Source organism: Rhineura floridana, chromosome 2 (assembly GCF_030035675.1).
Source record: "Rhineura floridana isolate rRhiFlo1 chromosome 2, rRhiFlo1.hap2, whole genome shotgun sequence".
NCBI classification, from domain to species: domain Eukaryota; kingdom Metazoa; phylum Chordata; class Lepidosauria; order Squamata; family Rhineuridae; genus Rhineura; species Rhineura floridana.
Window position 1 is genome coordinate 145,869,609 of NC_084481.1, and position 116,625 is coordinate 145,986,233.

At 41.4% G+C, this 116,625-nt stretch overlaps 1 protein-coding gene and 1 non-coding gene across 9 annotated transcripts; both read left to right on the forward strand.

The window, feature by feature from the left end:
• The first annotated feature begins 5,253 nt into the window (after positions 1–5,253).
• PRR5L (proline rich 5 like) lies at positions 5,254–107,136 on the forward strand. 8 transcript variants are annotated; one of them, XM_061610797.1, is made up of 9 exons: positions 5,255–5,601; positions 37,793–38,060; positions 40,503–40,583; positions 44,594–44,642; positions 59,240–59,297; positions 62,928–63,019; positions 74,886–75,026; positions 80,467–80,593; positions 102,928–107,135. In XM_061610797.1, the coding sequence occupies exons 2-9, from the start codon at positions 37,897–37,899 to the stop codon at positions 103,308–103,310; spliced, it is 1,095 nt and encodes a 364-aa protein (XP_061466781.1). In that variant the 5' UTR covers positions 5,255–5,601; positions 37,793–37,896; the 3' UTR covers positions 103,311–107,135. The 8 variants fall into 8 exon arrangements, with proteins under 8 accessions (XP_061466788.1, XP_061466781.1, XP_061466784.1 ...); XM_061610800.1 differs by having other exon boundaries at positions 5,255–5,488; XM_061610803.1 differs by lacking the exon at positions 5,255–5,601 and adding an exon at positions 5,782–5,803.
• LOC133378627 (U1 spliceosomal RNA) lies at positions 90,748–90,912 on the forward strand. The gene has a single exon (XR_009761071.1). It is a non-coding gene; the product is annotated as a U1 spliceosomal RNA (small nuclear RNA).
• Positions 107,137–116,625: the final 9,489 nt, after the last annotated feature.

Here is a 116,625-nt window from a genome sequence, read left to right on the forward strand (position 1 = left end):
AATAATTATGTATCATTAACAAGATGAAATACTTTGCCCCCAATATACCACAGCATCTGGTGAAGGTCAAGCTATCTTGTTCAGACCTGTGTACAAATTAAAAAAAAGATTCAAGGTAAAGCATAAAATGAGCAATGGCAGGTACGTCAGGAATAAGGCTTATTAAAGGAGTCTATGATTAAAATTGTCCTGATTGGTATTTATGTATTCACTAGAAGGCAAAAAACCTTGCGGTTTAAGAATGTACCTATAGCCCACAGATATTTCTATCAAACTTTAAAAAGAAGAGAAATTGGGCACCTATAGTGAGTGCACCAGGGGAGCAGGAGACCTGATCTCCTCTCTGAGATATTGTACTGCCCTACAAAGTTGTCAAAATGCAAACACAATTTGGGTTGGTCGTTCACAGTCCAATCCACTTCCTGTGTAGCTTGGAAGAATTTGGAGAGGATTGGAAGGGGATGGGGATGGGGATGGGGAGGGAGGGGCAAGAGGGAGGAGAAGGTAGGGTGGGTTCGATCATTTGCATACTTTTTGAGTTCAGTGGGATTTATTTCTGTGCAATCATGTTTGGAAATGGAAATGGACGGCCTTCAAGTTGACTGGACTTATGGTGACCCTATGAATAGGGTTTTCATGGTAAACGGTATTCAGAAGTGGTTTCACCATTGCCTTCCTCTGAGGCTGAGAGGCAGTGACTGGCCCAGGTCATAGCTGTGTGGGGATTTGAACCCTGGTCTCCCAGGTAGTAGTCCAACACTGACCCGGGGGAGGGGCAGGGAGGGGAGGAGGAGGGAGAGTGGAGAAGATTGGGTGGGTGGGCAGTGGGCAGAGGGGAAGCCCTTTACCTTTCCAAAAGGAAAACATTGTGAACAGTATCATTGCTTTTCAGCATTTCCCCCACCTTTTTATTCTACAGCAGGCGCCATCTCTGCTATCTTTTTGGCGCCTTTTGAAGACTTATCTCTTTCAACAAGCCTTTTAAGTTGAGACCTATCCCAGTCTGTGACTGTGTTAGAGTTGCTTGTTAATATGTTTTTTTAATAATGTTTTTAACCCTTTTTTAAAAGATGTTTTTAAAGCTTTTTAAAAAAATGTTTTTAACGTTGTTTTGTTTTAATGTATTTTAAGGTCTGTTTTTATGATGTTTTAAAGTGTTTTTAGTGCTTCTGTTTGCCGCCCTGGGGTCCTGCTGGGAGGAAGGGCGAGATAGAAATGAAATAATGAATGAATGAATGTAGCCTCCCACCCAAATTTAAACCAAAGCTGTCCCTGACCACATCCACACCAAACTGTTATTTCACTTTAGGCAGTCATGGCTTCTCTCAAAGAATCCTGGGAAGTGTAGTTACGGAAGGGTGCTGAGAGTTGCTAAGAGATGCCCTGTTCCCCTCACAGACCTTCAATCAGAGTGGCTGGCTGTTAAACCCCCCTAGGGGCGTCACTAGGGCAGTGCTGCAGTTGCGGGCTGCACCGGGTGACACCACCAGACGGGGGTGACACCCAGAGCCCCCCCCCAGGCACCACCACCGAGAGTCTTTGTGTGGCACACTGGCTGCCTTCCTCGGCTGTTAGAAGTTGGAAGCGGCGGCAGACAATAAGGCGGTGGCGTGCTCCTGGGCCCTGTCATTGGGCCGCACGCTCCTAGAGGCCATGTGTGCGCGGAGAGAGAAGGCGCTGTGAGCCGCACCGGGTGACACCAACCCTAGTGACGCCACTGAAACCCCCTGGCCACTGGAGCTCTGTCAGTGGAATAGGAGTCTCCTCTCAGCACCCTTCACAAACTACACTTCCCAGGATTCTTTGGGGGAAGCCATGACTGACTCAAGTAAAATCAAAGTCTGGTGTGGGTGTGGCTCCCTGATTAGGCAAGCCCAGAAGCTGTGAGTCTGGCTCAATGGGGTACAACTGCCCCTGAAAGACCAGGTCTGCAGCCTGGGGGTCATTCTTGACTCCCAGCTGTCCATGGAGGCTCAGGTCTCGGCTGTGAGCTGGGCAGCGCTGTATCAACTCCCTCTGATACGGAGGCTGCGCCCCTACCTTCCCAATCATCTGCTCCCATCGGTGGTACATGCCCTGGTTTCCTCTCGCCTAGACTACTGTAATGCGCTCTACTTGGGGTTATCCTTGAAAATGGTCCGCAAGCTGCAACTGGTACAGAATGCGGCGGCTCGCCTGATTAAAGGCAGCTGCCGGCGAGATCATATCCCTCCAGTGCTAAAGGAGTTGCAGTGGTTACCAGTTGTTTTCCAGGCCCAATTCAAGGTGTTGGTTCTGACCTTTAAAACCTTATACGGTTTTGGCCCAGTCTATCTGAAGGAACGCCTCCAGCATCAGCAGCGATGCCACCCAACAAGATCAGTCTCAAAAGGCCTTCTCTCTATCCCACCAGTTAAAACAGCTAGACTGGTGAGGACTAGGGAGAGGGCCTTTTCAATTGTGGCCCCCACTTTGTGGAATTCCCTCCCAAATGATCTCCGCCATGCCCCCTTTATGATGAGCTTCCGGCGGGCCTTGAAAACCTGGCTCTTCAGGCAGGCTTTTGGGGTGGGCTATGTTTTATTATTGTTGTTGAGATTTTTAATGTTTTAATGTATTTGTATGTTTTTATTTTGTACGTCACCCAGAGTGGCTGGACAACCAGCCAGATGGGCGACTAATAAATAAATATATAAATTTTAGAACACTGACAGTTGGTTCCTACTGAGCATGCCTGACACTATCATTCAGTTCAATGCAAAAATTTTTCAATTAATTTAAGAATTTTTGCATTGAACTGAATGATAGTGTCAGGCATTTTGCTTCATTGTATGTCCACAAGTTCTAGTGTTTTGAGAGAGGGAGAAAAACATATTTGTGTCCACTTTTTCCATGCCATGCATAATTTTATACACATCCATTATGCCACCTCTGTTCCTGTCACTTTAAGACAATAGTTATGCAATCTTTACTTCTTCTGCCTGTTCAAAACTAAAGGTGATTTCCTTCTAACACTCATCAAACAGACACTGAGGACTACACTTGCAGTTTTCAATCAGGTCTATGACCTCTTCCCCTTGGAGTTTCTCAGAACTTTTGCTACTCTTACCTCTTGTATAACAGTCAGCTGCCTAAGATTCTCAGTAATACCACTGATATTTGGCTGTAGAACTTTCCTGAAGGCTGGCTCTAGAGTTGCAAGCCCTTTCATACTGACTTTTTCCTCAGCTCTAGTCAGTGATTTCAGCTCTTCTCATGCTTCCCAAGCCTTTCTGAGCTGCTTCTTGTCCCTCAATGACCACTACCTGACTTCAGCTTCTATCTCTTCCTTTCAACTGGCCAACAGACTCTCAGCAACTCTCTTCCTATGACTAGTGCTTGGCATTTTTATTCTCTCTAGCCCCCCCCCACACACACAATCATTACAATTTGGGTGAAATTCTGCCCTCTCATTGGCCTATAACTATGATCCAATAGGATGAAGCAGAATGTCCAACAACTGACCAATTAGAACTCACCAGTTTTTTGGTGCCATTGCATCTGTATATATAGAGATTTGCAGCGAAGCACAATAAGAGCGCGAAAGTTTGAATTTCCTGTGGCTGTAATGGAGTTCCTTGCCGCTCGCCACTCTGGAGCAGGGCCGGTGGGGTGGGGAGTGTCAGGTGCTTATATGCCAATAATTGCTGTATATATATATTTTGCTTGTATTTACGATATTACTCAAAAATGAATGTATGTGTTTTTGCCTTTATGCATAGTAAACATTCTGGAGATACACACGGCTGGCAATTCTACCTATTTCTCCAGAACTGCATGTCATGTCTAGGAAGGTAGAACACCAGTCTCTATGGTTGTTGGTGCCTGAGACGCTGTAGCAAAAAACGTTTGAACCACAAAAGTTTGAAGTTCCTGTTAATTTGGTAATAGCAACTGTAATGGAGTTCACCGAGTTTTTGGCTCTTTTATAGCTCCACTTACAGCTATTACATTTCTGCCTTGTGCAGTTGAGGGCAGCCAGAGCCCAACGGTTGCCTGGACAGGGTCCTGTGCCACGCTGGAGCCCAGGAACAGCAGAAGCCCGAGCAGCGCCCAAGCCATGCTGAGCTTCCTCCGCTTCCTCTTACTGTGCACAAGCCTTTGTTAGTTGTTACCGCCAAGTTTATGTCTCCCTCCCTCTTAGGATTCAGTTTAAAGCTCTCCTGATGAATTTCTCCATGCTGTAACCAAATGCATTCTTCCCAGTCCTTGCGATGTGCAACCCATCACTTGCCAGCAGTCCATCTTTCAAATGTCTCACGTCAGCACCATTTTCGTAGCCAGTCATTCACCTGGAGTATTTTTCCCCTTTCAACTCCTCTTCTAAGTACCGCAAGGATAGATGACAAAACTATATCCTTGAGTCGTTGAATTTCCTTTCCAGAGCTTCAAAGTCTGAAGTGATTTCTTCGTAGCTCCACTTGGCAGTATCATTCTTTCCCACATGGATGAGAAGAAAGGAATATCCATCAGTGGGCATTATGAGTGATGGCACCCTCTGCTCAGTTAGGAGTCAGGAAAAGAAGGAAGACTCCCAATACACACAGCTGCTCCTAGTTGCACTCAGCAGTTATCAGGCCACGCCCCTTCCAATCAATTTGCTAAACATACCTGTCATAGGAGTGATAGTGAAGATAGAGGGTTGAACACAGGAATACATTCTTATTCCCAGAGCTTGGAAAAGTTACTTTTTTGAACTACAACTCCCATCAGTCCCAGCCAGCATGGCCACTGGATTGGGCTGATGGGAGTTGTAGTTCAAAAAAGTAACTTTTCCAAGCTCTGCTTATTCCAAGTAAACCTGCGTGTTTTGCCAGTCTAATTGAAGCCTTTGAGAACAACGCTGCAAGCTTGTATCCACTGACCTGGGAGGAAGCCCAACTGAATTAATAGAGGCTTACTTCTGAGTAAACATGCATAAGCTAGCACAGTTAACTTCTGACGAAACACAAATAGGTTCTAGACACATTCGCGCTTTGAAAACAAGGGAATTGCTACTAATTTAAATTTCTCTCACCGCGTGTGGAGTTTGAAGCCAGTGCAATATGGTGTCATTTGGTGCTGGATTTGCCAAAATGTGGCTGATAAGTAAGCAAAACAGGCAAGAAAGGCTCTCACCCTCGTTCCCACTCACACTCGGAAGAAAAATGGGGTGTGTGTGTGACCTTCCTTTCCCCAGTCATCCTATTACAACTCGATTAGTTATTTCCCACTCAACCAAAAGCGGCGCTCGAGCTCTGTTTAAAGGGGTGACTGGGAAGTTAGGCTTTCTCCCGCATTGGATTCCGAAATGTAAAAGGGATGGGATAGAAACTGGATAGCAATAACTTTCCCTAAAGTTGAAAGGGAGTAGGAGGAGTTTTGGGGGCGTTGTGGGGTCTTGGAGCCGCTGCGGTAGCCACAGCAACGACTGATTCCAATCAGACTGTCAGCCGCGCTCGCCTAGTTGGACGCAGGAGATAATTGCAAGGTTGTCGCTTCACAAAGGCTCTCTTTTGATTGTGTTAACAAGATGTTTATTTCGAGCAGCAGAGTTATTTGCAAAGAAGAAGAAGAAGATTGATTTGTGCCGTGCCTGATCTGGTAGGAGAGAGACTGAGACTCCCTTTCCTCTCCCCCTTCCCAATCCCTTTGTAGGTAAAAGCTTTGATCTTGTTTTCCTTTCTGCTTTATTGTGGCGGGAGACCGAAGAGACAGACACACGTTGGATTCCCAGTCAAAACAAAACGAGGAGCAAGTTCTACCTTCCTTTGTGCAGCCCGATCCAACGCACGTTTCCTCGGAAGTAAGTCCCTATGACTTACTCCCGAGTAAACGTGCACAAGACTGCAGTCTGATCCCATGCTCGTTTACTTGGGAGCAAGTTTTCTGTTGGGTGGCGCTTACTCCTACTCCACTTTAAGATTTCAGACTTAAGGCAGCAATACGGAATTTGCCGGTTAGAAGTGTCCGTCTGAGTCTCCGAAAGCCCGCCTCCGGTTTTTCCAGTTCCTCCCCCCCCCCGCGGGAACTGCTAAATTCCGAAAACTCAGGAGTGGGTGGGGACGGCGGAGAAATATTTTTTTCTTTTTCATTTTGCTAAATGACTTTAATTAAGAGCGTAGCCGGCTGCCCTGAAACTGAAGACATGCAGTTAGTGGAGACGCCTTACAGCCTTCCCTCGGCTCTTATTGATTTAAAAATAATTCTTTTCTGAATCACTGTGTGAATTCGCTAGGCAGGCTGATAATTTGGTGAATGAAAAGTGGAACGGTTTTTGTTAACTTATGAATTGCCTAGGGATCTCACGGCTCGGGAGAAACTCATAATTGGAGGGTTTTGTACCTTAAGAGAACCGTAATTTTCCTCTCAGTATATACATATGTGTGTGTGTGTGTGTATTGGATTTCGTACAATCAATGACGTATCTTCTGATTCCTTTCATTTCCCTCTTGCTTTCCCTTGAAAACTCCCCAGCGTTTGCAACAATTGCAGCTTTGCTTGAGGCAGACAGAAATGTAATTTTTTTTTATGCAGATTCTGTGGGTGGGACAGTTTGAAAAGGGTTAGAAGGGGAAGAATATCACAGCACAGAGTGATTCCCCCTCCACTCCGCAAGTCTCTAAATGACTAAACTTGTGCTTAAGTTTCAGCATCTCTCATATGTATTTTTGTTTGGTAGCAACAAGCGTGGTGCATATTTATAGGCAACACTGCTATTTTGTGGTGTGGAAGGTTTCAATTTTGTTCAGCCAGTAGTGTGCCACAGCCCTCAGTCAGCACAGGATCTCTCTCGGGCTTGCTGTGTGTACATGAATAGCAACAGGTTATGTAAGGGAGAAGGCAATGCAAAGTTGAACCACAGCATTTTGGCACAGGTCCAAAGAGAAACTCTTTGTATTCCTCCCTGTAGGTTTTTGGGTAAAACTGGGAAATATTCTGACTGTAGTGTGTGTATGTATACTGTGCTTGGGACCCATTATCTGTGCACCTTGAGCAAAGCCAACTCTGCAGCATGCGAGTTCTTTATCAATTGTCACTGATAGCCACGCAAACTGAGGAGGAGAGGACCACATGGGTTAAAAACTCCTGATATGCTGTCACAATTCAGAACAAGTGGGATGACAGCCAAGGACAGGTACACCAAGACTGTGTGCCAGTAACAAAGTCCATAGTGGCCTGCATTGTCAAATGGCATCATCAGGCAATAGGATTGCCAACTGACCAGGAAGAAAAACCTGGCCTGCTCTTTTAACAGCAACTTGATGTGCAGCAATCAGAAAACGAAGCTTTTTACAGCATGGAGTTACAAGTAATTGCCTTGTAGATTACTGCACATCAAAGACACAGCAACAGTAGCCAAATGAAAACTTGCAAACCTGTTCCTCTGGTGCTTGCGGCCAGAGACACTACTGTGTAGACTCAGCACTGATTCACTGCGCTGTGTGGCCCACACAGCAGTCAGTGGATGGAAGGTGCATAAGTCATCCACCTCCTTGCCCAGTAGTTGTTTGTGGGTGTGCAATCCTAGCTTTCTCTGTGTGTGTATTGTGAAAATTGGATGTGCTGGGAAAGTGCATCTGATCCTTTTTGTTATAGTCCTGCTGTGACCTTATGGCTGTTTCCAAGTTACTTTTAAAAACAAGTTACCACCAATGTGGTGAAGGAGGATCATGGTATTAAAGACAAGTCTATTTTATTAAATTGCTGGGTGACTTGGGAGTCAATCTTGTCCCTCATGCTTTTTAACATCTATATGAAGCCACTGGGAGATGTCAGTAGGGGATCAGGAATGAGGTGCCATCATCATCAGGGCTCCTGCTTGGAGGAAAGGCAGGATATAAATTTAATAATAAATAAATAAATAAATAATGCTAACACCCAGCCCTACCTCCCTTTTTCCATCTGAATAAGGAGAGGCAGTTGACCATTACTCAGAGACAATAATGTGCTGGATGTGGACCTTTAAATTGCAAATGAATCCAGATGAGATGGAGATATTGTATGTTTTTGAGTATGGAAATTAGGGAGGTTGCACTCCCCTGGAAGGAACAGATGCGTAGCTTGAGGTCACTCTCTGATCCATCTATGTTGCTTAAAGCCCAGGTAGCCTCTGTAGCTAGGAGTGCCTATTTCAGGTCTGGCTGGTCTGTAAGCTATGACCTTCCTGTATAGGGATAGTTTGGCCACAGTGCTCTATACTGGACTGGTAACTTATGGACTGGACTACAGCAATGCACTATCTGTGGGGGTGCCCTTGAAGATGGTTCAGAAGCTGCTTCTAGTTTAGAATGCAGCAGGGAAGCTTCTAGTGGGTGCCACTGACCAGACACATTTTACATTTCAGCCCAGGTTATCTAAAGGAGCGCCTCCAGCATCACCAAACATGCCGCCTGACGAGATCAGCCACTCAAGACCTTCTCTCGGTCCCACCAGTTAAAACAGCTAGGCTGGTGCGGACCAGAGAGAGGGCTTTTTTGCGATTGTGGCCCCCACCCTCTGGAATTCGTTGCCCTATGATCTTCGCCATGCCCCCTCCCTGCCAAGTTTCCGTCAAGCCTTGAAAACCTGGCTATTCAGGCAGGCCTACAAGATCCCGGGAGTAGATTAATTTTATCTTGCTACAGCTGTGGATGGTTTTAGATTAATTTTAGACTGAAGCTGGTTACCATGTTGTATTTTATATGTAGTATTTTATTCTAATTTTATACGTCGCCTAGAGTGGCCGCTGACCCGGCCAGATAGGCGACTCAGAAATAAAATTTATTATTATTATTATTATTATTACATTGATCTTGAAAGATCTTCACTGGTTGCTTGCCAATTTGCTACTGAAACCAATATAAGGTGTTAACGTTGACATAAAAAGACCTAAACAACTTGGCTTCCAAATATCTGAAGGAACACCTCCTCCCACATCAACTTGTCCAGATATTGAAATCAGCCCTGCTGGTAGTGCTGCCCACCCTCTATGATTTGAGGGGAGGTGGTAAAAGTCCCCAGATTGTGGAATAACCTGACTTTTGAGGTGTATCTTGCACCATAACTGTACTATTTTCAACAGTTGGTCAAGATACACCCGTTCGGCTGAGTGGATGTCTTCCCTCCTCCTGCATTGCTGTGACCTGTGGTCTTATTCTGATATTGGCTGTTCTTGTGCTTTTATTTTGATTTTAATTGTATATTGTAGTTACTTGTGATATTTTTGTAACCTGTCTGGGGACAATTTGGTGAAGTCTGGCTGTAAGTGCAAATAATAAATAAATAACAGTAAATAAATTTCTCCCCAAAAGCCCAGGGTGGTCTATGTAGAAGTCACCTATTTTATTGCAGTGACAATTCTAGGAGGTAGGTTAAGCTGACAGGGTGATTTTTACCCAGTTAGCTTCATGGCTGACCAGTGCCACTTCCTAGGCTTTGAGGGGGTCCTTGAGCTAGACACCATTACTGGAGCTACATTCTCATTGCCGTTGTTATTGGCTCTTCCTCCTCCTCTTCCTCCTTCTTGTTGTTTCTTGCTATACAGAAAGCCACTGGGCCAGAGAGAGAAGTGGATGAGAAGCAAGTGGCAACAGTGAGGAGGGTCTTCGTTAGTGGGTTCTCTGCTGGGGTATAGGCCTTGACAGGTGCCCTACCATACTAACTTTTGATGTTGTTGGCCCTGTGGCTGAGTGAGGGTTTTTTTCCCTTGGTCTAATTCTCAACATGCTATCTACACTTGCTCTTGCTTAAGATATATATAAGTCCAAATTCTACACTAGCAGTGGGAAACCTCTGCCCTCCAGCAGAGGTCCTAAGTTGGCCCACAAGGCCATTGCCCCCAATCTATGCCTCATAAACTTGACATTATATGAGACATTGGGTGTAGGGCAGGTAAAAAAGCAGTTCCTGCTGAAGGCAGGTTTTCCAGGTACTGCCAGTCGGTGGATGGTCTGTACCTGCAAGCCCCTGAATCTTTGCCCATGTGGTTTGATTTCAAGCCTTGCAGGCAAAGGAAAACAGTTCACCTGATGTCATGGTCGGCATCTGGCCCACTGCCCAGATCCAGTTCTCTATTCCTGTTCTACATCCATCAACAATGTGATAAAGGACTGTGGTTATACATTTTGGGATATTCTTGGTAGGGTGAGCAATCTTACGAATGTTCTTGCCTGTATCAAGATATTGGATCAGTCTGCCCTTCACAGTTATCAAAATGGGGACTGAGCAAGGAGATGGGAGAGCTGTAATTTTGACGTATTGCTGTTGCATTTATAACATAGACTATCAGGTTGAAAAAGGTCAACTTATTATGGTGGCTTCACTACATAATTATTGAATAAAACGTCATACAAATCAACTAAGTCATTCATCGCCTTGAAGTTTTTTTAAAAAAAATTTAGATGATTAACTGACTAAATCAATTCATTCTGAAGTTGCATAATTATTATATTACCAAACCATTAACTTTTGCAATGATAGTCATATAAAATAAAACATAATGCCTGCGTTGCACATGAACTGACCTATTTTTCTATTTTGTTACTTAGCTGGCATGTTAAGATGTTAAGCACACTAATTGGTTAACGTTTCAGGGGTGATTGACTTGCCTTCAAGATTCCCAGGTCATAGATATTTTTCTTGTTGTGAGTCCTCCAATTAAATACAATTTCTTTTTATTAAAAATTTGATCACATTATTTAAAACTTGTCTGAAAACCAATCCTCAGGAACGACTATTGGGCACAGCTCCTTTCTGTTTCCCCCATTTGTGAATGATCAACAAAATCCTTGACAAAGTTCCAGAAAATGTGTCTTCATTTGGAAATATGGTCTTTCATTAATATATGTATTATTAATATATTACATTTGAATGCATCTTAAAGACAAGGGATGTATAAAGAAAGTGATTGGATGGTTGCGAATACTTGAGTTAGGATGGGCAAGCTTTGCTTGTGAATGTAAAAAAGTAGGGATTATGCCAAATTCTGGAAAAGGGTGCTGTGGAAGTCAATTCATACTAGGTTGGAAAAGCTGGGCCAATAATGAGGCAATCCAAACTTGGCTTTTGCTTGGCTCATCTTGGCTCCGGTGGGTTCAGCATTTCAACTGCCTGTTTGTTTTCCCTTCTATCCAGGTAAAATTAGGAGAAGGGGGCAGAAATAGGTGGTTGTGAAGACTGGGGGAGGTAGAGGCCTGCCAGAGGTGAAGGGGCTCTGACCTTTCCTAGCTCTTACTGAACTTGCCAGGAAAGCCCAAGAAACTTCTGAATATGCTCCAAAAGAGTTTGGAAAGGCTGGGCCTATTCTAAATTAAAACTGGATGGCGATTTTGTCCAGAAGACATTACAATTCTGACAGTGACAAAATTGTGACTAACAAGCAATTCAGCCGAGTATAGGATGCCACTGTAGTGCAAGATGTTTTGTGTGTAATTTTCGCATTATCTCTGCTGTCTTCTGTACGTAGCTTCTGCCATTTCATAGCAGAGGAAATGTGACCTAATTAAATTTAGTATTATGGGGCTGGGCTGGGGAAAGTATTTATCCATTTTCCTGTGCTGACTAATATGAATGAGAGCTCTAGGGGAATTTTACTGACACAGATAGCCTGATCTAATGCAAACTTAGCCACTGAAAATAATGATCTTGGGCATGCCTAACAGTGGCGTCCTATACACATATGTGGAAGTAAGCCACATTGAGTTCAATTGGAGTTATTCTCAGGAAAATGTATGTAAGATTGCAGCCTAAACTTGTCAGGTTGGCCATTGTTTCAGTCTATAAACTGGTTGCTTAAGGGTAAATTCAGGATTGTTCTGTGATAAGCCATTTAGGAACACCTTTTAAAATACGATTTTTATATGTTGACGTGATTGTCCTGATTTTTTAAACAAATTATAACTGGGACTAGTTTTATAAGTTTTTTTAAAAAAACCACGATGTTGTAGCCTTTCCCATCCATTTTTAAAAATGTCTGCTCTTTGTCTCTTCCCCCTCCCCAACCACCACCAGAATGGAGACCCGAGACATAGCACGGGACTAAAGGTAACCTTATTAAGTTATTGCTTATCGCAACAAGCAATGAACAATGCTGCCTGGAATTAACTGCCTTATGGTCTCAATCATAAGAAATGAAAATTCCTGTACCACATTAATGGGCAACTCCACCTTGGCTCCTGGCCTCTCCTCACCTGCATGATGTGAAACATGCTGAAAGGGCACTAGATGGCTCTAATCCCACCAGTTCTGGTCAGCTCTCATTGGGGGAAAGGGTACAGTACCCTAGAGTCATACCTTCCTGACATCATCTTGAACTGGCCAGCAATGAGAGGAAAGCTGAAAGCCGGCCCTTCATCCTGCAGGGTGCCTCGAGGAGCTTGCCAGGAGCCTCTGTGGTTCACAGTTCCTGCCCTCATTTCCTGCCAAGCAGAACAAGCCAAATTAGCTAAATCAAAATAGCCACAATCTTCCTGATTGTACAGTATGGAGAGGACAAATAAGGAAGCTCCTAAAAGGCCCAAAATAGGTGAAACACCCCCTCCTGAGATACAGGTGAACTAGTAGCTACACAAAGGTCCAAAGAAGGAATGTGTGCGCTCGAGGGATGACATTTCACAAAACTTCTTCACTGTGGTTTCAAATGAACATGCGAACTAATATTTCTGAAAAATGGTGGTTAGATTTGAATCATACAGCAACAGGGTTCAGCTATGCTTCTGGGTGTAGCTGGATGAAGCAGTACTCCAAATCAGTCTCCCCACCCCATACACACATCTCAGTTCATATACATTGTGCACGTGCACATGTTTGGGTTCTTGTGCGTTGCACTTAGCTACGCTTTGCCTATCTGATGTCATAGCAACCTTGTTAAGTATGTCATTACACTTCTGATTGTACATTGGAGAGACTACATGTTCACCACTCAGTTTCTCATCCCTTAATGGTGCTGAATGTGTGAACTGACTCCTATGGCTGCTCCATATATGCTGTTTATCACTTGATGCTGCAGCTCTTGAGACCTGATCTACACATGTTACAGAACAAGATGGTAAAGTGGACTATACCACTTGCGCAGGCAAGTGGATTTATACTTTTTTTTAACTTGCAGTGAACATTAAAAACCCTACCTCATCAGATAACGGTTCCTCTTATAGCTCACCTATGTCTGCTTTGCACCGTTATGTACTTGCAGAGAATTTTTAGCATCACAACACTTTCATGCACACCTCTGCTACATATGTAAGGGCTGGGATGTATGAGAGAGAGAGTGATCACCTTTCCTTTGTGAACTGAAGCACTCTTGTTGAGAGACTGCATTTGTCCTAGAGCACCACATGGTTTGAATCTGAGCCAGAATTTTAACAATATTCTTTCAGGTTTAAATCCAGTGTTTATCAATTTTTTTCATCTATAAATGGCACAGAGGAAAGGATGCCAAAGATAATTCTAAGGCCATGCACTCCATCAAATGTAACTGGCAATTTTTCTCTAGAGTAAATGGAATCTAAAGATTCTAAACTTACGGTCTTTAGTACCTGGTTATTGTTGTTATATGTCTTCCAGTCGATTATGACTTATGGTGACCCTATGAATCAGCGACCTCCAATAGCTTCTGTTATAAACCACCCTGTTCAGATCTTGTAAGTTCAGGTCTGTGGCTTCCTGTATGGAATCAATCCATCTCTTGTTTGGCCTTCCTCTTTTTCTGCTCCCTTCTATTTTTCCCAGCATTATTGTCTTTTCTAGTGAATCATGTCTTCTCATGATGTGTCCAACGTATGATGACCTCACTTTCATCATTTTAGCTTCTAGTGATAGTTCTGGTTAAATTTGTTCTAACACCCAATTATTTGTCTTTTTCGCAGTCCATGATATGCACAAAGCTCTTCTCCCACACCACATTTCAAATGAGTTGATTAGTACCTGGTAGTATGATCCATTAGGTTTGCCTGTTGAACAGAATGGGTATCTAATGGGGACACATGTACTGAGTTCAACAATTCAATCTTTATTACAGTTTACAGACCTTCTAGAGAATGTTGACTAATAAACCAGTCAAACAATCCCAAGTTTCAGGATACCCAGAATACCGCTTAACTGCAAAATAAATATATTATTGCTCTTGCTACATTTCAGTAATTCTTTGATCTTGTGTAAACTTTTCCCCTAGTACGCAGAGTTGTGGCTTAAAGTTTTGTTTTATTTTCTGTCACTAACCTGACATGCATTGAATTTACTAGCAAAGGGAAGACATGCTCCCAGCTACTTTGAGATTGATTCTGCAGCAGGGATCAATGGATTGGTCTTGTTTTGGTCCCTGCCAGTTTTGCATGTGTTTATTCATAAGTTGGTTCTGTCCTGTCTCTGCATTAATCTGCATTTTTAAAAAAAAGCATGAAAATTTGTATTTAAATATGCAAAAATGAAAATATGGACTGCCTTCAAGTTGATTCCGACTTATGACGACCCTATGAATAGGGTTTTCATGGTAAGGGGTATTCAGAGGTGGTTTACCATTGCCTTCCTCTGAGGCTGAGAGGCAGTGACTGGCCCAAGGTCACCCAGTGAGCTTTATGGCTGTGTGGGGATTTGAACCCTGCATGCAATATGCATGCTAACGCTTTTTTGCAACACAATTTCAGGAAGTTCATTCAGATCTGTATATTGGTCCAGGAGGTGTGGATCAGTCAGCTGGGATCGGAATTTGTTAAGAACAAATTCCTCAACCATCTCTATGCTGAAGAAGTTGGAAAGCTTGATGCTGTGCCTGTGATATACCTTTGCATGTTAACAAGCCAGATACATCTGGTTATTCAATAGTTTAGTTAGAAGTTCTTGCTGTTCTTTTATCTTAACAGCACTTTGGCATTTGAGATAATGTGTCTTCTAATCTGTTTCCTGTATTCGTTTCATGAACCCAACCATATCATTTCAGATCATAATGAAATGTATTGAGTAGTGTGCATTGCAACATTGATGCTCCCAAACTCCACACCTTATCTGTTTTCTCTTAAATTTTGTTAGTGCTGAGAGCAGCACTGATGATGAAACAGGGCTGTGACTTATGCTGCCCAGTCCTATGCATGTTTACTCAATCAATTTGTCGGCAAACTGAACCCCAGTTAATGGAAAAAAATGGTAAGTTGGCAGCCTAATGACCTGGTGTGGTGAGTCTTCTGTAACCTACCCTTGTTTCCTGTTTTTTATTAGGGATCTTATCCACAGGTCTTAGCAAGTGATGATTTTTATTTTAAAAAAATGGATTTATACTCCACCTTTTAATAGACTTCCCTTTTCCCATCACCAGAATGTTACAAAAAGTAAATGGTTATCTCCATGCAGTGAAAAGCACTATCTGCTGATTTTGACTAATAGAAGTTCTGTTAACACCACAAGAAAACACCATACAATCCCCCCCGCCCCCTTATCTGTGTGTTATGGCAGATCAGACGACAGTCCTGCCCGAAAATGTGAGTTTTCATGTGATCCATTTGAAATTTGGTTATCAAAGTAACAGGTATAATCATTATGCCATGTTTACTCAATGAACATACTAGCCTAATGTTTAAAGGTTAGCATAGTGCTCCTGTCCCTCTGAACATAGTGGATTCAATTTGTTTGGAATGGCTTTTGGTGAGGACAGTATTCAAAGTAATAAAATCCTAACTTGTTTTGTAAATTCCTTTCTTTAAAGTGATTTTCATTTCATGGTTCCTTAAAACTCCTGTCTAAATGGACCTTTTGCTCTTCACCATATTCTAATAGAAATACCAGATGACCTGTTAACTTTTTAAACTGATATTGTTTCCATTCTTCTACTAGTGGTGGTTGTTTTTGCAGTAGATTGCTTAGTAACAACCCGTCCAGGGGATGAGTTTAGCAGCTACCCCATATCCTCTAAAAACTTATTACTAGATTTTTCCCAATTGCCCAGAAGTTTATCTATCCATCACAATCTACTCTCTGTGTCCAATCAGATTATTACATGTTTAGGGTAAAATCCTAGGCACGCTTCTCTGGGGGAAAGGCCCATTGAACTCAGTGGGGTTTACTTCTGAGGAGACATGCATACAATTGCACTGTTAAACATGTACATTTATGTGCTTGATTTCTGTACACGCCTCCAGAAACTCATATCAGTGCTAAAAGACTCAAAGTGAAACCAGGATGATGCAATGATAATTCATGTTAGGTTTTTAGCTTCAGGAACAACTTTATTCTTGGACTAAAATTTGTGTGGTGCAGTGGTTAGTGTGTTAGACTACGACTTGGGAGACTAGGGTTTGAATCCCCACACAGCCATGAAGTTCACTGGGTGACCTTGGGCCAGTCACTGCCTCTCAGCCTCAGAGGAAGGCAATGGTAAACCCCCTCTGAATACTGCTTACCATGAAAACCCTATTCATAGGGCCACCATAAGTCAGAATCGACTTGAAAGCAGTCCATTTCCATTTCCAAAATTTCTCTTGTCTGCCCTATAGTTCTCATTCCTTCTCTGTCTGCCTCTGCATCAAAATAGAATATATGTTCAATTGTTTGCATTTCTTTCAGGCTAACTAAGTTTTAAACATCCTACCTCATCTGATAGTAAAGAAATTTTGAATGGAAAATTTAATATTAAGGATATACCCGAGTGTACTAGCTGTTAAGATTTTAATTGTTAAAAGCATTTTTAACAGAGCTTTCTAAATGTCTGGGAAATTGCAAATCTACCTAAATTTACATGGATATCTTTATTTTAAATTACCCATATGGCAGGGATATCTCCAGGGGATAACAAGGGATAGTGGGCAACCTTCCAAAACATTATTGCTTTTTGTCGTTGTCGTTCCTATTCCATCTGACCAATAAAGTACCATAGCTGCAAGAACTGCAGCAAATTAATGATCGGAGAATCACAGTACATTAATCTAAAAGTTTAGTAAAAACCTGCAGGTGGTTTTTAATAAAAATGTGTCTATTTCCTTCCATTGTCCACCTCAATGAAATTAGCTGGTGGGGATCTCCAGCCTGATAGTAGCAAAGAAAAATTCTTGCTGTCCCAAATAATGGGCTTTTGGACTTAGAAGTTGCCAACGTTTTGCTAGATGTTTTGTAAAAAGTATTCTACAATCATCATGGCTGATGATTAAGGCAGAGCCTTTGGTCCTCCAGATGTTGCTGAACTACATCTCCTATTAGCCCCAGCAAGCACAGCCAGTGGCCAAACATGATGGGAGTTATAGTTCAGCAACAGCTGGAGAGCCAAAAGCTTCCCATACCTGCATTAAGGGCTTTATTCCCACAGAATGCCATTAAATAACATTACCACACATCAGCCCCCCACTGATCCTGATGTACTGTTCATGAAGATCTGCCATCCGTATGTGTAAGTAGACACTGGATGCTGCTGTGCATGGACAAGCCAACTAACAGATGCAGTTCACAAGGATATATGTGGATGATTATGCATATGGCCAGTTGATATCTACATCCAACTGTAGCAGCAGGATCCACGTACCAGATGGCTCATCCATCTTCTGGTGGAGATAAGAATGTGTCTCATATGCTATGCTTCTATGCTCGTGCCGATTGTTGTTATCGCAGGGTAGGTGGATGGGTTATGGCATGTAGTACTACTCTCTCCCAAAGCCTTGTGTGCTGGAAGTTACATTTACTAATTTGAATGAGTCAGCTGCAAGCAAGAAGAGCAGACAAAGAAGTCACCACAGCCTGTTCCGTATCAGCAGTTGTTTTGTGGGAAGAATCTTAGGAAAGTGAGGGATGCCGGTGGGTGAAGATGATGACATTTGTGGGCTGCTCCTGTTCCAGCTGGGCTGTCCTGTTCCCCATAGGGTCATCTACCAAAAGCTGCCCTGTGGGAAGGATCCTGGTGACTTGCTATATGTTTAACGTTGCTTATTGTGGCGGTGTATTGTGATGAAGGCATTTCCGTTGTTCTACTGTTTGTTTATTATTTGAAGGAAATGTTTTACTTTGTAATCAAATTCATTATCGATTTTAAATGTTTGACAAGTTCTGTGTTAGTATGTTGTTCTGTGTTTTAATATTTTGAAAGTCACTCTGAGATGTTTCATTTCAAAAGTGTTGAAGAAATATAATAAATATAATGATCAAATGGCAAAAGCATCTGAAAGTTTAGGAGCATAGGAGCTGCCTTACCCTGAGTCAGACGGTCGGTCCATTTAGCTCAATATTGTCTACACTGACTGTCAGCAGCTCTCTGTGGTTTCAGGCAGGGGTCTCTCCCAGCCCTATCTAGAGTTGCAGGGATTGAACCTGGGATCTTCTCCATGCCAGAGGAGATGCTCTGCCACTGAGCTATGGCTCTTCCCCATTTTGGTTTGATAAGTTGTTCTATATTTTCATATTTTTCAAGATGTTTTGTATAAAGGGGTGAATAAATGTAATCAAATGGCAAAAGCATTTGAAGGTAACATTATTACAAACATAGCTTGTGATAAAGAGTCCTGAATCTCTTTTAGTTATTAATGCTAGGGAAAGGGCAGACAGAAGAAAGAGGCTGCTACAGGACACTGGTCTCAAATGTGCCCAATTTACATTGTGGTCTTATTCAGTGCTTGTAATAGGAAGGCATTGGCTAAGAGCTCTTGCCTCCTCTGGATTTTTTGTGTGTATTTTCCTGGGGACACCTGCCTCTCACTCTGAGAAATATTGGTATTTGGGAATGTGATGGTCTAAAATACATAGAATAATATGAACCCTAAGGAAGTTTACTCAGAAAGGGGTTCCATATAAATAAGTGGAATGGACTTTCCAATAAATGTGCTTGCATCTAAAATCCAACTGTCTGAAGGAGGCAGGTACTTTCCCTCTGGTTTCATTTTGTATAGACTTTTTGTGTCTTGGTTATATTCAGTCTCAGCAACTCAAAGAAAACTTGGTGGACACCAGTGAAATGTGATGGACATTTTGAACGCTAGCACCTAATTATGTGTACCTCTGAGAGTTTATAATTCCATTGAGATCAGTGAAAATTAGTACTGCCTGCTAGACAAGGCTTTAAGAGCCAAGCAATCTAGATTTGGTTATTGCCACAGATTTATCTAGGTTCACTTGTTCTGATGCCTTTGTTCTGTGTTGGCTAGTCCTCTCTACAAAGGCAAAGCCTCTCTGTATTGAATCAAGTGCTACCCCTTTATGCTTTAACTGTACCCGTTTGTATAATTGCTGATAACACAAAGTTGTGGTTTTACAAGGCTCTTTTATTTATATTTTTGATAGTTTTCTGATCAGTAGAATACATCAGTATAATAAAAACAACAAATAAAGTAAATAAAATACACTAGCCGATAGTGCTATTAATAAAATACCACTAGCCCATAGTACAATAGCACAAGTCTGCATCTGTACTGGAATTGTTTCTAGACGCTTTATCACTTGTGTGTTTGCCACCCTGGTCTCCTCTGGGAGGAAGGGTTGGATATAAATTTAATAAATAAAATATAATAAAATAAATCACCAGCAGCAAATTAAACTATGACGTTAGTTGTAATCAATAAATCTAAATCGTGAGATCCCAAGTTTTCAGATAATACTTGCTCCCCAATATTGGTCTGAATTACTGCAACTTGTTCTTGTGTCAGAAAACAGCCTGGTGGTGGTGGTGGCAGCTGAATTTGCTCTGGCAACAAATTCCAAAGCCTGGCTCCTGGCAAAGCTTTTTAACTGTCAGTCTGCAGTTTTCTACAGTTCCCAACTTGGTAGACCAGCAACAGAGAGTCCTGTCTAGGATTGCCACATCTTGTTTTTGTAGGAGACCTCATGCATCTTTTAACAGCTAATTGAGAAGACATTCAACAGGTGAAGCCCCTCAGTATGGGGATGCTGTGATGGGAAAAACTCCACCTGTTGAATTTTTGCCTGCAACAACTAAGGAGTCCTGTTGATTTTGAATAATGACACTCTGTCCTGTCACCCTTCCTGGTCTTTGGCTGTTCTAACATGAACCCTTTTCACATTCTTATTGTTTGCTCCTTAATGTGTCTTGTCCAGGTTACAGAATGCTGAGTTTCTGGGCTGACTGTTCCAGCATTCTTCTTCTGAAGCTCAGCCAGTCTCAATCCTCCTCTCCTCTTGGATGCCAACTGGCAGTCTGCCTATTCTGGCAACTGAGGGGAGGAGCTGTGGAAAGGGGCATCATACTTTTGTCCCTTCTCACTTGCAGTTCTGTGTGCTGCTGCAGTCTTCAATCTGATTTCTTGAGAGGCAGATGTTTTGTGTTTCAGTAAGACTTAAAGGTAAGGAACCAACATTAGCAGGTTTTAATGGAGAGCATTAGGAATGAAAATGTGTTTTGGTTTATGGGATTTTTGTATGTGTTTTCATTTGGATCTCTTTTGAATGACTGTTCTTTAGCTAATGGATCATTATTGGTGTTGCTAATTTTAGCAAGAACTCTCTTGCATCCAACTCTTGTTTTTCTCATTTTTCTTTAAAAATAAAATAAAAATGAAGTAGTATTTTAGGCTGCAATTGTAACCATGTCTACTCAGAAGTAAGTCCCATTGAATTCAACAAGAGTTACTCCCAGATAAGTGGGGGTTAGGACTGCACCCTTAACCATTGTAAATTCATTATAGATTAAGAAAACAATTGGTTTAGTGCCAGAGGTCATATGCAAAAACAATCTTTTGCAGAGTATTTGGGAGACCATACACAACTCGGAGAAAACCAGCTTTAGAGGAGACAGTGATAACATTTTAATAACTGATATCTGAACCATTTTTCATTTTTACTTACCATTGTATAAAAATCTTAGTTTTAATACCTGATAACTGTTTCATCTGTCCTAAGCATACTTTGTAGAGAATAAGCTCTACTGAACAAGTGGTACTTACTTAACAGTAAGCATGTTTGAAGACTGAGCTCTTAAGTCTTGTCTGTATCACCACTACGCCACCCAACTCACTTTAGATAATAATATTTAGAATAGATTAGAAAAATAAAATGTAAAATAATTCAGAACAAGGTTAACAGGATATTTTGCCAGGAAATTAGAAAAATAGATCACTGTAGACTTGTGTTTGTAGCTGCTTCTCTGAATGCACATTCCAGTTATGTTTTAATAGAGTCCAAGTTTACATGCTTTGTCATTTTTGAGGTTCCATCATATTTTCATTGGGTAATATGTTGATGTGTTAAGGAAGATGGCCCGTGGTAGAAGTGATGTTTAAACTTACTGGCAGGAGATGTATTCTTATTTATGTTGTTTTTTGAGAGTGTAGCTGTGGGTAATACTAACACTAGAAAATAGGTGTAGTGGCAATTTAATGAGTTGGGATATGGGATTAGCAAAATGGTACTAGATTTTAAAAACATCTAAAATGCTTTTCAACCTTATCAGGAGACACCTGAAATTTAAACAAAATAAATAAGGGATATACAAACCATCTTAAACCTTACGTCTTTAGTTTCCAGTGCCCTTGACACACATAATGTGACCTCACTATATATAGTATGCATGCATGAAGTAGAGAGATCTGTGTGCAGTTCTTCAAAAGTTGTAATCTGTGGACGTTCAGTACAAGTTTGTGGATTGTTTTCTAGAGTTGCTACATATTCCTTGTTTTGCATGCAATTCCAAAATGTCATAGGTCAACAGATTGGACTTATTTTAGGGCTATGACAACACCCTAGTATGTCTGATGAAAATGATAGACAGTAGAATCAGGGCAAACAAAAGAAAATTCTTCATCCAGGGTATAATTTTCTTATGGGATTCAGTGCCACAGTTTCTGGTGCTAGTTACCATCTCAGGGCTACTTCTTAACATGCAGCTGCCACATGACAGATGCTTCTTAAGGCAAGTTGTTCCTTGTGTCCTAATTTACCACACAGATTGACCTATGTAAGTACTGTTTGTCTGCAATCTTTAATCAAGAGTGCAAACCTTAGCCAGGAAAGTTTGATGGATCTGGACTGGATGAGGGCAAACATCAATCCAGACAAAGCGGAGGTGCTGTTGGCTGGAAGTTGGATTTGGGTAGAATTGTGCATCTTGCTCTGGGTACACTCCCCCTGAAGAATTAAGTATGTAATTTGACAGAGGTTCTCTGTGTCTATCCAAGTGATGTCTGTGGCCTTTTCCCAGCTTAATCTGAACCACCAACTGCAAACTTGCCTTGAGAAGGTAGATCTGCTGTTGGTTATAGCCAAACTGGACTAGTGCAATACTCTATGTGGGGTTGCCTTTAAAGATAGTTTGGCAACTGGTTCAAAATGCAGCTGCTAGGAAGATGGTAGGAGCAGTCAGAGAACATTTCAGAGGTGAGCCTCCACATTTCATCTGCAAGGCCAGTTTGGCCAAACCACACCCACCTGCCCTATAGGTGTGTGATATCAGGTGTGGGGCAAGTAAAGGTGCGGCTGGGCGAGGGGAGGGGTTGCAGACACTGTTGATTGGCAGCATCTCAAAGCCACCTCAATTGACAATCCCACCCACCTGTCAGACCTGACCCATGGGAAAATTAAGGATCCTGCCTACCTGACAGTCCTGGTTCCTCTCTTCTGGAAAATATTACCTGTATCTTGCGACAATTACATTGGTTATCACTTATTTCCTTCTTTCTGATGGTACTTCAGCTGTGGAGTTCTCTGGTCAAGGAGGCCTTCCAGCTCTCTTCCTGCTTGTAGATGGGCTTTGAAAACCATATATGGGATGGCTGTTTGTTTTATCTCAATTTGTTTTTATGCTGTTTTCGTGGATTTTTATGCTGGTGTGTTTTGAGGCTTGATTGATTTTTTTAATCTTGTGATTTTGTAAGTGGGATATAAATGATTAAAGTACAGCTAGAGACATGTTGTAATAAGCTTCCATGTGGTGAGGCTCAATACCATTGACAAGCCAGTGCACATGAAATGGTTACAAACTCTGTGAGTTGAGGCGCCTCCCTGAAGAAGTCTTAAAAATAATTGGACATATTTTTGTGCCAGATAGAACTATAAATGGCTAACAGACATTACCTCCAGGAATGCCATGCCTTGTATAACTCTACCTTTGATGCTTGAGAGAGAGAGAGAGAGACACTCTTAGTAATGCTATACAGTCCCAAAGTTTGTATTATGCCCACTAAGACCAGAACCTTTAGTGTGGTGGCACCTATCCTTTGGAATGTGCTTCCAATAAACATCAGGCAGGTCCCTACAGTATGGGCATTTTATTTATTTAATTATTTGATTTCATTCATGAATCTCTTCCCACAATATATCTCAAAGAAATTTCATAGTAAAAACATTAACAATTAAAAACAATTCCATACATGCAAACAATTTAAAAAATCCACTTATAAAAACAATTAAAAACAACTTCATATTCAAAAAACAATTTCGTATCCAATTCAGATACAGACTGGGACAAATATCTCTGCTTGAAAGGCTTCCTGAAAAAGGAAAGTTTTAAATAGCTTACTAGGTGAGATGGCCTTTTTTTTGGCCTTTGTCAGCAGGGGAGTTCTAAGAATAAAAGTATCCTGTATAGTATATTCCACATAGTCAGTAGCTGGTGGCTCCTAGGCTACATCTTCTCCATTTCTGAAATGAAATAGGGCAGGGAGGAGTGAGGCCTATATGGCAGGTCACTTTAATATGTGTAGAATGCACCCCTGATGCCTATCTCAAACTGGCTTTCCTGCAAAACTAGTTGCTGACCTCTGCCATATTGCAACCATAGTTTCATGAGCCCATTTGTGCATTTGTTTTTTTAAAAATGTAAAATTTTCCTATTCCTTACTAGAACTAGGGTTTCCAACTATCAGTCCAGATTTCCTGTGTCACCCTTGTAAAGCTTTTGTCTAATTCTGCTCCAGCCCTTTTACCTTCCAGTTTTCCCTGCGATCATGTATATAGCCATAGAGGCTGCTGCAGAAATGGGGCAGAAAACACTGGATGCATCCTTATCTTGCAGCATTGGACTTTCTAAAGGGTCAGTTGACATGTTTTGGCTGATGGCTGGAAACCCTAATTACAAAGGATTCTGTTGTACATACACATTATAGTTGCTGTTACATAGTACTTTGCAATCCACTTGATGTCTTTTAAGATTGGGATTCATCTTGTAGATTCTTATCCTTAGAGAATTATTTCCTACCAGCAGCCTCATATCTGGGGTTGCTTGGGAATTCTATGAAACCAAGAATTCAGTACAATTTTGAAATCAATAGTGAAAATCAGTGCAATTTTGAATGGTTCAGTCCACCATCTTGATTCAAAATGGTGTCCAATTGTAACCAAACACAGATTAAAATCTGCTCCTTGATCTCGGAAACTATCATGAAAAATTTGGTTACGATACCTTAAGAGGTGTCTAAATTCATAGAGAATAGTCAAACAACTTTCCAGAATATATATTATGATGGTTCCCAAATATTTTTTCCATGGACTGCTTGAAAATTGCTGATGGACTTAGCAGACCACTTAATCATTTTTAGGCCTTTTGTGCTGTGCGGGATGCTCTGTAATTTTTAATTGTATTTTTATTGCTGCTTTTATTTCTTATATCGTATTTATTGTATTACAATTTGCATTTTATTGAATTCAAATTGTAATATAAAACAATAAAAATAATAAATAAAAGAATCAATAAAATACTATTAAAAATAAAAAAGAATATTTAATACCAACATGTGGACCACCTGACTGAAGTTAGTGGACCACAGTTTGGAAACCCCTGATAATAGTGAATTCCACAGGTCTTCCGTGTTTGAAAATCAATAAGCATATGTGAGCTTTTATAAATAAATATGAAACTGAACAATCATCTCAAATATGTTCTTCAGAGCTTCTGTGAACTTTCTAAAGGCCTGATCAAGGACATTTTGTTTTTACTTGCTCCTTTAAGTACTGGGTAGCTTTAAGTACTTTAAGTACTCCTTTAAGTACCGGCTAGCTATCAAATTCCTATTTTTATCTTTAGAATGTTTAAACTACAATTGCAACCTGTCTGAGTGTCTTATAAAATTTTAAGTGGACAGCACGATGAAAATGTCGACCCAGTGTGCAGCAGCTGTGAAAAAGGCAAATTCCATGCTAGCGATAATTAGGAAAGGTATTGAAAATAAAACAGCCGATATCATAATGCCGTTGTATAAATCTATGGTGCGGCCACATTTGGAATACTGTGTACAGTTCTGGTCGCCTCATCTCAAAAAGGATATTATAGAGTTGGAAAAGGTTCAGAAGAGGGCAACCAGAATGATCAAGGGGATGGAGCGACTCCCTTACGAGGAAAGGTTGCAGCATTTGGGGCTTTTTAGTTTAGAGAAAAGGCGGGTCAGAGGAGACATGATAGAAGTGTATAAAATTATGCATGGCATTGAGAAAGTGGATAGAGAAAAGTTCTTCTCCCTCTCTCATAATACTAGAACTCGTGGACATTCAAAGAAGCTGAATGTTGGAAGATTCAGGACAGACAAAAGGAAGTACTTCTTTACTCAGCGCATAGTTAAACTATGGAATTTGCTCCCACAAGATGCAGTAATGGCCACCAGCTTGGATGGCTTTAAAAGAAGATTAGACAAATTCATGGAGGACAGGGCTATCAATGGCTACTAGCCATGATGGCTGTGCTCTGCCACCCTAGTCAGAGGCAGCATGCTTCTGAAAACCAGTTGCCGGAAGCCTCAGGAAGGGAGAGTGTTCTTGCACTCGGGTCCTGCTTGCGGGCTTCCCCCAGGCACCTGGTTGGCCACTGTGAGAACAGGATGCTGGACTAGATGGGCCACTGGCCTGATCCAGCAGGCTCTTCTTATGTTCTTATATAAGAGTTCTAGGGAATCTGGCCAGCAAACAAGATTTCTGATGGAAGTGGGTCAAATTAGACAGGTTGAACATTCAGAAAGCTGAGGAAACTATGGTGAGAGAGAATTGAGGCACCTGGTTGGCCACTGTGAGAACAGGATGCTGGACTAGATGGGCCACTGGCCTGATCCAGCAGGCTCTTCTTATGTTCTTATGCTCTTAAGTGGGAAGGCATTAAAAATCTGTGATGCTCTTTAGTTTTCCTAGTTTCCCTTTTTGTAACCAAATAATTTGATCAGAAACACCCATGTGTGGGAGGAGAAAGCATTGTAGGATTGGCTGACTCAGTCTGAAGAGTAGTTAGTAGTATATACATGTTCCAAGTATACCTGGGTACATATAAATGATATGTATACAAGATGCTAACAGTGAAATTTTAAAAGCTGTTTACATCTGCTGATAATAAGTTTAAACACACACACACACACACGTGTTTAGGAAATGAACCTGGAGTCTGGAGCTTATCAGTTGAACCCATATCAAGAATTTCACTAATAACACACCTAGTTAAAGATTTACATGATTTGAAAGGGAAGCAAGCAGGAAAATAGATTCTAGGGTGATTCTTTTTCTATTGCATGATCTTAATGCATGGGAAGGTACTGTGTGGTATTTTTAAAAACTCTAAAGAGTTGGATTGATCTTTCTTGGACTGATTCTTTTAAAAACTTGTTCCAAAATATCTAAAATTATTTCAGGCATTTTTTTTAAACGGGAATCCACAAATAGAAATCTAAGCACTTTAACTAATACCAGACTTGTAAATAGCCACCTGCCCAGGGCAAATAAGAACTGCATGCAGGTGGCTAGGCAGTGAAGTCTTCTACTTTGTGTTGAAACTTCACTAGCTTAGTTCCAACTAATAAGGTTCAGAAGCCACTAACACAAAGCTATGTGTAGGCAAACAGGCTTCTGAAATTGTTTCTCAGTCACTTGCATTTGAACCGGTATTTGTAAGACTTTTAGAGGCTTATCATTCCTATAGCTTTATTAATAAACAGTGTTCCTGGATTATTTGCATGCTTCAGCATCCATCGTTTCAGGAAACTGTTTTAGTTACACCTTGTGGGCTATCTGCCCATTATAGAAGTTCAAGTATTTTATGTTCTTTGGGCAGCCATCAGAAGCACAACCCAAAGGGCACCTATGAGAATGCCCAAGGGCTTCTACATGCCTAATAGGACTTTTGACCTCATCTCTCCCCCCCCCCCCACATACTTTTTACTGATTCTACATTTCAAACCGTTTTTAAAACTTGCCCAGTTTTGAAAACTGGCTTGGCAGAAAAGGCTACGGTTCAAAATACAGTGTGGGTGAAGTCATTGATTCATTGGCTGGTGGTTTAGAGCTACATATGTTGTCACAATTGCCTGACTCTGGGCTCCCAAACAAACACAAAATATCCAACAAGGTCAGTTTCTTTGTTATGGAAGCAGATGATACTGGGTATTGGCTAGCATGGTCTGCCAGCATGCTAAGAATGAAGACTTGGAAATTTAAAAAAGTTTGTTAAATTGTTATGTTATGTTATGTTAATGTTATATTATGTTATGTTTATTTATACCCCACCTTTCGGCCAAATGGCCCTCAAGGTGGCTTACAGAAAAAGTAAACACAAATATAAAAATACAACAACAAGGCAATGCATCAATAAAGCAATACATCAATAAAGCAATACATTGTACAAAAAAATAAATTTAAAAAAGTTTCTAATTTCTATCTAAAATACTGAAGCTGAATAATTTGTATTGCAGCTCTACTTTTGCATGACAATAGGCTTAGGCTGAATTCCTAAACACACTTTCTATGGAGCAAGCCCAATTAAACCCAGTGGAACTTTCTTCCAAGCAAGTATGCATAAAATTGCACTGTAAATCTCGCAAAGTAATTTGTAAGGGCCAGGTAGTTTCATGTATTCTACAATTCCTTAATTTCCTTAGAAAAATGGCTGAAGACCCATCACTTCTCATTTTCATTGATCTGTTTTATAGAGACAAAACACATTAAAAAAGGGAAGAATCACATAGGTTCTCTTTATTATTAAATTTAGGTATGAATGTATAGAATCAATACAGCAAGGTTTTTTTCCTAGGAAAATTGGCAAAAAACACATTCATATAATTATTGAACATCATTGGTACGAACACTTAAAATATCTCTTGCCATTGTTAACCAAAAAAAGAAGGAATTTCAACATCAATGTTAAAAGTAATAGTTAACATTTTACAGAAAACGTGTAGCTCTTCTTCCTTGCCTGCTAGTGCAGCCTTCGGGAAATTCCTAGTCCCTCTGGCAAAAGTTGTAAGCCACTGTGAAATTTAATATGGTACCAGATCTGAAAGTGTTTTTCCAGCTTATTAGTGCTCCTGGGTAGTCTTGCTTTTGAATTAGTTGCATTAAACTTGATAGGACTTACTTCCAAGTTAACATGCACAGGAATGGGAAATATTGGTGTTCATTTATTTGGGCCTCATAAAGCACTACAAGAAGTCTGCTCTCTTTATGGAAGGGCTGAGTTCCTCCTTATGTATCCCTCCCCCCCATAAATTAGTGCTTCTTGCCCTGACATGGCAAAAAGAATAAGAAGGGACAACTAAAATATTAAAACATGATTATCTGTGTTTTTTTTGTGTGGGGAAAGAAGAGGAGAAATATATTCTCTGGATTTGGGCAGTTTATGCTAAAACTTGCATTTGTCAGAGGCTCAATGTTTGAAATAATGTAGGTTAAACTTTATGTTCTGTTTGTTGGTATATTATTTATTTATTTGATTTATATCCCACCCTTTCTCCCACTAGGAGTCCAAGATGGCAAACAAAAGCACTAAAACACTTTAAAACATCATAAAAACAGACTTTGAAATATATTAAACCAAAACATATTTAAAAATATATTAAAAAGCAATTCCAACACAGATGCAGACTGGGATAAGGTCTCTACTTAAAAGGCTTGTTGAAAGAGGAGGTGCACAAAAGATAACAGAGATGGTGCCTATTTAATATTTAAGGGGAGGGAATTCCAAAGGGTAGGTGCCACTGCACTAAAGGTCCATTTCCTATGTTGTGAGGAACGGACCTCCTGATAAGATGGTGTCTGCAGGAAGCCCTCACCTGCAGAGCGCAGTGATCAACTAGGTGTATAAGGGATAGGACGGTCTTTCAGGTATCCTGGTCCCAAGCTGTATAGGGCTTTGTACACCAAAACTAGAACCTTGAACTTAGCCCAGTAGTTAATAGGTAGCCAGTGCAATTCTTTCAGTAGTGGAGTGATATGTTGGCGATAACCTGCTCCGGTGAGCAGTCTCACTGCCGCATTTTGCACCAGCTGCAGCTTCTGGACCAACCTTAAGGGTAGTTCCACATAGAGCGCATGACAGTAGTCTAACCTGGAGGCTACCAGTGCATGGACAACAGTGGTCAGGCTATCTTGGTCCAGAAAAGACAGCGGCTGTCTTACCATCCAAAGCTGGTGAAAGGGACTTCTAGCATATGCACCCCTAGTATATGCAACCCTTCAAATGTAGAGCCAGTGTTGGTCACATGCATAGCAGTGATCACCTAACTATCTGAAAAAACACCTATGAGGAGTTTGGGTATGTGTGTGTTTAGGGGGAGCTTGATGGTTACTTGCTCATGATTAGATACAGTAGTTTGTAAGGTCTTTAGGAATAGAAGCATAACTTTTTTCCCTGTGAATCCCGTTCCGTGCCCGGTACTTGCCGGGCAAAGGGGCGAGTTTGCGGCCGCAGCCGAAGCTCAGGCCGCCATCAAGGGGCAACTGCTGCGAGGCTCCCGGCTCGGCACCCTTGAGGCCTCACAACGGCGGTGGTGAGACCTTCTGACCGCGGGAGGCCTGGCGGCAGCGCCTTCTGAAAGCATGCGTGGCGCCTTCAGCACACGTGGAGCTTTCCCTGGCCTTTCCTTAGGCCAGGCCTTTGCGTGCAGCGGCGGCGATCCCTCATCTTCTTGGGAGAGGTGCAGTGGCGGCGGCGAGGCGCGGTGGTGAGGCGCGGCAGCGACCCTGGGAGTGGCACAGCAGGCACTCAGGCCAGGACATTCAAATTTGTTTTTGTGAGCTCTTGCTGGGGGGGGAGGCTAGCGCTAAGGGACGGTCAAGCTGGCCTCAGGCCCCCACCGCCGACTTTAGCAGAATAGTAGCACAGGTAAAGCTGGGGTGGTGGTAACATAGGTAAAGCCTGGGCGGTAGCAGCGCAGGTAAAGCCTGGGCGGTAGCAGCGCAGGTAAAGCCTGGGCGGTAGCAGCGCAGGTAAAGCCTGGGCGGTAGCAGCGCAGGTAAAGCCTGGGCGGTAGCAGCGCAGGTAAAGCCTGGGCGGTAGCTGCGCAGGTAAAGCCTGGGCGGTAGCTGCGCAGGTAAAGCCTGGGCGGTAGCTGCGCAGGTAAAGCCTGGGCGGTAGCTGCGCAGGTAAAGCCTGGGCGGTAGCTGCGCAGGTAAAGCCTGGGCGGTAGCAGCGCAGGTAAAGCCTGGGCCGTAGGAGTGCAGGTACAGCCGGGTGGTGTGCACTGAGTTTGGTGCACTGAGTGGGGCAGCTACATGAAGGGGAATTTTATCCTACCTAAATGTCCCTTGTGTATGTCTCAAGGATGTACCTGTACAAGGATGTACCTTGTACCTGCTTGCAGATGCCTCAACAGTGGAACAGAGCCAATGCACTTCATGTGCTGTTATTGCTAGGATTATTTTACCATTTACAGGGATCTCGGACCCTGGAGATGGAGGATTGTAGCTCAGTAACAGATCACTTGCTTTGCATGCAGAGGGTCCCCAGGTTCAGTCCTCAGCGCCTCCAGTTAGGTCCAGGAGATACTTCTATTGGGGTCCCCTTTCCCATTACAGAAAGTGAAATAGGAATAGACTCCTTTTCTTGATACTGAAGTGTATTTTTAGTTTAAATTAAATGTTACTTTTCATTTACCAATTACCCAGAGAGGTAATGGGCTATCGGACAGCCATCTGTGGGGATGCTTTTATTAAGGGATGTACTGAGAAGGCCATTCCTCTTCCACACTGTTTTTGCAAACCAGGAAAGTTCAGAGAGGGGCAAAATTTGCCTGCACTCCCGCACCCTCCTGCTGCCCGTGGCCGCTACTTGTTTTTGCAGAATACCCTAAAGATGCTCTGTCATAATGTAGCGGCCATTTGGATGGGAGCAATGATATGTAATTACAAAGAGCAGAGGCTTTTTGAGGAGGGCGGGTGGCAGCCGGAGATAGAAAGGAGGCTGCAGGAGCCAGTAGGGATCCCAGTTAGTGCTGCAACCTCACCTCCAAAACTACCTCAACTCCAAAAATGCAAAGGGAACTCATCCCCTCTTTTTCACTGTTAAGCTTCTCCTCCCCAAATACGTTCTTCAAAACCCAGGTAAAAATATACGAACCTTTCCATCAGTTAAGTCCCATACACCTCAGTCCTAAAACCCATTTAATCTGCGATATTCTGAGTAACCATACATAAGATTCTGCTGTATGTGTGCAATCACATGCACCCTCCCATGGGAAGAGGTAACAATATACTCAGGGGGATTTTCTCATAAGTAAGTATGCATAGAATTGCTCCAATTCATATTTCTCTGAGTAAATTATTTAAATATAATGGAATTCTTTTCAGTAATCACGTGCAGGCTGCACATTTGCTTGCATCTTCTCTTTAGCTAGTTTACAAACTGGTCTGTGGATAAGGTGGCCACCTTTTTTACAGGCCACTAATCCTGTGCTTTTAAGAGTCATTTGATCTGCAGACATTAGAAGATGACATTGCTCAACTCCATGCCATCTAATAACTGCTGAATATGAGCCTGCAATTAAAGGCACAACAACAGACTAGAAGGATATGTGGGGCCAGGGCCCCTCAAAGGAGTGGGAAGCAGCTCCCAGCAGAGGCTGCTCAAGAAAAGTGTCCCTTCCCAGCTAAGCTCGAGGTGCTATGGACCTTGCTTGCAGACTGCCCAGTTATGGGGAGACTCGTTTTATTAGGCAGGTTTTTCTTTATTATGCGGTTTTTCCAGATCCTATACTGTGGCCCCCGGCTTGCCCTTATGGCCAGCAAACTTAAATCAGTCTTAGGTATGGACGCAATGGTCCAGAGGAAGACTGATAAAGACATACAGTTGGGCAGGGTTACTGGCCCCTTCCCATCATCCCCTACCTCTGCTCTCACAATGCCCCCCCCCGTATAGTGCCCAAAGTGGCAGTGGGCGAAGTCTACCTGATTCACCATCCGTCATACAAGTGGGGTCAGTCAGTGATGGCTTCATACCAGATAGTCTATGCACAGTGCACTACACTTCATTCAATATAGTGCACGCCTGTGGCAGAGATGCCTTATGGGCAAGTGTGGCAGCTAATCTGCCTGCATTGCCAGCTATTACACATGGTGGATTTTGAGCTGCTGAGTTTTGCCTTTTAGGTCAACTGTGCAGCAGAGCATTACCTATGCATGGAGCACTTCAGCCCCTTCTTGGAAGGGACAGTTAGGAGACGAGAGAGCTCAGAAGCAGTGGGGCACTATTTTCATGATTTACAGTTCACAGGTAGGGCAGACTTTGGGTGCATGTTAGCACCTGATGGCACAGTTTATAGCATAGCTATGAACTGGGGGGTTCTTTTGGCAGCTGGGAAAATGGAGGATCCTGCCCCAGTGTTCACCTTCCAGGGTATTAAGATTGACTTTTGGACCCAGGGCTGCAGGCTGTCCGGGAAAAGCTTGAACTGTTGCAGATCAAGATCCTGGAGTTTTCAGGGGCTGGGAAAGTGTTTGCTTTCTGCCCTTCAGGTGTTGGGGGCCTTCTGCGGTGGGGCTTATGGTGCCATAACAGGGATTTCACAGCCTTACCACAGGTTCAGGGTTTTGGCTGCCTTATGCGCCAACCTGCGGTGTGGCCCCCTCCTTTCCTGCAGTGCGTCAATGGTGTTTCAGTTAGAGGAAGGACCGACTCAGCTAGTCCCATACCGCATACTGGGAGATGGGGGATGGGAGTCAGAGATGGCCATATGCCTATCTGCTGCCCCAGCATGCTCACCAGCTATCAGAGGGCAGGAGGGGATCCCTGGGAGTTAGGGGCTGGCAGGGGCTATGCAAAGTGTGGCCTATTCCTATGAATCACGTCCTGGAATTCATCACGGATGGTAGGAGTAAAGCTTGTCTGTCAGTGTGTCGCTAGGGAGGCTGGCAGGGGGCCTTTAGGACCATTCAGACGGCTTGGGATATGTCATGTGCTGGCCGGCTGGCCCATGCACACCCCCATACCCTTATCCTCATCATCCGTGTTCACCTGACCCGCCAGGGATTGTTGATCAGGGAGGTGCCCTGTGACCATCATGCTTCAAAGCTCAGCAGTTGCATGCAGCGGCCGTCGCACTTAATTTTGGAGCCTTCCGGATGGGGGGCGGGGGTGTTTGGGTCCAGGTCAGACTTCCCTACGAGCCATCCTGTGGTCCGAAGTTTGTTTCCAGGCAGACCAGGGATACAAGAGTCACTCCATTATTTTATCCTGCCCCAGGACTGGACACTTCCCCATGAGGGCATCATAGTGTTTTTGGCCTGAAGCTACAGGCCTAGTGCCTGATATCCAGGGGGAGGGATCTTCCCTCATAAAGTTTTGGTCTAGTGTCGCAGTGCCTGGGAGCAGACCCATGCGGGTTTTGGGGACATGCTTCTCCGGAATTGGGGTTCCCTACCCGGCAGTGGGATTGCCTACCTGGGACGGTCTGTTTGGTTTTGTATATGCAGGTGCAGGCCGTTGGGAGGTGGAAGTAGGGGGCGCATGAATACATTAACCCCGGGGCAAGTCTGAAGGTCCGGGACCCAACTGTTCACGATTGTTTCTGTTTTTGGCAGGTTGCTGGATGGGGATGGAGCAGATGCGCAGCCTACTCTGCAGCCATGGCATGATCTTATAGGCTGGCCTTCGGGCCGCAAACGCACATTGGTTCACAGCTGGGCCTCTGATGGTGGGCTACGGTTTGGTGGCTGGGTCGACAGAGTATGCGCTGGGATGGTCTCCTACCCATGTTGTTCCAGCAGGGTTCAGGGTGGAAGGTTCTGCAGGTGGTGGTCATTCCCCTGGGTGGGATTGACCTTGGTTACTGAAGGGCAAGGCCCTCAGTGGCAGGCATGTGAGGACATACAGTTGCGGCCACGATAGCCTCTGGTTGTCTGCTGTGGTCAGACAGGGAGGGCAAGACCCTCAGTGGCAGGCATGTGAGGACATGCAGTTGAGGCCACGGTAGCCTCAGGTCGTCTGCTGTGGTCAGACATGGAGGGCAAGGCCCTCAGTGGCAGGCATGTGCGGACATGCAGTTGGTGAGGCAATGATGGCATCTTCCTGATGGGCCTGCAGAGGGGCCTGCACGAGATTCTTATTGGGTGTGGGGTAAAGGGAGACTAAGCAGAGGCTTGTCCCCCTTTTGTGGCAAAGAAGTGCGGGAAAAGGTTAAAAGGGAAAGGGCAGCTAGGTGACACCTTTAGGCACCTTTGGGGGTGATAGGCGGTCCAGAAGCCTGCAGCTCAGGGCTATACGGCCCGGGGGCAGAATACGGGCTGCCTTTGGGGCAAACGTGCCTCATCCGCTCGGAGTTTCAGGGCTCCAGGGGGTGGTGATGCGGGTTGGACCCCCTACACATCTTCAGGGTGTGGCCTGAACCGGGGTCTGGCACAGGGCAGCCCCGGGCTCAGGCAAGGTTTGGTCGTCTTATGGCTGCAAGCAGGCTTTGCCTGGATCATCAGAATGCTCCCACACTTGATTTTCCCTCTGCAGGTTCATTATTCTAATTGATTCTGTTTAATAAAGTGGCCCATGATTTAACCTAATGGATGGTGTTTGTGTTTTATTTTGGCAATAGGCCGCAAACTCAGTAGCATACCATGTATGCTGATGCTTTATGCATACTAATGAAAAAGGTAGCGAGACTAACAACAGGACCTGAAAGTGTGTGAGTGTGTGTGTGTGTGTGTGTGTGTTTAAAAACACCTAAACCCAACCCAGGAAGTGAGGCTATTTATCATTTGGGGGTGGTAGTGAAAAGCAAGAACTTTCACTCTCCCATCTAGTTCCTCAGAACTTGACTGAGTCCTCGTGCAGTAACTCCCCTTGCCGTCAGGGTAATCCTTGCATTAAAGGGGTGTAAAGGGTCTGGAGGCTCTTTCTTTCAGCCTTCTCTATTGTTGTAGGATACTTTATATCCAAATGTCCTAGCAGACTGGCCCCTACTGTTAAACCGGAGCCTGTACAAAAAGAAGAGACTACCAGGTGCTGGTAAAAGAAGAGCAAATTCAACCAAAGAAAGCTGGGAATACCTGTCATGGATCTTTTGACTACAAATACATAATAGGACTTTTAAATAACAGAATTAAGAGTAGCATCTTCTCTTGCCCCTTCTGTACTTGGTACTGTGTTTGTGTGAAACTAGGTACATGTGGGTGCACATCCTTGCCATGCATGGACTGCATGACTCACGCTTTCGTTGTGGGCAGTGTGAGAGCTTGCAGTGTGGTTTGAATGCACTGACTGGTATAAAGAATGCTCTTTCTAAAACAGCAGCATATTTTTGTATTGTAGTCTCTGGTGTCTAGTTAGACAACTACAGGTGCAACCTGTGTGAATGGGTTGATAGGACATGCTTGGAAAGTTGTCTAGCTACAGTTTAATTTCTTAAGGTTCTTTTGCCCTTAGCTGTGTTGTCCTCTTCCTCTGCTGCTGTGCCAGCTGGAGAAGTTGATGCTGCTGTGGTTGACCCTGTGACTAATAGACTTTAGGCTCCACTGCTTTCATTAGTGCTGTTGTGGTTGCAGGAAGCAATTCAGATGAATGAGGGAACATTTGAAAATAGCAGTGATGGAAATTACCTTTGCTGAAATGTGTGTGCGTTTAAAAGATTGATTCCTTTTTTTTTTGCAGCACACAGTTAAATGCTTATTGCTCAGTGTTTTGTTTATACACTGTAAATTCCTGATAACCGAAATTGCCAGAATGCCAAGAGGGTTCCTGAGAACCTTATTACTGTATTAATGATTCTCAGCCCTGACTATAATAACATATTGGAGAGTATGTGGAAATAGCATGGCTAGCAAATGACTAAGAGCTGCCTTTGTAGATAAGAGCGGCATTCAGAAGGAAACCTGGGAACTCAGGATGAGAGAAATGCTGGTGTCATTCAAGTGTGGGAAATAAAGCTTTGTGGAACCTGGTTTGTGGTTGGTATCGCACAGTGGCTCTGCAGTATTTGGCAAATGCTTCCAGGCTTAGCATTAGCTAAACTTTCCTTTATAAATAGCAGAGGATTTCAGCGGCTGAGAAACCATCTCTGTGGCCTGGAAAAGGAGTTCCTTTTTTTTTTTCCTGCCATAGTGATTAGACTTCATACATACCCTTAAGCAAGCATCAGCCGGCTTCTTGTCTGATGCAAGCGTGAGTGGCATTTTCACACATGGCACAGCCTTACACCATTGGCGTGCACATGTGAATCTTTATTAACACTGACCGGAGTGAAGAAAACAGCCTTTTTAAAATTAGGAACATCTGAGTCAGACTACTGGTCTGTCTCATTCAGTATTGTCTAAACTGACTGGCAGGGGCTCTCCAGGCTTCCAGGAAGGGGACTTCCCCAGCCCTATCTGGAGGTGCCAAGGGTTGAACCTGGGCTTCTTCCTTGAATATATCTTTGGTCTTTTACTGCCCCTGATTATTCTGATTTCTTTCCTTGATTTTTTTGTTAATTTATATACTTTCTTGTCTAGCTGTGCCCCGGAGCGAAATTAAAAATCAAAACAAAACCAGACTGGGTGACACAATAAATCTCCTCTGGCATAGTGACAATCCTAACTACTAGTGGGAGAGGCATGTGTCTGAACTTTAAAGGACCTTTCCACTGGCAACAACTGTCAGGGCCTTGGCATTTCAAACCTAAGTCTTTCTCATTGGTATCAAGTAAGTTTTCCCCCAAAGTACAGGTTGTGGTATCACTTAAATGTGCAATGAGTATCAATCGTCTTTTCACATGCTTAGCCCAGAGCAGCTGATCAGAAGTAGGCAACTTTCAACAATTCTGGGTCTGAGAAGCTGTTCATGCAGTGGCTCTTTTCCCACCCTGCTGTCCCCTCCTGGAGCTTCTCTGGATGGTTATAGAAACCTCACAAAAGTTTGGGCTATGTTTTAGGGCAGCCTTTCCCAACCAGTGTGCCTTCAGATGTTGTTGGACCACAACTCCCATCAGCCTCAGCCAGCATTGCCAATAGTTAGGAAAGATGGGAATTGTGGTCCAACAACATCTGGAGGCACACTGGTTGGGAAAGGCTGTTTCAGGGGCTGCAGTGTTAGGAGGGATATCACCTGCAATCAGGCAGACATACTTTGTGAAAACAATGCAGGAGGAATCCTTTTGTTTAAGCTGCCGTATACTGAGTCCAACCATTGGTCCGGCTAGCTCATTATTATTTACACTGCCTTGCAGCTGTTCTCCACAATTTCAGACAAGCTCCTCTCCCAGCCCTACCTGCAGATGCCAGGGATTGAAGTTGGGACCTGTTGCATACAAAACGGATGCTCTACCGCTGAGCTGTGGCCCTTCCCCAGAAAACTGAACTTATCCAAGTATATAGTTGTCTGAGTCTTCTGTCATCCTTCGTCTGTTTGTTTTTTTCATAGACTGTTTCTTAGTGGTACAATACAAACTTACATTTCTGAAGGGATGGTTATATTTCTGTTTTTCACTGTACTGTGTATTAATGTCCAAAACCAAAGTGTCTCAATAAAAGTGAAGTAGTATTTCAATGAAAGGGTTTTTTTTTAGCATGACGCATCATGAACTGTACAGGCACAGTGAGCACAGTGGCGCTGATGGGGATTCTCAGTCTGTTACATTGCACTGCAAGATGCTCAGGGGGACAGCGTCATTCTATTAGCGTTGGATCCTATATTTCATACACAGGATGCTTTTGTTGAATACTCCTCAGTTTTAATCGATTCCTTTTTCTTTTGCTACAGACTGAATTTTGATTCTGAAGAAAGGGAGGAAAGGCATTACCCTTGGCATTTTCTATTGGCCCTTTTTCACAAAGCCACTTCCTGGACCCTTTCCATCTGAACCTATGACCAAGGATTTCACCATAGCCCCAGCTCTTGTTTTCCAGTTTCAGAAGATGGGTTCATTCCGAAGGCCGCGTTTCATGAGCTCCCCAGTGCTGAGTGATTTGCCACGGTTCCTAGCAGCTCGGCAATCTCTACAGCTCAGCTCCAACTCTGCATGGAACAGGTGAGCAGAATCGCATGCACCCTAACAAGCTGCCTTATGCACATGCTATTGCACTTCTTTGCTCATTTGTATAAATGTGCATATACCATGGGGGAAGCTCCATTTGCACACCGTGTGCACATTCCATCATGTATCTTCAACTTATTTACGTAGATATACACATTGGCCTTGTTCACATGTAACACTTAACCATGGACAAGGCCCAGGAAGCCAGGTGAGGAAGAGAACATTTGAAGAATCTCAGCTTAGTGTTTACATGTGAACCTGGTTTAAAACAAACTCCAGCCATTTTTCTAATGGAAACTTCAAACCATGAGGTATGAATCTGGCTTCCTAAACCAGTCAGAGTCTCTATAGCAGTGATTCTCAAACTGTGCGCCGGGGCACACTGGTGTGCCACAAGAGGTGGCTAGGTGTGCCGCGAATATTATGAAAGTATATTATTATTAAGCTATTTTTATTCATAGTTTAAAATATATTAATATATTTTTAATTTTGTACACGAAGTGCGGCAGAATTTTAAAAAAATTTTTTTACAGTGTGCCGCAAACCAAAAAAGTTTGAGAACCACTGCTCTATAGCATGTGGAGGGGTGCTTGGATGAATGAAAATTATTGAATCACACCATTAGTTTGTCTTCCTTAGTGCTGTTCTACTCTCACTGTTAGTGCTGTCCAAATTCTCAGTAACATAAATTTCCCAATTCCGTTATCTGATACATTAGGTATTGAAGTTTTGCTCTTACACATGTGAAGCATGTGATGTACCACTGAGATATGCCCCTTTCCAGATCTGGCATGAGCTGTGGCTGTCAAAGGAGTTTTGGATTTTTCACTTGGTTTAACTTCTTCCTGAATGTAGTAAGTGTGGTAAGATGAAATGAATGCATTTGTGTAATGCCTCTGTTTTTGTGTGTACAGGAAAACAGTATCAGATCCTAATAATCCACATTTAATGTAATGATGTAGCAGTATGAGCTATCCATACTAAAAAACCTTTGCTGGTTTATGTGGATATGCATTTTTGGTGTATATTTTTATATTTTTACAGAAGTTGTCCTTTTGATAGAGTTTCAAACCATGTTTGTTCAGCTGTCTTATCTGTTTATTCAAGTGTAATGCTAAACCGTGGTCAAATTCTCATTTGAAGGACAAGTGAAAGCCATTGTTTTCTGATTCAGATGTAAAGACAGTTTTTGCTCTAAACTGGAAGTTGGGAAAAGAATCTGAGCACTAGCTTGGGTGGGAACGTGAACGCCCAAGTCTTGCTGATATAATGTTAAACAGTGGTTTGGTGTTGCATATGAATTGATTGTGTGTGTGCAACTTCTGACATTAGATCAGGGGTCATAAACTCAGCCCTAATCAAATGGTTGCTGTTCTCAGTATAGACAGCATCAAGTTTTTGTGGGGACAGCAGTGACTGATTCCAGTTTCCTCTCCTCCTCAAAATGGTGATTTGCCTTGCTATGGCTAACAGTGTTGTCAAGCTTGATAGAGGGGTCAGTTTGTGTAAAGAAATGCACACACAGCTGGATTGGGACCAATGAGTCTTGTTCTGATTACAGAGGTCTGTTTTCCCTCGTCATGATTTTAGTGGATATTTCCCCACCTTTCCTGTGGAATACCTCTGGTAGAATAGGGACCCTCAGTTCCTCACTGTGATTGATCATGCAGTACCACAGAGGCAGGAAATGTGCACCCTTTGGATCATATACAATACTTGGTCCCTTCCTTCTTCTTATAGCCAGTGGTTCCCTGTGAAACGTGATTGATCTTTTTAAGTTTCTAGCCACCCATTATGCTTTTACCCCCATATCTGCAGCAATAAGTGAAGGCAGAAAAACCTAATGTGGTTCTTCGTGCTGAACAAGATGATGTAGTGGTCATATAAATGCTCTGAAGAAGAGCTGCATCATTTGCTGTTAACCACAATGGTTATGCTCTCCCTCCACTGTTGGAGGCAATATGCCTCTGAATGCCACTGGCTTGACATTACAAGTGAGGGGAGTGGTGTTGTGCTCAAGTCCTGCTTTCAGGCTCCCCACAGCCATCTGGTTGGCTGCTGTAAGAACAGGATGCTGGACTAGATAGGCCTTTGGCCTGATTCAACAAGGCTCTTATCATGTTCTTATGCATAATGGCAGCAGCTTACTGTGGGTCTTACAACTTCTGCTTGTTTGTGAGTGAGTGAGTGCGTATTATGCCCTTGGTGTGTATAAACTACATTCTCAGCCCTGTTACTTATTGGCAGCCGTCAGCAAACAAGTCTGATGATTCCAGGGAGGAAGGAGGGGAAAAGCAGAAGCAATTTCAGGACAATCTCCTTCTCTCCTTATTGTTATATTTACATGGCTCTTGACTGCAGTTTCATTGCTTTATGTAAATCATGCTGATGTTAGTTATTTATGGCTGCCCTAACTGTGTTGCTTCTATTTGGCAGTGTTCAGACAGCAGTGATCAATGTGTTCAAAGGGGGAGGCTTACAAAACAATGAACTCTACACCCTCAATGAAAATGTAAGGTATGTTGCTCTGACTCTGCTGTGTGGAAGAGCCTGCTTGACACGGAACAAGTGGTGCAACTGAGATCTGACTATAATGGTTGGTCTAGTAGACTCACAACCTGCCTCTTTTTATTGGCACATTCAAGGCAGCTACCACTCTAATTGTTGCTTCGAGAGAAATCAGCACAAAAGTGTACTATGCAGTAGCAAATGGCATGGTGAGCTGGCGGTGCTCACCTGACCCCCCGACAGCTGAGCTGGGACCCAAAGATGACATCCAGATCCCCTCCGCAATCCTATATGTCAAACGTATGGTCTGGCAGGGTGGCTTAACAGGTCCCTTTGACTTTCACTGTACCTGCACTCCACCAAATTACTTAAATATCTTCAGGGCTAGGAAGCTGATAATATGGCAATTGGACTGGCTTACTAATGGCAGACTTATGTGTACTGTACTCTGTACATGATCAGATATACTCTTATGCATTGCCCTATGTGCATGATCCAGGGCAGAGATTTCATAGGGTTGGGGAATTTCCACTCAGTTCCAGTGTGGCGTAGTGGATAGAGTGTTGGACTATGACCTGGGAGACCAGGGTTCAAATCCCCACACAGCCATGAAGCTCACTGAGTGACCTTGGGCCAGTCACTGCCTCTCAGCCTCAGAGGAAGGCAATGGTAAAGCACCTCTGAATACCGCTTACCATAAAAACCCTCTTCATAGGGTCGCCATAAATCAGAATCAACTTGAAGGCAGTCCATTTCATTCCCCCCCCCTTATTTTGATGCTGGATTTTTGTAAGGGAAGGATGTTGTGGAGTTCCCTTGCTTTCCTTCATGAGGTGCAGTGGGAATGCTTGTTCTTTGTGATTTGAATTGAACTGGTTTGTAGAAGAAAAATAAGCTTGGACTTGGGGTTGTCTTCTATTCTTCTGTCATTGTAATTCTTAGTATCTTTTGAGAGGTGTAATCAGATTTCTGCTTTGATGACTGTTTTTTTGGGGAGGCTGGATGCTTTCACTTTGGGTTCTAACTGACATGCAATTAATGGCTTAATACTGAATTGCTTGTGTGTGAAAATAATAGGCATGGCCTCTGGACAGCTGCTGGGTAGGGGCTCTGGCTTCCATTATTGTCACATATTTCAGTACTCATCAAATTTTGAGTATCACAGTCCACTGGTGGAAGTTGGGATGCTCACAGTGTGAAAGACATACTATTGACTCACATACTAAGTTCATTTAAACAAAAACCTTGTTGGATAGTTATATTAATAAAGATTAGAGTGTCTTGTGCTAGCAAATTAAAGTGAGCACTTGACAGAGTTTGTTTCCATTTCACAGAACGAAGCTCTGATTTCTCTTTGCAATTAGATCAATTGTGGCTTTTCAAATACTTCCCCCATCTTGATAACTATAAACCAGTGGTCTCCAAACATTTTCCCCCATGGATCATTTGAAAATTGCTGTGGGTCTTTGTGGGCCACTGAATGATTTTTCTGCCTTCTGTAGCAATTGTAATGCACTGTGCTAGGTGCTGTATGTTTTTAAATTGTATTTTTATCAACATACCATGGATCACCTGGATGAAGCTCATGGACCACAGTTTGGAAATCCCTGTCATAAAGGATGAACTCGTTTTCCTTTTTCATGTTCTGTCCCCACCTGCCTTTGTGAACTTAGTTTGAATGTTGTCAACACAGGGGAATCCAAACTGTTTCAGCAAAAAGGTTATTAGTGGTTTGGTTGTCATTGCTTGGATGGTACTGCTAGAGTTTTGCAATGTTATGCACTCAGGAATAACTGTAACATCCTCTATGGAAGTATAAAAGCCTTTTTGTACTTTTAAAAAAAATATATTCTACATGGCAACAAATCTATAAGGCATGAAATTCCTCCCACAAGGTCTTGATTTAAAAATGGAGGCGTCATAAAATTCTGTTCACTGATTTTTATATCATCTGAAGAAAACTGCTTCTGTGTATTTTGACAAATTACTTTACAGGCTGCCTCTGGAATCCACCCCCCCTTTCACCACCCATCAAACTGTTTTCTTAATGCGTTCTCCAAATTTAGTGCTGGGAAGATAGTTTGTCTTTTAATCTGTGGGAAAGCAGTAGTACAATTTATTTTACTTTCTGTGTTGATGATATTAATAATAAATGAAATGATATTCCATTTACATAGCCACCCATCAATAAATATTCCCTGGACAGCTTACAACAAAATAATATTAACATATAACAATTAAAAACAAGAAACAATAAAAGATAAGAAACAGCATAAAACAATTTACAGCCAGGATTTGAAGCACACATGAAAAGGCGGGGTGAATAAAAAGGTCTTCACCTGGTGCTGGAAAGGCTATAAAGATGAAGCCAAGCAAGCCTTTCTGGGGAGGCTATTCCATCGCAGAGGTGTTAGTGCTGAAAAGACCCTCTGCTTGGTATCCACACACATTTCTCCAGATGTTTAATTGATGTGAAGCACAAATTGGCTATTTAGCCAATTAGTCATTTGGAGACAAACAACAGACTAAGATACTATTTTGGAAGTTACCCCATTACACAATCCTTCCCAGGATTATATTAGAGTCTCTGTTGGTTATTTTATTGGAGGGCTCTGTTTTTTTTAATAACTAAGGAAGTTGCAAAATTTCTAAATATTATAATTCCCCTTCGACAATTTGTGATTGCTTTCTGTTCCCCCCCTTAATGATCTTGTGTATTTACATTCTGTAATTTTTTAAAAAATGTGTTCTGTATACCATAAGTTGTATTTCTATTTTGGAAGTTAGGAATGGTGGTTGTCAGGGTTTTTTTAGCAGATTGCCTAGTAGCAAGAATATGAATTGTGAATGTGTTAGGGAAGGCTGGAAGGCCTCAGTCAGTAACATGATGAAGAGCATTGCTGTTCTTCAGTTCACATCTACATATAATAACTCTTGTCAGCAAATTAATTAGCCCAGTGAATAGGATGGTAAAAAAGCAATTGGCCAATGAGAAAAGGAATGATGGATGACTTGGAAATTGTTGCTTATAATCTGTCAAGCATTATAGTAAGAGAATTTAACATGAAGACAGGTTACTTTTCTGTGCTGAATCAACATAATCAAAATAAACACTGTAGGCCACAAGGAGACAAGTGTCTTATGAATGGGGTCATCTCACCACAGCAAGCTGGGGCGAGTGCCTCACTATAGTTGAAGCAGAACCTACTGAATTGGGCTCACTAACTGTGAAGTCTTGCATAAAACTTTGTTGAATGTCTAATTATATGTTAAGTTTACTTGAAGTGGTGTGTGAATTTGTAATGGTTTGTGATCTTGTAATAGTGCTGCAGCACTCCTTATCCTTGTCCTGAACTTAATTTGGTAGTAAACAAAACTTAGGATTGAGATATATCTGGTAGTACTAGTCAGAGTATTCTTAATTGCTCATGCTTTCTTGAAAAGGAACTTTGCTGAGAAGAAGCACTTCTAATCAAATTTCCCCCCCTTCAGGCTAGTGCCAAACTGATCAGTGTTTCTAATCTTGATCACTCTGTGGCCCAAAAAGATGTACTGCAATAAAGTGTAAAGCAGTGATGGGGAACCTGAAGACTGCCAAATGTTCTTGGACTACATTTTCCACCATCCCTGACTATTGACGGTGCTGGCTGGGGCTGGTGGGAGTTGAGTCAACAACATTTGGAGGGCCACATTCCTGGTGTAAAGCAAATGCTTCCATGTGACTGAGCCAAGCCAAGTTAAGAAAGCGAAATTGCATTGGTTTTGAGAACAACTGGCTCCTGTAAGAAGAAAACCTATTCTGGGTTAAGGCAACAAACCACCAAACCTAGTGCTGTTTCTTTTGTCAGAGGCTATAGCAGATGCATCATGGGGAAATATGCAAGAAATGAAGAGAACTGCTTCAAAACTGCTTGCAGTTCTGATATACCTGTGTTTTACAGAGTTGATTTTTGTTGAATGGGCTCTGGGAAATATGCCTGTAAAACATTTTTCATGAAATGTGATCCCTTTCTTTTCAGGCGATTGTTGAAGAGTGAACTTGGATCCTTCATCACAGACTATTTCCAGGTAACATCCGTTCCTTAAGTGGACAGTCAAAGCTTTCCAAAGTTGTTTTTGTGTTATCTTTTGGCTTGTTCTTTTGATGCTTGCTTTGGCTCTTTCTGCCTTGTAAAGCAAATTGGATGGACTCCTTCTCATGAGTGGCTCTACATATGGTTGCCTCTTCTAAGCAAGGCCTTGGATTTTGAGCAAAGAGCTACAGAATTTTTATGAAGAACATTGTTTATGTGATAATAAAGGCTAAAATAAGGGTGGAGAATTCTATTTCAATTTGCCAAGAAATACATGTTGGCTCAGTCAGTTTTTATTTAATTAGGTAACTTAAGGAGGCCTCACTAAGGGATGCTTGCCATTCCCCCCCTTTTTCTTTGTGTATTTCAGGGCTAAGCCCTGGCATTGAAAATTAGTTTCAGAAGTAACTAGAACTGGGGTAATGCCTCATCCCAGTTACTGTTAATCCGCACTTGGTCTAGCATAATCAGAAAGACCAGTTGCATCAAATCATCAGTGACAGTTCTAAGGAAAAGTCCTGTACCACAAAAGGAAGTACTTTGGGGTGCTTCCTCTTCCCTGCTACTGATGTAGCTCTAAATCTAGACTTACTAGGGAGATTCGTGCTATGATGATGGTACTTACCCTTACCCAAGAGCTGTAGGGTGGTCAGCTGAGAACTGCTATACAAGTACAAATTTGTAGCATTTATATGTGGAATGGAGATGAAATAAGCAGTCAACCCACACATTTTTAGTATTCACTTGTGTGAACACACCTTCTTTTTGCTGCTTTGAAATGTTGAATGGAAACTTCAGAAGTCTTTCCAGGAATTTGGCACTGCTTTCTGAAATTTGTATGGTAGCAACCCTTTACAAACTGGAGGGGAGATTATACATCAGTCAAAATGAGAGCCTGTTAGGCATCTTCTATACAGTAGGTAGATCATTTTTAACCAGAAGTGTGGCTCCCATTACTGATTTGAATCCAAATAAATGCTGGTTATTTCTGCCAGAAATTTTCTGGTTTTGCAGTTGCAAGTAGTGCTACATGTTATGATTGTTGTGGGAAATGTTACACCAACGTCCTCTTCAGTAAAGATTTTATGCATGGGAGAGAATATACATCTAATGCATTTTTTAACAACCATGTGCATGCATCTGGGCAAATTTGGTTTCTCAGAAATGTACATATGGGTATCTAAAGATGCTTGTGCATATCTATAGTTACTTCTGTATGTTTGCTGCATAGTGGTATCACTAATGTTTTCTGCAACGGTCATAACACGTAGCAGTGCCACCAGCAGCACTATTAAGACAGGGCTTCTCGTAGCAACATGATTTCAGTGTATCCTATTTTCTCATGGTCAAAAAGAGGAAAGAAAAGCTATAAAAACTTCTCGGCTTGCCAAAACCTCCTGTATGTTGTGCCAGCACTATAAAAATTACTGGATGTGATAGTTCCTGTAGATCTTTTATTGCATGCCATTTTGTAGTACAAATTTGAAATGGCAATTCTCAAGGCAAGTGAGCTTCACTGTGGTAGATTAATCAATGAACGCTTTAGTGGATTAATTGACGAGGCCATGAGTTAAAGACACTTCCATTGGCTATTCGGTTCTGGCAAACTACTATGTTAAAAAAAGAAAGAAAATAAGGAAAGATGGGTTTTCCTTCCAAAAGCGGCTAGTAGCTTTTGTGTATACTCATTTCAGCAAGTCCCTAAAACAATGCATTTTCTATTGTCCTTTCCCCACTCCCTGATGCTCCTTCCTTATCGGTTCAGATTTGGAGATGGGGAATTGATACAATGCAGATCTATAATGGTCATCCCTACTAATATGGGTTTTCAACAAATTTAGCTCTCCAAATAACCATAGTTCAAGGGTGGGAGCTATTTTCAACCCAAGGGCCTCATTCCTTTTTGGGCAATGTTGCAGGGGCTGCATGCTAGTGGCGGGTGGGACCAGAGGCAGATGTGGGTGGGACAATGGATGTGACTCTTACCTTTGTACAGTAGGCTACATCCTAGCCATGCAAAAGTCAAGAGGTTGCTACACACTTTCCCCTCTCCGTGACCCATCTAGGCATGCAGGAGGCATTGTCACAGTTGAAGGACTCATTTCAGCCAGGCAAAAGCACAGCAAGGTCAGTGAGGGGGGTGGATTAAGGGGAACCCCAATGGCAATATAGAGAGGTTTGGAGGGCTGCATTGGCCCCCTAAGCCTTAGATTCCCCATCCCTGCCATAGTTTATCTCTGAACTGCTTAATCCCTCCTACCTGTATGTGTGTTTTGCCTCTCTGGGAGCAGAATCAGAAATGTACTCCATGCAGTTCTTTTGCCTGAATATAGGCATTTGCTTTCAAAATGGATCCTAGGAAAAGAGGTAACCTGGGGGTTGAAAAACATCAAGGTTCACTGAAACAGTATGAACACCAGACACGTGTATGAATATGACTAGGTTCAGATATAATAGCAAACCATGGTTGCAGTTACAAGCATGAACAGACACAAACCTCAGGCTTGTGCATTCTGTTCCCTCTTCCTCTGTACTTGGGGGAAGCAGAACAGAAGCTTTCTATCCTGGTTAGTGTCAAACCATAGCCCTTACTGTGTGGAGATGGGAGTAAGTACTTGAGGGATGACCAATGCAGCGCCAGATGGATTGAAACACTATTCTTATTTGCATTCTGTCAGTGTCCTATCATCCTATCCTACTCAGATCTGAGAAAGAGGGAGTTCCTAATAATAATTTTCTTTTTTTTTTTTTTTTAATAATTTTTATTCAAATTTTTCCAAAAACAAACAAAACAAAGTCAAAAAGACATAACAATACATCAACAAAAAAATGAAAATAAAATAGTTGACTTCCGATTTGTCGCAGATCAGCTATAAGTATATAATATACATCAAACCTGTCCCTTAATGTATACATACAGAGTCCCTTTTCTCCATAGGCTGTCTTAATTAATCGTCAAATCCCAGTATCATCATTTTATTTTGATCTTTCAACAAAAAGTCTAAGAGAGGTTTCCATTCCTTAAGAAATGTATCTGTCGATTTTTCTCTAAGTAAACATGTCAATTTATCCATTTCTACTAAGTCCATTAATTTCAATAACCATTCTTCCATTGTTGGTGTTGATTCCATTTTCCACTTTTGTGCATATAATAATCTTGCTGCCGTAATCATATATAATATTATTCTTCCATATTTCTTTTCTATTTGTTTATCCATAAAACCCAATAAAAAAAATTCTGGTTTTGACCGAATATTTATCTTTAGAATTTTTTTTTGCATCTTCCTACCTATCTGTGCCCAAAATAATTTCGCCTTTTTACATGACCACCACATATGATAAAAAGATCCTTCTTGTTGTTTACATTTCCAACAAACATTAGAGACATTACTATACATTTTTGACAGCTTTTCTGGAGTCATGTACCAACGGTACATCATTTTATAAAAATTTTCTTTAAGATTATAACATAATGTAAATTTCAAGCCTTTTTTCCACATATTTTCCCATTGATCCATTTGTATGTTATGACCAAAATTTTTTGCCCACTTTACCATGCACTCTTTTACTTGTTCTTCCTCCATATCCATTTTCAATAAAAGTTTATACATTTTTGCAATTATGTTTTCGTCATTTGTACACAAAACTATTTCAAAATCAGATTTATTTATTTCAAACCCATACATTTTCTTGTCCATTTTATATCTTTCTAACAATTGTAAATAGGCAAACCAATGAAAACTATATCCTTCCTTTATCAATTGTTCTCTCTCTTTCATTATGTATTCTCCATGTACATTTTCTAATAGTTCTTGATAAGTTAACCATTTCTCTTTTCCAGACATTTCTCTTCTATAAAAAGCTTCTTGACTTGAGACACATAATGGTATTTTCGAATAAAACCTTGGTTTGTATCTATTCCATATTTTCAACAGAGGACGTCTTATAAAATGATTATTAAAGTCTACATTTACTTTTACTTTGTCATACCATAGATATCCATGCCATCCCCACTTCAGATTGTGGCCCTCCAAATCCAATAGTCTTTTATTCCTCAATAAGATCCATTCCTTTATCCAGACTAAACAGCAGGCAGCAAAATAAAGTCTCAAATTTGGTAATCCCAGTCCTCCTCTTTCTTTAGCGTCTTGAAGTAATTTAAATTTAACTCTTGGTTTTTTTCCTTGCCATACAAATTTAGAAATATCTTTTTGCCATTGTTTAAAAGGTAAATCAGAGGATATTACAGGTATTGTTTGAAACAAAAACATCATTCTCGGTAATACATTCATTTTTATCACAGATATTCTACCCATTAATGACAGTTGTAGTTTATCCCATCTTAGCAAGTCTTTCTTAATCTCTGTCCATAATTTTTCGTAATTATTGTGAAACAACTTTGAGTTTTTATTTGTCATGATGATGCCTAGATATTTCAACTTTTTTTCTATTGTAAAATCTGTCTTGTCCATTAACTCTTTCTGTTCCCTTAAAGTTAAATTTTTCACCAACATCTTTGTTTTTTGATTGTTGATCTTAAATCCTGCTAAAGGTCCAAATTCTTTTAATTTGTCCATCAGTATATGAATTCCTTCCAAAGGGTTTTCTAGTACAATTATCAAATCATCAGCAAATGCTCTCAATTTATATTCTTCTTTTTTTATTTTTAATCCCGAAATCCTTTTATCTTGGCTTATATCTCTAAGCAACACTTCTAAAACCAAAATAAATAAAAGGGGAGATAATGGACATCCCTGTCTTGTACCCTTTTGTATTTCACATGAGTCCGTTAAGTCTCCATTAACAATTATCTGGGCCTTCTGTGATGTATAAATCGATCTAATCCATTTTATAAAGTTGTCTCCAAAGTCCATTTGCTCCAAAACCTGGAACATAAATTTCCAATTCAAATTATCAAATGCTTTTTCAGCATCTAAAAAAATCAGAGCTGCTTGTTTATCATTTCGTTGTTCTAAATATTCCAACACATTCAAAACATTCCTGACGTTGTCACGTAATTGTCTTTTAGGTAAAAACCCTGATTGATCTTCCTGAATAAATTGTTGCAATATTATTTTCAATCTTTCAGCCAAAATCATTGTAAAAATTTTATAGTCATTGTTCAGTAGAGATATTGGCCGATAATTTTTTGTTTTAGTTAAATCTTGGTCCTCTTTAGGTATTAATGTTATATTAGCATTTTTCCAACTATCCGGTATCTTTCCCTCTTGCAAAATAGAATTCATTGTAGACTGTAAAGGTAGCAGGAGTTCTTCCTCCAAACATTTATAATACATTGCAGATAGCCCATCTGGTCCTGGTGCCTTTCCTAATTTAATTTTATTTATAGCTTCAGATATCTCTCTTGACGTAATAGGGCCATTAATAACTTGTCTCTGAAAATCTGTAATTTTAGGCAAATTCTGTTTAAATAAATACTCTTCTATTTTTTCAGATGGAATTTCTTGACACTTATACAATGTTGAGTAATATTGATGAAAAATCTTTTTAATTTTTACATTGTCTGTCAGCGTCTCATCTCCTTCTTGTATCTTTAAAATAATATTTTTTTGACGTTCTTTTCTTAATTTATATGCTAACCATTTCCCAGGTTTATTTGCAAATTCAAAAGTCCTTTGTTTAGCAAAATTTAATTTCCTTTCAATTTCTCTAACTGTCAACATTGATACTTGCTTCTGTAACATTTTAATTTGATTTACAATAGAAACTTTAGCTGGATTCTTTTTCAATTCTTCCTCTTTTTGTTTTATTTCTTCCAAAATTAATTGCATTTTCTGTTGTTTCTTTTTTTTTAATTCAGAATTACATTTAATAAAGTATCCCCTCATAAATGCCTTACTTGTATCCCAAACAATATTTTCACTTGTTCCTTTATGTAAATTATATTCAAAGAACTCCTTTAATTTCTTCTTACATTCTTGTACTACTTTATCATTCTGTAATAAAGATTCATTTAGTCTCCATCTAAATCCAAGATTTTTTTTTTTTAAAGTTAATATCACAGGATTATGGTCCGAAAAAGTTTTTGGTAATATATCCATTTTAAAAATATCCTTCGCTAAAATTTTTGACATCCAAATCATATCAATCCTCGAAAATGTTTTATGTCTTTCTGAAAAATAAGTAAATTCCTTTGCATTATCATTTATATATCTCCAGGTATCCACCAATTCTAGATGTTCCATGAGTTCAAAACAAATCTTCGGTAATTTACCTTGTGTCTCTTTGATATTTTTTTCAGAAAGCCTATCAATTTTTGGTGAGATTACCCCATTCCAGTCACCCATGACACACCAATGCTCATATGAAAACTCTGACAATTTTTCCATAAGTCCTGTATAAAACCTTGTTTTATCTTCATTGGGGGCATAAATACCCACTATCAAAATGTTTGTACCTTGTAAAGTAATTTCAACCCCCACAAATCTACCACTATCGTCCAATAATACCAATTTAGGAAGCAATTGTGGGTTAATATAGAGAACAACTCCATTTTTTTTTTTTGGTCCAGCTGAAATAAATTCTTCACCCAAATTTTTACAAATCAAATATTTAGAATCTTTCTTCTGAATATGAGTTTCTTGTAGACAAATTATATCCAATTTTAATTTTTTCAAATAATGAAACACTTTCTTTCTCTTCTGCGCCGTGTTGGCTCCATTTATATTCCAAGTTAGGTATTTGTAATCCATCGTTAAGCGTGTATTTTAAAATTTGCCTGATGCTCCTTTTGATCCATCATCTTCCTTCCCCTCCTCTGCGTATCCTTGTTGACTTTGTTTCCCAGGAACTGTATCCATATCTTTGAGTTTATCTTCTTCCATATCTTTTGAAGCTTTTCTCAAGAAGTCCCTTGCTTTTTGAACAGTATTCAATCTATATTTCTGTTGTCTGAATGTAAAAATCACTCCTTCTGGAACGTCCCACCTAAATTGAATTTTGCATTGCTTAAGTTTTTCTGTAAGGAAAGCATATTCTTTTCTCTTACGTAAAAGTCTAATAGGAATTTCCTTCATCACCAGTATTTCCTTACCATCAATTTTAAAGGTATATTTAAAGTGTTGCTGTAAAACCATATCTCTGGTCGTTTTCTTTACGAAGTGAACAAGCACATCTCTTGGAATTTTTTTCATTGTTGCATATCTGGAGTTAATTCTATAAACTTTGTCTATTTCAAATTCCATCCTATCTTCATTCAAGTCCAGAAATTTTACTAAAGCATTAACAATTTTGTCTCTAATGTCTTCACCTGTTTCCTCAGGGATTGCACGGAATCTCAAACAATGCTCTTTATTTCTCATTTCAGTCATAGCTAAATAGTCCAAATTTTTTTCTAATTCCAGATTTAGTATATCTGTTCTATTCTCCAAGGTTTGTACCTTTTCTTTAGTATTTTTTGCATCCTCCTTTATTTGCCCAATTGTCCCTTTAATCTCATCCACTTGTGTTTTAATATAGTCTTTTATATCTGTCAATTCAATTTTCATTTCCTGTTTAATTTCCTGTTTTATAGCATTAATCCCTTCCATTATTTTTTGAAACATTTCTGGGGGTATATCCTCTTCCTGTGTATCAATAGAACCTCTTCGCCCCTGGGCCTTAGTTGTTTTTTTAGTTGTCATTTTCAAAAAGAGGCCTTTAATTTCTAAAATTAATCACTGTTTCAGAACCTAAGGGCAGTCTATTTCTTCTTTTTTTCCCTCCACCAAAAAGAAGAGTTAATATTCCAGGCCTGTAATTGGAATCCAGCCAGCACAACACAGTCCTTATCTGCATCCAAGAATGCAAAACAATTCTGGTTGCCAAGACTAAACAATTAGTAGCATATACGAGCAGCGGATTCATCCAACAAGAAATAGTCCAAAGAGAAAAATAGTCCAAAATATAATAATTACCTCTCATCCGTTTTTAAACTTTAAAAGTCCAAATTCAAGCCAGCTTTTTGTCGTAGAAAAGTAAATAAGTTGTTTATATTTTCTTTCTTCCTTAATTATATTTAAAAGAGAAAAAGTATGACTCACCCAGGTTTCTCAATTGCTGATTCATAAACAAATCCCTTTTATTGCAGTAATTTAAGCCAAATGATAAGGTTTAGGCAGAAGTGGGCTCGCTGGTTAAGAACGTTTTTTTTTAAGAAAAGAAAAAACGCTTCGCTTCATTCCAGTCCAGCTTGCGTGAAAATCCTGACTCCGTCTTCAGCCGATCGGCTTGCCTTCTTATCTCAGGAATTTCCTGATCAATTCCAGCCGCCGACAGCTCAACGAAGTCTTGTGGAAGATCTGATCGGTTCTCCTGTACCTTGGAGAACATTTAAGCCAGTCCAAGATTCCTCTTGGCTGACTTTTAACCTGAAAAAAGCTTCCTCTGAGGCAGAGCTCCCTCAGAGACAACCACCAGCCAGCACCACTTCCCGGAAGTCCCCTAATAATAATTTTCTAATGGCGAGGCGAATTGGTGTCCAAGTCAACAGATCCTTTGTATGTCACCGGAGTTGTATATGTGCAGTTTGGTGCAAGGATCTCTGAACTCTCCTCCATGCCAGACTTGTAGAGGTAGTGGGGGAGCTTGAGAATAGGCTCCTGCTCAAATGATATATACCCCAACAAACTGCCACTGATTAGGTAGTAGTAATATGACTTGAGGGCTGGAGCTTGCCACTTCTTGTCTCAGGAATGTGAGGTTATCTAGCGTTGTTTGTTGAAAACCCACCATTAGATGGAATTTTCATGACAGAATACTATCTGTTTCTAGATGAAGATTGTTGTGAAGATTTAGACTGACACAAGGCCTAAACTATGTTCCACAGAACCGCTTAGACTGTAGCAGTTACAATTTTTTAAATAATAATAGTAATAAAAAAGTCATTGTACTATAGAAACGGTGTGTTTTTAAAAGAAATTGCCTTAGCATTTAGGAATGAGGACTGTGAAACATCTACAGCAGAAGAGGGTGGAAAATGTAGAGGCCGCTTTATCATTCCTGTAACTTCTGAAAATCCAATTAGTTGCTCAAGAATAACATTCCCTTGTAGAAAAGCTCCGGGAAGATATTCTTGTATTCTTTTGCAATGTCATTTCTTGAGAATTAACGAAAAGGAGACCAATCAATGAATCTAACAAATTTTGTTCCAACAATTGATATTTATAACCCCATAAATAATTCAGTGCTATACTTCGTAAAGTAAATATCAGTTTTGCGAGCTTCCTATCAATTTCTAGTTTTCTGATTTTTGCTGGGAAGCTAATAGCATTAAACATTAGGCTGAGTTAAACTAATGCAGTACTGTCTCTTTTAAACAAATGCCATCCATGATAAACCTGATGTATATGGTGAGCTGCTAGTTTCTTGAGGGAAACATCATCTAATACAGGGGCAGGGAACCTTTTTCAGCCCAAGGGCCACATTCCCTTCTCAGCAATCTTCCTGGGGCTATATACACTAGTAGTGGGCATGGCTAGAGGCAAAAGCAGGCGAAGCAATGAATGTAAACTTTACCTTTTGTACAGTACACTGGCTTCTGCATGCTCACATGCCCCTCTCTATCCTCCATCCAGGTAAGCAAGAGCCATTATCAGAGTTCAAGGACAAATTCCAGCTAGGCAAAAGCACTCAAGGAAGGTGTAAAGCAGGGCTGGTGAGGGGATGTCTGGGGAGAATCCCAAGGGCCAGCTAGAGAGGCTTGGAGGCTACATTCATTCATGAGGCCTGAAGTTCCCCACCCAGATCTATTGTTTGTTTGTTTATATCCTGCCCTTCCTCCCAGTAGGAGTCAAGGGCAGTAAACAAAAACATTAAAAACATTGTTGTGTGGAATGGACCTCCTGATAAGATGGTATTTACAGGAGGCCCTCACCTGCATAGTGATCGACTGGGTATATAAAGGGTAAGACAATCGTTCAGGTATCCTGGTTCCAAGCTGTATAGGGCTTTGTACACCAAAACCAGAACCTTGAACTTAGCCCAGTAGCTAATGGGCAGCCAGTGCAATTCTTTCAGCAGCGTGGTGACATGTTGACAATATCCTACTGCCATATTTTGCACCAGCTGCAGCTTCTGGACCAACCTCAAGTGCAGCCCCACTTAGAGCGCATTACAGTAATCCAGCCTGGAGCAAAGCACAAGCATGCATATTTATCATTATCATTATTAGACCTTTATTAATAGCAATGCACAATGAAAAGATAATAAATCCATTCCAGTTACCGTATCAATACATTCCTCACACAAACAACAAATTCCTCTCCTCCCAGAAACCAAGATGTGAATCGCCAAATAAATATATATCATCTGACCTTGTATTTGACACCAAGCACAGAAACTGTTTGTCCACATGCACACAACACATCCACAACTGCTTTCTCATTCACTTCAATGGTGAAATGACTTCCATATGCACATCTTTTTTCTATGGAACAATCTCCAGCATTAAAATGAATGGGAGAGTGTCATTGTTCTGGTTCTTCATATGTGCAGTCAGAATGCTCCTGACTTTGGATCAGTAAATGCTACAGACATAGATGACTAAGAAGCTGCAACAGTGGTTATTAGAAATCAAGACACATGAGAATTGCATCACATGGGGGATGTGTTTGGGTGCAGCCACTCGCCATATGGAACCTCAGCTATTCTCAGTGCTGCTTTCACAAACCTACAGGAGGAAGGTTTGCAGAGCTGTGAGGAAAGTCAGAAGTTCCGTGTGGTGACTAATTGCAATAAACAGTTTCAGATGTAGAATGGCCCAGTGTTTATGTGCTATTGTAACTGAAATGTCAGAAGATCAAACCATAGTGTTCTTCTGTAATGCAAATGTTGTTGCAGATGAGCTGGCTGACGCTTGCTGAAGATGGCTTATCAGTCTTCCCTTTCATTCTTTCTCCTAGTGCAACAGGCAGGAATGTGTGAGTTCTACACATCTTTATTTTTCGTTTAGGATTCTTGTTGGCTCACTGGAAGCTTGCTGGACTGACAGACTGTGTAATCTGCCTTTCCTTTGTTTTCATTGGGGTTTTGTTAGCAACCTTTATAACTACATATATCCTCAGATGTAGAAGTTACTAGAATAATTCAATCTGTCCTAGATTTTCTCTGTAGATGTAGGTGATAGAGTGAAAACATATTTTCCACCATTCTGAGTTCAGAGCAGGACATGTTTTTCAGTTAGGCCACTGGCTGTTGTATATATGGCCAGTGTGGGAGAGAAAGAAGCCCTGAGGAAATGGAAAGCATAACCAATTGGTGTTCCTCATGTGACTGGAGTGGTGGGCAAGGTTCCCTCAGAGTCTTGATTGTTTTATTAGAAATTTGGAGAGAACTTGGCCTCTCTACCCCAGCCTAGCTTCAAAAGTAATTGGGTGTATGGCAGCTCAGGCCTTTTTCTGTTGCTTCACTCCAATCTTGCATTTTCATTCAAGCTACTTTCCATTACACTGAATTCCTGAGACCTTTGGGGAGTGCTATAATGCCAAATCATATTTCCATGGGGCATGTAATGGTTATCATTTTCCTCTGCTGGAAAACACAAGAAGTTTTACTTTCTATGGGTATAGAGGTAGTTTTGCAAACCTAACTTTTCCCCCAAGCAAATATTTACAACATCTTTAGTTATTCATAAATTCTTGACTATTTCTAAGTAATGAATTCTAAGGAATGCCCTGCCACTAAAAGGAGACACAGATCTCTGGGTAGCAAGAAAAAACAAACAAACCCTGAATTATGTTAAGTGTGCTGTCTCCAGCAATTTCTTACTTGAATCCCAAATCCTTTAGTTAGGGTGGCATAATCTTTTTAGTCCTGCAAAATAAATATAAACCTTTTGAAAAGAAGGTGCTGCAAGCAAATTAATGATTTGTCAAAATGAGAATATCTACTTTCCCACTGATGCTAAACATTTAGAATTTCTGTGTGACTTTTTTCCCTCCTGGCTCCATTCCCCTCCACTGGCTTTTTACAAAAATACAGAGAAGTGATTGTTTAGGGAGTCAGATGTGACTGTTGCCTTTGATAAAAATACTGCTGAATGTTATCTGACAAATCTCAGTCTTGTCCTCTGCCAGCCCCCTGCCCCCATGTATGCTTGTATAGAGATTAGCCATCTATGTTCTGGTTAGTCTTGAACCCATGGTGGATCAATGCATGTGCACTCAGGGCCAAGGAGTGATTCTCTATTTGAGCAGCAAGCACTTCGCGTAAATGCTATAGGAGTTGGAATTACTCATACAATCCTTCTGCCCCTTTTCACAGTGGATTTATTGCTTCTAGGCATTGACTCCTTTTCCCATTAAAGGTTCTCCTTCTGCATGTGGTGGCAGTGCACCACTAGATAACCTACATGCCTAGATTGTGCACCAACCCTAACATTACAAATAATAACTTGCACATCATTTGTCAGTAAATTAAGAAAGAAGCGTATTGCATCCACCACTCAATGTTCTCCTTTACATGTATCACTAAGCCAAAGTATGGCTTAGCATGAATGAGCAAAAGTATGGGCTTCCAGAGAGGAGACTGTAGCTGTTTTGCTCCTCCCTAGTTCTGCTGCGTTAAGCTAAATCATGGGTTTGGCTTAGTGTCGCATGCAAATCAGGCCAGTTTCATACATGCTGTCCCCCTGTCTTGAGGTAGTTGGATTCTTCCAGTCCTTTGAAGCCCTTGGTTAAACTCCCAAGTCTTTATTCCAAACTGCAACAAAGCATAAATATAGGTAATTTAACAACTTGTAAACTTACACAGTTCGGAAGTGGATAGAGGAAAGTTTTCCTTCCCTTTTCATAACAGTAGAAGCCAGGGCCAGCTGCTGGAACTGATTGGCAAAGGATCAAGAAGGGCAAAAAAATAATAGATAGATAACATATGGAATTTGCTGCCACACGTTTTTAAAAAAAATATATTTATTGCAATTTCTATCCCATCTTTAGGATATAAATTCTACCAAGACAGCTTTATAAGTAACATTTCATTACACACTTTAAAAACACAAAAAAGAAATTATGGTGATGGACACTAGCTTAGACGGCTTTAAAAGGGGATTAGACAAATTCATGGAGGAGAAGGCTATCAGTGGCGGCTAGTCATGATAGATTCAGAAGCGATATGACTCTGAATTATCAGTTGCTGGTGAAAAATGTGGGAGATAACTATTGCCCTCATGTCCTGCTTGTAGGTATCTAGTTGGCCACAGTGGGAAGCAAGATGTTGGATGAATTATTAGGTCTTTGGTTTGATCCAGCAAGGCTTTTTATGTGCATTTACAGCAGAAGCTTCCCCAAGGATCTGTCAACCCTAGAGTCTGACACTGGAAACGGGAAGGATAACAAGAACTGAGTGTGTGAGCAAATGCACTTTAAAAGATACATAGGCTGCAATCCTACATCGGTTTACCTCAGAATAAGTATCATTTAATTCAGTGGGACTTATGTTTGATTTTAGGATTGCACTGTCTGATACCAAGTTACTATAGACATTTACCAAGTGGTAACCTTCCAAGTGGTAACTTAACCTAGCCACCTGGTAACTGGCCCTCTGTATTGTCCTACCAAGACAAATTATGTTTACTTGGATTGGTTAGAGGAGGGTTTACCAAATGGTTACATTACTGTGAGAAGTTTTCACTTGGGTCAATGGTTGCCTATATTCATGTTATATCTAAGTATGTTTAAAATGCCTTTGCTCACAATTTTCGCTATCCTTTCCTTTCTCCACTGTCAAACTTTAAGTTGTCTGCACTTTGTGGCAGCTTATTCTGTAAAGTACTACATACACAGATAGTGTTATATAGAGTCAAAATTGTATTGTACTCCTAATTCCTGACATAGTGGAAGACTAGCTGGGTAAACATAACATCATGCTTTATTTTAAATTTTAGATAGTGAATTTCCCAAGGCTATCTTTGGCAGACCCAAATAGGATGGCCTATTACACTAGCTCCCAAATTGCAGAATTTGGTGGAGGCAGTTAACTGAACAAGTGGTTATGGTATGGGTGGTCCAAGGTATGCATGGTGTGCTACTGTCATAAGAAATATTCTCTATTCCAGATTTGTGGTGATTTTGTTGATTTAAATTGTACATTATCTCACACTGAAGGCAAACAAAGCCCTTTCTTCCATAATTATCAGGGACTAGCTAAATGTTCAGAATATGGGGTTTCTCAGTTATGGTTCCTGCCCATAGAATTTCATGCATATTCTAACCCTATTGTGTCTGAATTTAACTATCTTGGTGCTACTGATGGCTTTGATGGTAAGTTTAAACAAGCAGCATAACTGAATTGATCTGTAATGCAGATGTTATTTTTCATTGATCATGTGCATGAATAAGTGAAGGATTTCCTGGATGTGAGTTTTGAGTGATGATTACTACACCACTTGACAGCTTGGTGATATGAAATTATTATTATTGCAAGTGTGTGCATTAACATAAATGCGGTACTGGATGACCCAAAGTATACTGGGACATAAGCACATGGCCAATAGTTGAGTGAATCCACTGTAAATAACATTCTTAAAGATTGAAATAATCCTGTGCATGTTTGAGTTTGTAGAAAAAGCCAATCTGTTTCTCTTCTCTTTGGCAGAACCAGCTCCTTGTGAAGGGCTTGGTGTTCATGGAGGAGAAGGTTAAGCTTTGCGAAGGCAAGTATTGAGAGACTGCTTTGGGGAAGTGTTCTAGGTTCCCAGAAAGCATTTACAATCATCTTTTGAGGCTTGGGTCACTGAGGTGGATTTTGTGGGAAAAACCAAACATCTCTAAGTCATTTGGCTAAATATGAGAAGATCCTGTTGCGTACAAACAACACAACTGAATCTTGATGACAGCACAGAATAGAAATTATTTAAATCAGAAATGAAGTAACATTTCTTCTTCCAAAAAATGGTAATACAGATAACCATTTTTACAGTGGTAACCATAATAGCACATGTTCATGGACCCACTTGATAATCTGCATGTTCTCATTGTTTTGCTGAGTAATGAGGAGAGTCTTATGACTCCTGGATTTTTAATCAACAGAAGCGTGGTAAGATATTTCTCACCACTTGATAGAACAATTAACAGAGCAATCCAACCCCCTCTTGTCCCAGGTGGGGGGGAGCTAGGTAGAGGTTTCCCTCTACCCAGGTCTCCTGACCTATCACTGCTGCTAGAGTGATGCAAGTATTGGTGCCATCCTCCCATTTCTGCTGCCAAATGTGGAGCCAGCTGAGTGCTGTTGATACAAGTAGCCAGCAGAAGGCCCTGAAACAGGGTATTCTGAGGGTGGTGAGGGGTTGGGCTGGCTTGAGATCTGCTGGATAGTGATATAGTCTCATGTGACAGCATTAGGGCCAATCAATGTCTGATTGCTGCACCAGTCTGAAGTTGGCACAACGATTAGTGCCAGATCAAGCCAGATTGTCCTGCTTCCCCCCATTTTCTGCTGTGGCCACCGTAAGTGATAAGGTTGTGGATGCGGTGGTGGCCCTGCAGCTCTGCAAAGGGCTACCAGTGAGAGGGGGAAGTTTGTATCCTGTGAATCCCTGTTAGTATCCCACAATTCTCAGCTTTTTGGTTACAAAGAAAAGTTTAGAAATGTATAGGCAGCATGTGAAGGTCAAAACGAGAAAGATCTGGGTAGGCTTCCAATAGTCATGGGATGTGGCTTTATCACAGACATGCAAATAAGTCCAGAAATTTTACTAGCCCACAAAAATGTCTAGTTGCCTGCCTGCCTGCCTGCCTACACATCCTATGTTGTTCACTGATGGCCTGGAAAGGAAAAAAAAAAGAATCTTATCTCCTTCTAGTTTACAAAAGGTTCCCTACTCAGTCACCAGAAGACAATTGGACTTGTCATAGATAAACAAGTGAGATACAATTAAGGGCCTGCTTTATCATGTATGGCTCTCCTGTCTTGCTTCATGGTTTCTTTCCTGTTACGGGGATCTGACTGTTCCCCAACCTGCAAAAACAGAGGAAGAAAGGAGTTCCATAGTTAACTGTTTGCAGCTATATGCTATGGTTTCTGTTTCTTTTTTGCTGCTTTATGCTGAGATTTCTTTTGTATATATATTTTTAAAGTAGATATAACCCACTCCTAGCAAGTAATCATTAGGTCGATATGGTGTGATGTAACAGTTATAGAGCTTGATATACTCCTTCTTGTTAAGCCCAACTCCTAAAGTTAACTCCGGCTGGGTTAGTCCTGGAAAACGCCAGCTTCCTCCTAGGGAGAGTTTCACAATCTTAAGTTTAATTTTGAAAGCAATAAAACTTTTATGTTGAAAATCAGTGGGACATAGGTTGCTCAGGCAGCAATTCTGAGCATGCTTGTTTGGAATCAAGCCTGTGTGGCTTACATCAGAGATACGTTGAGTGGGATCTGCTTGTTATATTGTGGTATTCAGATCTGCAGTATTCAGTTTGAGATCTGCAGTGGTCACATGGTCCTTTGGAAAATGGTCCCTTTGGAAAATGTGTCCATCTGTGTGGTAGGCCAGGGCATGCTTGTGTCTGCTTGTATAGCTCTTTGGCCTGTTTAAGAACATCCAGCAGCTGAAAACTGGTGGTTCCAGATTGGAAATAAAAGTTTAGTTTGGCAGTTTCTTGGTGGCTAGTTTCTGAATCATTCAAACTTATGTGGAAATACAAATGGCACCAGTTTGTGGCTGTTGAAATGTATTTTGCTGTTTTTGGAAAATGAATGATGCTTCTGATCCGTGGTCACAGCAAGCATCACGTAGATCCCCTTTTGGTTTGCTTGAGCATGTGAACTGAAAAAAGTGTTTGAAAACCTGGTGACCAAAGGAGTTATGAAACATGTGGTGAACATGAGAGCTAGTTGGTTAATAGATTGTAGAGTGTTTGATCTTTCTTGCTCTGTGTGATAAACACCCCTGAAATGTACCATGCTGATGGGATAATAATTGTGTGGAAGGGCAGATTTCTGCAGAGGAATCTCCAAACATACACATCTATGCTCAAATCCAACTCGAATCATGCTTAAAATAGTATTTATATGGATCTTGCTGCTCCAGCACCAGAATATAGATGGGGATGCACATTCATGTGTACATTCCACTGAAAACAAAATGAAGTTCAGAAGGGTAGCAGCATCAGCAATCAGATATGCATTACAGTGCACTTTTGGATTTACACCTGCAGTTCCTGGTCCAGAAAACAACATATATGCAGAATTATCATTAGCTGGACCAGGATGCTGGCATCTGATGCATTTTTCCTGACCTTCCTTCATAGTTGAAGTCCAGCCTCACAATCAAGCCTGTAAGGTGGTGGGTGATGGTGGAGAGGTGTCCACTGGGCTTCATGGAGGTATACACAATTGGATTTCCCAAGCCCAACTTTGTATCTTCATCCATAATGTTACTTACTGTTACAGTTGTATTTGTTCATTAGCAGATATTTCTGTTGTCATGTAACAAAATTGTGTGTGTGTGTGTGTGTGTGTGTGTAATTGGCCACTTGGTGAACTTTCCTATCTATGTATTTTGTTTAACAATGGATAGTGGGCTTTGTTACTGTTAGTAGGCTTATGTTAAATCTTGCTTTAAGCAGTGTGATGATGGGGGATGTTCTCATGGAAGGTCATGCTAGCTCCTTCTTTGTTATTGATTTTCATCACCCATAGCAGCATCTTCTATGAATAGCTCATGTGATGTTATACTCTTCACATGAGCAGCCCACCTGATCAGTGTTTGAGTAACTCAGAGAACTCCTTACAATGGTGAGATAGCTTGCTACATTCCATGGGTGTTGAGTTGATCTGCAATTACAGAGCACAAGGACTGGTAGGATTTAGGGGAACCCCCGGATATTCTTGACCTGAAATCAACAATGAGAAGGTTAGTTCCTCAGTTTAAAGGTCTGGCTGTTTCTAATATTACTTCTGACCTTCTTTCCCAGAGAGTGTTAATGTTTTTAGTTAAAGGTTAACTAGATTTTGCTTGACTTTTGGCAGTAAGGTCTCTTGCCTAAGGAGATGTGCAAGCCTTTTTTTTTTAACCAAAAGGATAAACCTTGTTTAATAGGCCTCATATGACCTTAGCCTAAGGCAGTGTGGCACACTAGTTATTTCTGGACAGAAGCTAGAGCTTTATCTTTTTATATTTGAAGGCGTGCAAATGAGCTATAGCTGTCAAGTCTTGTCTGTCTTTGCAAAAAATTAGGCAATATTTGGATGGCTTACTTCAATAGATAACAACTGAATAATACAGATTTAATTCCTAAAAGGTTCTTTCTTTTCTCCCCCACCCCCCGCCTTTGGTTAGAAGAGAATCGCATCCACATATTATCTGAAATCTGGGATCATTTCTTCACAGAGACTCTTCCCACACTTCAGGCTATATTTTATCCTGTTCAGGTAAGTCTAGTTAAAATATAAGCTTGGCAGGGAGGAGGATACAGTTCAAGATTACCATGAACTGCCTCTTGTAAAGCTGTTGAGACACCCAACTCTTAAACCTTAAAGAGAGAAATTTCAGGTTTAAACCACAGATTTCTTCAGATGTACTGCTAAACTTGTTTGTCCAGTAAATATGGACAGAATTTGAAGAAGGTCCGAGCATTCTAATAGGACTCAAACTCTGTGTCACTATGCTAGACCTCAAATGACAAAGTCTGTTGGTAAAGTTGCCTTTCCCAACCTGGTGTCCTTCCCATTTTTTGAACTACAACTATCATAAGTCTGTCAGTACAGCTTTGGATTTGCTGAGTGTTCTAGAACCACTTAGTAATAATCCTCCCGCCCCAGTTATCTTTGTTGCTTTTGTATAGTGTATCTGTCAAATGAGATCTTAAAAAGTGTATTTGGTTTATGAAAACTTACAGCACAAATAATTGCTTAATACTTTTTTGCTGCAATCATCTGGTACTTTAAGAGACCAACATGGCTATCATTCTAGAATTCACATTATCTCAGGCATTGTTGCACTCTAGGCTAGGAACTAAATGTTAGGGTAGCTGGAAAGGAAAAAATACATAAATGGAATCTAGTATCTTTACAATCTTGCTATTTATATGGCTCTTGCATTTAACTCTTAAATGAAGTTCTAGTCCTCATTTTTTGTGGAAACGATTATTTTTTTAAAATAGGCATCACTTCCTGAAACATGGGCAGAACGCAGGTTGTTGTTAAAATGTGTTGATGGGTTTTCTCACATGATGTTGGGCTCCTTCGGGAGGTATAAATTCAATAAATAAATAATAAATAAATGTTCAAAAAGCAATGAGAGCAGCACAAAATCTGTGATTCTTTAACAGATGCATGCACTTTTAATATGCCAGTGGAGTGGAGCTCTCATGTAAGAGAAATGGTCCATCGGCATCCATACACTCAAAAGGTCAAAACACAGAATCGATCTATGTGGAGCTTCCTCAGAAGATGGAAACTCTGCACCTTGTATAATTTCCTTGCCCGCTTCCCTTTCAGTTCCTTTATAGCAAATGAACAGAAGGTAGATCCAAATCTACTGGGTGACCTGCATTATATTCATAAGGGTTTCTGATTCCCAATTGTTTAACAATGGAAACACCCCTCCCCAAATATCCTAGGCTACTGAAATGAAGAAACTGGGGAGGGGAAAACCAGGAATGGATTTTTGTGTTGAAGTTCTGGTACTAAAAACAGAGTTCACAGAGAGCATGTCTGAGTACGTGCAGAACCCAAGAAATTAGGTGTGCTCCCATCACTATTTTGCACCTGTCTGCTGTTGGTGAATCTCAGGGTTCTGTTAAAAAACAAAGTAAACCCTACAGGTCTGAAGTCTGTCTACCTCTGCTTTATAGCATTTTATGTAGATCATTCTTCCTATAACTGTAGTTCCTATAAAGACATTGCAAATTGTGAAAAAGTTTTATTTTGTAAGAGGGATAACCTTTGGAGAAAGGAGTGCCTGTTTCCAAGGCTGGCTCTTGATTTGCACATCATGGTTTGATTTGCTGTGATGTGCACCCAGACAGTTAAGACTGTGTGTGTATTTTGCAAGAATTAAAAGTTCCATCTTTCTTATTTTTGGGCTGTTTTGTCCTCCAGGAGCAGAGGAACAAAATAATTTCTGTTGGCCTCTTACTCAGTTGGCTTCAGTGAAGGACCAACAATCTTAAGTAGTCTTTGCTGGACGAAGCTAAGAATCCTAACTACTGAGTAACTTTTAAATAGGCATTTAAAACAAGTATTTTAAGATAATAAGGCAGGGAATTTCCATTAATTTTTCTACATTCATTATCACAGTTGTTATTCTTGACACTGTGTGATTTGAAAGATAATATCCAGCACCCTCTCCCCATACCCCCAAGGAGTTTAGTCACCTAAATGAGAGACAGCTACCTTGTGAACAAAAGAAGCAATCTTGTCTGGGCAGGAGAAGTTACTGGCAGTACAAATTTCCTGCAGAATGAAATTCTTATGAAGGTTGCATGCTTTTATATCTGCCTTTGGCAATTGAGTATTGGCTGGCTTAAATGTTTCCATCCAGCTCCAAAATGTCACTAGGTAAACTTCGCTGCATCGTACAAAACCTTTTTTTCCAAGTTGGTATTTTCCAAAAGGCCTGGAAGAGTGGAAATGCTTGCTGCTTGCTATGTATATACTAAATTCCCATGATGTTTGTGTTTTTTCTCTCTCTCCCTCTCCTTCCCCTCCCCTCACTCTCTTTCCCATACTTGCAGCAGATGAGAGAAGGTATGTGTGAGAATGCAGGCGGGTAAATACCCACTTTAAAAACTTTAGCCTCTCTCCTGGTCATTTTTAGATGATTTACACCCTAATCCTATATATATATTACATGGAAGTAAGGTGTTGTTTTTTCTTTTTTAAAAAATAATAAAATAAAAATTCAGTAGAATGTGCTTCCATTTAATGTGTTCAGGATTGGAGTGCAAATCAGGTAAGAACTCAGTTGCCCCAAATGGTGATATTCGTATGTATTCAAGGTATTTATATAATGATTTTCAGGTGAACTGCACAAAATGTTTAAAACAATAAGCAACCATTTTTTAAAAAACCTGCCATAAAATAAATAGACAAACAGTGGAACCCCCCTTTTTGAAAGTCTGAGAGCCGGATAGTGGCACTGTACTAAGCAGTTTCTTTTACTTGTTTGTTCATCTTAGGGCAAACTGGTTTTTTAGAAGCCCCAGCCCCCAGCAGTGGTAGTTATGGGGGAGGGGACAGAGGGGGACATCTCAGGTGTGAGCTAGATAGTGACAGCTCATCAAGCAGTCCATCCAACTTCTTTCTGGTATATTGAGGGTGATGAGCAGGCAACTAAAAATGAATGGGGAACAGAGCAACAATCAGAAAGTTTAAAGTTTGGTTTAGGGTTGGAACTAGAAAGTTATTGACATGTAGATGGCAGTGGGGAGAGCATGTAAGAATGGAACTAATAATCAAGTTAATAGTGGTGTGTTTTGATGCACGTTTCTTTTGCCCCACTTGCAACCATCTGAATGGTGAAAATGCAAAATGACCTCTTAGCAGCTAGTTTTCTTTGATGATGAGCTGAAGCTACTGTTGTTAGAAGCAGGGGCTGTAGATGCATGCCAGCATCACCATACTTGAAATGTAGAATCTAGTGACATAAAAGTGAAGACATGGTAAAAATGAGAACTCATAGTGCAAACTCTTAATCATGGAGTTGGAGAGGGCCTAGATCAACCACCTGCTTGTTGTAGGAAATCTAAAGCTAGAGCATCCCCAGTAGATGGCTGTCCAGCCTCTGCTTGAAGACCTCTAGTGAGGGAAAGCCTGTGTAACTGGTTCCATTGTTGAAGTACAATTACCATTAAGACATTGTTTCTAATATTCAATTGAAATCTATTTAAGCTTAAACCTATTGGATCTTGTCCTGCCCTCAGGGAATAAGTCTTTGCAGTCTTCTGTATGACAGACCTTCAGGTATCTGATAAGTGCTATTGTGCTCCCTTCTCCATCTTCTCTAGGATACTCACTTTCTTCAACTTTTCTTCATATGACTTGGCTTTTCACACTTCCGACCATTTTCATTGACCTCCTTTGAACCCATTCCAGTTTGTCTATATCCTCCTTTAAGTTTGGTCCCCAGAACTGGAAACAGTACTCCAGATGAGGTCAAACTACTGCAGAATAATGTGGATGTCAAAGGCCCCATGGAGAATACTTGGCAGGATTGGGAGGATGGAGAGAGGTTTTCTGATGTTATGGAAGGAGCTGGGGAAATCATGAGGAAAGTGCTTCGAGAAACCTCTGGCAGCTCCATGTCTAGTGAGTCTATTGATGTCAGTAAGCCCCCTTTGCCTATGACAGAGACAGAGGAATTCTTACTGGTACCCAGCCCAGACTTAGCTGTTGAACATATTGACTGTAATGAACGGACTGGACTCTTCCAAAGAGATAAGAATGAGAGTAGCTTGCTAGAGCCGAAGATAACTGTTTCTCCAAGATCACGCAGACTAGAGAAGAGACTTCAGCCTTGCTGCAACGGCTGGAAAGTGCTAGAGTTAGCCAGTGCAAGTAGTGTGTGCCTGCCTCCTCTCTTCTATTAGAAATGGCTAGGGTGAGAATTTTTATTACGACAATTTTCTGTTGCTGCTTCCATGCCTAGTTTGCACCTGTTCTGTGTCTTGATGTCCCTCATGTTTTGATGCTGCATTCCTGTACTGGCTGATAGAGTAAAGCTTCATGCACAACCCAATCTTTGACTTATGGCAACCCTATGAATAGGGTTTTCATGGTAAGTGGTATTCAGAGGTGGTTTATCATTGCATTCCTCTGAGGCTGAGAGGCAGTGACTGGTCCAAGGTCACCCAGTGAGCTTCATGGCTATGTGGGGATTCAAACCCTGGTCTCCTAGGTCATAGTCCAACACTCTAACCACTGCACCACACTGGCTCTCATGGTTCTGTTACTGTGGCCTAAAATCACTTTGTTTACTGCCTCCAAGTCGATTCTGACTTATAGCGACCCTATGAATAGGGTTTTCATGGTAAGCAGTATTCAGAGGTGGTTTACCATTGCTTCCCTCTGAGGCTGAGAGGCAGTGACTGGCCCAAGCTCACCCAATGAGCTTCATGGCTGTGTGGGGATTCGAACCCTGGTCTCCCAGGTCGTAGTCCAGCACCTTAACCACTATATCACATTGGCTCTCAAAATCACTTTAGCCTTTTTTAATAGCCACATCACACTGTAGACGCATGTTCAGCTTGTGATACACTATAATCACAAGAGGGTTTTTTATTATTATACTGTCACATACCTAATAAAACAATCAGTAAAACATATATATGTTGAAAATACATACAAAAAATAAAAACCTATAATGAGGGTTGCAACTGGGAAGCAAGAATCATCTTATGAGTCCTTTGAGCTGAGAAAAGGAACTTGGCCCTTATCTCTGTCATTAACTTATTTGTATCAGCCAATAAATATTTTGTATACCATTACAATGTCCTACCAGGGTAATTCCTCACAACAGGGCAAAATAATCTATTATATTCCTCTCTATAAAAATTACATGCAAAAAGGACATGGCCCAAGGTTTCAACAACTTTATCTCCACAAGATCCTTTTCACTGTACTATTGCCAAACCAGGTATCCTCCATGTTGTACTTCTGTATTTTATTTTACACTTAAATGCAGAACCTTGTATTTGTCTTGCTTGGTGTTGTTCCTTTTGGTCCAGTATTTCATTCTTTCAAGGTCAATTTAAATGTTGTCCTGGTTTCCTGAAATGTTTAGTTATACTCCTAGTCTTGTGTTATCCACAGGTTTGATAAGGATTCATTCCACCCTTTCATGTAAGTTACTGATAAAAATGATGAGAAGCTGCCTTATACCAAATCAGACAATTAGTCCATTTTTCAGTATTGTTGGCAGTGACCGTAGTGGCTGTCTAGGGCAAGGGTAGCCAACAGGAGAGACTTTGTCCAGCTGTTCCAGATACTCAGCACATTGGCTGCTAAAGCAGAAGGTAAGATCCCAAACAGCTGCAGCCCTGAGAGAGCCCTCTCGATGTTGTTGGACTCCACCTCCCATAATCACTGACCATTGGCCATGCTGGCTAGGGTTGATGGAAGCTGGAGTCCAACGACCCCTGGAGGATGCCCTGTTGGCTACCCTTGCTCTAGGTTTTCAGTCAGGAGTCCTTCCCAGCCTTACCTGGGGATGCCAGGGATTGACCCTGGGACCTTCTGCATGCAAAGTGTGTGCCATACCACTGAGCTATGATACTGGGCCCAGGGCAAAGCCCTGAGGCAACCCACCTGAAACCTCTCTCCAGTTTGAAGAGTGACCTACATTGTAACCTACATTGAGCCATTTAGTCATGGGGGACTTCTAAAATGCTTTACTAATATAAAGTTTAAATCTTGGAAGATTCATGTTTACGAGTGATTTTGCCAATGCCACACTACTTTTCCCTCTCGTCCATTTTTCCTTCATAAAGGAGTGATAGCACAAAAGTTTTATAGAATTTTCTTTCAGTGAAAGTAACTTGCTGTCTCTTAAATTATATTACAAAATCACTTTCCTCCAGTAGTTATCTTAATTAATCATCAAATCTCATAGACATTACTTTATTCTTTACACAAAAAGTCAAAGAGAGGTTTCACTTCCTTGAGAAATATATCTTTCAATTTTTCTCCAAATAAACATGTCGATTAATCCATCTCGTTCAAATCTGTTAGGTCCAATAATTTCAATAGCCATTCTTCCATTATCAATGTTAATTCCGTCTTCCATCTTCAATAATCCTGTTAAGTCCAGTAATTTCAGTAGCCATTCTTCCATTATCAGTATCCCATAATAATCTTGCTGTCATAGCCATAGTACTTCTCACTTTCACTATGGATCCATAGTGATCCATAGTGAAAGTGAGAAGTACTCTATTGAATAAAGCATTTCAACAACATAAATCCCCTGATGAAAGCCTAGTTATAAGGCTGAAACGCGTTGGGTATTTTAAGAAGAATTTTTTTCTCTTTTAAAGAAAATAAACAAATAAATCTATACAGTTTGGAACTTCCCTCTTTGACATTCTGGGGACATCCCCTCTCTTTTTTCGATATTAATGAATGTCCACACCCTATATATATTTTGACAGTAATTTCAGTAGCCATTCTTCCATTGTCAGTATCCCATAATAATCTTGCTATCACAGCCATAGTCATATAATAAAAGTTTAATGGGAATTTCCTTTCTCACAAATATTTCCTTGCCATCAATTCTGAATATGTTGCTGAAATATTGTTGCAAAGTCATATCTCTGTTCTTTTTTTTTACAAAATGCACTGGCACATCTCTTGAGAGTTTGTCCATTGTCACATATCTGTAGTTAATTCCATAGATTTTTTCTATGACAAGCTCCATCACATCATTCCAGTCCAGAAATTTATCCAAGACATTAATATCTCTAATATCTTCATTAATTTCTTCAGAGACAATGTTGAATTCCAAACAGTAAACTTTATCTCTAATATCCATAAAGTCCAGGTCTTTTTCCAATTCCACATTTGTTCCAATCTCCAGGGCTTGCATCTTCTCTTTAATTTTTCTTTTCTCATCTCTGATCTCATCAATCTCCTCTCTTACAAGATCCCCTATTTCTTTAAGCTCCTGGTTCATTTTGCCAAATTCAATTTTCATCTCCATTCTACCCTGTCTCAGGGTTTGTTTCGTTATCTCAATCTCATCCATTATTTTCTGAAACATAATTACTTCCAGATTCTCAGCCACTTTCTTGATTGCCATTCTTAAAACCACGAAAAAAAAAAACCACTTCTTATTTCAGCAACAATTGGGTTAATAATTCAAGCCTGATGACATCACAGTGTAGACAATACAACCTGCCTTATCTCTTATATGTTCAGGAATGCAAAACAAATTTAGTTCACAGCATCAGAACAGTTAGTGGCGTCGTGAACAAGCAGATTCGTCAAAATGAAATAGACCAAAAAAAAAAATAGTCCCAGACATATAATATTCCAAAGTTCATAAATCAAATTTATTTATTTATCTCCTCAGAATAGAAATCCCTCATCCGTTTGTATCTTTAAAATTCACAATTCCAGGTCAGCTTTTTGCAATCAAAATAAAGATAAGCTTTTTCAATTTCTTTCCTCCTTAATTTCGTGAATGAAAGAGAAGAGTGTTAACTCACCCAGGAATTCTTTATAGCTGATTCATTGACAAATCTCTTTTTGCTGCAACAATTTAAACCAGATGAAAAAAATAGAAAGAAGAATGCTTGCCTGTTAGAATCCGTTTTTCTTTGAAGAAAAGATAAATGTGTCGCTTTATCAGTTAGAGCTTGTTTGAAAATCCGTCCGGCATTGCTGGCTGAACCTTCTCTCATAAATTAATGAAATCCAGTCCTCCCAACTAACACAGGCTTTTGTGGTTAATATCTACGTTTCTCCCTGCCTGGGAGAAAATCTTTACCAGTCAAAGAGAATATTCTGACTGATTTTAAAACTGAAAAAGCTTCTTCTGAGATGAGAGCTCGTCTCAAAAGTAGGCACAGGTGAAGTCACCCTTCCCGGAAGTAAACTAAACTAAAGAGACTAAACTAAAGTGGCATTATTACTTTAGTCTGTTTGGCGTTGAGCTGTAGTCCTGCTTTTGTGCTTTCCTCTTTAATTTTCCTCAGCAATTGTTTCAAATCATTACTGGTTTCTGCTAGTAGTATGGTATTGTCTGCATATTTTAAATTATTGATATTTCTCCTTCCACCTTCACACCTCCTTCATCTTGGTCCAATCCCGCTTTCCGTATGATATGTTCTGCATATAGATTAAACAAACAGGGTGATAAAATACACCCCTGTCTCACACTCTTTCCGATTGGGAACCAATGGTTTTCTCCATTTTATGTCCTTACAGTAGCCTCTTGTCCAGAGTATAGGTTGCGCAGGACAATCAGATGTTATGGCTTGAGATGCAATGATTTTCAACAGTGTATGTGCATCGTGTCCTAAAGATTCCCAAATGGCTATTGGAGGTCCATGGAGGGAAGAGAGATTTTGGGTAATAAAAAAAGTGGGTAGCTGAAGAGGGGGGAAATGTAGGAAACAACCTGCTATATTGTTTGGTTTTAGTACTGCGTCCCTATTTGCCTGCACTGGACTTCACAACTCAGGTCTTATTATGAGATTAAATGTAAATGGCTGCCCAAGAGAATAAGTTGAATGGATTCACTGTAGCCAAGATAAATGGGCAATTCTACACAAACACCCTATTCCTAAATGAGGTCTCCAGAAGCAAGTCCGGTTAATTTCAACAGGGCCTCCTTTCCTTTCTCAAGTTATTCAAGATAAGGCTTGATTTCCTTGAAACAACATGGCAAGTCAAACATAAAATCTGGCATGAGATCACAGTATTTATATACATAATCTGTAACAAGGAATTCATTATTTATTTAAAACTTGGAATGCTTATAGAAAACTGGCTCTTTATAGATTCATACAAAGTCCAGAGAACTAAGCTTTTGAGTATGGTACCTGGGACAGGAAAAAAAGAGGAAATACAATTGAAGTGGCAGGACTTTGTTCCTTATTATTTGTGTGTGTGTGTGTGTGTGTGTGTGTATGTAAAAGGCTATTCTAAGTTAGACATGCTATTAAGGCCTACATGGCTTGTAGCACAACCGTGCATGCTTAGATAGCTCTTGGGAAGTCTAACTACACAATCTTTGTTTTGATATAATTGTTTGGCTAGGTTAGTTGTTGATGACGGACTAGAGAGAAAGTAAAGTGTTTAGTAACACTGAATGTTGTGAGAAACTAGACATTATGATGGAAATGGGCTCCCAAGCCATGTTTCCTTCAAATGGGGCAAGAAAGGGGGGGGGAGAGAGAAATATTGGACAGAAGGGAAATAATACTTCTCCCGCATACTCTTCCTACCTAGCTAGTAACTTCTGCTCAAACAGTTTATCACCCCCTCTCCTGCCAGCCATGTTCCAACATAGAAGTGATTAAAAATGGGCTTGGACAAGTTAATGCATTTGCAGATGATAACTGATGGGTGTGGGAGAGGCTAACGATTTATCTCTCCCCCCCCCCCAATTCTCTTCTGCAAATGCCCATGTATCCCTGTGTTCCTGTTCTCTCAGGATTGGATTGGGGGCGCACACTTGCTGAGAAAATATTTTGAGTTTCTCCCTGGGTAACAACCAAATAAATTTCACAGCAGATTCATTTTACAAGATAAAATATGTGCTTGATCTAGCTTGATTACATTTACAAAGTGAATGATGTGATCCTTCAGAAATCCCATATTTTCTACAGCTTTGTCCAGCTTTGTTTGCCTATAACACCCTCCCCCCCGATGTTTAATGAGCGCAAAGCATTTTTCTAATGGCAATACAGGTTTTAGAGACATTTTGCATTTTGATGAAGTTGTTAGTTGCATCATTAACCCCATTATGAATTGATGATTAACAAACATTTATTCCCTCCAGTTAGAGATTTGCTTCAGTAGTTGTACAGTGGTTACCTATATGACTATTCCCATGGATAATATAGGGCACAGTTTAACTTGATCATGGAAAAAGGAGACAGATTTAGTACTGAAAGGAAGCACTGGGAGGTGTTGGAAAGAAATCTTTGAGCTGCTTAATCTTGATATCTAATACAGTTGCAGATACCCATAAGATTGGGTAATGAAATACTGAATCTGTTTCAGCAGTGGTTAAATGTGCCAAGATGTAAAATCTAGTTTCTTTTGAATAGCCTTAAAAATCTGGAAACAGAGCAAAAGCAGTAAGAAATCCCATTATGGCTGTGCTCTTCCTTCATGTTCAGAGGCAGTACGCTTCTAAATATCAGTTGCTGGAAACAGCAACTCAGGTCCTGTTTGCAGGCTTCCCTTGGGCATCTGGTTGGCTGCTGTGATTGCTGTTGTTATTTATTTTATGTATTGATTTATTCCATTTATATCCCTCCCTTTCTTCCAGTAGGAGCTCAGGGCGGCAAACAAAAGCACTAAAAACACTTTAACACATCATAAAAACAGCCCTTAAAATATATTAAAACAAAACAACCATTAAAAACATATTAAAACAAAACAACTTTGAAAACATTTAAAGAAAAGCTTTAAAAACATCTATTTTTTAAAAAAGAAGGTTTAAAAACATTAAAAAGCAATTCCCACACAGATGCAGACTGGGATAAGGTCTCTACTTAAAAGGCTTGTGGAAAGAGGAAGGTCTTCAGTAGGTGCAGAAAAGATAACAGAGATGGTGCCTGTCTAATATTTAAGGGGAGGGAATTCCAAAGGGTAGGTGCCACTGCACTAACAGTAGTTGTCGCAAACCAATGGGTCCAGGGTGGGCTTTTCAGGAGTAGTTGGATCACCGCCTCTTTCATAGTGGCTGGAACCACTCCCTCCTGCAATGATGCATTGACCACACCCTGGATCCACTCGGCTGACCCCCCTCGGCAAACTTTAATAAGCCAAGAAGGGCAAGGGTTGAGAGGACACATTGCTGGCCGCACCTTGTCCATGGCATCAGGCCACGTCAACTGAAACCGTTCCCAAGAAGTTGCAGCATATGTTGCACTGGACACCTCATTGGGGACTGCAGTAGATGTGGATGGGGCATCAAGACTGCTACAGAGGCGAGCAACTTTACCCTCAAAGTGCCTTGCAAACAATTCACATTGGGTCTCCGAACGGTCTAAAATTCCATTTCCTGGAGTTGATGTCAACAGACCAACATTTACCTAGCTTTTACCCGAGGTCTCAGGGTGGGTTACAATAATTTTAAAACACATCATTAAAACAGTTAAAAACAACCTAAACAGGATGCTGGACTAGATGAGCCTTTGGCCTGACCCAGCAGGCTCTTATGCTCTTTAACCCCATTAACAAATTAAGTGAAGGATTTTCATGGGGCTAAAACTCACCTGTGAGCCTTTTGTTGAAATGTTGGGAATAGAATAATTTGCCTATGTAGGAAGTGTTCCTGCCCCCAGATTCTTTCACCAGTGGCTGTAAATATATCTCCATCTACATGCCCAGCTTACAGTTCCTCAGGCGGGCCACACAACTGTTTTTTTTCCCAGTTGTAACCACTCATATGCTACCTTAAGTTCCTTGTCATCCCTGGTTGCCTAGTTCTTATGTGGCATGAATTAACCCAGGGCATTATTTACAGCTGTTGTGGAGTTTGTGGCTGTCTGCAAATAGAGTTAAATGTATCCCAGTGCCAATGGCTGCTATTTCCCCCATTGTTTTCTCTGTCTGTGTACAGGGCCAAGAACTGACAATTCGCCAGATTGCCTTGCTCGGCTTCCGAGATTTGGTCTTATTAAGAGTGAATTTGGATGAGATCCTTCCTCGGGTCCAAACCAATCTCCCACCTTCCATTGTCCAGATGCTACTGATTTTACAGGTGGGAGTGATCAGTTTCCAGACCAACTATCCTACGTGCCTTATTTAGTGACTGATGAATAGGTGGAAATGCCTGTGCACTTGAAGAAACAGGAGAACTTTTGCAGACCAGAAAGATGCAACTGAGCAATTGTTATGGAAGGCTGTGATCCTAATCCTACTTACCTGGGAGTAGGCTCCATTGAATTCAGTAGGATTTACTTTTGAGTAGACATGGTTAAATTGCGCTGTAAGTCTGGGTACATAGTTTAGTAAAGGGGTATCACTAAGCAGATTTTGCCTTTGACCTGGACCCACAAATTTCCCTATATTCCCTACATTATAAGCTACCTTCCTCCTCAATGTCCTGTCTTGTAGGATAAAGTTCCATGTCTGATACTTTTTCATGCATCTGATGAAGCAGGCTGTGCCTCTCAAACACTTATGCTGCAGTATAGTTGCTAGTCTTTATGTACCAGTCGTGTTCCCTACTCCAACCTAGTAGTAAGACTATCTAGCACTTCTTCAGTATCTTATTTCTCAGGTTTACAACATCCATTTCAACCTCACTAGCAAGTGTTTTAATCCAATTTGGGGCAGCTGCTGGAAAAGCTTGGCCCGCTCTATTTGTCCTGTCTTTAAGAGTTTTTATAGTACAGGTTTACCTTGGGGGCAACTGCTAATTCTCCCCACTATTAGCCCATTGGATAGGATTAGTCTTCTGGGATGCTCTATTAAATTACATTTGATTACATTCAGTTGATTAACGTGCCGGGGCATTCTCAGTAGTGGGTCCTTTTTACCTAGAAAAGCCTACCTTAGCCTGACCCGGCAGAGTTACTGAAAGGCCTTAAGTATTTTAGAACTTCTATGAAGGGTTGCCTTAAGCTTTTCAACTTCTCGAGCCCCAGTAGTACAGCACTGTAATATATTTTAAATGGTCTGTCAGTAGGGTTGCCAGGTCGGAACCATCCAAAAACCTGAGAAAATGGGGGCGGGCCCTAGTGACGTCAGGGGGCGGGCCCTAGTGACGTCAGGGGGCGGGCCCTAGTGACGTCAGGGGGGGCCCTAGTGACGTCAGGGGGCGGGCCCTAGTGACGTCAGGGGGCGGGCCCTAGTGACATCAGGGGGCGGGCCCTAGTGACGTCAGGGGGCGGGCCCTAGTGATGTCAGGGGGCGGGCCCTAGTGACATCATGAAGCATGATACATTGTATCAACCACGCTTGCGTGCAGCATACCATTCAAAAAAAAATTCTGATTGGAAATTAAAATAGAAATCTTACCTAAAAGAGGTCCAGCTGAAGTGACAAGGTCATTCCTTGTCACCATCTTAGGGAGTATGGATGGAAAATGGAAATGGAATGCCTTCAAGTCGATCCCAACTTTTGGTGACCCTATGAATAGGGTTTTCATGGTAAGAGGTATTCAGAGGTGGTTTACCATTGCCTTCCTCTGACTTTGGACACATATACTTTGGACACATAATGAGAAGACATGATTCATTAGAAAAGACAATAATACTGGGGAAAACAGAAGGGCGTAGAAAAAGAGGAAGACCAAACAAGAGATGGATTGATTCCATAAAGGAAGCCACAGACCTGAACTTGCAAGATCTGAACAGGGTGGTTTATGACAGATGCTATTGGGGTCGCTGATTCATAGGGTCACCATCAGTTGAAATTGACTTGAAGGCACATTAACAACAACAACTGAATTAAAGATACAAAAAAGGAAAGTGGAAGGTGTTTTATTTTATTTTTTACAGCCTGGAGAAGTGGTAAGAGGTAAAGTCAGGAATGAATGCATTTTTTTAATGAACAAGATAGCATGTTGAACTATCTTGTAAAAATGAACTAAGAGTGCTTGCAGCAGCTATGCTAATGCAGAGTGAGCCAGTTGTTATCTGCATGGTGCTATGAAGTCAGTTGTATGTTAACTGTATGCTCATGCAACAGATGGTATAGCACAGTGGGGAGGAGAGCCTGGCTGGGAGTCCAGAGTCTATGAGTTCAAATCCCCACTTGTGTCTCCTGGATGTCAAGGGCCAGCTAAAGATCACCCCCACAGTGAGTGGCTCAGGGATTATGTGCCCTGCCACCTGTGGGCAAGGTGCATAGTCGCAAGGAGCCGTTTCCCCCAGCTGGCAGTTGCGGACAAGGAAGGGACTGGCTTGTGCAGCTGTGGCAAGCTGAGCAGGCCCTAGCCAGGTGGGGAGTACTAGCCTTAGATGGTAAACCGCCTCTGAATACCGCTTACCATGAAATCCCTATTCATAGGGTAGCCATAAGTCGGAATCGACTTGAAGGCAGTCCATTTCCATTTCCATGCATATAATTAAACAGATGCAGTCAAGTTTTTGGACTTTATTGTGATTGCTGGCCAAGCAGGATAGGGCTCATGGGAGTTTTAGTACAATATCTGGAGGATGCTACTTTGGCTGCCTTTGGGATAATAGATGGCAGCCGTAAGTCTGAAATGGTGTTTGGAATTCTGTAGAGACCAGCCAGTACACATTATGTCATAAGGCCAATTCTTAACCATTTGGCTGTGGCAGTTACCTGAAATTGCTCTTTCGTGGGCTCTCACAAACACCACCAAGCTTTTCTTTTAAAACAGACCAGCTTGTTTAAGTACATACAAAGAATAAAAAAGGAAGTCAACTGACAAGAACAAGACACTTTTTTTCTAAGCAAAATTGATCAAAGAAAAAAAGTATGCTTGTGTGTGTGCCTGTGCGTTTGTGTGTAACACACACACACACACACTTACATGTAGCATAGAATCACAGAGCTAGAAGGGGCCTTTTAGTCCTTCTAGTCTAAGCCCCTGCTGGAAGTCCAAAACCCAGAACAAGATCAGGTCTGTTCCCTTAAATTGCCACATTAGAGACTTAATGAGACAACGAGTCAGTTTATTGGGAACTTTCCCACAACACGGTGACCATATGCTTAGATCTGATAGACCTGAAGCAGCTGACAATTTAGGGCAGACTTCCCCAGCTTGGTGCCCTCCAGATGTTAGCTGGTGGCAGCTGTATGCCCAAAGATATCTGGAAGGCACCAGGTTGGGGAAGGCTGCTTTGGGGAGATGGGAAATGTGCAGAAAAATGGAACAATGGCACACATTCCTATTTGTTGTCATTTCAATCTCACTCCCACATCCTGTCAAGAAAAGAAAATTACATGATGATTCTGTCCGTTTCCAGCAGTGCAATTATCCAGAGGAAATAGTAAGAAACTGAGGATTAGGGCCAAACTCTCTTTCTCTCTCCAGCCTCTCTTTCTTTCTCTCTCTCCAGCATCTCTCTCTCTCTCCAGCATCTCTCTCTTTCTCTCTCTCTCTTTCTCCAGCATCGCTCTCTTTCTCTCTCTCTTTCTCCAGCATCGCTCTCTCTCTCTCTCTCTCCAGCATCTCTCTCTCTCTCCAGCATCTCTCTCTTTCTCTCTCTCTCTCAGCATCGCTCTTTCTCTCTCTCCAGCATCTCTCTTTCTCTCTCTCCAGCATCTCTCTTTCTCTCTCTCTCTCAGCATCGCTCTCTTTCTCCAGCATCTCTCTCTCAGCATCGCTCTTTCTCCAGCATCGCTCTCTTTCTCTCTCTCTCTCTCTCTCTCTCCAGCATCTCTCTCTCTCTCTCTCAGCATCGCTCTCTTTCTCCAGCATCTCTCTCTCAACATCGCTCTCTTTCTCTCTCTCTCTTTCTCCAGCATCGCTCTCTTTCTCCAGCATCGCTCTCTTTCTCCAGCATTGCTCTCTTTCTCCAGCATCTATCTCTTTCTCTCTCTCTCTCTCTCTCTCTCCAGCATCTCTCTCTTTCTCTCTCTCTCTTTCTCCAGCATCGCTCTCTCTCTCTCTCTCTCCAGCATCTCTCTCTTTCTCTCTCTCTCTCAGCATCACTCTCTTTCTCCAGCATCGCTCTCTTTCTCTCTCTCTCCAGCATCTCTCTCTTTCTCTCTCTCTCTCAGCATCGCTCTCTTTCTCCAGCATCGCTCTCTTTCTCTCTCTCTCTCTCTCTCTCTCCAGCATCTCTCTCTTTCTCTCTCTCTTTCTCTCTCTCTCTCAGCATCTCTCTCTTTCTCCAGCATCTCTCTCTCAACATCGCTCTCTTTCTCTCTCTCTCTCTCTTTCTCCAGCATCGCTCTCTTTCTCCAGCATCGCTCTCTTTCTCCAGCATCTCTCTCTTTCTCCAGCCTCTCTCTCTTTCTCCAGCCTCTCTCTCTTTCTCCAGCCTCTCTCTCTTTCTCCAGCCTCTCTCTCTTTCTCTCTCCAGCATCTCTCTCTCTTTCTCCAGCCTCTCTCTCTTTCTCCAGCCTCTCTCTCTTTCTCCAGCCTCTCTCTCTTTCTCCAGCCTCTCTCTCTTTATCTCTCTTTCTCCAGCCTCTCTCTCTTTCTCCAGCCTCTCTCTCTTTCTCTCTCTCTCTCCAGCCTGCTACCCACAGCAGCAGTGGATGCCGGATGGGGCCAGCTCCTTCTTAGCCCCGAGGACGCCCGGCCGCTTCACCCCTCGTGCTGTGGGCGCCGCTGGGCGGCAGCGGCCGCGATGCGCTCCCCAGCCAGAGACGCTGCGGCCGCCGCCGCCACCACCGCCGCCACCACTGCCAAGCTCCATCGCGGCCACTCCCGCCCAGCGGCGCCCACAGCAGGAGGGAGAATGACAGCGCCGCGCTCGCCCGACTGGCCTTTTAAGCAGCGCCCGCCTCGCGTGCCCAGGGCCAGCCCCTCGTTGCCGCTCCCGCCCGCCCCTGTCCAAGACAGGCTGCTGCCTGGGAAGACAGAGCCCGGCCCCGGCGGCACCAGCTCTCCCTGCCTCAATGACAAAGGGCGGGAAGGCGGCCAATGAAAAGCCGGAGATCATCCAGTTTAAGCAAAGTATTGCCGGAGGCCGGAGATGGCCCCTTTTTCCCTGAAACTCCGGCCAAAATCCGGAGACCTGGCAACCCTATCTGTCAGACATCTCTCCTGCTAAGAGTGAACTCATGTACTTAGTGCCAGCAGTATTGGAGCCAAAGTGGGGTCACTGAGAAACAAGTGGGAAGTAAAGGTAACATTGGGAGAACCCTGAGGTTTGCAGAAATACAAAAACCCTTAAGCCCCCAGCCAAAAATACGGAGCCCAAAATGGGGTGAGCATGTTCAGGAGCCACAGGCTGCTGACTATCCATTAAACAGAAAACCAGTATATGGGGGAATAGAATGGCCTTCTTGAGCCTCTAACAGTTTATAGTGTCTTGAGGAGGGCATGGCTGGCTGGCTGGAACCCTGAACACAACCTGCATTTTGTTGCAGGTTACATATGTGGTCAATAGTTACATACTAGGCTCTTTTTTCTTAATTTCCATCATTTTTTAGAAAAATTGCAAAATTATATTTATTCTGAAGCTAGTGTAAAGGAAATGCATATGTTCATATCCATATCTGAGGAATGCATTTAAGTGTGTGTGTATGTGTGTTTTGTGTTGTTACAGGGAGTGCATGAACCTACAGGTCCCAGTAAGGCCTTCATGCAATTGGAGGAGCTTGTTAAACTCGTGGTCTCCCCGTACCTTGGTTTGTGTGAAGAACACTGCTTCCCAGGCAGTACCTGTGCCCTGGGTAAGATGCATCATGTTGCAACACCATTCCAGTTTTTTCAAGGCCCTGCTTCTGAACAGTGTCAGACAATAGTTTGTTTCAGAGTGTTGAAGGCTGTACAATCGGTACCCAAAATGTATTTTCACAACTCAGTGCTGCCTCTGTATTGTTAACAAAATTCTGCAAAGCATATTTGACCAGAGACAACATAGTATGACAAAAGAAATGTACACCAAGAGTGATACCTCTCACATACCATTGCAACTCTCTTGGGGGAAAAAAAACTATTGTCTGTCAGCAGCCAGAATGGTCTAATCAATATGCAGCTTTGTGCAAGTAAGAGATTAGAGAATGAAAACTTAAATCATCCCTGAGTAGATACTAATCAATGCAGCCTTAAACATAATTTGTTTGTATGCAAACAGACTCAGTTTCTTTTTCTAGAGACTTAATTTGAGTGATATGAGAATTCACTATTCACAACCTGCTTATGCAGGTGTTTAAAATCTGATTTTTCAAAAGAAACATATCGGAAAAGGTCTTACCAAGCATTACCTAATTCTAGCATCTAAATTATTTAGTTTCTTTCCTTTCCTCTGGCCTGCAAGGGAACTTACCTAGCTTCCATTGTCAGATCCCTGTTGCCAGATGCTCTGCCTGATCACTAGCAGGGCCGGCTCCAGGCATGCGGGGACCCTTGGGCGTCAGCTTGCCCTGGCCCCCCGGTGGGTGGGTGGGTGTGCGTACGCGGCCCCCCTGGCCACCCCCCACGGCCCCCCTACCTGTCTAGTCTTTACCATTGCCCTTAATGAAGATGGCAGCCGCGGTTTCCCTAAGGGGAATGAAGCCTCCTCCGCCATCTTTGTTGATGGTACACATGCGTGCTACGCGTGCACATCTCTGCCATCAAATAAGATGGCAGCAGCAGCTTCAGTACCTTAGGGAAGCTGCGGCCGCCATCTTCATTAAGGGCAATGCTAAAAAGCCGGCTGACAGGTAAGTGGGAGGCATGGGGGGGGCGCGGATCGCAGAAGGGGAGCGGAGGGCCCCTCAGGAGCTCCTGTAGCTCCGGGGCCCTCAGGCCAGTGCCCAACCTGGTCGCCCTTTAGAACCGGCCCTGATAGGGTAGCTGATGTGCATACTTTTATGCACCATTATCACATCCCCTCTTTACTCATCTTTTATTCTAAAACAAATAGCCCCAAATGTTGTATTCTTTCCTCACAGGGAAGTTGCTTCGAGCTCCTGATCATTTTGTTTTCCCTTTTCTGCACTCTCAGCCCAACTGTGTTCAATAAAACTTACTTCTTACTTGTTTAGGATTGCAGCCCTAATGTTGCTTTTAAATGTGGCCCTAGAGTGGCAAAGGGGGAAGACGTAGAGATTCTCTGCAGCAGCACTGTCTTTGTGGAGACGAGGGGAAAGAAACAGATTGGGTTGGGAGAAATTGGCAAGTATTATAGAAACTTGCTTGTACATGGGATTCAACGTACTCATCTAATGATTGGTCTAATGTACCTTGTGTAGGCATCATGGGTATGATGTCCTGAGTCAATTTCTGTTAGTCTAAATTGAGACTGTACTGCATCCTTCTTTGCCCACTCTAGTAGATATTGCTTCCTTGAGACACTTTCTCCCACTTCTGGGTGTTGCCTGAATTGGTTATGGTAGAAGCTCCTGTCTGGATGATGATGATGATGATTTATTTATTCAATTTGTATGCCACTTTTCAGCACAAATGAGCTCAAAGCGGTTCACAACACAAAAGAAAAAATGCATAATATTACAATAACAGTGGATGTAGATACACAGTTCCATCCTTAACTTGAAAGGAAAGCCTGCTGAGTTTAATGCTGGGATAGCTAACATGCTTCTCTCCAGAACTTGCTGGACTACAGCTCCCATCATTCCTGACCATTGGCCATACTGTCTGGGAGCTGATGTATGTTGTAGTCCAACAACAGCTGGAGGCCACCACATTGGCTATCTTTGATTTAAAAGGACTTGCTTCTGAATAAAGAAGTTTACATTTGATACATCGTTGTTACCTTTGTCACCTTTTGGTTCTGCCTTAAGCCTTTGTTAAGAGCTATAGGTCTGAGACACATGGGCTGAATCTCTACAGATTATCAGTTTGTAGGACACACCACCTTTCTGGAGCTTGCTGCCTAACTCAAAAAAATATATGGTGGTATCACCATATTTGATTACAGCTTCTTAGATTTTACACAGGAGATATATGCCTCAAGTAAATTAGACGTACTTCTTCCAGTACAAACATAATCACTGCATAGCTTGCTGTTCATAAGTAATAAAATCATGACCCTTCTCCCACAGAAGGAAAATGATACAGAGTGTACATGATGCTGAAATTGTTTGCTTGAAAGGCAGCCATGTGACTCTTGTGAAACTTCCCTGCTATCTTCTTGTTCACCAATAAAACAAGGGATTGGTGTCATACAGCACAGTTTTATGTACTCTGTGGCCTTGAAAGGACTGTAGATTCAAAACAAATCACATTTGCCTTCCATTTAGAGTTATGTCCCCTTTTCATCATGCATATAGGTTAATACGCAAAGCACTGTTAGAGATTCTGTACCGGGGTGGTTTTCTGGGATTGGGTCGATGTTGCAGCCATGACTGAGGATTACTGTAATAAATAAATTGTGGCCTACAGATTTTTATTTTAATGGACTCAAAAAATGATCAGCACTGGATTTATTGATAAGAATATTTATAAAATGGCAGCTCATTTTTTAAAAAAACATGGCATTATAAAATAAAATCATTAAAACATCAGCTCTTAAGATCATAAAATATAGAACAAATGGCTAACACAAAATCAAATTAACTATCTAAAAATACTTTGAGAAACAAACACTTTCAACAGGCATCAATATGTCAGAATTGCAGGTGGCTGTGTGATTTCAGTAGGAGCAGTATTCTAAATTACTATGCTAGACATGATTCACTAGAAAAGACAATAATGCTGGGAAAAACAGAAGGGAGTAGAAAAAGAGGAAGGCCAAACAAGCGATGGATTGATTCCACAAAGGCAGCCACAGACCTGAACTTACAAGATCTGAGCAGGGTGGTTCATGACAGATGCTCTTGGAGGTCGCTGATTCATAGGGTCACCATAAGTCGTAATCGACCTGAAGGTACTTATAACACACAAGCTTTAGTTCGCATCGAAATGAAATTAATATGTTAACTGTGAATGGATTACAAAGTAATCAAAATGTAAGTCACTTTGAGTCACTTTTATGATAAAAGCAGCCAATAAATGTAATGACTAATAATAAAAAGGCTAAATGAGCCAACATGGGTTTTGTGGTTTTTCAGTTTGCAATCAAAATTTGCGGGTAGAAAACTTGTGATGGGTTAAGGGCTTTTCCCCATGTTAATGGACTGTAAAAGCTTCATACAGAGACAAAGTGACAACAGAGCTAGGCAAAGTCTCCCACGCCACATTTCACTGGCTTTTTAAGGCACTAATTAGACACTTGTATGGTTGCTGCTGACCACTGTTTTCCTTCTCCCCCATCTTCCTGGTAACAGCTTCTAAAAGAAATGTGTGTGATGTGCCTTCATTGTGTTTAGCATTTCTTCACTCCCCACAAGCAGCAGCCAAAGAACTGAAGCGGCTGTGTGGAAATGCTGAATATGAAGACACCTCATGTATTTTCTAGATGTTGCACATCCTTAGGTCCTCAAAGCCCCCATCAGGGTTGCTGTTTCTTTGACTTCAGCCACATCCCAGACAGCAGAATTAAACAATATCTCCACCTATTGGCAGTTTGAAGAAGAAAAAATATCCAGTACACTTTTAGTGGGTGCAAAATAACTCAGTGTATTTTGAATGAAAGTATCAGAATCTGATGGTGTTGTGTAAATTGTTCAACACCTCAGTCCCTGATGATCAAGCTATTTTGAATAAGGCAGCTGCAGGCTGCAACCATCAAATATATTGCGTTTACTTGAGTCTCAACACTTGGAGGAACAAGGAAAGCTGGTGCTGAAGGCCAATGTATTTCTCACTTGATTGACGGTCTCCAGTAGTTGCTAAAGGGCCACACTGAGGAAACCTTTGGTAGTCTTCTGGGCCTGGACTCGAAGCCCCAGCCATTCCTCTTCTGGTGGGCATCTTTGGAGCACTCAGCAGGCTTTTGTTAAACTTTTGGCAAGAGAGTTGCTTGGTTTGTTCCCCAGGTCCAACACCAACTTCATTTTGCCCCCTCTCCTGCCTTTTTGTCTGCATGAAAAAAGCTGTTGGCTTCCAGCTTTTATAATCAGCTGATATTTTCTTAATTTCTCCTTCCTTCCACTCAACAATTTTTCTGTGCCCCATTCCCTGTTATCATTTTTGAACGGATGTTTTATGACTGAGTTATTCATGAACTCTTTGCAAAAGCATTTTTGTTTTCTTGCTCTTGCAGCTCCTCTCTGCCTTTTATCTTGCTCACATAATGTTTGATGCTTCCACTATTCTTCTTGTGATCTTGTGTGAGTTGAGGCTCCTATAGTGCTCATGTGTGAATGATTACTTTTGGACAAATGATTTGTGGAAATGAACTGGCAGCTGAACGTGGAAGCCCAAATGTTGAATCAGTTTATTTTTTCTATATCATTCTTCAGCTCTGCTTCTTTCTTTCATTTGTAGTTCTTTTGCTTGTGTCATCTTACTAACCTCAACATTAAGTTAATTCTTTCAAAAATTCATTCACATCTTAGGCTAACTGCATGGAAGTGGCTTTGCATTGCTGGCTATCTCCATGTTGTCACTTGTCTAGTTTTGCATGGCTCACCATATGGATTAGCACCTTCCTTCAAGCCAATATCTAAATGGCCCAGGAAGAAACAGTCTGGTGTAGAGTTTTGGGACTGACAGGGATGGGAAACCTGGGGCCCTCCAGATGTTGTTGGACTCTAATTCCCACCATCATTGATGATTGGCCATGGGAGTTAAGAGTTCAGCATCATCTGGAGAGCCAGGGGTTCCTTATCCTGGCATTAGGCAAAGTGAAGCTAGGGCGGCAGCAACAGCTCCTGGCTGTTCTCCTGAACCCCTCTGCCATTTCCCTCTGTTGCCATATGGCCTGTCGTGAACCCCTAATCTGCCTGAGGTGCAGTGGAGGAAGCTTTTCAGTCACTGGTGTGGAAGTAAGGTTTAACTGGCATTCTAGTTGGTTTCTGTTCATGAAAGGGGAGAGGGGCACCTTCTTGTCCTTTGCCTCACATCAAAATGTCTTGAGCCAGCCCTGGGGACTAAATGTTACTCAGGTGACATTAGTCTTATGCAACAGCAAAAGTGACTAACTTAAATGAGCTTGATAATACAGGCACCATCTAAGCTGAAAGCTGTTGGTCTTAGCATGATTCCGTGAGACACTAGGGTCAGAAGCTGTGCTGTGGTCCTAAGGTGCAGCCTCCTATCTTTCATTCCTTATCTTCTTGACTGAACCTCTCTCTCTCTCTCTCTCGTTGCTTCAGTCAGCATGCAGCAATTTGTTGAGCTGTCTGGCTATGGCAGAAGAAGATTATGGGTGGCTTGTCATAGTAGTACAGGGCTGTGGAACAAAGCCTGCAATGTTTTGCTTTCTCTTTGCTCAATTGCTTCCATTTGGCCATTATTGGATTTTGGAATGCATCACCTTCAAGATACACTTTTCCAGCTGCTTTTTATTGTTGCTGCTCCAAATTGGAAGGGACTGTTGGAGGCAATGAGTTGAGACCTGAAAAACGAGAAGGCATTTCAAAATCTAATTTTGAAAAGTGGAATCATATGCTGGCTAGCAGAAAGCATCTATCTGGATGTCTCCTCCTCTCATCTGATTGCAAGAAATAAACCCAGCCATTTAAATAAACTTTGGCCCGGAAGACCTGAACAGCATTGAGGAACCTGTGTTTTCTAAGTTGGAACCTTCTCTATCAAAGTCCAGAGTTTCTAATATCTTGTTTTTCATAAGCTTCCTCAATTCCTGCTTGACCACAGTGGTCCATGCATTGTTAACCTCAAGGTTGCAGCTCTGTGTCTGGCTACCCTTGAGATTAGACCAGAACTTGAAGCTGGTGCACAGGTTCTGGTATTAACATATAGGGCGGGCCCCAATACAGCTGGGGACCAGGTTACTTGGGAGACCGCCTTATTCCTTATATACCCAATTGGTCATTGTGGCCTGCAGGAGAAAAATATAAGTCTGCAGGAGAGTTTCTCCTTAAAGTCCAAAAAAATATCAAAAGCCTGCTCCATGGTAACTTAGAGGAGGACTTTTAGTATGGCTGCCCCTGTTCTGTGCAATACCATTCCTGTCCAGATATGACAGGCGCCCAGTATCTAAACTTTCTGGAAACAATTGAAAACATTTTGTTCCAACAAGTTTTCCCAGCTGGATCCTGCCATGGGTGCCCATTTTGTACAGTTTTTTTCTGTTTGGTTTTTAAAATCTGTTTTTTGTTTGTGTTTAACTCTTTTTATAGTTCTTATATTTTGTACATTGCCTTGAGATATATACGTGGTAGGCAATTAATAAACACCAACAACAACAATAAATTCCACTGTAACAAATAGCCTGATTCCATGAGCTGGTCTGCTGAGTGTCTAAGTACTGTGTGAGAAGCACTTGCTACTAAGGGCCAAGATACACATTACATTATTCACATTTTTAGAAAAGTGTGCTTTTGACTACTTTTATTTTGAAGTTAAAACTGCTGTGCAGGGGTCTGACCTGGACCAGGGCCCAAGTTGTTTCCTGCTGACAAATGCACCTTCCGTGGTTGCTGTTGGTTCCTGATGCATGTTTGCAGTGAGCAGTACTTCAGAGACAAATTGCAATGGAGGGGGGAATTTAAAAGGAAAACCAGCATGGGCTCCCAATCTAAACCAGGAGTGCGCACAGGATTGAGGCTTCTTGTGGCTGCGTTAGAATTTAAAAGTACCTAGCTTTCACATTCTTTTTTTAAAATGTGATTTAATGTGTAGCTTGGCCCTAAGACTTAGTCTTAGTATATTAATCCCTGCCCCACTCCATACTGCTGCTGTATTCCAGAGGGGACCGATGAGCAGAGGGCAGATCTTTCTTGCCCAGATGTTCAGTATCCTTTGGCAGGGATGGGAGAACCTGTGATGGCCTCCAGATGTTGTTGGACTCTATCAGCCCCAGGCACCATGGCACATGATCAGGGATGCTGGGAGCTGTGATCATAACTCAGTGGTAGAGCATCTGCTCAGCACACAGAAGGTCCCAGGTTCAATCCCTGGCATTTCCTGGTAGGGTTGGAAGAGATCCTGCTCTGAATTCCTGGAGAGTCCCTGTCAGTCAGTGTAGACGGTTCTGAGCAAGATGGACTCAATGGTTTGATTCAGTATAAGGCAGCTTCCTAGGTCCCTACACCAACAGTATCTGGAAGGCCACAGGTTCCCCTTCTCAGCCTTATAGGCTTTTGTTTGTTTGTTTTTTTACCATAAATGGAGCAAGACCATGGATTAGGTATGTCCCATCCCTATCTATAGTAGTTAAAAGCAGGGGAGGTGGCTTTTTGCAGTGCTTGGCTCACACTTTAGCATCAGCAGAGCAGGTTGCTAGTTTTGCTTTTGCGTGCCTGAGGTGTACTTCACTCCATGTCTTCAGGCAGTTAGAGCTATTCATCTGTTACTTCTCATCGCAATGATTCCACCCCTGCCCTCCACCCTATTATTTCAGCCAGTGATAAGTAATTGCTAAAATGCAGCCTTCCCCGTGATGGAATGCAGAAATCTGCTGCTCCAGCAGTGCCCCATAACGATTTCTTAGCACGGACAATGAAGGCAATATTAATTTTCAGGTAAAAGCCTGGGAGGGAAAGAAATGCACAGTACAGTGACAACTGAAGGGATATCTTGCCCTTGTATCTCAAAAATAGACTGCATTCCAGACAATGCTACTATCAACTTTATGCGGCTTTTAACCTACCGGGGGAGAGCTTTTGTGTGGGAGAGAAGGCAAAGGCACAGCGTAGTAGACTTTAAAAAAAATGTTTTCACGGCATCAGTATTGATGCTGAAAATCAAAGTCTCGGTAGAGTCTCACTTCATAACCCTTAATAGAGATGGGCAAGCTTTCTCCCATGCTCAGTCTGAATCAAGACCAGCAATTACAAGCAACAGTGGAGATCACTCAGAAAGTAATTGCTACCACCCCCAAATTCTGCCATGAGTTCCTAACCCCCCTTAGTCAGTGGCTGCAGCTCTGGTAACTGCTCCATATCTGTCTTTTTCTCCTGCTGCCACCCCTGGGATAGAGAGGGAGGGATGCTGGAATTTCTCTGTGTGTTCCCCACCCAGAGCTTGGAGCACTGGAAAATATAGTTGGACGTTTTCCAGTGTTCCAGACACTGGGAGTGTGGAGCTGGGGGGTGGGAAGAGACTTCTTTTCAATCCTGCTGCTGCCAGTGTTGGAGAAGCAGTAGCCAATGATGGCGCATTAGCCAGGTGGGAGGTCTTCTCTGGCTCAGATTAAAATCTAACCTGGAAAAAAAACATGTGTGTGTGTTATGCTCACTTCATTTTTAAGGCAATCGTTGCAAGTTGCTGATACTCTTAGTCTGAGATGAGGAGTGGCCAAGTTCAGTGATCTCTGCAACCCAGGACTAGGGAACCTGTGCCCGTCAGAAGTTGCTAGATTCCCAACTCCCATCCACCCCAGCCAGCATGGCCTGTAGTCAGGGATGATGGGAGTTGTAGTCAAGCAACATCTGGAGGGCCACAGGTTAGCCACCTCTGCAGTATTATATCAAATTTTGCCCATTAACAGACAAGTATAAAATTACTTAAGAGGGTCTGAAGTATATTGGAGGCTGCACATTGTAAGGAAACTTGGGTACAGGGGGATGTGATGTTACTGAGTTTTAAATGGATGTTTATGTTACGTTGTTTATAGTGTTTGAGTGAATGGGTCAGGGAATGAGTATTTGCATACGAGGAGGAGGAGTTTATATATATATAACATAAGAAGAGGCTTGCTGGATCAAACCAAAGACCTAATAATTCATCCAACATCCAGCTTCCCACTGTGGCCAACCAGGTGCGGGACATGAGGGCAATAGTTATCTCCCACATTTTTCACCAGCAACTGATAATTCAGGGTCATATTGCTTCTGAACCATATATAAAAAGAGTGAGAATACATAGGGATTTGAGAGGGATAGGGCTTAGTGTCCAAGACAGGATCTGGTTTAGGGACAGATAGAGTCAGTGTAGAATTAGGTTCACGCCCCATTGAATTCAATGGGACTTACTTCTGAGTTAGGACTGCACTATAAAACAGTGAAAAGAGCAGAACAGTAATTTAGAAGCCTTGCTAAAATAGAAACATTTAAATCCAACTCTCAAACATAATTTAATGAAGGGACTTCACAAATGTGATGGTGGGGAATTTCAAAGATGAGGCATCACCACTGAAAAGGCCCTCCCTTGAAATCCTCAAGAGCTATATTTGAGCTTTTAATAGTAATGAGCTTGGCCTGACTTAAATAAAAGGAGCTGAGTGTATGGATGCATAGGGAAACAACTTGTTCATCATTTTCCCCAAATGACTTATGCTTAAATCCAATGGTGTCTGTGTGTGAGAGGAAAGGGCTTCTGCTTGCACAACAGGCCTTCCCCTTTCTTTCTTCCCAGGCACCCCCAATATCTGCTCTGGATGAATGATGAACCCTCCAGAGCAGATATTGGAGGAGCTACAATTGAGAAGGTGAAGTCCAATTGCATGAGCGAAAGGCTGTGTACACAATGATGGATTTCACCCTACCTAAACAGGCAAGTAGTAATATTTTAAAATATAAATATATCTTTATGCCACATTACTGTTGGATACTATGCCCTGCAGTCTGTTGGTGATCTTAGTATAGCTTATTACTTCACCAAACAGTGTATGTGAAATACATTGTTACATTGAAAAAAAATCAATTAGGATTTTGCTGGAAGGAACTGTGTTTGGGAATCTATTTTGGTGCAAAACCCCACTGATGTAATGTTTTTCATATGTAGTCATTGGTTACAGGAAAAAAACATTACAGCAACCATAAGAGTGCTTACTTAAGATTGTTTAGACGAATTCATGGGGGACAAGGCTAACAATGGCATGAAGAATATAGTCATCGTGGCTATATTATCTCCAGTATCAGAGGCTTTATTTATACTTACCTGCAAGGGAGATACCTTGATCCTGAAGGAGGTTTTCCCAGGTGAGGCTCATCCATTGCACTCTGGGTGTGCTGACCTCTGCAATTTCCTCAAATGTGGGAAACTCAACTGCATAAAATGAGATTTGTTTATTCTTTCGCTTTTCAGCTAAGGTGATCGAGAGGGTTGTGGTGCAGCAATTGCAAGTACTCTTGGGTGAAATGGATTATCCTGACCTATTCCAGTCTGGGTTCAGGCCTGATTATGGGACTGAATCGGCCTTGGTCGCCCTGATGGATGACCTTTATCGGGAGAAGGACAGGGGGAGTGCGACCCAGCTTTTGATACTATTGACCATGGTATCCTTCTGGGATGACTTGGTGAGATGGGTATCAGAGGCAATGTTTTATAGTGGTTCCAATCCTATCTCCAGGATTGTTTTCAGATAATAACATTGGGTGATTGTATTTTGGCCCCCTGGCAATTGTGCTGTGGGGTGCTGCAGGGTACCATCCTGTCCCCAGTGCTGTTTAACATCTATATGAAGCCCTTGGGAGTGGTCATCAGGTGATTTGGGGCAAGGTGTCAGCAGTACGCTGATGATACCCAGCTCTGTTTCTCTGTAATATCTGAATCGGGAGAGGCCGTCAAGCCCTGGACCAGTGCCTGGACTCAGTGGTGCGTTGGATGAGGGCTAATAAACTGAGTCTGAATGCTAGCAAGATGGAGGTGATGTGGGTTGGTGGTTCCCAAGTTTGGATAATTGGACAGTTGCCTGCTTTGGATGGGGTCGTACTCCCTCTGAAAGAGCAGGTTCATAGTTTGGGGGGTGCTCCTGGATCCATCTTTGTCGGTAGTGGGCCAGGTGACCTCAGTGGCTAGGAGTGCCTTTTACCAGATTTGTCTGATAAGACAGCCAAGTAGTTTCTGGACTGGGATAGCCTGACCACTGTTGTCCATGTGCTGGTAATCTCCAGGCTGGATTACTGTAATGCGCTGTATGTGGGGCTGTCCTTGAGGTTGGTCTGGAAGCTGTGGCTGATGCAAAATGAGGTGGCGTGACTGCTCACTGTGGCAGGGTATCGCCAACATGTTACCCCACTGCTGAAAGAATTGCACTGGCTGCCCATTAGCAACCGGGCCAAGTTCTAGGTGCTGGTTTTGGTGTACAAAACCCTAAGCAGCTTGGGACCAGGATATCTGAAAGATAGTCTTACCCCTTATATACCTAGTCAGTCACTGCTCTTTGCAGGTGAAGGTCTCCTGCAGATAACATCCTATCAGGAGGTCCATTCCACACAACATAGGATGTGGACCTTCAGTATTGTGGCACCAACACTTTGGAATTTCCTCCCCTGAAATATGAAGTTGTTTTTAAAGTTGTTGTATTTTTAAAGAAGTTTTGTTTTAATATGTTTTAAAGTCTCTTTGTTTTTAAAATTCTTTAAAGTGCTTTTAGTGTTTTTGTTTGCCGCCCTGGGCTCCTTCTGGGAGGAATGTGGAATAGAAATTTAACAAAATAAATAAATAAATAAAGGCTCCCAGAGTGGCTTATAAGTCACTGCCCTCAGGCGTCTAATCTAAAAAAGACACAAGAAAGGAAAATGGATTGGGAGGGAAGAGGAAACAAGCAAACTTGAGTACAAGGACCAGCTGGAGTGGAAAGGTTCCAATAGAGGAGGTGTCAAAATGTATCCTACAACCCTTTTGTTCTGTCCCCTGCTGTAGCCTGTCTGCTGCCAGGGGAATGGTGCCCCTCTAAATACCAGCTTCTGGGGATCTTAATGGGAGACTGCTATAATGCTCCTGTCCTCCTTGTAGTGTTTGACTAACCAAGGTGGGAGACAGGATGCTGGACTAGATAGGTGTTTTGGTCTGATCCAGGCAGGCTCTTCCTATGTTCTTTATGCTATAAGTTGGAATGAGGCTTTTAAGAAATCTGTACAGTTCAGACACTGATGTCATAATTTGACTCAATTTCATGTTCAAATTTACAAAAGTTAATTTTAATTTCAAATTTTCAAATATGCAAATTTTCAAATATCCCCTCCCCCCAGTCCCCCAGGAAATGTATTGAAGAAAATGTTTCTTGGGTGACTGCAACTAGTACTGCTAACATGCTTAGGTGCATCCTAAGTGTTCTGGTCTGACTGGGACAAACTTTTCCCAGCTTATTAAACTGGTTTATGAAGCCAGGAAGTATCAGGGTTGACATCCTGGTTTAATTTCTGTTAATAAAACAGAATAAGCCAGGCTCTGTTCCTGGCTTATATGGGTTTAACTGACATTAAGCCAGAGTTTCCCAGTTTAGATGTAACAGAAAACTCTGGCTTATTAACAAACCAGGAATGAAGTGCTGAAGCAAGCACACAAAAGGACAGGTGAGGGAGGAGTGCTGGCCCTAGTTCTTGTCCTGGCTCCATAAATCATGGTTTAGTGTTTCCCATCATTATCAAATATTTTCTGTCAAAATTTAGAAAGCATAATTTGGAGGACTAGTTTATTCAATGCTCTTTAACATCCCTTTGTACTTAAAACTAGGGTGATAGTTGAGAGAATAATGGAATATTACTTTGAAATTGGGCTGAGCTTTGTTGTTGTCATTATGTGCCTTCAAGTCGATCACGACTTATGGCGATTCTATGAATCAGCAACCTCCAAGAGCATCTGTTATGAACCACCCTGTTCAGATCTTGTAAGTTCAGGTCTGTGGCTTCCTTTATGGAATCAATCCATCTCTTGTTTGGCCTTCCTCTTTTTCTACTCCCTTCTGTTTTTCCCAGCGTTATTATCTTTTCTAATGAATCATATCTTCTCATGATGTGTCCAAAGTATGATAACCTCAGTTTCAGCATTTTAGCTTCTAGTGATAGTTCTGGTTTAATTTGCTCTAACACCCAATTATTTGTCATTTTCTCAGTCCATGCTATGCACAAAGCTCTCCTCCAACACCACATTTCAAATGAGTTCATTTTTCTCTTATCTGCTTTTTTCACTGTCCAACTTTCACATCCATACATAGAGATCGGGAATACCATGGTTTGAATGATCCTGACTTTAGTGTTCAGTGATATATCTTTGCATTTGAGGACCTTTTCTTGTTCTCTCATAGCTGCTATCGCCAGTCCTAGCCTTCTTCTGATTTCTTGACTATTGCCTCCATTTGGGTTAAGAACTGTGCCAAGGTACTGATAATCCTTGACAAGTTCAATGTCCTCATTGTCAACTTTAAAGTTACATAAATCTTTGTCATTACTTTAGTCTTCTTGACATTCAACTGTAGTCCTGCTTTTGTGCTTTCTTCTTCAACTTTCCTCAGCATTTGTTTCAAATCATTACTAGTTTCTGCTAGTAGTATGGTATCGTCTGCATATCTTAAATTATTGATATTTCTCCCTCCAGTTTTAACATCTCCTTCATCTTGGTCCAATCCCGCTTACCATATGATATGTTCTGCATATAGATTAAACAAATAGGTTGATAAAATACACCCCTGTCTCACACCTTTTGCGATTGGGAACCAATAGTTTTCTCCATATTCTGTCCTTACAGTAGCCTCTTGTCAGAGTATAGGTTGCACATCAGGACAATCAGATGCTGTGGCACCCCATTTCTTTTAAGTATTCCATAGTTTTTCATGATCTACGCAATCAAAGGCTTTGCTGTAAAGCACAGGGTGATTTCCTTTTGAAATTCCTTACTCCGTTCCATTATCCAACGTGTGTTTGAGATATGATCTCTGGTGCCTCTTCCTTTTCTAAATCCAGCTTGGACATGTAGCATTTCTCGCTCCATATATGGTAAGAGCCTTTGTTGTAGAATCTTGAGCATTACTTTATTGCATGGGATATTAAGGAAAAAGTCCATTACCGTATATTCCGGCGTATAAGACAACTGGGCGTATAAGACGACCCCCCAACTTTCCCAGTTAAAATATAGAGTTTGGGATATACTCGCCGTATAAGACTACCCCTGCTTATGACATGCAGGTACTTAGCAGGAAAACTGTCACTTATAAACTTATAAATATTAATATTTGGATTGTCCAGTTGTTTTGTTTTTGTGCCTAGGAATTACCACCAAAAACTGGGGAAAGATGTGAGAAATCTTTTTTTTAAAAGCAACATTAAATGCCTAGACTCTAGTTTCCAACACTATGGAGTATTTATTGATTGATTAAGAGAATTTATATCCTGCCCTTTTGCTGTTAAAAACAGAGCTCAGCACAGCCTACAAATATAGTAAAAACAATAAAAATACACAATCAGAGAAAAACAAGCCAAAATGTTAGGAAAAGGAGTCTTTCACACCACATGCTCAGTTCTAAATACTGTTGCAGCAAGTTTTACAAGTTCCTCCAGTATTCCACTGGTGCAGGCACTCAGACATTCAAAGTACTGTATGTTTCTTAGGTTTTATAAAAGCAGAGCTTTGCTTAACTCAAAATTTCTTCTCCCTTTGATAACCACATCTACACAGGTTCCACCTCCATACTCAAAATGAAACTGAGCCTGGAAGTGTACAACAACCCCACACATACCTTGCTAATTCGATTATCAATGCCAGGATGTCTGTCTTATCAACTACTCTCCTGCTCCCCCCCCCCCCACACACACCGGGCATCATGAAAGACCCAGTCCTGGGCTCAGAAAGAAAATAAATATCTGGTCCTCTTCAAAGTATTGATAAGCCTCTTGTTTTAATTGAAATAATAATTATAAATTCTTGTTCTTATCACTAATGGGAGTTAATTATCTTGCATATGCTGCTGTTGCTTCTATGGCTGTAACGGAGTGAGGTTAAAGATAAGTGAAATGCAAATAGGAAAAAAAATACAGAAGGCAGTAACACTTTCCTAAATGTAATACCATACCAACCACAACAAGATTCCTATAAGGCAAAAAACTAAGCATCTCACAACCAGTCAGGATTCCTAACCAAAAACCAAAAATACGATAAATGAAGAAATATTTATATAAGCATAACTATCAAATATATTTATTATTTACACAAACTGTAAAGATATTTATAGTGCAATCCTAAATTTATTTATTCAGAAGCAAGTCCCAGCGTATTCAATGGGGCTTACTCAAACAGGGACAGAACTGCGACCTCAAGTGATAAGCAACTTCATTCACACAACCCAAAATTCCGAATCATGCCACTTTACACTGTTTTGCAACTGTTTATACTTGTTTTTATGGTTATTGGATTTTAAATGGCTTTATTTCTTGTGAGCTGCCTTGGTTTCCAACCCTACCTCACAGGGGTGTTGGAAAGACTCCATACACACACGCACACACTGCAGATGTATAAATACATACAGCCCATATAATAGTTTATTGTCAAACCAATTGGTCATTGCAGAAAAATCAGTATTAGTTTTTTAAAAATCAGTATTAGTTTCCTACAGAATAAAAACTGCAATACCTAAGTAAGCCCTGCCTACTTGCTTTAAAATAGGACTGGGGGGGGCAGAAAGAGAACACAAACACAATTCTTTTTTACATTCACTCCAAAGTCCCATTGATTTTCAGCACATTCATAATCATGTCTACTCAAAAGTAATTCCTACTGAATTCAATAGGATTTACTCTGGACATATGGGATTAGCACTGTTTTTACCCCCAAAAGCAACTATTGGGAAGGTTTTCAAAACACTGCCCAGGATCTGACTCCTACACACAACAGGGGGAAAAACTGAAATGTATATACCTACCCAATTTATGAGATTTTCAGATAAACAGGAGGGGAAACCACCATTTTCTGGCCTCGCAATGAGGTTTTGCAGACACTGCCACCAAACAAACACTTCACTGATTGGCTGAAATCCTGAACGGGTGGGGTTAAAGCTACGAAGTGCTATACAGTAGTTTAAAAAAAGATTTAACGGGGGGGGTGCTTGACGTTTTTATATATATCTCGAGAACCGCACCACCTAGAAACTTAATTTTTTTTTAAATGAAAGCTGAGAATCCGGGCCACCTAAGGGGCTAGCCGGGCGCCGGGTGGCATGCTTAGAATCCGGGTAAAACCCGGCTATCCGGGCAATATGGCAACCCTAATAAGATGACACCCGGCGTATAAGACGACCCCCGACTTTGGAGAAGATTTTCCATGGTTAAAAAGTCGTCTTATACGCCGGAATATATGGTAATTACTGCATTCCCTGGGATCCTCTTTCTTTGGAAGTGGGATGTATATTGAAAGCTTCCAGTCTGTGGGACATTGTTTAGTTTTCCATATTTTTTGACAAATTTTTATCAAAATTTGGACAGATTCAGTCTCAGTAGGTTGTAGCAACTCGATTGGTATGCCATCTGTTCCTGGTGATTTGTTTCTTCCAAGTATTTTAAGAGCAGCTTTCACCTCCCATTCTAAAATGTCTGGTTCGTCATCATACAGTTCTTTTGTGAATGAATCTGCCATCCTTGCATCTCTTTTATAGAGTTCTTCAGTGTGTTGCTTTCATCTTCCTTTTATTTCATCTCATTCAGTCAGTGTGTTCCCCTGTTGATTATTCAACGTTCCTACTCTTGGTTTAAACTTCCCTTTCATTTCTGTAATCTTTTGGATTAGGGCTCTTGTTCTTCCCTTTTTGTTGTCCTGTTCTATTTCTATACAATAACTATTGTAATAGTTCTCTTTGTTCCTATGCGCTAGTCTCTGTATTGTTGCATTTAGGATTCTAACCATGTTTCTATGTCCTTTTGCTTTCTTTCTCTCTTTAAGCATTTTAAGAGTTTCTTCAGTCATCCATTGAGGTCTTGGAAAACCATCTCTGAATACCGCTTACCATCAAAACCCTATTCATAGGGTTGCCATAAGTCAGAATTGACTTGAAGGCAGTCCATTTCCATTTTCATTGTCTCTCTTTCTCTCGTTTTAACTAGAGGTATTGGTTGAGCTTAAACAAGCTTTGTTTGAACAAATTAATTGTACCCAAACTGAGCAAAAATTTCACTTACAGATCAAATCCAGGATAACTGTCTCATTAAGGGTACTATGCAAGCTATTTTTGTTCTTCAATCTCCAGGCTTGCCTGTCCTTAAAATCTGGTGTCTCATACAAATCAAGTTCACTTTTGTTTTTCTCCAGGGTATAATTTCTGCAGAGTTTGTGGCACAGCATGAAGAATAGTTGGCTGTGATTTTCTGTCTGTGTACTGATTGCCTCCCATTCATGCGTGCTGGGAGTGTGCCAGAAGACTTTAAAAAGAGCTTTATATTTCTGAATTATTCCTTGCAACTTATTGCAATAATAAAATTTTGCAATAATTATTTTGGCTTGGAGCCAGAGTTCCTGTCAGTATTACTGTGCTTATGGAACACTCCTGCCGGAAGAGGTGTCCTTTTGCTGATTGTCTCTTCCCCCTGTACTTCTGAAAATCTGCTCTGGAACAATTGTGTGATGGTATAGGGGGCTGCAGGGAGAAGGGGAAATCAGCAAAACAAACAAACAAACAGAAAACTCCCTTGCAAACGGGCAACTCTGAACCCAACCCATTGCAATTATAATACTGTAGTAGTAATAATGATGATGATGATGTTGCTTTTTATAAGCATTGTAACGTCCAACATTTAAAAATATTGGGAACAAAACAATTGTTACTGAATGGCATTTTCCATCTTAGCTCAATATGGAATTTGGTATCTTTTACCACTTCTCCCAAATTAAATCCGGGGCAGGGGAGTGAAGGGAATGCTATCCCTGGCCCTAAAGAACTGAGCCTCTTGAAGTTTTCTTAGAAAGCTTGCTCATACCCATGAAGCAAAGGATATTACTGAATGTATTTATGTATTTATACTAGCTTATGTAAGTCCCTGGGACCATTTATGCAGGCCATTTGAAGCTTACAGGCTGCTTGAATATTAACACCACAAAATAAGCAAAGGTCACGTGGATTATATGGTTTTAAAAACACTGACCGATACATCAGTGTAATAGACGGAAGGATTGGTGTAACTTTTCGAGAGATATACGAACAAAGCCTTAGCCTGAGACCTTCCTCCCTCTAAGAGTGTGTTGCGTATTAGCAGCTTTTTTTTTAATCCAGTGAAGTTGTCTCATTAGCGCAAAGATTGCTGCCTGTGTAATGGGACTAAGCCCCATTACCTGGAAGTGATCCCCATTAAACACAAAGACGTACTTCTGAAGTAGACATGTATACCATTGTACTGGAAGTTAATTATACAGCGAATTAATAATGAGTGCCTTGACATCAGCTCCTGCACAGCAGACATACCTAAGCTTCTTTGCATAAGTTTTAACGCTTTGCTCTTGCCATTTGGGGAGGGAATCTTTAACATCCACACATGTTTATTGTGTAGTAGTATTTACAGAAAATAACTTCTAGGGAGTACCTGATCTCATACAAACCCACCACAGGAAAGATGCATCCTGGTTGTTAGGAAAACAAGAAGTAATAGTCTATATGCTGCATTTTCCACAAATACATCCATGCTCAAAGCAGTTCACACAAACAACAGACAGTCTAGCTACAGTAATATGGTAATAATACATAATAAAATGTACAATCTCACTACAACACTAAAAAAACCCTTACTTTAGTATACATCAAAATACTTAATGAGCATAAAGCTCAAGAAAAATATCCAGTAATTTCATATTCAAAAGTAACCCCAAAGCTGATTACATTAGTAGCTAGCAATCTCTTCTACCCCCCACAAAAATAGCCTCCCCCTGATGACAGACCTAGCCTTTGTCCTCTCACAGTACATTATGAAGGGCAAACTATGGAGATTCAAGGACTACTAAAAAATAAGACGGAAGCAGGACAAGTGCACTGAAAGGGCAAGGGAAAACAGGAATCCCTGGGGTCCTGAAGAGTTTCCATAGCCTGGTGTCCAGACAACTCACTTACCAATCACAGATCTGGCTATACTCATTGGTTTATAACATGGACAGATAAGAGCAGTCAGGCAGCCTCACTTCACAGAAATCGCTTGGAAAAGTACCTGTATATTTTGCTTCATAACTTTCTTTCTAGGAGGGCTAGACTAGAGACTTATTTTTTTAAGAAATGAAAGCTCTGAGTCTCAGGGCCCTGCCCTGGGGTGCCAATGAAACCCTTCACAAGTGCCAGGTTAGCAACCTGCCTTAGACTAATGGTATGACTTCTCAGTTTCTCCCTTAACTGACACCTTTAGGGCACTGTTCTTCAACCTTGTGTCCCTGGACGTTGTTGGACTGCAACTCCCATCAACTCCAGCCAGCTTAGCCAATGGCCAAGAATGATAGTTGTCCAACAACAGCTGGGGACCCAAGATTGAAGAACAGTGTTTTAGAGGGTAGTAACAACCACCATCAGGTTGTGGCAGGGCCGGATTATCCATTAGGCTTAGTAGGCTGAAGCCTAGGGGCCTGGAGCTCTTGGGGGCCCGTGGGGCACTGGCCCGAGGGCCCCTGGAACTACAGGGGACCCTCCGCTCTCCTTCTGCGATCCGCGGAAGCATCCGCAGACCGCCATCCCCCCACTATCCCCCTGCTTTAAATACTTTTCCGTTGTTTTTTGCAGTGCGCAGATTTGCCATCAGTCAAGATGGCGGCCAAGGTTTCCTTAAGGGGCTGAAGCCTCTGCCGCCATCTTGGCTGATGGCATGTATGTGTTGCTGCCATCAACAAAGATGGCGGCAGAGGCTTCAGCTCCTTAGGGAAACCTCGGCCGCCATCTTGATTGATGGCAAATCTGCGTGCCGCAAAAAACAACAGAAAGGTAGGTGAAGCGTGGGGATAGGGGGCCCCAACCACCAATCAGCCTAGGGGCCCTCCTCAGCTTAATCCGCCCCTGGGTTGTGGTTGTTAATGGTGCTTACTTATGTAGCATAACTAGCTGGCTATTGATCATCCCTAGTGGAGGAAGCACTTTGACTCTCATTAGTCTTGCTGAGAAGATGTAAGTTGTGTAATCTCTGAAAAACTGTGCAATGTGTACAATAGATCAGCTCTCAGTCAGACTTTGTGGCTGTATCCCCTTAAAGCTCTACAATTTAATGTACCACAAGTTTCATGTGAAACAAACAAACTTGTTGAACATAATGTGGAATGGAATCGTAAGCCTCTCATTTTCTATTTGTTTGCTTGCTTGCTTGAACTCTCACTGTTGAGTAAGACGTTTCAAAATATGCAGCCAGTTACTATGTGGGGTTCAGATGTCAGGGAGCTTCTAGGAAGAGGCAATAGATATGGGTCCAGGCTGGAGGTGAGGAAGAATTGTATGTTCTTCCTGTGCACATTTTTTTTGTCACTGTTACAGACCACCAGAGCCTATATTGTTGCAGTCACTTATAGATCACATATTCTTCCATCAGCCATATCAAAATCACAATAATAGCAGTAGGAGCGATGATAGCTAACTTTAACATCTCCTCCACTAACTGCAGTTATGCCCCCATGTTATCCATGCATGGATGGTACCAGTCACCATGTGGGGCTGGTATGAATACCATGATTTCTTTTTTCCTCCTGCACTGCAAAACATGCTATTAGCCCACATTGTGTTCCTCCAGCATAGCTAACATCAGATGCCAAAACACAGGAAGGCAACAACCAATGCCTTCATCAGCAACCTCAGACCTTTCTCTGGAGCCCAAACAAAGTTGGCAGAGGAATAGCCTTTTGCCTGGGACACAGCCAGAGCCAGTCACATGATGTAGTGCCAATGCAATCAAATTAGGCAGCTTCATAGCCCAGTGGCTAGGAGGTCTGCCCATAAACCCCGTCCTGCCTCCCTGGGCTCCTGCCAGGAGGAAGGGTGGGATATAAATCAAATAATAAATAAATAAATAAAACCCAAAGGGCATAGGCCCCTCCTTGTAGAAAGATTCACCTTGCTGTGGCATCAGTGCTTATTCACAGACTATGCTGGTACACTGCACATCATGACACCACTGTGCTGGAGTTTGTGAGACAGGAACATGCATTTTGGAAGGACAAGGAAGAATGCAGTCTAGAAGTAGCACCATTGCCTTGGGAAAAGGACATGGCAGACTGACTGGAACCCAGGTGAAACTCTGGGGCAGAAGAGCAGACAGACGGGAACACAGTGGGCCCTCTGTGGTCTTGCAGGACCCCAGGGCCATGACATGGCCACTCACCAACTCATCTTGTGCATCACTCGTGTGGATTCGAGCCCTAGAGCCTTATACTAAATGGCCCTTTTGTGGAGCTGTAGGCATGCAGATAAACAAAATAATCATATATACAGAAGGTCTCAGATGGGATCCCTACAAGAGGATGCTTTGCATCTTGCCAGCCTGTCTGAAAACCATCTTGTCATACTTTCCCCAAGATTTGGGTGATCGCAGTTATCTGCTTCTTCTTGTGAATCTCTCTTCCCCTCTATTTCATGGCAGCGACAATGCTTGATTCATCACACTGGCAGTAATATGTGATGAGTGGGTAGAGAAGTGGTCATATTGGGCTCTCTGGTGCCTCCTGTATTTACCTAGGACAGCTATTTTGCTGTTGACAGGGGAGGCAGACCTACCCCTGGAAGAGAAGAGTCCAACTCAATAGACAACTTCCACCTTCATGCTCCTCCTTCAGAAGTTGTATGCATAGAGGAAATGCCCACTATGGATGCCTAAAAATGGGGAGGCTACAGATGTGAGATGTAAGTGCACCTGCAAACAGCGGCATGCATGAAGGCTATCGTTTTTCAGATATCTGTTAACCTGAAGATAGGATTACATTGCTAGAAAATGGTGGAATCTAAAAACTGCTCTCCCGTTGCATAATTCTATCCCATTCCTTTGATAAAACATTACAAACTATAATGTTATGCAGGTAAGAACAACCTCTGGACTCACTTGGTGCAAATGTTTCTATAAATTACAGATGCTTGAGAAATTATTTATATACATACATAAATTAATCATCAGAATATGCCCTTCCCCATTCCTCTGTGGGTAACAGTATTTGATGGAAATATTAAATCATTTTTTATTCTTACACTGTGTATGTGTGTGTATGTTGTACATTCACCTGGGGAGAATGATGTTCTTTAAGTGCCTTGATCTAGACACAGTGACATGTCATAGCCTGCATGCAGAACAAAACTGCTTGATTTGGATGGCACTGGGAAAAGTTCCTGAAAGACTGCACCATCACTTGTGCTTGGATTTGTATAAAATCTCCAATTAATCCACATGCCTTCCTTCTTATGTTCCAGAGAAAAGGTATTATAGACCTCGTGCCAAACTCAATGGGCTGAGCTTCTCTCCTCACACTGTGGCAGCACGACAGGTCAGTGAGACTGCCTTGACGCCCCTGACTGAACAGGAGGGTGAGGCGTACCTGGAGAAGTGTGGAACTATCCGTCGCCATACTGTTGCCAATGCTCACTCTGATATCCAGCTGTTGGCCATGGCTTCTATTATGCACTCGGGAATGGTGGCAGAAGAACCAGACAGTGGTGACACATGTCTCCTCCTGCAGCCCAGCTTAAACCATAGGCAATGTTCCAGTGAGCCCAGTATAGCAGATGGACCAGAAGAGCTGGGTACAACAACCATGCAGGAACCTACAGAACTGAACTGCACATCTGTCTGCTGAAACGCTGGGCTGAGGGAAAGACAGATGACGTGTGCTAAGCAAACAATTGTTTTGTTATTTGCTGAGAACTATGGAGGTCAAATTCCAGAAGGGAGAGCCATGTGCCATGTCCTGGGCTGCCATACATTTCTGACTTACGTTTTTGAAGAGCTCTTGGAAATACTAGTTGTCAGGCTAGGTTCTAATTTTGTGTGGCTTATTTTTTTTCAAGGTACAAGGGTGCTAAATTTCAACTTCTTTCCTTCCCTTTTGTCTGGCTTTCTCAGAACTTCTTTTCAACCAGGTTTCTCTTCCTGAGTTGACCTTCCACTTTTTGCCATATCCAGTGTATGGTGTCCTACAATACGCCTATAATGGTGTTCTGCAGTGTAGATCAGGGAAGGATGAGCAACGCTGTTGGGGACACACTTTCCCTTGAGGACAGTATGTGGTATATACAGGAAGCCAGCTATGGAATATGCTAGTTTTGTATGAGACTGATGGTTGGTTCATACAGAAGTGCGCTGCAAGTCTGAACTGGAGGGATGGGAGTTGTGAAACTGCACCCATTTTCCAGGGTTGGAGCCCTATAACATGCTGAATTAGCTTTGCCTTGTTCAGCCACAAAAACTGGCAACAAAGTTGCTCAGGCCATTTCTGAAAGTTATGGGGTTTGAGGTTTTCTTTTCAGAACTGCTCTTCTCAGGGATCACTCAAGTATATTCCAAAGAAGTATCTAAGGTGGACTTCTACAACTTGGTACCCTCCCATCAACCCCACCCAACATGGCTAACTGTCAGGTGGTGGGAGTTGGAGTCTAACAACAGCTGGAAGGCACTGGGTTGGGAAGGCTGCTTTAAATATTTAGGTTTTAGGAGAGGCCATTAGAAAAAAGGCGTGGGATTTTTTAGGATCTCATGCTAGGGAAACTATCTTTGACTATATACCAATGGTAACAAAAGAATAATAGCAGTGATGAGCTCTTAAGCATCCAACAATTGTGTAGTGCTGTTCAAGAGATTAACTTCTATCACTGTGGGAAAATGACCACTCTTCGAATGTCTTCAGTGAACATCAAGAATGAGGCTTTCTTACTGCACAATGGGATTGCATTGTATATAGAAGCCCTTAGACTGATGAGGAGCTAATTCTTGCTCTTGCAAAACTGGGACAGTTGGTGACTGGTATGGAGAATGAGGGTGCCACTAACTCCAGCATCAGGACAGACAGATTAGCTTTCTGGAAGCTGTGTGGTGGTGCTGCATTTCAGGACTCCAGTCTCTAGGAATGGGACTCCAGTCACATCAGATCTCTACTTCCAAGTACCTTTGGAAAACCAAGTTATTGGGGGGGGGAGAGGAAAGTTTTTCAGATGTAGGGCTGGTCTTCTTTCCTCAATGTGGATGGGGCCAAGAGCCCTCTAGTAACTGGAATAGCCAGTTGTTTACTTAAAAAAACACACACACCAGTATCATACTATCTTTTTCTTTTGTGTGATACTCGTTCTGTGATAGGTACCTCTTTATGGAAGTAGAATACAACCCAAGGAATTAAGTTTTAATTAATTAAATTAAGGAGAGGGATGGAGCTTGGTTATATACCTGTAAAGTTTGACATAAGACATACAGGTGCACAGAGACAGTTCTGTTTTGATGAATTAGTTTTTAAGCTGTAAAAGGACCTGCTGAATGAAATTGGTGGGGATTTGGGATACATAGGTGGCCTGGCCTTGGCAAGGGCTTCCAATAAGAGCTCCACAAAGACTTTGCAAGTCCTAGTCTGAAAGCCTTATTTTCCATTACAAGTATATAGGATTATAGCTTTTACCCGACAAAAGTAACTAATTAGGAATTGGAAAAAAAAGTCTCTTTATCCTTCCACTACATGTCCATTCCTGGTTTTTATTTGAATTTGTATTTTATTCTGAATATGGAATTTTCCAAGTATGCTTGTCCCTGTGAGACCAAGCCAGGGTGGTGGTTACCACTCCACTCCAGGGCAAGGATTAACTTGGTAAGGGAGTTTTACTTTGAATATCAAATGGAAGCTTACAAAGAGAAAAAAAGGTAATGTCTGGAAACAAAGTAGGAACTGGTGATAAGTCTTCAAATAGAAATCCTCTTAGACCTATGAGCTTTTAAAAAAATCATAATGCAACCTTCATTACTTACTTTCATTTTACATATTCATGTGAAACAGCTTTGATGACTCCCACAGTAGAGACTTCTGCTTTCACACATACCACAAGCATGGAAATCTGTCCATTTTGGCATCTCAGTTTGACAGATCCCTGCATCTTCTCAAGTTCCTCTGCTTGCCTTAATTCTCTGAAATCCCCATTTTGCTGCACCCACTCAGCCTTCTCATTTCCACTTGTACGCACAAATACATTCTTTCACTGTTGCTCATAGGTATAGTTATCACAGACCTTCATTTCTCTTTTTCCATTCAATCACCACTTTTCCCAGTCAAGGGTGTGTGTGTGTGTTAAACCTCAAAATTCAGTGAACTTGGCAGTGAAGGAAGTATATAGTTTAAGCAGACTCAACAATAGCAGTCTTGTAGAGCCAAACTTCATATGCCATCTTCTCAGCAAGTGCTGTGCCACCAAGAACAGTCCTAATGTATAATTGCAACCATATTCATACAGCAGAACCATAGCCACAGTTCTTCTCCGCTAAAACCTTACATAGCCTTTCACTAGACCCAAGATCTTTGCTCCCTTCCAGGAAAATGTGGTACAGATCAGTGATGGTTAAACAGAGAATGGAGAGCCATACCCCAGTAGTAGAGCACATGTTTTGGACGCAGAAGACCCCTGGGTTCCATCCTTGGCATCTCCAGTTACAGAATCAGGTAGCTGATGATGGGAAAGACCTCTGGAAGAGCTACTGCCACTCAGAGTAGACAGTATTGGGCCAGACACACAGACAGACTGACTGACTTGCTGTAAGTCATCTTCATACAGGCAGCATTTGACTTATACAATCATTTTGAAGCCTTCACTAATCTACTTCCTAGGTAGGGTGAGGATTGTAGGGAATCCAGCAAGATTGTGTTCTACTTTCAGTCTCTCTTGATGCATTTGGCCCCCAATTCTTTTCAGGGAATGGCACTGCCAAGGCCAAAAAGCAATGTACAAAGGAGCACCATGCTGCTTCAAACCTGGCATGTGAAATGAATGTGCAGTTAGGGGACCAAACAAAGTTGAAGAAGTACACAAGTATGTCCTGTGCTCCTTTTACTTGGGCAGCAGCTCAGTCCCTCCTCCATACACAAACCTCAGGAAAGAGTTGTCCAAAAGCCTACTTTGTGTCCCATGACAGTATGACTTTGTTGATCTGCAACTATGGAGGTTGTTTCAGAGGTGGTTACTGTTATCTGTCACTGATGCTTCCTTTATAAGGTGTGACAGCATAAGAAGGGCAAGGGTTCCATCTGCTCTCAGCATCTGTCTCCACAAACGTGCCCAATATTAAAGCCATCTAAGCTAGTATTTTCCCGCCATCTCTCTTGATGTACTTTTCTTTATATTTAGAGTGGACTGAGAGGTCAATACAAGCATGCACAACTGAGGGTGTGGAAATTATTTGGGGGGAAGTTGAGTATTTATTGTCTTTGGAATACCCCTACATTGGCCCATTTCAGCTGTAACACTAAACCACCAGTTTAACCACCAGTGCTAAGCCACTGTTTCAGTATCTCCCCATCCTGATGCAGCCACAAGGTGGAGATTAAAAAATCTGCTTTCTCTTGTTCAGTAAACAAATCTCATCAGTTCAGCCAAAAAAAGGACAAATGCCTTATTCAGATGCAACACTGAATAATAGTTCATCCCTGTGGGAGTTAGCCAGGGCAAGTCTTGGGCTCCCCAAATCCTGTCCAATATAGCTATGAGGGTGAAATCGGAAAGATTTGCCTCCTGTTTTTAAACTAACTATGGTTTATAATTATGTGTAAACCCAGAACTAGTGTTAGTTTTAACTATGAATTATCTGAAGAAGCCAAGAACATAAAGTCTGAAGTTGGCTTATTTGGACAAACTGTAATTAAAATGAACCACAGTTTGTCACAGCTCCGATATGATGAAAACTGACTTGGTGTATTACTAGACTATGGTGAAACAAATGAGGATCAAGCTATGCTTTACAATCCAGGTTTATTAAATAAACCACAATTTAAACTAACCATAATCTGGCCTTTTCAGAAGTAATAAAAAAAATGTAGGTAGTAAAAGACTGAAAACAGCTGCACCAGAAGGGAGAGAGGGGTGTTGAAATCACTGTGCTACAGGAGAAAGGGAGGGAGAAATGGGTGTGAAACCAAGCCTCATTCACATAATGCTTAGTCATGTTTTTAGTACTGCAACCAAAACAGTTTAGGAAAGCAGATGTGGATTTCATGTCTCCATAACACCTTGTCTTTGATCGCTGTACAGTTGTACAGAGTATCACAGAAAAACCCTCCCTGAAGGTTTGGAAGTCCAAGCTCAGAAGCGCTAAGGCAGGACTTCCAAACAAGTGGTAGCCAAAGCTTTTTAAGCAAGGTGTCTGCAACTCAAAACCACAATATGCAATAGTGTATATAAGAAGAGCCTGCTGAACCCAACAGCACTCTCCACTCCGGTGATGCCCAGCAACTGGTATTTGGAAGCATACTGCCTCTGATCATGGAGAGAGCGAGCGCATAGCCATCATAGTTAGTAGCCATTGACAGCTATTATGAATTTGTCTGAGCCTCTTTGTAAATCTATCCAAGTTGCCAGCCATCACAGCCTCTTGTGGGGTTGCATTCCATAATTTAACTCTGCACTAGTACACGTTACTATACAGGCCTTAGTGATTTTGCTTCTACTCTACAATGCTGGAGAGCAAGGAGCAGTACAGTACTGGTGAGACAAGAGGCTAGGGATGTAGGCTGGAATCACACCTGGAATGTGTCTTCAACCATGATTGGGCCTGCCCTGAAGACCTACTGCCCTGACACTCGCTCGCTGTGCATTTGTGGCAGCACCCTTGCTGCACCTTAGGCCATGGACGATGCTGCCTTAAGCCTCTCCCAGAGAGCTCCAAGAGATTTCTTTAAAAGGGGCCTCAACTGCATGGCATTCTTTTTAGTGAAAAATTCCCCCCTCTACTTCCTGAGCAGTATGACTGCCATAGTTTTATTGAAAACAAATGCAGCCTCCAAAAGTTGAATGAGGCTGGTTTTTATATTAATTTTTAATCTGGGCATAGCTCGTAAATCTCTTACACATAATGGTCTGTCATCGCTACCAGCAGGTGCCTTGCAGCAGGGGCTGCATTTGGAATCATCATCTGGGCAGGAGCTGCTGCCTTCCTCATTTTGGTTTTTCTTCTCCCTGTCTGAAGAAAGAAAGAAAAATCAGAACTGGATTGCCCTAATAAATGAGTCACCTTGACCTTACGGAGTGCTTGTGAAAATTGTATGGGGATATTTTGAAGGGGGGAAATCGCATTATTGTATACTGGGCTCTTGCATCCCAATTTTAAATGTATACAAGATACTATTATTCTGTGCTGTTATAACACCCAGGCACCTCAAATATTATTATAGAAGAGTTCATTATCATGCTCATCTCAAGCTAGTATTAAAATACCTTAGCCCTCTCCAAGCCAATCTTCCTCCCCTTTTTGCCCTTTGGGATTGGGAAACTGGAGATTTCAAGTCAGCAAGGCACTTGCAGAATTGGCTTTTGACAGATACCCCTGTGTGCTGGGCCAGGCATCCCTAGGTCTGCTTCAAGGCAGCTCTAAAACTAGACTAATACAAACTTTTTAGCAGACCATTGCATAATGCTCAGAACAGATAATCAAAAGGCTAGAAGCCCATTGTAATTTGGATATAGTAGAAGGAATCAAACTTTTTTTTATGTCATGTAAGACATATAAGTTAGCTGTGATCCTTCCAAATGAGGTCTGGACAAATTCCTGATGACATGAGGCCATTAAATCTAACCTTGCCTGCTAAGTGTCATTGAACAATAATCCAAAGAAGATTTTGGAATTATTCTTTATGCACTAGAATCCTATTCTGTCTTCCCTTTCTCAAGGGAGTAAAGTGGGAGACACATTTGTTCAGTGTTGAAAACAAAGGGGAGGGGGGACATCTACCAATCATACTTTCATTAACTGCATCTTCTGAACATTTCCCTAGTAGAGTGTGAGATTTCCTCTTGAAAAACCTCTTGTAATAAAAGCTTTGCCTACATCAAATATGGGGAGCCTATGGTCCTCCAGATATTGTTGGGGCTGAATTCCCATGAGCATCAGACAACATGGCCAATGATCAGGGATGATGGGGATTGGAATTAACAACGTGGAGGGCCACAGGTTTCCCATTCCTGATCAATACCGGATATACAGACCAAAATAAATAGTTACAGCTTCCCATCTAGTATGGCAAAACTGAACTAAATGTTTTAGTATGTCCTTTTGCAGGATGGGGAGATGTCAAATAATGTAGAAGCTATTGGCATAACTGCTGTATGTAAAGCAGAGCTGGTGAAACTTTCTTCTCTTATGCCACTGACACGGAAAAAATCTATGGGGGGAGCACACATGCAAAAATCACCTCTTCTGATCTGCACCTTCAAAACTCAAAGGGAACAGATGGAATCTGGTAAGGAGATCCAGCTCCTAGGACAGATCCAGCCTTGAGGCTGTAGGTTTCTAACCCTGCTGTAAGGGCACTACCCCCCCCAAAATACCTGAGAATCTGAGGACTTTAATGTGCAAACCTTTGACTAGTAGTGAAGTTTAGAACCTGCTTTGGAATATTCTTCAATTTCAAATTGAGGTACATGCGTGGAGGACATTGCTCAGGCTTAGAAGCCACTCAATTGAAGGGGATTGGTGCCATTGCCATGTGCTTGGCTGATATGTGTCAGGAACAAAATCCAGGTTGAATCATGATGCTGCTTTGCCCACAGCTTCTGTAAGATTTCTGTCCTGGTGCTAGGTTTTAACCACTTCTCTCTTTTTTTTAATTGTACAAATAAACCATTATCTGCTCCATTAACAAGGTGGAGAGGTGGTGTTACTGAAAGGGTTTCCTGCAGTGTTCACAAAGTGTATTTAAAGAGTCCTTCCTTGTGGCTGCAATACTTAGATATATCCTCAATAGATGGATTTCCATTTACCATCTATCATTAGGTTAAAACGGAAATTTAATGTGAAAGGAAAACATTAAAATTCCAACTACTTGCCACGTCTTTGCCAAGTGCTGCAGGAGGGAATTTCATGGCTTACAGGAAGAGCACTGTTTAGTTAAACAGTATTGCAGTTAACTTACTGAAGTTTTTTTTTTTTTTAAAAAACCCTTTCTTTCAAGCTACAAAATCAGCATCACTGTGAAGCAGAGCCCTCTACTTTGCATGCCCAGCTGCTCTGGGTTTAATGGAGAAACACTGACCCCTGGCGTTAGCTTCACTTTCAGTAACACATACAGATGCTGGAACCAAGGTATCCAATAAATAACCCAAGATTGTTGGAAATCCATGCTATCGCTTCACCTCCCCACTTCCTGCATGTTGAAGAATTCCGTTTAAAAGACGTGTCCAATAATATGCTTACTATTACCCAACTATATTTATGCCTTCTCTTAAAATAGGAAATCACACTTTCAGAGGGACCAAGAGTGAAATTCATGTTCAAGCACAGACAAAAACATATTTGACTGTCACAATAACCAGCGATGTGTTCTTCCCCACTTGCTTACTTTGGAATATTTAACAGAAGGTCTGAAATGTCTTCCCTGTTATTTTCCTTAAAGTTTTAACTGTTAGACCGATTTACACATTTATTTTTGTAGAGTTGAATGTGTGGAAGCCAAAGGGTGAAATCTCTCTCTCTCACACAGACACACAGTGCCTCTATGCAGTATGTATGCAGGTTCAATTTGTGGAGATGAGTGTGTATGTGGGTGAGGACAGTGGTTGCAATCCTCGTCTCTCTCCCTCCATGCATTCTGTAACATTGCAGTCCTTTCATCGTGCTAATGTCAGCAATAATTGATATCACCAACATCACAGCACCCAAACCATTTAATCTTCTTTACAGCAAAGCTGTAAATAACCACCTGCAGCAAGTAAGAATGAATACCAGAGTGTGGGGAACAGCAAGAGAGGGATATTGCTCTCATATCCTTTTTGGGATTCCAATAGGCATCTGGTTGGTCACTGATTGCTGGACTAGCTAGGCCTTTCATCTGATCAAACAGGGCTGTTCTCCAAGGAACTAGTTGGATCTCTACCCCATTCCCCCTTTTAAACCACAAGCGTGCCATATCTAACACAGCTGTATGGAAGCATATGGGCTACTAAATTTGTGCTGCTGCTCATGGAGGCCTGCAAAAAGCTCAAGTCATCCCCCACTTCCTGAGATTTGTAAGCATGTGTGCATTCCTCAAAGGGATATCTAAGAAAATAGAATAGCATTACTGTGCCAAACTCCACTATAGGTATAGAAAGGCATCTGAACTAATGTTTGTAGATTTACTTGCAAGGCTGACCTATTCATTGTCCCAACTCTTAATGTAATACTCAAAGATACCTGCTGTATCTTTGCTACTTATTCTACTTCTTATAATACAAAGAGTTTTCATGGACTAAGGAATAAACTCATTGAACTCCTAAAGATAAAAGATTCACATGCACTTGGAAAAAAGCCCTTGAGATTCCTGTTTTCTTCAAGATGAGATACTTCACAATTTGGACAGCAATATAAATTATTAGTGGCCATGTGGTCTGGGATAAACCATCTAAGCCTAGATATTAACTTCACATAATTCTCTCCACAATCCTTATATTTCAGATAAGTGACCTTGTAAAGACTGAAGGAACAGGTGTTTTAAGTCTGCATTTCTTTGCACATTTACATGGGTGTAAAGTCTATTGACCACAGAAGGAAATCTCACTTAAGTAAACATGCCTAGGATTGCACTGCGAGGCTGACATGAAATTTGAACCAGAGATTTTCAGTTTCACAGTTCAGTCTTAGCCACTACATTAATTCAAAAGTGACTCTATAACATTTTGTTTTTAAGTGACAAAGAATGAAGTGTTAATTTGCACACACAGTTTTCCTTACTGGAAGCAATTAAGAAATGCCCCAGTTTTTCTAGGATTTCATTGTGTTCAAAATAGGATGCAAAAGTCAGTCATGATTTTTTTAAAAAAACACGTGCCATAGAACTATGCAGAGAAGTTGATATGACAATGTTAATGTCATAACAAACTGTTTTTTCTTCCATTGGTGAGTGCCGAACTTTTAACAGATACACTGAAAAGATTTTGTTTTAGCTCGTTAACATGATGAATCAGTAAAAAGAAATACTAAAGGAAAGCTACACCACAACAGCATTCCACAACTTGGTGCCCTCCAGATGTTCTGGACAGTAACTCCCACCACCTCTCGAAACCATTGGCCAGGCTGGGGCTGATGGGAGTTATAGTCCACATCATCTTGAGGGCATCAGACTGGAGTAGTCTACACTAGAATAAAGCTAGCGGCCCCTTTGACCATCTCTGAAAGAAACCATTCCTGCCTATGAGCTTGAGGTCTCTTGAGGTGTAGCAAGGGTCTGAGCAAGCTCAGCAGTACTAATGGGTTTTTTTATTCCAGCCTTTGTGCTGCTATATTATTGCAAACAGTATCCTAATACAATAATAAAAAAGAAGTTAACAGTATAATGGGTTTATTAGCTTATTAATATATACAGGCTTCTGCATTAGTTACAAAATATATTCAATATTATTCTGGGAAACTAGTTGAATTGACACCATTTGGTAATATTTTAGTATGTCCTTATCGCCAGTGACTCAGATCTGTTGTGTTGTATCATAGCATTAGTACATTTAAGACAGACTATATCTTAATGAAAAAGGCACTTTTTTGAGCTCCCTGTCTAATTTCTTTTTTTTAACATTAATTTTTATTCAAATTTTCAAAAACAAAACAAAACAAAAAGAAAAAGAACAAATAACTAATACAATAAAAACTATTGACTTCCGATTTATCATAGATCAGCTATGTCTATAATATATAACAAACCTGTCTCTTAATAGATTATAAAATCACCTTCCTCCAGTGGTTATCTTAATTGGTATCAAATCACATTAACATCATATCATTTTATTCTTTCAACAAAAAGTCAAAGAGAAGCTTCTAATCCTTGAGATATATATCCATAAATTTTTCTCCAAATAGGCATGTCAATTAATCCATCTCTTCAAGTCTACTAAATCCAGTAATTTCAATAGCTCTTCTTCCATTATCTGTGTTGATTCAATCTTCCATCTTTGCGCACCCAATAATCTTGCTGTCGTAGTCATATAATAAGAGTCTGATAGGAATTTCCTTCATCATAAATATTTCCTTGCCATCAATTCCGAACGTATCACTGAGATATTGTTGCAAAGCCGCATCTCTGTTCCTCTTTTTTACAGAATGCACTAGCACATCTCTTGCAAGTTTTTCCATTGTCACAAATCTGGAATTAATTCTGTAAACTTTCTCCATTTCAAGTTCCATCAAATCCTTCCAGTCCAGGAATTTTTTCGAACCGATGATATCTTTATCTCCAATCTCTTCACCAATTCCTTCAGGGACAGCGCTGAGTTCCAAACAGTAATATTTGTCTCCAGGATCCATCACAGCCATGAAATCCAAATCTTTTTCCAAGTCCATATTTAATAAATCTATTCCAATCTCCAGGGCTTGAACCTTCCCTTTAATTTTTCTTTCACCTCCTTTTATTTGCCCAGTTATATCTTTGGTCCCATCTACCTCCATTCTCGTAGAATCCTCTATTTCTGTCAGCTCCTGTCTCATTCTGCCAAATTCAATTTTCATCTCTTGTCTGCTCTGTCTCATCTCTTGTTTGATTAGCTTAATCTCATTCATTATTTTCTGAAACATATCTAGAGAGGAAATCCCTTCCTGTACATCCAGGGTCTCAGCCACCTTCTTGATGGTCATTCTTAAAACCCAAAGAACAAAACACCTTCAATTTCCAATTATAGCCACTATTCCCAAGCAAAGAACAGTTTATTTCTTTTTCCAGTCACAAAGGAGTTAATCTTCCAAACCTGATGACATCAGTCCTCTAGACAGCACAAACTGCCTTATCTCTTATGTGTCCAAAAGTGCAAAACAAATTTAGTTCACAGCATCCAAATAATTAGTGGCATAAAGAATAAGCAGATTCGTTAAAAAGTAGACCAGAAAAAATAGTCCCGGACATATAAAATTCAAATATCAAATAAATCAAATTTTCTCTCTTCAAATCAGATGCCCCTCATCCGTTTATATCTTTATAATGCCCAATTCCATGCCAGCTTTTTGCAATAAAAACAAAGATAGGTTTTTTCGATTTTCTTCCTCCTAGTTCCGAGTGTAGAAGAGAAAGGTATAACTCACCCAGGAATTCTTGTTGCTAATTCCTTGACAAATCTCTTTTGCTATAACGATTTAAGCTAGATAATAATAGACAGAAGACTGCTTGCCTGTTAGAACGTTTTTCTTTGAAGAAAAAAAAATGTCTCGCTTAATCAGTTTGAGCTTGTTGTAATCCCTAGCTCCGTCCGACACTTGCTGGCTAGACCTTCATTCATAGACGATCCTGATGAATTCCAGCCCCCAACAAACACCACGGAACTTCTGTGGATAATCTCTACGTTTCTCCCTTGCCTGGGAGAAAATTTTCCCAGTCAAAAAAACCCTTCTGACTGGTTTTAAAAACTGAAAAAGCTTCCTCTGAGACGAGAGCTCGTCCTAGAGGCAAGCACAAGCGGAGCGATCCTCCTGGGAAGTCCCTGTCTGTATAATTTCATGGAATATATGCCTGCACTCAAATGGCAGCTCCAATGTTCTATCATGTAATACAAAACCCAAACCCTCAGCTAAATAGAAAGCCTTGTTTCAAAAAAATCAGGAAGCAGCCATCACAAGGGTACATACTACAGTGATTAAATTTAGACGTGTTTCAGCGCTTAAAGGGAACACATATTTTTCAAATATATATTATGATGCCGGACAAATGTTGTTTACCAAAATTGTGAAACTGTTACAATACTGCATAAGCACTAAGGCCATGATCCAGCCCTGCAGCTCTAAGCAGGGCTCTCCCTTTGCCTTCTAGGGTAAAGGAAAGCATCCATTGCACTCACAGTGGAAACCTTGTTTGCACATGCAAGGGTTTTGGTTACAGTCAGGTATACTCCAACTTCCATTCATACTGTCACTCCTTGTAAGGCAAAAAAAGTACATATGGGTGTGTGTGTGTGTGTATATATATATATATATATATAAGATAAACACGAAATAAAAGACAGAGCTCTCAAGGTATTTCTTTGAGTGAAAGGCACTATATCATATGAGTGTCTAGTGGCAATGAGTTCCAAAGATAAGGTAACATCAAAGGAAACAGATGAAAGATGAGATAAAATAGATGCAATACTTGGTTTTACTAAAACAATGGTGTTAAGGAGCACATGACTCTAGGATATGAAGGTAGATTAGGAAAGAAAGATAGGCAGGAGCAAACGAACACAAACATTTAAAATAAATACTAAGATTTTTTTTAACAGAAAAGAAGCCAATGCAGCGAAACTGTTTTAAAACATTTCTGAAGAAGTGGAGTGTATTGCATTTTTTAAAAGTAAACAAAACAAAACCCTATACACACTTAGTTGGGAGTAAATCCCATTGAACTCAATGAGACGTACTTCTGACTAAACATGCATAGGTTTTAGGATTTGAAGCACTGAAGTTTTTGTTTCCTGCAACCAACAACTAGTTGCAAAATAACCAATTCATTAGAGGACTATTAAGTCCAAGAATCTGAAATGCAAATGAATCTACAAAAGGACCCATCTGTGTTCTTGCTACAAATTAACTAAATGAGATATTTTGCCTTAAAATTTAATTTCTGTAAAAAAGGATTTATTATTCAAAACCAACGTGTCTGGCAAAACGGATAGTTCATAAGAAGGAATTTGGATGCTTTTTCTATCAATGAAAAGCAATGAATTGAGTAACAGATAACAGGTATCAGCAATAACCTTACAGGAAATATTGATATATAAAACTGTCTTATGACTCCAGCATTTCCTTCTTAGTGTGCAGAAAATAAAATGCAATGCTATTCATGTCACTTAGAAGAAAGACCCACTGAGCTGAATGGGGCTTCCTCCTATATTTCCAGGGTTCAGGTTTATAGCTATAGGGATCATAGAATCATAGATTAGTAGGGTTGGAAGGGGCCTATAAGGCTATCGAGTCCAACCCCCTGCTCAATGCAGGAATCCAAGTTA

Excerpts from the sequence above, each read along its gene's own strand:
- PRR5L (XM_061610797.1), top strand. The coding sequence starts at position 37,897 with ATGACCAAGGATTTCACCATAGCCCCAGCTCTTGTTTTCCAGTTTCAG. Across the intron at positions 40,584-44,593 it reads ACCCTCAATGAAAATGTAAG|GCGATTGTTGAAGAGTGAAC; the intron begins GTATGTTGCTCT and ends CTTTCTTTTCAG. Across the intron at positions 44,643-59,239 it reads TCATCACAGACTATTTCCAG|AACCAGCTCCTTGTGAAGGG; the intron begins GTAACATCCGTT and ends TCTCTTTGGCAG.